Source organism: Copadichromis virginalis, linkage group LG6 (assembly GCF_057382275.1).
Source record: "Copadichromis virginalis isolate Kocher_CV1m ecotype Utaka linkage group LG6, C_Virginalis_male_GT1.1, whole genome shotgun sequence".
NCBI lineage: Eukaryota > Metazoa > Chordata > Actinopteri > Cichliformes > Cichlidae > Copadichromis > Copadichromis virginalis.
In genome coordinates, this window is record NC_140623.1 from 35296722 (window position 1) to 35424115 (window position 127394).

Sequence of the window (127394 nt, forward strand, 5' to 3'; positions counted from 1 at the left end):
ATTGTACTTGAGTATATTTGATCCAAAAGTCCAGAAAATTTGGAAAGTGTGGAAAATGTGCACCAGTGAAGTCATATTAAATAAGCTGTTTCCTAAGTCTTTAGGAGGTGGCTTACATGATGTCAGGCTAACATTAGGAGGCTGCATTCTGAAGTGGAGCATTTTGGCCATTAGTGTTAATGTCTGGTTAACGGGAAGGCAGGGCAAGCACAGAGCATCATTCTTGTTACCGTTCTTCAATAGAGATTATAATATACAATTCCCTTTCCTTCCAATTAAAAAGCCATATGATAATCAATGACCATTACATTCACATTTTATTGACAATAATCTAAATTATCTCTCTGAGCACGGTTTCTGCCATCTGTACCACTCTATAGTTAATTTGAACACCCAGTTTGCTGACAAAGCTTCTCCTGTTGTTCTCCTCTCCAATGCAGTTCCACACTGATGAACATTCATCAGTGTGGAACTGCAGAATATGTAAATTACACAAGTAGCCCAAACAGTCACAGTGTAGCATCATACACCTTACTCACACTGAGGTAACAGGATTACTATTGCTGTAATACTACTATTGCAAGTTAAACTGAATAATGTGTAGCATGTAAGCTGTGCATGACCTAACACATAATTTCAACATTATATATGTTTAAACAATTACTTTTGAAAACTTTTTTTTTTTTTTACAAACTACCAAACAGATACCTCAGATCTCAAAAACTGCAGTGTTATGAAAACTTTATTTATATGCAATAAATGCAGTGTGAGGGTGGTAAAGCCCATAGGGAACCTGAACTTAATGAAACTAAGTGGGAGCAGTTTAGTCAAACTTAGCATTTCCAGTAGATGAGCACCTGCACAATCCCTGATGTGCACCAGCAGTTGTGGTGAAAGTTGTTCACAGGGGAGAAAAACCCTGACACAGCTTTAAAGGATTAAGGAAGTGGAGCAGAATATCTGAAGACACACAATTAGTAGTGCGGTAACTCTAGCAATGTGGCCTCTAAAACCTAATTTGTCGTGTGTACTTTCTTCTGCAAAGAGTTGGAGTGAAGCCAGACTGGGAGGTGGATTGGGCAGATTGTGGTGGAAGGATGGCAGTTCAAAAGAGATTGTGAGGTGATGAAGGGCAAGAAGTGGAAACGTAAATGTAATTAATTAATTAGTATTACTAAAGTTAGACAAATAAGTTTAATAACACATTATTAATCATTACCAGTTACATTTTTAGTGGAGGATGAGGGAGTTTTAAATACTTCTTAATTCAACCAAATATAGAAATAATATTGTTATAAGCAATGCAGTTAAACTCAACCAGCCTTTTGTCCCCCTGAGAGTGGAGGCAGTTGAAAAATCCATCCATCGGGCCATTTTCTTCTGCTTGTGCAACTGGCCCAGAGCCTATCCCAGCTCAGAGCCACTGAGTAAGCCGTGGAAAACAGCTCATGATTATCATGCATTTTATTGAAAATGAGAAAAACACTGATATTGCAAGGTTGACATTTAAACCTAACATCAATACAAAAAAAGCTCATACAAAACATCCAAACAAAAAAATCTCCAAATGCTCAAACAAAAGGAAAGATAAAGTATGCCGAGCACAAAATGCAATTATTCATCTTTATTAAAGTTGTTTTGGCTAAAATGTTATTCAACAGTTCTGATCAGGATACATTCATATGTAAACATTGGTATGAGGCAAGACATTGGAAAACCTACCCAGTCATTACACTGTGGATCATTCAACAACAAAAAGCAGGACTTGGAGGTAGTCCCTGTCTATGCTGGTTCAAACACATTTAACTTGCAATCAGAAAGTAGTTTGATAAACCGTTCATCTCATCACGGTCAAAGACATAAACATGATAAAGGAGTAGCATTAGGGTGCATTACATCCTGGTCCCTCAGAGAATAATAGCAACATATATTGGCTTTGAAATGCAAAAACAAAAAGACGTCTACCTCCTTCTCGCCATCTTCCTTACATTGGACTCTCTAGTATCTAGGATTATAATGATTGTTTGAGCCAGGGCACTTGTGACAAAATGCATTTGGAAGAGGAAAATCCTATTCTGGGAGCTACATTTCAGTTCACAATTTTCATTAACACATCGGGTTTATCTTTGATAAACTGTCTTCAAATGACATCAGCACAGGAAAAGGGGCATGGATGTAAGTTTTAAACGTAACTACTTTATAATATAACACTGGTACATAACAATATAGGCACCCAGTTCTTTTCCCAAAAATAGGCACGGTGGCCGTTTCTCATGGAAAATCATTACTGAGGCTACCTTAGGCATTGCTATTGCAAACAGGACAAAAATATATAATTTGTAGGGGTGCAACAATACATCGTTATTGAACCGTTCGATACAGTGCTTTCGGTTTGGTACGCATCTGTATCGAACAATACAAAATTTTTTATTTAATGTATCAACTTTTCTTCTGACGATGCTGTCTGTGTTGAGCGCTCAGTGGATCTGGGTTCGACTACTCCGCCTAGGCTGCACTGTTGAGTGCAGATCCACTGAGCGCAGCGCAAGCTAGCAAGACAGAAGCTAATCTCGTTGCAACATGGCAACTGCCTCAATGCTACCCAAAATTAAACCTCCCCCACCTTCATTCAGATCTGGCCTTTGAAACTATTTTGGTTTTCAAGTGAAGCATGACCCTGATGGTAAGCGCGTCATGGACAAAAGTAAAACAGTTTGTCAGATGTGCCACGCAATGCTCAATTGGTGGGAAGTAGTGTGTTAGCGCAGTTAGCTAGTTAATGTGTTGACGCCGTCAAGCCCCATGCATGGGGCGATATGCGGTAACTTGTTAATGAAGATTTGCCGCGTTATGGCGTTAATGTCATTTTAACGAGATTAACAGCACTAGTGGGAACACAACGAATATGACTGCACATTTACTCCGACATCATCCTAGTGCAAAGACAAGTGGAAGCAGACAAAAACAACAAGCACGCATGCTACAAACTTTACCCGAGTCATTTAGACAGCCGTTAGCACATGATTCTCCTTATGGGGACCTGATATGTTTAATATGCTGCTGAGAATATAGCCCAGAAGAAGCGTATAGTATAGCTTTTATTTTGAAAAGAGCCATTTCTCTGTAATAAACTCTCTTTTCCAAAGATGAGTGATTTCTCGATCAGATAGATTTTTTTTATTATTATTTTGTTGTTTCAGCAACATTACATTTAAAAACTGTACTTTTGAGTTAAAATATATATTTATAATTTTAATAAATGATAAATTAAAAAGTCATGAAAATTTCTTTGTGTCGAAAAAATATTGAGTATCGAACCGAACCGAACCGTGAATTTTGTGTATCGTTGCACCCCTAATAATTTGATAAATAACTCTTAGGCAGGACAGAAGAACACTTTCAAACATGGCTCCTTGACACTATTGCACCTTTTCAGTTTGGGTTTCCATGTTGGCTCTAAGTCTGTCAAGCTTTTGTGTCACTTGCAAAGAATGCAAGGTAAAAGGTTGGTCTGCTTTTGCTCATTTCAAGCCAAAACAGTAGAATAATTAAAAGGGAATTTGGTAGGTTTAGGTTTAACATCACATCTGCCCTTTTTCTCAAATGTTTTCAAGGATAATGGGTAATGATAATGAGCTGCAACACAAAAACACAGATGGGTTACTGTATATGATGTCAAAGCTTCTTCGTTAGCCTAGCAGTTAATAGTGTAATACTGTCATATAATAGAGCTGTCATCTCAAGAGATTCCCTTTGACAGTGTTGGAATTTTAGAGTCCTAACATAATTTAGTTTGACTGACAGAGCAGAGAGACTTTTCCATATAAAAGGCATTGCTCTGGGTCCTCATCTTATCTCAGAAAAACTTCTAACCTCACACCAGGGTCTGCTCTGAGGGTGTCTGATATCTCCAATTGATTGCATTCTGGATTAATCCACCGTGGAATGTCAGTTGTAGGAATTAGAGCTCTGCTGTAGCCCTGGGTCTCGTTCTGACACTTCTGCATGGTTTGAAGATCCAACAGGTTCAGTGGACAGTAATTCAGGCCTGGAGGATGAAAGTGTGCGTGAAGAAGCTTCTGCTTCAGTTTGTAACACAGCTGCCCTCTGCTGAGCCCCTGGGCTGATCTTCTGGTCAGTCAGAGGACTGGTCAAGCCCAGGTTGGACAGGGCATCCAGAGTTCCATCTGGATCTACCATCATGTCAATTACTGTCAGTTTGGAGCAGAGAAAAACAGTCCCACTTAATACATCATAAGACTTCCCGTGGTGTAGACTGCAGTAACACTGCAGAATACAATACAACAATACAATATTTCACGCTTTTCTTCCAAAAACTAAAGAGAAGCATAGGTAGAGCCATACCCATCAGTTGTCTTTCCACCCTCTTCAAGTCTTGAATGATGGTTGAAATTTCCTGTTAAGAGAATGTGATATAAAAATGAAAGCTGGTCTCAGGCCTGATTAAGTAAGTGAAGGCTCTTACAGCAAATAAATCAACTCGATTAATCTTTTCATTGCCTCAGGAAAAAGTTTGGAGCCGAGCCCTTTACACTCAGTAATGCTTTACGAGCCCTTTAACTTGTGTCGTGGACACACATATCTCTTTTCAGAGGTTCACATGAGGCCAGACAGTGTTACAGTCAGAATTTATGATCCTGTGCTGGAGAGAGGTAAAAGTGTGTAGAGGTGAAGTTGTAAGTCTTTTTTTTTCTCCAAACAGTCTAATCACATTTGGTGCCTAAATACTGAAATTAATTTGAAGTTGTTGATTTCATTCTCCAAACAGCTATAGCACTGTGAGCACTCACTATGATTGCTTAGAATAAGTAATCAGAAAATGGTAAGGAATGACTGGATTGAAAATAGTGTTCAATTAATTCAAGCCAAGAAAAGGCTAAAAGATTACTTCTATAAATGTGTACTTATGGAATATACTGTGACTGTGGACTTCTTTTTTAAAATTTGGTTGAATTAAACTGTGCCAAAATAACCCCAATAAGGAAAGATGAGTTTGCGGTTGGTTATCTATCGGCTCACATTCCAGAAGCTTCAATACATTAAATGTAGAGTCTCCATAAAAGAAAGACAGAATCTGATCACAATCTTGTTACACACTGTATCTGTTTTTCTCCATTGCAATCCATCCTTTTAAAATATTTCACGGTGAACAAGCGCTGTACTGACTGATGGACCAAAATGCTACACTAATATTGTAATTTCTACACCAGTGCTGCCTATTTGGCTATAAATATCACAGTCCTGTCTGTTTCACAAGCCTTCAGCAGATTCATCACCTTGTTTGAGCTCTTGAGCAGTAAGGAGTCATGCTCTGCTTGCAGTTTGGTCTCAATCTCATCCCATTTTCGTTCTTTATCCTTGAAGAGGATCCTGCAAAGCCAGGTTGTTACAAAAATAGGATAAAAGTGAAATACATAAAACATGTTTAATATAGATTAAGTGACTGCTTAAATTATTTCATTCAGATGCCATCAGCACATTGTAGCATTGAAAAAAATCTGCCTTTGAATTGTCATTCTAATGAGAAAAATATGTAACTGGGTGGCGGAGTAAGCCTGTGTGATGTGTCATTCAAACTGTGTCACCTGCTATTTCCAACAAAAAACACAGACAAGAATCTGTACACACACAGACAATATTTGTATCATGCAATCCCTCTTTAGTGTGTGCATTGAATATATAAATAACCACAACAACACGTGAAAATCAATTTTTGTTTAGCGTGGTCAAACAATACTTGCCTGATTTTGCAGGTTGTTCTGTCAACAGATTGGCGTATCCTGGTTGACAGCTGAGTCACAGAAGCTAGCAGCAAATTGTCTGGGACCGCCTGAAAGACAGTAAAAAAATATCATCTGAATCTACCAGTTATAAATTACTGGCAAAAAGTGATTAATTTACACGGTAAAATGTAAACAACCTGTACTATTGCTACATTTAGTTAATTTAAGTACATCATTTTTTTCATTAGCTTTACCACTGCTTTTAGGTTTACATTGGCCTATTTTTTTATTAGTCCTTTATTTATCCAGGTAAAAAATCTCATTGAGATTAAAAATCTCATTTCCAAGAGAGACCTGGCATCATGGCAACAAAAGTCACATACCAATTAAGGGATGACTGTAACTAGCATGTATCGAGCTCCCTCTAGTGTCAAACAGTGGTACAGACTGACATGAACGTCTTGCTATTTTTGCTCTTAACATAACTCTAAACTTGCTGTGTTTGCTGCTCCACATACTTTCACTTTCTAATGCAGAGAAGCACATCAAATTCAAAATCTAGATTAGCAGTATGGTACATAGCAGGCCATATATTGAGGAGAACATTATATTTAAAATTGAAGCAAGGCCTTACATCATCTCTATTCCATGTCTGTCGCCGAATGGACCTGGAGCTCTGTCCGCTAGACCTACGAGATCGAAGCTCCACAGACTGCCCATTGGTTCCCAGAATGCTATTATGCTGTGTGGAGGAGCCGCCGAGGTCCAAACTGTCATCAAACACACGCTCCTCCAACTGAAACGGAAATAAAATATATTGAAAATTGATATTCTTTCCTCAGATCCAATTTTTTTGTCCATGTTATGTAATCAAACTTAAGAATTAAGAATCTGTATTCTATTAGCATTAGGATTGCTATAAATGTTATTGAATAAACTGAATCCTTATATTTTGTATGCTATAATTAGTTTAAGATGCAACAACTATACCAGAGCTCCAGGGTCGGTCGCTGCAGGGCTCACTGAGTCAATCTCCCCTGCCACATCATGAATCTCTCTGGCTAGCATGGCCAGGTCTTTTGCAAGATCTTGACTTATCCTGTGGAGCAAACATAAGTATGATGTTATTTTGTTGTGTTATTTTGTGATATTTATTTAAAACAAAATAACAGCTGTAAAATAAGATCCAATAAAAAGAACTGCAACCCTAAGCTAAAAAAAAAGAAGCAATAAAGAGGCACATGCCCTAAAGCAGGAAAAATGTGTTAGAATACTGCTATCTGACTCATTCATCCACTCATATACACAGGAGTACTTCTCACCTACGTACCTGGCTATTTCCTCGCTGTGTGCTGTCCAATCTCTCATATACTCATCCTGTTCCCTAGAGTGCTGCTTCACGGTAGCTAGGCCTGCAGGATTTGGGGTTGCTGGAGCTGAACCTCCAAGCTGGGCTACTCGAGTAGACGGGAATAGCCGTGTGTGCCCCTGCTTGGATATGTGACGATTTGAGCCATACTCATCCTCTGAGGTGGAAGCATACTCCACTGGTACACGGCGCCACCGAGTTCCAGCTGAGGAAAGAATGGCAGTGAAGCTTAGATGAAGCTTAAGATGCCAGATGAATTCTTCTTTAAGTAGATAATTGCAGGTAACTGTACAATCTTTTGGCAGTCAAAGCATAATTAGGAACATTTAAAAAAAATGTGTACACACTTACATGCAGGTGTGGCATGTGATGAGGTTCCTTTACTCTTGTCAGGTAGCTTGGAGGCACTGTTAGCTCTTGCTCTGGGTCCAGGCATTGAAGTCATATTGGACCCTCTCAATCCTTGCCTGATGCCATAATCACCTGCACCGCGGGCCCCCAGACCTCTACTCCTTGTCACAGTGGCCTCTGAGTCACTCTGGGCAGACGGGGAGCCCACTCTTGGCCTCCTTGGCTGTGCCAGAGCTTCTATTCTGGACATGCCTCTTTTTGCCATCCCTGTCTTGGATGTGGAACTAGCAGTGGAGGCCTCAGAGGCCACAGACATCCGGTCTAGGTCAGCAGGTTCAGTGTCTGAGGAATCCCCCAGCCGGGCTCGCCGCAACAGTGATGCCCTGGTAGGCCTGGGCTTGGGGACACTGGTGGCTTTACTGGCGGAAGCAGAGGCAGGAGCTTGACTGATCTTAGCCCGGCTAGACTTAGTGCTGGCTCCAACTGTTGTGCTCCCTGTCTGACCTCTAGCATGTGAGTTTTTGGAGTCTTTCGTGGAGGTGGGCTGTGAGTCTGATAAGAGAGAATTGGAGTTGACATCATCATCAGTGAGATCCAGGGAAGTCCAAGGACGGTTTGGCTGTGAAGGACCAGAAGTTCTATTCTTGACCCTCTTGTCCTGGGTCTCCCTACCACCAGCAGGACCCTTGCCAGATGAGCAAACTACAGTTTTTTCTTTCTGCTGTCCTGCTAGAGTTCGGCGTTTCTGGACTACTTTCCTTGCTCCATCAGCTTGGCTTACTGTACTTGTCGTGTCAACATCTGACTCTGGTGACATGGATCCTTCAATGGACTGACTTGGGGGATCGCCTTGGTCTGACACAGTGGTTTCTAGAAAGGCTGCTACAGCCTCTGAGTCTTTCTGCAGTGTGGCGCTGTCGATGCCAGGCTCTCTAGATTGAGTTTTGCCTGTGAGACCATCAATACGTGGTATGAGCTCTATAGGGACGTTGGAACTTGGTTTCTCCACAGTGAAGCTCTCCTGTCTCAATAGGGGTTTCCCACTACTTTCCCTGGCTTTCTCCTCTTCTTTTTTCCTCCTCCGTACTTCCTCCATTCTTTTTTCCCCGCTGGTCATGGGACGAGGTGGGAGCTTTGTCAACACACCTGACTGACTTGACCTCCCACCACCACTATCCTGCGACTTGGCTGGTGACGAACGACTAGGGCTGCCACTGTGACTGCCCACACCTCCTGTGCACTGGCCGGGTCGAGTCTTTCCTCTGCCCACCTTTTCCTCCTGGTTTTCTTTCTCCTGTAGCTCTGTGTCCTGTTTCTCCCCCATATCTGCACGTAGGCCTGAGCCTGGGGTCCTCCTTCCTAGGCCGAGATCCTCACCAGGCAGCTGGGGTAGGGTTCTCCTCTTGCGCTCTGTGTACCCAGTAGAGGCAAAGGAGGCTGAGTGGCTGGATTCACTTATATCAGCTGAAAAGAAAGAAAATATTTGATCAGAATGTGCATTAAACATACATATATACATATATAGTGGATTATATACTGGTAGAATCAGTGCACTGTTAGAGGTGTTTGCCAGATTTTTAATTTAATAGTTGGCTATAATAAAGATCCTTAATAGAAAGTCCCAATAAAAATTTGTTCAATTATTTTTGCAACTTGAAGCAACGAGAAGCTAAAACATAAAATTCAGATACAGTGGAACCCCGACTTACGAAATTAATTCGTTCCCGAGGGTCTTTCGTAAGTCAAAAATGTTCGTAAGTCAAAGCACCCATCGCGCCTTTTGAGTGAACGATAGGCTATAGGCTAATTGCTAACTGCAACAACAATACGTCGTTCAAGTGGAACAGCGAAGCGCAAGTACGAAAGCCAAGGGGGTTGTCATATGATACGGAAGGCATTGTGGGCATTCTGGGCTCAGCCAATCAGAGCCAGTGGATTTCGTTACACGGGTATTTTGCCGTAACACGGGCAGAAATATTGCCGTTACGTGCCTTCGTAACTTGAATTTTTTTGTTAAATGGGGTATTCGTAAGTTGGTGTTCCACTGTAGTTAGTCAGAAAGGTTATTTTCTTTAAAAAACAAAAAAGCTGCAATTTCAGACCTTTGACTGAAAGTGGCACACGTTAAGAAACTATTTTGTCTTCCACTTGTAAAATATTGCGATACTTCAATATTTTAACATGAAACCTCTGGCTTCACTGTGGTCACGTGACTCTATTGTGCCAAATGCAAATAATTACAGTCTGCTGTATGTTAGTGAAATAATCAGGAATAAATCTTCCTCTTGGATATGAAAAGTTGCTTGCCTAATGCCTATTTGGTGAAATGTGACCAGCAGCCTGGCAGCTATGTTAGCTAACCTGAAGTAGGCATCATACTCTTTCTGACACATGCCATTTTAGCTTCTGTGCATTTAAGGAGACCACCTAAGCTAACTTTCTTCTGAGTGGCTGCTGTGTGCCTAAGATGGCCACTCTATTTGTTGTCCACAGTCTGAAGAGTAGAAACTACATAAAGAGAGTGATAAGTTGTCATTGGTTGGCTATATTGCACAAACCAATTAAGAAGAAGGCCTGCAAGCATTCATATCCTTGACAAATTAATTTAACTTTTATCTCATCTGGATTACTCTTTGCATTGTAATTATCCACCACTGTAACAGTATACCATAGCTATTACAGAAAAATGACAAGCCTAATGTGACAGACTGCTGTATAACTGAATTATGAGTAAATTTGTGACACCTGTCTACTTATGCTGCTTTTACAACGTGTTTATCATTTAACCCCAGTGTGTGATTGGACCCTGTGGACTTTGTTTAGCAAACGTTTACATACTGAAGCATGAACAAAATGCTGAAATTAATTTAATAAATATTAAAGGAATCCTTTTTTGAGATTTAGTAAACCTAAACTTAATACCTCTGTCCTCCGTGACCAAGATGTGGCTTTCGCCTCCTGACCCTTCAGGGTCAGTCCTAATATGACTGGCAGCTAGAGTAGCCCACTGTGACACCCAGCGTGGACCACCCACCATCAACTCTTCAGACAAGACCTAAACAAGCAAACGTGGAAATAAAACAAAAACATGTCAATAACTGGAAACAGATGTTGCTTTAGTCAGTCAGAAGACAGCTTATTGAGTATAACTTCGAAGAACGCTGTTACACCTCTGTCTCCATGCGTCCGGGTTTTCCTCGGTCTCCAGTGCCAGACCTTTGGGAGGCGAGTCTTTCTCTCTGGTCAGCACTCCCCACCCTGGACCCAGACTCCTGGTCCACACCAAACACCTAACATATACACAAGTAAGAAAACATATTATGATCAGGAGATTAGATGATAAACTATAAAAAAGAGTTATAACTTTAACGTTTTTACCTTGTCAATCAGTTTCCTAGCCTCTTCTTCTTCATGATCTCCATTCTCCAGCTCGATGGTATAAGTCCCTCTATCACTATAATCATCTCCATGATGATAGCACTCGTCGCGCCCGCTCTGTTGATGGGGTGCTGAGCCACGTCTCCTCTCTGCTACTTTGGATGTTGAAGGTTTACGACGACGTGCAGGACTGTCTTCCTCTGCAAAGAGACCCTCTGGTACGTTTGCACGACCCTCTCTGATCTTCATCCCCGTGCTTCCCCAGAGTCCCCATGAGCGCTCTTCTAGCGCTGCATCCCTGCGCTGTTCACCCAGTGCATTTTCTGAATCACTCTGAGTGCCATCCTCATGTTTACTTCCTGGATAGTGAGGTAATAGATCAAAATGTTGCATAAGAGTGATAAAGTAAGTATCGCGTGTAATACTGTACACTATACCAAACTCTATATCATATAAACACACCTTTAAGACTCCGCAGTTGTACAGGCACATCGCTTTTCACGCTTTCGCCATCATCCTCTGCAACCGTTTCTTTTAGAGCCAATGGTAACTCATTCTGAGCAAGCCAGTCAGCAACTTTGACTTCTGCTGCGACCATGGCTGTCTGAAGAGGACTCAGCTCCTCCCCAACAGCCCTTTTAGGGCGTGGCCTGGTCTCTGGTCCTACCTTCGCAACCCTGTCTTTGACAGTCACTTTACCTGAGGCCCCAGGATCAAACTCAATGGTGAAGGAGGCGTGGCCATGGGCAGGCTCTGCTGCAGCAGAAGCACCACCCTCTTGTTCTCTTGAGATGGATTCACTGCTGACTTTACTTCCTGAGGGATCCTTTGCATCCTTTGTTGGGATCTCGAAGTAGCTAGGCTCCTGATTAGAGGCTGTTTGCAGGGTACACTTTGGGATCTCCTCACTTTTCTTAGATTCTGGCACAATTAATACAAAGATATTTGTCTGGCACCATAAAGTTTACAGAATATTTGTAATATTTCCAAAAAAGTAAACTGATAATGAGCAATAATTGTTGGTACCTGCTTCAACTTTTTCTCGTTTCCGGTCTGAACTCTTGTCCTCTGACTTTCCTGGATGCTGGTCTTCAGTGTCTCCATCTCCCCACCAGGCAGGCTGGCCATACAGGGGGGTGCCCCTGTGCAGCACTGTGACATCCCCTGCCAAAACAGTACATTTCTTTATATATAGGAATGCACATATGTATTAATTGAGGCTTAGAGACCCTAAATAGGCTTCAGGTAAAGGTCATTGTAATGCAACATCCCCAATATTACAGCATATAATTTGCCATCTATATTTAGGCCCTTGATTCAGTTAAATTCTATTTATATAGTGTCAAATCACAACAGTTTCCCAAGGTGCTTTTTATTGTAAGGTAACAACCCTGCAACCCTCTGTGATCATTGACTTTAGTTGTTTTTCATGGTCTTTCAGGCCTTGGGGTGTTGCTGGGTGGACCACTGCATTCCTTTGTTTTCAGAATGCACCAGATTGTTTATTTTGACACCGTAAGATTTTGTGTCTACATCTCTTTGGATCATACTAAGAGTTCCCGAAAATGGATACCAAATGCAAGTTCAACATTTGGAATTAGCTGTCTTTTATCTGTCTAATTTGTCATTAAATAATAACAGAAAAGACTTCATCTGAACCTGTGAAAACAGGGAAATATATTTCACACATCTTGACTGTCTGACTTTGAATCCTCTGTGGCATTATACAGAAGCTAAATTACCAAACGTCTGCCACTGTCCTAGAGTACGGCTGCTATAGTTTGTAGTCCTAAAATCTATTTAAGAACTACCTCTAAAAATTCTTTCATTATCAGTTTATGTATCTGGGAATATTTTATCGATTCAAGGTATTAGATTTACTATATTATATGTGTCCAGTGTCCTTTAACTTTCAATGCTCAGACTTACCTGTTGCCTTGTCCTCTGACCTGTTGGCCTCACTTGGCTTGGCAGTGGCTCCCTCACACACCTGTGCAGCTGCTGCCTCAGGTGGTTTGACTTGAGATTTGGATGATTCTGCCTCTGGGAGTTTCTTCTGGTTCAACTGAAGTTGGCTGCTAAACTTTTCATGCTGACAAATTAGACAACAGAAACAAGGGGAATTAGCCAAAGACAAAGGTTACACAATACTGTCAAAATAATTACGATGTATATCTTGTCTAGATTTTTTCTTGCTTTTTAATCTTCCAGATAGCAGTATGGCATACTGATCGTATGCCATACTGTTCGCATATATTTTGAATGATAATGTGCTATGTTCCTCTAGCTCATGAATAAGAAATCTGCATTATTTTTTTTTCTGCAGCTACCTGGGCAGTTTTTGTTGATGAAACAGCAAATTCATCAATCTTGAAAAGTCATTTTGCCCACTTCAGCAGAACTCTTTGATCTATTCTCTACAATATTGCTCCTAACTGATGAAAAAGTACAAGATCTTTGCACCTATCCTGTTTCAAACACAACTATTTACACCGTCTTCAAACATATGAATATTGTTCTTCTGTGTAGCGTGTCATCTAACCTTGAGGGCCTCCTCAGGAATATGCATCTCTCCTCGAACCACAGTAAACAGGTTGGTATGTGAGACAAGTTAAGGTAAAAGATGACGAGCCCTTTGCAGGGATGAGAAACCTGCACTGATAGCCTTATCTATTATGCAGTAGGCAGAGTGCAATGAGAATTCACAGGCTATTCAAGAACCGATAAAGTTACAGTGCACCCCATGTTCACTGACCTTGTACTGCGTGCTACTGGGTTTGACAGATAACACAAGAATACATTCAAAGGATATCATATCCAAACCTCAATTTGTCATCAATTTTCAGCGTGACATAGATTTGCTCCTGTATTCTGACATCGTTGACAAATGTCTGGGAACAAACAAAGAAACAATGTGGTTATGAACAACATATGAGGACTTTGTACAAAAGTGAGATTATTTAGAGTCTCCTGAAATCTCAGTACTGCTTGCATAACAATGATGCTGTCCATAACACACAAACCAACTGCCAATTTTGTACCAGACCTTTAGTCACAATCCTAACCAGATCTAACACAAAAAAGCTTATTTCATGTTGAATTTAAGCATGGAAACATCTGTACACACATAAAAATGTTTGTACTCTGCCACTTTTTTCATCCATCTGTCTTAAAGCTCTTACCCAAATTAGGATCATGGGTGTGACCCTGAACATAGACAAACACACACACACCCACGGTCAATTTAGAATCACTAATTAGGATAAAATTTATGTCTTTGGGTTATGGGAAGAAACCAGAGCACTTGGAGGAAACCCACAGATTCACAGGAAGCACAAGAAGAACATGCAAGCTCCACAAAGAAAGGCCCCAGCCGACTAAGAGGTTTGAACCAGGAGCAGTGAAGTGACAGCGCTAGCCGCTGCACCATCAAGCTGCCTGTCATAAGCTATGTATAATATTTGCACTACCAAAAATGACGTCTTTCAGTTTATTTAGGGTTGGAAAATAATTTAAATCCAAAGAAAAAACCAAATTATGTTAGAACAGGTTCACGACTACTTTTGTAAGCAGTAAATTGCTGAAGCAGTTAAGGGGCACTCTGGCAATTTAGTACTCAAAGTAATGCATTTCCTTGAATACTGAGGGCTTAAGAGAAACTAATAAAAAATTTGTAAAAACGGAAGCAGTAGAAGATGAGAAAGCCACGGCCCGAAAAAGAATAAATAAGAATAAATAAGGTATACTTTCAGGGAAATGTTTGATATTTAATTTTGGGACACACTGATGTAGATTTTATTGCATTAAAAAACATTAGGCAGGGGTTGCTTTAAGACACATACACATAAATTTAAAAAAATTCACTCACCCCATTTAAGCTGCCCAGGTCCTTAACTTTGTGTTCATCCGTATTTGGCTCATAGTTGATGACAGCATGCTGTTTGTCCACACTACGGGACTAAACCATACAAGATCCAGTCAATCACTATAATCCTCACTAATCTCAGTGCTTCAGATAAAAATCCAGTCAGAGTAAGAATGACAGCTCAGATCATATGTCGGGTGGATTCACAGTACAGTACCTGCAGCATAAGCTCACAGTCATCCCTCCCTACAAAGATCATCTCTCGGGGGAGACGATGGCGTGTCCCCCCACCACTCACCAGGAACCAGGAAGTCAGACTCATCTCTGCCTGACAAGTTCACATGTGCCCCTTAATGCATCCTGCTGAAAACAAGAACAGTGTTAGACTGCAGTTTATAGCTATAAATCTATTAATGAGACCATTAAATATTTATCCTTCGATCAATGAAAAAATATACTCTTACACTGTAAACAGGAGTGGGTGAGTCATGCTGTTTCATATAATTACATAAAGCAAAAATTATTTCAGCATTTGTGCGTGTGCTTGTGTGTCATATGCACAGTAGCTATTTCGGTTATCACCCGAGGACATTGGCAAGCTTATCAGTCCATGTAGTGCAGCTAACAACAAGAAATTTAAAAAAAAATGTAAGTTCCAAAAATAAAGAGACAGCTTACAGTATTTCAGGCATTCTTCTAAACTCCCAAAGTGAGTCGCTCAGCAGGATTGTCCTGTCATCAGCTTCACAACGCACTCCACTGAAAAAGGAGGAAGAATAGTTAGATACTGTGCAAAAAGAGAGTGCATGTGAGGGTGACAGGGAGATGGGGCTTAGAAAGAAAGAGATAATAAAACATGTAATATGACAGCTAATTCAATCAGATCCAGAAACTCTGAGCCAAACAGAAGACAGGCATATACACCGACCACAGGAAGTCAAGGAAACAGAGAAAATACAGACGTAAATAGAATATCCACTTCTCTGCTCCCCATGATTCTCTCATATGATTTCCAGGCAGTTGTCAGGATTCCCATGCACACAAAACAGCACAACAGCGCTTTTCACTGACACAAACACCCCGTCCCCTCTCTGCATTATTAGTAGGCAGGCCTGCTGACTCATGCTCCGAGAGAGTCATAGGTGAATTAGTAAGATTTAATTACGCACACGTTGTCATATGTGAGGCTCCTTTTTGTACGTCAGCTCAAGCCCAATGGGACAGCCCCCAACCTCCCAATAGAGAACTACGTGGTCCATCCTTTCAGTAGGCTGGCTCCTAGTGGCCCAGATTTTCTCTTTAGACGCTTGATCACACACACGGCTTCACCCACTCTGATATGAATCTCCTCTGCAAATGACCACACATCAACTGAGGCTGCAAGCGGCAGCAGCTGATGAGTTAGAGTCGGCCAATGACTGAGCCTGAAAATTAGCTCGGTTAGGCCATGTCTCAGTCCAGCGTTCATCGTGGAGCCATTTAAGAATGATAGCAAAGACCAGCTAATAATAAGCAAAAAGTATCATCTAATTTCATCCCAATATCGCGCAGATTGTAGGATAAACACAAGACTGGCCACAATGAGTCTAACATTTATTAGCGACATGTCATCTGAAGCGTGCATTAATCTGTCACGTTCAGTACATCCCTTTACGCACACCTTTTAAGCCAAACACAGGCTAATTTAGACAGATATCTGTTATCACGTGCTTTAAAGCCAACCAAATCATGTTTAGGATGCTGCCTGCTGATATCCCACGATCGACCATTATGGGCGACGTATAGGTCTGTCGCACAAACAGCGAAGCTCATTTCACTGTCTTCATCCTTATATCAGAGGAAGCAACCAAAGGCATCAGCGCAGGCCTGTTAGGGAAATAAAACAATGGCAAAATGTCTCTCACCAGGTGCTCTATGGGCAAACAGCATCCGATGAGTAGAAGGTTATGAACAGCGATGCTGCTGCTGCTCCTGCAACCCCTCTGCCCAGCCTAGGTCCTTCAACACTGCTGTGTCTTGGCCTCAAGGTGGCGCAATGCGCTCATGTAGGAAAAGATGAGGTTATGTAATATAGACAGCGAACCATGAGTGGCCCATATTAGGTGGATGATGGATCATTTATTTTGGGCAGTGACTCGATAATTAAATTGAGTTGGCATATAAATTACAGTCGTAAGACTGGAAACGCTGAAAGTATAATAATAGGAAATTAAATGCATGCATTGTATATAAATGATACGATTTGATTATATTTGCATTGAAACTTTTTAAAATTACAATGTAGCTGCTATGTTAGTATTTCAATGTTTTAGATTAAGCGCTAGAGTGAGTAATCTACTGGTTTCCAGCTCCGTATAATTATGTTAGGACACAGCTTATGATAGTCTATTAAAGGTCAGTCTTGTGTTGAACCACTAGATGGAGCCAAAGTACTGTGCTGTGATTTCGATGCCGACGTAAATTCAATTGTTGAGCCTGATTAGGAAGCTAGTATATAATCAACAAAATAAAAGCAAACCATTTTTAAAAGTATGGGTGCTGTTAAGGTCCTCCGGCTTTATTTGCGTTAAGTTAGAGAAGGGGCTTTTATGCGATTCTAATAAACTTTATTCATCATGAAACCAAAATAAATGAAAAAAGAATTGCCCAGCATCTTTTCGGCTGTTCTGTAACTGCATAACGACATACGAAAGTCAGGTGAGAGAGTATAGGGTATAAACCTGCCCATCAGGCCACCCTAATCCACTTGACACACACTGTTTTTGTTGGACATGCCCCCTATAGGTTCCATTAGTCATGAATTACTAGCTTTGTTTAAAAGCAAGCGCACTTGACTGTACACGTTAATCCAATCTGATCACTGGAAAACTTGGAAAAAATTAAAATCCCACATTGGCTTCAGCCATAATGAATGGGCCCAATATTTAAATGCAACAGCTGAATGAATGAAGCTGAGACTTAAGTTTTATCGGTGAGTTATAAAATTCCATTAGGTCTGGAATGCATAATATTACTTTATTTATTTATTTATTTATTTATTTATTTTGTTTTTGTTGTTGTTGTTGTTGTTGTTAAGTATTTCAGAATGCTTTACTGAAATGTTGCTTACCTGTAACATAAATTAGACCTTTGGAGTGGATAAGAGTTAAATCCACGTTTCTCTTCAGTTTTGGAATACAGGCTCAGGTGCATTACACAAGCTGACAGATTACAAATTGTTTTGTAAATCAAAGCACGTTACACTCTAACTCTAATATCTTTTTTCCCTTTCTTTATCTTTTACACGTCCACCATCGAAACAAAACGAGTACATTATATCTAAATATATTCTTATATTTAAGTATATTATATAAAACTATTTATGAATCTCATTTCACATTATTTTAATTGCAGGTAGTTAACTTTAGGTTTCCCTGTATACAAGGCAAAAGCCCAGAGAGAATGGCCGGTCTATCACCACTTCTCAAGAAAGCAAACAAATTAAACAAATTCAGCAACAACAACAAAAAACAGAGTTTAGTTCATCCTGTCGGAGAATAACATTTCAATTACTTTAGCTCAAGAAGGCCGACTGAAATAAAAACACTTTATTCAGTGTTAATGACATTTCCAGTCTGCACTGTAAATTTGCATAAAGACTGCATATTCATAGTGGCTTGAAAAAAACCCCCCAACAACAACTAATAAACACGAGTGCAAGAGCTGGGTTTATCCACCACTACATCCTTGTTACATACGCTCTTTGGTTCACGCGCTTTTTACTGCTTTCCTTGTAAAACAGTGTCTCTCTTTCTCTCCCTCGCTCTCCCTCTTAGCCCAGCCCCCTTGATCCCCTTCGTCCATTGGTGTCTTCGGGGTCTCCCTTTTTTCTCTTCTCTTCCATAGGTAGTCCATAATGAGTGTCCATTGGCTTTTATTATGACTTGTCCCCCTCCCACTGGCCGCCTTCGCCCTGCCCATGTTTTGTATGTCTCAGTTCGTCCAGCGCCTGACGTTCAAGTTCGCAGAACGTCACGTCCGCACTTGAACTTGCAGCGCAGGGGGCTTCACTATACCCCCATCACTCTCTCTTTGCAAAAAAGTCATGAAGAGCTCCGCACAGCCCGCACCGCACTACTCCTCACCCTCTGTATGATCAGCAGCTCATTGCTTTTTTTTTTCCCTTGTTGGCTGTCAGACGCATCAATGAAGATATTTCATTTGGAGTTTACCTTGTAGGAAAGGATTTCCCAATGTGAACTCAGCTGAAAATCCGTCACTAAACCAACATGTCTCGCCGCAAGCAGGGCAAACCCCAGCACTTGAGCAAACGGGAGTTTTCGCGTAAGTGGAGATACATTGCATTTCGACTTAATTTCATTGGTTTTTCCTCTCGGTGACCCATCTTTTTCTGTATACGGCAACTTTCTTTTAATACTTAGGATACGTCCACCGCTGTCCTGACTAAAATGACAAATCGCAAACATATCCAAGACTACAGGTTATCTTTATAATCATCACGAGGTCTTCTATAGGAAGTTTTGGAGCAGCGTGACAGGGAAGCTCAACTTGTGTTGGTTAACGCGTTGTATAACACAGCCTTCAAGGTTTCTTTCGCCATTAAAGGGCATGCATGAGCTTTATGGCCAGAGACCTTTGCCTATCTGAAGGCGGCACAGAGTTACAACTGCTGCCATTCACTTAAGTTTCCATGTGCACCTTTTGAAGCCACAGCACTACTACAGTGCAGGTCCTTTTTAACTGTAAAAATGCATTTACAAAGGTCCTAGTTGGTTTGGACACAGGGAAGTGGTGTTTACACACACACACACACACACACACAGACACACACACACACTTGTCCGAAGCGCAAAGACCTCGTGTGCGTTACCTACAAGGAATGCAGTTTCTTTGCAACAATTTTTTCACCGCTGGCGTTTAAACACGGCATATCCAATCCATTTGTATCCATAAATTGCATAAATACGCAGAAATCTCCGTGCGCGACACTGTTTTGAGATGAAGGAAGAGAAAAGAAGGACAGTTGTTTTACGCGCGTGTAAAACTGCAGGGCATTGATTTTGATTGAATGTCACATTCTTCGCACAGTTTAGACCAATTGTTGTTTGCCGAAGAATTATTTCGCTCCATTCGTCGGTTAAGAGCTTTATCAGTATATTGCTTTATCAATGCACTCTTCGCGCGTCAGTAAATGCGGAGACGTTTCCAGACTAGATAGGCTGTTTAAGTGTAAGTTAGAGATCGAAATGAACAACCTGTGCTTTTCTTTTATCTTTATTCTTGTATATATTTCTGCATGCTCTTCTTATTGCCGCTGAAACAAATTATGCTCTGGCAACATTTATTCTAAAGCTGTCAGATGGGTTGCCAGTGGGGGGCGCAATTTGATTGTAGTCCTACAGGCCACTCGTGAACTTGAACTTGATCCACTTTATCCTGTCCTGCTTGACCAAGCTCATGCACAGGATCGGTTCAGCAGCAGTAGGTTATTACATATTTTATGTTCTCTTGAATGTATTCATATTTTTTCTAAAGGTACACTAAAGGTACAATATTCCCCACATTCAAAGAGGATCCAGAAATAAAGTGTTTACAAAGAAACAGTTACAGACCTTAAATTATGAAGAAAAAATGACCAAAGAGTATAAATATGCTTTTGTTTAATGACATGAAGATTTTGCTTTTGACCAGTATAATTCTGTTATTGGTTATGACCCAAATCTGTTTAATTTACTTTGGAATATTAATTGTTTTTTTTTTAATTATTGCAAAATAAATAAGACTGCATGAAAACACTGCAAAATTCTGTTCTAGTGCTAATTGTCAGCTTTTGTGTTGCAAAAAGGCACCATTAGAAATTTAAGTAGGCACTTCCTTTTAATTTTTGCATTTATTTTAAAATGAAAATAATCCCTTTGGTGTTTTCAACGAGGGACTGTAGAATACAATGAATGATCTGCCGGTATTACAGGGAGTCATAATACTCTAAAACAGTAAAAAAAGACCTAATGATTTTTCTGATAGTGGAAGAGACCTGCTGCTGTAACCCAGTGGGAAACCTTCGCCTAAACTACTTTAAATTCTAGCACAGTGTGATATCAGGAAAAAAAAACACATTATATTTTAGCTTTCAAAGTTATTCACATCACTCTTGCTTGACATCAGAATGAGATTATTTGGTTTGAAGAAAATCTTTCCACCTAAACCAATCTCATACACCTTGTATGTGTCCATGGCATAAGCTGGTTAAGATAAGTAAAATAGGGGTGAATTCCCTCATCTTTAATGCAACTCAACATACAAGTAACAGGGCCTATCTTGCATAGTCCCTCACCACCTTCTCATCTGACCTGATATAGAATTAAAGCTTGAACCGGCGGCAAGAATTCATCACATCTTATCTCAACATCCCAGTCGGGGCGCCAAGTGTCGTTTACCATGTGGCTAGATGACTTCTTTTAAAATGCTCTCTCTGCTCACTCTCTCTCTCTCTCTCTTTCTCTCGCTCTACTTCAGGGACCTACTCCACATCCAACCCCTCAATGTCTAACCTTGGTTCACGAGATCCCAGCACTTTTAACGAAATGGGGTCCAATCATCTTGAACTCAAATTAGAATCTATTTTTTGATTCTCAGAGGTGTTAGGTTCATTAAAAAAGCGAGATTGGCAGCACAATAAAGAGGGTCAAGCAACTTAATCGTTTGACTGCTGCCTGCGAGCTGAACATGTCAGTCCTTATCGAAGCTGTCTGTGTGCTCTTTCTTCCTTTCTGCCTTCTTTCTTTCCTAAAAATCCCATCTGCACATATACTCCTCGGCCTTATTCCTTTACAAGAAAATATAATAACAGTGTATGTAAACTCAGAAAAATATCAATTCTCGCTTCACTACATGTCACAACTGTCTTTCTTCTTTTCCTTATCCAGCTGAGCCGCTCTCAGGTGTTTTACCAGAAGAAGACTCTCAGGACTCCCCCAGCCTGGGAGTGGCTCAGGGCGAGCCCCTAAAAGGGGACCAGGACCTGCTGACCTGCGGCCAGTGCCACTCTCGCTTCCCCTTAGCTGACATCCTGCTTTTCATTGAACACAAACGGAGGCAGTGCCACGGTAGCCTCTGTGTGGACAAACCTCTGGACAGGCCACCATCCTCCCCACTCGCCTCTCCTCTTTCCACATCCTCATCACACTCGCGGACCCAACATCAGCACCAAAGGAGGGTGCGTCAACCTGTCGAGGTGGCTGTTCAGGTGTCACCGCAGGATGAGGATTGTTTATCTGCACCCTTGCAAGGAATAATCCCTAAGCAGGAGAATATGACAGGTAAACACACTGGAAGCTTAACATGGCTGCCATGCAAGAGTAAACAGATGAGCAGGAGAAATTTGCATTCAAGTGTGAATAGAGTCTTGAAGCTCTAGATTTTGTGGAGTGGGTCACACTTTTGATGTTCATAGGCAGTTTATCACAGAAGACAACAAATACTCGCTGAAATTTCCCTTCTAGTAGTGAGGATGTGTCCAATCAACGTAACCTGACGGCGAAATGTCTGCTGCTACATTTAGGAGTTGCGAATTTCCCTCAGTAGAGTCATGAATACACATGAAGATTAATAAGGATATTGATAAAAGGCACCGAAAAAGACGCATGGAGACAGACAAAGAAACAGATTATAAAAAGACAGAGAAAGAAGAGATCAGTTTCTTTTGGTTTGTTGCTGCATCACAGATGTGCTCAGATCCTTTGGACTTCACATTCTCTCTCATGTGGTCGCGAGAGATGTATCTCTATCCCTGCCTGGCTTATTACACTGCCATATCTCTTGTACCCTCAAATATGCGCCTGCTGAAGCTCACTGTGATTCTAAAATTAAAGAGATAGGAAAGAATGTAATTACGTTGATCTGTCAAGGAAGAACTGTTTATTTGAGGAACACTACAGCCACTAATTGTCAGTGTTTTTCTTGATTTGAGTAATTAAGGACTTCTTAAGGCAGCTAGTTGGTTTGTTGGTTGTCCACTGGGGCTAAATGAGGCTGTTGTGAAAACACGAGTTGCTGTGCAAACAAGCATGGGTCCCTTATGACTGGTTTTATAGAGTGGAGTTTGATTTTGACCAGCCCATTTTGATGTTTATTCATTTCCTTTAACAGATCTGATAGCATGTGCCAGACTGCGCTGATTGCCTGGGCAGTTGTGATTGAATTTGAAGCCAATTCAGGCTGAATGCATAGAGGGTAGTTTTCAATAATGAGCACTACTGTGCTGTATTAGTCAGCGCTTCAGCTTTGCAGATGGCATTGTAAAGGGCTACTGTTACTTGTTGTCAATGTTTTAGCACTCTGCCATACAGAATAACCACTGTTCATTAGTGTGCGGTTTGTTGAAAATCTTTCTCACAAACTGGGATGGACGCACACATGCTCAAAAAACACACATTCTTCTGACATGCCTCTTGGCCTTGTCAGCTGTTCGAACACGCCTTTCCTTGCTCACTTGGATCATCGTGCAATGGAGTTCACATGATATCATGAGGTCACTAACACTGTGCGAAGAGCTTTATTTATAGGTCTCATTTCTTTGGACATTGTGTAACAGTCAGGATTTCCTTGGGTTAATAATGAATAGGTTAAATTGACTGTATGTGGTGCAAGATTGCATCCTGTTGTGACGCCTCACCTCACCTTTTGTTATCATCCTGTTATAAAATCTGAGGTCAAAATTAACAGTCTGTGCTGCAGAGTCTGTGCAGGACATCATATCAGTTATATATGCATTGCATATAAGACGGCCTCGTCCCACCGCTTTTTTTTTTGTCCAAGATTGATGGATACAGACTGGCAGTGCCAGCGCGCCACCCCATACTCCATATGCTAGCTGCCATGTTCTCTTACCCTGCTCAGTTAGAGGCTGACACTGAGCTGAGGCATCTCAATATATACTGTTCCTACACATGCCTCAAGCCCAGTCCAATCCAGGCGAGTGTATGATGAATTACACCCTTAAAGATTTCCCTGCATCTTGCTCCCCTGCATCATTCAAATGAAAGTGACCCTTCCAATCTCCACCCCACTCCTGAAATATCACTTGACACGGACGGATTTCCATATGGACAGCAGTTTGCGAAGGCAGCGGCTCTGGCTAGGTTAAGGAAAGTTGCTGCTTGACTAAAGGGTGCTGACACCCAGAATGGCTGAACTTGTAGGTGGGGGGATATGAGAAGGGTGAGGGCTGAGGAATTAGGGGCAGTACGTAATAGACCGATAGCTCGAGATGAAGCTGTGCCCCTCAGTCTGTCTCTACAGGACAGCTGAGGCCGTCTGGGAGTCTCATGACTGCAGCTGGGGTTTGGGTCTGCAGTCTGGGGCTCTGAGGTGTTAGACGAGGGCAGAGCAGCCTGCGTACCGTCATTTGCATGATAAACAATTAAAGATATGCATAGAGACATCGTAGCTTGTCTACAGACCACGGTTGTCCCAGAAATAGAGCAGATGATGGCTTCTCAAGCAAATGTGATTGCAGCGTATAAAGCTGCTTTTATTTCCCAGCATAAAATTGCTATTAAAGAGACAAACCGGTAAAGTGGATTCAAAGTTTTCATTTACATTAATTATTTCATGGAGTAAACGCAATTGTTATTAGCACAATAAATAAATTAGAGTCTAGTCTTTATAAATTAGATACACAACCACAGTGCATATTGTCTTCTTCTTGACCTATTTACAAGAAATTACAAGAAAAGATTGCATGAATTTTGTACCACATTTTTTGAGGTATTATTACTACATTGTTCTGCCCTGTATTTATCCATCCCAGCATTAGCACCCTTTTGAATTCTCACCAGTGTAGCCACGTGTGTTAATGAGGCCACTGCAACTGTGGAAATCGACCACCATCTCACACTTCAGCTTCTTTCCAGCGCCCTGCCTCCATTGTAACCTGGACTCTGAATCGATACTGAGTCAATTACGGCAGCCACCTTTCACCCTTTTTTCTCTATGAGGAAGAAAACATTCAAACAACAGAGAAGCATTTCTTGCAACACCTCTGTGGCTGTGGAGCATTTTCTTGCAGCAGCTTGCCTGTCCTGTTTCTCCCCGTGTGTTGTGGAGACAAAGGTATTTAGCAGGCTCCATATTGGCATTGTGCCACCTTTCTCCAATATCCCCTCCTTCACCAAGCAAATACATATACACACAGGGTGCCTGTCATGCAGAACTGGGGGGCTGGGCAGTGCGTGGAGATTGTGCATTAGTGGCGGCGGTGGGGGGTGGGGGTGGGGGGCTCCTTGGTAGCGATATCTTTTCCTGTGTCCAGTGTGCATATGCGTCAGCAGACATATGGGTCACTGTGCAAGTTTATATCCGGTGCTTTTGTTTGGGTGATCACTTTAATTGATACTGAAAAGGCAAAGATGCGTGCTGCTGCAATGATTGGACACCAGCTAATATTTTAACATAAGGACTCCATTGTCTGTAAAAAGTGACTCTAATTTGATCCTACAGTCGCTTTGGGCTGTGATAAAATCAGTCCTATTTTTGGCAGTGGGCTCCACTACGTTTTAATGAAGGTGAACAGGAGTGGTTTTTAGGATGAATTTTTCATGGAGGACATTTTTGTATGCTGAAGCCAAGCTCTAAACACCCACAAATGTTGTCAGTGGAAATTCGTCAGCCTTTGTTGTTGGATTAAATGTTAGTGGTTCTGGCTGTATTCAAGTCTACTGAGTGTTTACATCTTGAGTGCGGATGCTGTGAAACTAATGTACGTGTAAATGTGTACATTTATGTGTGTATAAGTGTGGTTTTGACCACTTAAAATGTTTATAGGTTTCCGTGTGTGTGTAAAAGTGTGTGTGTCTTGCTGTTTGTAGCTTTACTACCCTGGGCGTGCAGGCTGAACATGAAAGAGTCTTTGACTTGGCAAGCCTTGCCTGAGGACACCCCTCTGAGGACTATGCCAGGCCAGACTTGGCACACAGCAGTGGGCCTGAGGGACAGGCCGGGCCTAAATGTGTGTGTCTAAGAGGGAGTTAGAGGAGGTGTGTCTGTTTTGTGGGTTTAGGAGGCAAAACGTATGGTGAGGTGGTGGCTATGACTGACAGTGGGAGTGTGTGAAGTTAAGAGCAGGTATGCAGTAGATTGTGCGTGCTGTCCTCAGGGCATCCTGGCTTGGACTTCCTGTGCCTCTGTTTGTCTTCTAACAACTCCGGCATCACAGCCTCGGGCCATTCAGGTGGAGGCTAGCTGAAATATGCACACACACACACACACACCTACACACACAAACATGCATGTGAACATTCAAAAATAGGCTCCCACAAATGCATGCACGCACCCACAGATGCATACACACCTGTTCTATGAACACAACAGTGCACACGCCTCCTTTAAAGATGCACACATATGCTACAGTGCACACATACAGTGTAAACCCCCTCCTGTGAACCTGTGTTTTGTCTGTAATAAATGTGTTACGGTAGAGGCCCCATGATGTGTTGTGAGTTGATGAGATCTGTCAGAAACATATGATCCTTATTTTACCCCCCTCCCCTCTGTCCCTCCCACTCTCTTCCGCTTAGCCTTTCCTCTCTGTCCCTATCTCTTTCTCTCCCTCCCTCGCTCACAGCCTCTCTCCACACATCGCTCCAGTAGTTTGTCTTGGGGGAGTGGAAACTGAAAGTTTTGGCTACATTAGTGTGTCTGCACCTCTTAAAGCCTTCCAACGTCCACTCTAGAGCTCATTCTCACTCTCGCAGATTTGGCTGCAGAGTGAGGCAGACATAAACACTCACACATACACTGCCTCCATCCATCCCCTTTACCCACTGTCAAACAAAGCTATACAACAGAAACATTCTTGTTTGTCTACAGCCACGTCATGCTGGATGAGAAAGTATCCTCAGAAATAAGCATGTCTTGCTGCTGTCCTGTCAATACTGTGGCAGGCAGTCACATCACGGGGTCAGAGGGCATCTGACAGCATCAGGGCCTGTCATGCCAGCCGCCGGCTTCACCACCTGCAGGTTAATGACTTTATTTTTAGACAGAACAGAAACAGAGAAGAAAAAGTGTCTTTGATACAGCTGTTGCTCAGGAAGTGGCAGATGAGAGCAGAGAGGAGAGAAGTAGTATTTTAGGAAGTAGGCAGGTTAGTTTGAGGTGAGAATGGGAGCAGATTTGACAAAGTAATTTTCCCTTTGATATTTTCCTAAAAAAAATACCCATTTTGTCATAATCCTGTAAGTCTTTATTTAGGTCACTGAAACCGAACCAGATTTGGAAATTTTGTATCTCTAAGAGTAACACACTATCACAGCTTCTATCTCTATGCAGAATGTCATCTCAACCTCTGATATTCCTTTTGTGACTGTAGCATTTAAGGGTGTAGTGCTGTTGGATGGTTGCTTTGTCTTTCTCCAACTGAAGGTGATAATTCTGAGGCCATGGGAGAGCCACAGTGACAAGGACATTGTGTTAGTCTGATCCCACTGATCCTGGTCACTATCTAGTTTCTTCCTCCACAGTCTGGCTCACTACAGGTTTCAGTGACAGTACTGACTTGTCAGAACTGTGAGTCTGTTGGTGTGTGTGTATCTATTTGTACATTTGAACTTGGTTGGATGGTTGCGGACACCTCAGTCTTGCCCACCTCATCTCAACCACAAAGTTACAGGACACAGGGCCTTTCTGTCTGATGCTGCACTCGTGAAAATTCCCAACCTTTATTCTTGGTATATTCCTTGGTGGGTGCTCAGAAATGCATTGCCTCCTAATAGCTCAAATTAACCATACATTTCATCTTAGATTCAAATCCCAGATCTTTTAAACATTCAGAAGATAGTTAATTCATTTACTTTTGAGAGTATCTTGATTTAGTCATTAGATTAAATTTAGGCTGTAAGGTGGTATCGGCACACTGCAGTTTGCTTTGCACACAAGCATACGAGCACAAGCTTGCACACAAATGAGAGTGATGCACACAAGGTGATCACTTATGCACGGATGCATGCATGCACACACATACTTCCACAACTGACCCCCAGCCATCATTCCACACAGACACACGCATGTACGCACACTCATAAATGCACACTCCTGTCCCAGGCACCCTTTACTTTTGCAGGCTGAATCTCACTGATAACATGCTGGCGCCCTCATTTAAATTTGAAGCGCTTCTTTAATCTTCAAAGGCCTGATTGCTTTATGAATATGCATGGACTGAGCTGACTCTCAGTTCATTACCTTGTTGTAAATTCTAATGACCATTAGGGCCCTGCACGGTAATTGCCAATTGTTTTGCATTTTTGATTAGCCCATTACCGAAGCACATTCTGAACATGTCTGCCCTGCCTGCCTGCCAGGCCACAGCAAGAATCGGAGGGAGGGGGAGAGAGAGATGAGAAAATATAAGAAGAGAGTGCAAGGGAACCTAGTGCGAAGGGTGGTGAAACACGGTTTAGGCAGCGTAAATTTTGAGGCTTGGCTCAAAGTGTTGTTTCGGGGGGAAAGTGGGGTGAGCTAGAAGGGGGCAAAAAAAAAAAGAAAAAGAAATGTAAAAGCTGTAGAATTGGATGTTCCCTAAGCAAGCTCCATCGTGCTTGTTTCTGCAGAGCTTGAGTGCAAGAGTGTGTACCTCACTGCATTTATGTCAGCATGCGTATTTGTTGACTCTGTGTGTGGATGTCAACTTTACTATGTGTATGTACCCATGTTTGCGTGCAGCTGGATAGGGAGGGGTGCTGTGTTGGGAGCGGAGAGATTCTGATAGTGCATCCCAATGCACGTTGTGTCTGGGACTCATGAAAGATTGATGGTTCCTAGCAGAATGGCATCAGCCTGCTACAACTTGATAACATCTAATGGATAATTTAGCACTCTAAAACCTGCAGGCCAGTCCACCTCTCTAGAAGGCTAAAGAGGACAGCAGCTGCTGGGCTTTCGGGGCCGCTGCTGTGACTGTTTGTTGGAAAAATAAATGAGAACAAACAGAAAGATGTGTAAGAGAGGGAGTAAACGAGGCAGGAAGACAGAAATAAAATGCAGAAGTGTTTCTGTGACCACGATTTGAATATCTCAACTGTGTTGATTGCCCAGCTCCGGTCACAGCAGCTTAAAAAAATAAAATAAAATAAAATAATGCATCTTAACTTGAAAATATTTCTAACACAGTCCTCACTAGCACTTCAGGAGCTAAACTAATCCAAATATCTCATTTAGAGCTTGTAGAGGTGGTTTACTGGACATGAAGCAAAAAAAAAATAATCAAATTAAAGTAATTATAACCTTATTTTCCTTTTTCGCTCCTTGCTGCTACAGTTTCACAATTGTTGCTTCCAACTGTATTTATAGCAAAAAAAGCAGAGAATATAATTACAAATGGAAAAGTCATGTCACTGCATTTTTCTGTATGACAGACCACCCAGATATTTTGATCCATAAAATATTGCTTGTGTGAAGAGGGATACTTTCATTCAGTTATGATTCTTCTTCTCTCTCCCCTCGCTCTCTTTTTCTCCCTCTCATGTACCATTCATAATCTCCATAGTGTTTACACAGAGCTTCGAGGCCTACTGTCAGTCTCTTATTCCCAGACTATTAAGCTGTTGACAGTTTGGTTAATCGTCCCACAGTTTGACTTAAGGGGAATCAGAGAGAGGTCAGCAATGTCTGTCTCCAAGGTGTGTTGAGAAAGTGGCTTACATGTGTGCGCTCTGTGGCATGCCTTTTATTGGGAGTTTGTCTCATTTTGGATGGGTGGGTGAGCAAGCTGTCAGTTTGTCTTTGCCGTGGTTGTGGAGGAGCCCCAAACACATTACAGAAATGATCAAGATCTGGATCAGCTATAGCAAGTTCCTAGTTAGAGTTAATAGGCTGCCTGGATGGTTTATATGCAGCATACGGATGTTCATAGTCTCATTCACATGTGAGAGAGAGACATAACAGCATCAGCAGGAGCAGCAGCAAGGCCCAGTATGTCCAAAGGAGGCTTGGGCAGACAGCATGATAGATGGCTTTGTTAAAGGGTCCCAGGGTGTCCCCTGAACTTGAAGCACTCTGTTTATCTTGAATAGGAGACGCACATAGTATTGGGGGGCAGTGAGCAGGAGAGGGAGAAAGAGAATGATATAGCTTTCAGGGGAACGAAGAGGGGAGATTGCGGGCCGGGCTAGTGTCTGAGCAGGCCTGCATGGGGGTTGGGGAGGTTAAGGGGGGGTCGTGAGCAGGCACGGCTGCTGGAGAGACAGAGAGGAGGGAGGAGGGGTGGAGGGGAGGGGGGGGAGCTTTCCTAGTAGCTGTCCATTAACAGATGAACTTGGCAATGGTCCAGGCCTCAAAGGTCTTGGGAGACAGACACACATGCACATATATTCACACATGCACACACATAGACAGATGTACACTTTCCTGGTACCTGCTCACTGTGGATGGAATGCCACCATGGTTCTTTTTTGTCCAGAGGCGAAACAGGACACGTCTCTGGTTCACCTATGTCAGAACCAGTTCAGACCGGTTAGTCAGCCAGGCCGAAGGAGGCAGACGGACGGGCCTTGTTGCTCAGCCCTCCTCTTCTCTCTCTATCCTCGTCCTCCTCCTCTGTTTTCCAGGCTTTAGTGGAAGGAACAGAGAGAACCTCTAACCTGAGGGCACAGGACAATGCAGAGGAGAGAAAAAAGAAGCGGGGGAGCGTGGGAACAAAGCGAGAGACGAATGGATCCGGTCGCAAACAGGGTGGGAAGAGGAGAGAAAAGTGTTTGGTTGTTGTTGGTGCTCTCCTCTTGATGGGGCAACATTAGCTTAACACCACTGCTGCTATTGTGTACTGAAAACATGACGGCAAACACGAGATTGGGGGAAAGAATTTGATGTGGAAAATGCACATAATGGACTGTTGTGCTGTGTGGGCAAAAAACCGCCTGTGTCAGTTGCAGCCATATTCCATATAGCATACTGTATGTGTCGGCGTTGATGAACGTGTTTGTCTGTGTGAGCTGTAAAAAATGTGGACGCAACTTCTCTCCTAATTATGACTCGGATGTGTCCCTCGAGTTTTGAGAGCAAGCTGTTCGCGATTCTACTTCAAATGTTCTCAGCTCACACACAAACCTTCCCTCAGCGTGGCAGATCAGAAGGCTCTGTCACATCACGAACATCTAAGGAATTCTCGGATGCCACATTTTTGTCACTTTATGATTGCAGGTTTTGAAAAAAACAGAGCCTCCCTCTTTAGAATATTTATGATTTTAATAAAATTGCTTCTGTGATTGACAAGATGTTTACATTTTTGGCCGCTCGCATACTCATAATTTTAAGTGAAAAGTGGGGTTATGACTCAAGCAGAAGTGCGTAATGCTAAGGTGAGAAAACTGACTTTTTTAAAAGGTGTGATACTTGTGTGAAAGGTTGGTTGTGAAGACGTGGGGATGTTTAAGAAAAGGAGTGGATTAGGTGTCACCTTTTTAGCTAGCCTTGCAGGTGTCTGCCACTCTTTTTTTTTTTTACCTGATGCCTGACTTTCTCTCCCTCACTTCTTCTTCTCTTCTTCTGTTCTCGCTCAGAGCCTTTTGTTATTTGATTATGACAAATGGACACCAGGGAAAATCTTTAAAGTTCAAGTGCAGATTTTCTTATCTTATCTTAATTGCAGTAATCTCTTTGATTTTTTCCCCCCAAGTTTAGAAACAGTTGATGACTATAAATGCAATGATTTTATAAACAAGTTCACATTCGAATCCAAAAATAGACAAGTGTGATGTTTTAATATAAGGACAATAGATGTGATTATACGTACCCATCACATGCATGCTGCAGGAAAAATGTGGATAATATATATTTGCATGACTGTGAGTGTATGCACTTAATTGTCTACATGTAAATGTGTGCAATCCTATTTGCATGTATTTCACACATGCCCACATTAGTTTGTTATTTATAAAGAAGGTTCTTCTTTTTATCTTCCCCCTTTACTTTCAGCCTTCAAGCTATTGCTCTATTTCTTAGAAACATGTTTTCTTTCCCAAAAATCTTGTGTGGCTACTTTGGTGCTGAGGCCAAAAAAATATCTTGCTTTTATATGTGTGCGTGTGTGTGTGTGTGTGTGTGTGTGTGGGAGAGAGAGATGATGGCTGTTTTTATAATGCCCCCTGCAAATTTGCATATGTATATGTGCAGATTGTATGAGAAGAGCTCTCACACTTAGAGCAGTTGGATGGGGAGGGTGATGGGGGCTGCTGCAAGGGTTGTGTGTATGGTTAATGTGTGTGTGTGTATGTGTGTGTGTGTGTGTGTGTGTGTGTTAAAGGGGAGTCTTATTGGCGCTTTCACCCCCTCAGACAAAGCCGGCCACTACTCCCAGATGGTAGCCTGCTCTCTTCGGCCATGTGTCTGGTATTTGTATGTGTATGTATTTGTGTGTGTATGTGTGTGTGGACACAGACATCCAGAAAGACTGAGTGATGGAGAAATTTGTGAGTGTTTGTGTGCATGAGATTCAAGCAGATGCTGAGAGATGGCCATAACTTGAGTAAGCATACATAAAGACATCTAAAGACTGTGAGGCTTTAATTCATCCTTTGGATGGGTGTGGATGATGTGCATCTTGTTTGAAATGCATTGGAATACATAATTCAAGATAGATGGACAAGAAAACAGAAACGGATAATTTGAAGACTCAGGGATGGACAAAATGGGACAAAAAGGTGGGATGGAGGAGGAGAGACAAAGATTGGTCATTTTTAAAGGTGATGACCTAGAGATGTCAATGGGCACCTCTCTAATGGGGTCAGCCTTGAAGACTAGGCGTCAGGATTATGTTTACCTCAACTATCTGCTGGGAAGCAAGACAATGAGTCAGGACCTACGAGTGTCTCTCATATGTCATGTAAAAAGTATTCAACTTGGCAAATAATTCTAACGGTATAGGAGTCCAGATATTCTATATGAAATCCTGCTTAAGGGTCTAAATCCTGGTGTCTCCCTGGGGGTGTATGTTAAAGCAAGCCTTCAGCCCTGTTAAGAAGGGGCTATCTATTGCTTGGACAGACTCCAGCTTCTCTGACCTTGATGTTTGTTTTCCTTGTATCCCCAGACATAAACATGCTTCTCGCATCCAGACACACAGACAGTCAGGAAGTTATCCTCGCTGATGTTTTTCTCTTGCATCTGGCTCCTATGTGAACACAGGACAGAAGTAGTGGGTTTGAAAATTTGTGTGCACGAGAACAAAGTCAGGCGAACACAAATGTTGTGTGAATTTTTCAGTGTGCATTTTTTTACACCCTCCACCACACACACAAACACACACACACGCCTCCGACTCAGGCCCTTCTCTTCTCTGAGACCTGTCAAACTGGTTCTCTTTCATTAAAGCAAAGCCCTTCTCCGTTTTCTTGACCAGGTAGTATTTTGTTATCAGACAAGAAACTAGATTCCCTTATGACAACCTTTTGCCCCACAGCTCAAAGTGCCAAGATAACTATTCCCTTTTTATACCTTTATTGAGGCAAGCCCTTCTCTGCTGGTGAACGGTCTGGCAGTGCTTTCTGTGCTGGACATGCCCTGTTCTCCCCAGGCTCTGGTACTGCATTGGTCTGCCAAGTTGCAGGGCCAGATTGCCTGTAATAGGCCTGCCATTTCCCTCTCATCATCTGTCAGCACTCTGGATCCAACTGCAGGGTCCAAAGAGGGCTACCACTCTCCAATTAAAAAGGTTAATTTGCCCTCGCCGATCTCTTCCGCCTCCCCCCCCCCCCCCCCCCCCCTACAGCTTTACTATGTCTTCATTAACACTCATTTGTGTCGGTGTAGCTTTCTTTTCTCTTTCTCTCTCATTTTACTTGGTTTCTGTAAATACTGCTTTAAGTTGAAAAGGTAAGACTGAATGGCCATTAACATATTTTTTGAGCCAGCATATGAATTAAATTGCTGTCAGTGGTTTCAAAGTGCTTTTGTAGCCTTGGCCAAGCAAATAATGTTAAATTCAGCAATCAGTCTTGAGCGCACAACTTCCTGCTTAATGTCACTTTGATTAACTGAGCAGTCTCAGTAGAGGATGCATGGGCTTAAAGAAAATATATTTACAGCTTTCTTGGAGAAACTAAGATGAGAAGATAATTGCAAATCTTGCTCATATCTATCTATCTATCTATCTATCTATCTATCTATCTATCTATCTATCTATCTATCTATCTATCTATCTATCTATCTATCTATCTATCTATCTATCTATCTATCTATCTATCTATCTATCTATCTATCTATCTATCTATCTATCTATCTATCTATCTCTGTCCAGAAGAGAGAGTCCTAAGAACAGCAAAGATACTGCGCAGGACCATAAAGCTCCCAGGCAGCTGGAAGAGCCCAGCTTGAAGGATAAACTGGGGCGTGTACTTGTTTTGAAAAGTTTCCTCAAACTCAATCAAGCTTAACAAATACCAAAAACATCCCGTCAAACCTGAGTGGATGAGCAATGTGCAAGTGAGACTGAGAGCCACCTCATTTAAACAGATGGAGAGGAGTACTCCATCTCCAGTACGCTTGGTACTTTGGTATTTTCTTTTTTCCTCTCAGTTACCTCTTTCTCCCTGATCTTCGTAGTTCTCTTCAATGTTGCAATCTTTTTATCTTGGAGGGAACTCCTCCTCATCCTCTCCCTCCCTCCCTCCCTCCCTCCTTCCCTCCCTCTCTCTCTCTGTTTTTTTTTTTTGCCTTAAGCTTCAGCAGCGGTGTCACATGGCAAGATATACATGTGGACATGTCGCTTTGTGATCCCAAAGCTCAGGAAGGAAGCTGCCTCTAACCGCTGCCTGTGCTGCTGCATTCTGTCAGTTAGCACTGCCGTCAAAGCTCCATCCTCGCGTCCGGCCAGCACAGCTAATAAAATATTTGGTTTGTGGATCTTTTTGAGCAGGATATTGAGATAACTGAAATATAGATAACGCTGGATTTGGATTTGCACATTTCTCTTCATTTGTCATAACTCCTTTAGCCATGATTTTAATTATTTTAGACATTGGACAACTTTTGCCGTAAGTTATTCAGAAGCCTTTCTCCTTACATAATACAGCTATGGTAAAAAAATAAATAAAAAAAATTAGCTAAGCTAAGTTACAAAAATATGATTTTTTTTATTCTCACAGAATATAACACACGTTTGATGAGAAGTAAATTTAAATTAACGAAAAATTCAGCCTTGTCTGTACAGTTATTTTACCTAAATAAATCGGTTGTAGCAGCTGTGTCATCATCTGCTGTTGAGTATGAAAGCTGTTAAGTATAAATGAAATTGGGGGGTCATTCCTGGTAGTTTAAGTGATTAACATAAGCTAATGACTTTGGAAGGATGAACAGGAGGTGAAGATAAAGGGGGGGGGGGGGGGGATGTTGTCTGGCTCCCTCACCCACCATTAAAGGCCTGCCCCTGGACTGAAAGAGTGGGCCAGTTTCCCATGCACGGGCAGCACACGCAGGCCCTCTTTGGTTACACAAAATGTCTGCCTGTATGGCTACGGAGAGAGATATTATTAGCGTTATTTTGCCGGAGTTATATGAGAGCATGGTGCTTTTAGGACCCCTTGTTTGAGTGGCTGACAGACACTTGAGTTTGTGCTGCAGATTAAATGAAATTTTAGCAGCTTTTTCTTGGGACTAGGCCATAAAACCACACAAAGGAAGCAGCTGCCACTAATGTAATCTAGAATGGGGTGCTGCAGTGTAAAGCTGTCCACCACTCTTTTGTTTTTCCATTCTTCTCTTCTTTGCAGCTCTTTATGCCTTTCTTGACACCCTTCAACTACACCCCTTCCTCTCCTGATAATATCCTTGTTCTCTCATTGCCTTTAATTCCTCTTTTCATCAGCTACCCCTCCATGTACTGTAGAGGTGATGAAACTGGGGGAGAGCAATAAAGGGCATGTGTTTTATGAGCAAACATATCTTTTTATGTCTTTATATATCTATACAGCGGTGTCAAAGGTACATGAGATAGCATTTGGGTCATCTGCAAAGCATTCTCAGCCACCTTGGCTTTATTTTCTATAGGCCTACACTATATCAGCTAGAAATGTATGGAATGAGGAGCTATGCAGGTTAACCTTCTGCAAACAAAGTTAATTTTTCAGAATGAAACACAACCAGTCTGCTGACCCTTGTGTCAGTTGTCATGATTTCTCAAAATGACAAGGTGGATCTCGGGAATCTGAGAATTGAGAAAAAAATTCTGCGATTGTATGAGTAGCATGCGGAAGAAGCTGTGGAAGGAAGACTTGTTTGAAGTTGACGTTTGTATCAGCATAGCAAATTTTTTAACTGGCCGGCGATGCTTTACTCAAGTAGTAACTTCTGTAAATGAAGTTTTATAGTCTGTTAGAGAAGCAATGGCACAAACATCTGGCCCATAAATCTCAGGTGGTGCTGCAGAGTGCAGTCTGAGGAGCCAGTTCTATCTATCCCCTGATCAGCCATTAATCCAAATGTCTGCATTTCCACATGCATTTATATAATGTTTACAAGAAGTCTTTCTATTGTAGGCATTGCACTGTGAAGTGCTTCTGTACTGTCTAATACATGTGAAAATAACCTGAAAGCACAGTTCAATGCATTGCTTCTGCAGTGTGCATACAGCAAGTATATGAGTTTGTATATTTCCTATGTTTTTTTTTGAATATGTCTTGCCACTGCCTGTTGAGGAATGTCTCAGCTCATTGGCCCTTTCTGTAAAGAAATAATGGCTTTGAGGTGGACTCAACCAGCCTGCCTCCCTGCCAGCTAGCTGTACATGCATGTGTCCTGTTCTGCAGCTGTTTGTGAATAAATCCTTCTGTCACTAAATGCACACAGGCTTTCTTCACCTGTCCTGCTTATCAACTCTTTTTGAGAAGTAAAAGCTCATTTTGGTATTTTTCGAAGACATCTTTTACTAGATTTAAAGTAAAATACGATTGCTTATTTGGAGATTATTCTTGCTGAAATTTGGACTTGTTACTACTATTATCTCTCTGATGTGCTCAGTCTGCCTTGGATTATTTTATCTTGGTTACCTTTGGTTTTACGCAGCCTTTGTAAAAACAGTAAATTAATGTTTTGCACACTTGCCCACCAACACAACATGTTTACTTAAAGCTGATGACTTCATAGAAACAGTTCTTTTCCCCCTTTTGCCACCCTCCCTTTTTGCTCCTCTGCTTTGCTCTCCCTCTTTCCATCCTCAGGGTAGGTTGCTATAGTCCCCCTTATAAACATAGTAATCTATAGGAGCCCTAGACCCAGACAGATTTTTGGCATGGCTGTACAGGTAGCATTCCAGCACGGTTTGAGATCTTACGGCCCTAGCCTCGTTAAAAGCCTGATTTATGCTTTACAGCTGGGCACAAAGGAACCTACAGGTTGGCTACCTTAATTAATATCACGCTCACTACAGCTTGGACCTATGCAAGGATCTGACACACCTCCGGGGAGAATATGCAGAAAGATCCACGTGATGGTAGATGGTGTGAGTGTGCACGTAACTGAAAAGACAGCTGAAAAAACAAAAACAAATACAAAAAACTTGTACCTGTGTTAAGCATGCTTTTAAAAGCACATGCAGTGCAGCCAAACTGAAGCCATCACTGATATATATGCTAAATTGGTCTTCAATAGCAATATTGGTTATGGGTGTTGGCGTTCTGATCTGTAAGTCCCATTCTGTACTGTTTGGCCCATTATCTTCCATTCTTTGCTATAGTGGCTGATCAGACCACATGTCTTCAATTAGTAGGCAGGAATCTGGTACGGCGAGACTCGAAGATGAAGAATTGTGTGAAGCATGGCCTGCTATTGCCAAGCATATGGCCCATCCATCTTACAGACTGTTATCGATGGTAAACGTTACATGTACATGAACTGAATGCCTTAAACCTGCTCAGTCTTCTCTCCTCCAAGTTGTGTTGCTGAGAAAAAATATAATTTAGCATGAAGTGCAATCAAACTTCAAATCACTGATTTGGCAAATTATTTTAAGGCATTAGACCAAATAACAATGAATAAATAAAAAACAAATCAACAAATGTTATGTGACTTTTTGGCATTAACCTCTCGTAACACTTCATATTACAACTTGGTAATAACATGGTAATAACATGGTAACCATGTACAAATAAAGCTGCAATAACTACAGTGAGAGCAATCCTGCTGTAAAGGTCTAGAAAAGGAGCCCAAAAAGAAATATATATAGGTCACATTGGATCTCTGACCACTTCTTCGCTCTCTTATGTCTCTCCCTGCTTCTGTAGTAAGGGGCTGAATTTAGGGCTGAACAGGAGGCCATTTTGCAATTTTAATCAAGATTTGGAAAGCGCCTGGGCAGAGCAATGGCCCAACACAGTTTTCTCCTTGATGAATTAATAATGTAATGGGGAATGGAGGCTTGGAAGAATGGATGGTGGTTGGTTGGGGCACTGAGGTCTCACTGTTAGGGCCTGTGTCCTTATTATGGGATCAGAGAACTTCATGTCCTAAGCTTCAATTCCAGTGTGCTCTTCTTGGTAAATTAAGTGCTAAGATTAAAAAAGAAAATCACAGAATATAATGATCAAATAATTCTGTAACTTAAACTGTGTCTTTTTCCTAAGGAAAATCGATTTGTGAGCTAGATCTGACCCTGAGACACCCCTTGATCTAAAGAGTCTGGCTATTGATGCTTCCTTAACCACTCGACCACCGTGTGCACAGTCACACACACCAGATGGGACGCGTGTTAAACCCTCAGCCTCCACAGCTCCAGGCCACGGGACACTCCAACACACTGGCCCTCTTGTTTTAAAGTGCCATGTCCCTCCACAATGCCTTGAGGCTCCTATGCATAACGAGCTGCTATGCTTGGCCCAAGCTCACATGCCCTGGTCCTCTCACCCTGAGGTGGTAGGACAGGGTGAAAAATAACTGCATGTTTAAAACAGCCCTTGTTCACTGATATCCAAATGATGACCCATGCCTGAGAGCTTCTGGGGCTACTGTGAGCGTGTTTATGAACAAACAACTCAGGTCAACATCAGGCAAAACTTTGTGTTTTCTAAAAGCTGTCCACTTTTGCACAAGGCAAAGAAAATATAGTACTGGTATAGATTACCGTTGATCCAAGTGCATCTGAAGCCTAAAACCACCACAAAGACCATTAAACAAATGCACCTTCAGTGCTGATTTTTTTTTTTACAGAAGTATTAGTGCAAAGAGTTTATCCTTCTCATTTGTGTCAAGTAAAAGTAACAGAGAGTCAAAAAAATTTGCACACGCTGGCCGAACGGATACATTTTGAGATATACCTGGCACAAAATACATGCGAGAAGAAAATGAGAAGTATTTTGAGACACAGGTGTTTATAAGTGAAGAGTCCCTTGGGGTTTAAGAAAAGAAGGATTTAGAGAAAATTTTTTTGCTTGTGTGTGAGTTACAGTATCTGTGTGTGATATAGGCCAAAGGTAAAAGCTAATAGATGCATTGAAAGGGGCAAGGGAGAAGCTATGGGTGGGTTACAGAGTGTGTGTGATTGCGAGAGAAAGACCTGCTCTGACCTCTTTCAGTGCTGTCATCAGAGCGTGTTAAGAAAATAACGTGATGGAAAGAGGAGCATGCAGGCTGCATCAGGGACAAAAAGGGAATGACTTCAACCTTAGACAGGCTTAAGTGTTTACGCAGTCCAGACAGATACACTGTGTGTATGTGTGTTACAGTGTGTGAAGCTGTTTTTATCTGTTTGGATGTCCAGAGATGCACAGACTACAGGTCCGTGCCTGTAGATGAGAGAAAGTCTCTTTAACTTCTCTTCTTCTTAAACTTAGGCCAACTTCGTGTTTATTTTTCATCTGCTTTGTGTTTTACCCCGACTTTTAATTTATTATTTATGTTTGGCTGTTTGTGCAAGTCCATCTAGGAGTACATGGTAGTGAATGCAGATCTTGCCTCATACATCCACACATTTCACTTAACCTAGTCCCTATTCCAGAGGAATAGAGGCAAACGATAAAATACCATGAAATTCAACATGAGTGTTTATTGCAAGAGAGCATCCTGTTCTTAAAGCTACTATGGATTTCAGTATCTTTATAGGTAGATAGAGACTGCTTAACTGGCTTTAAACAATTTCTATTTCATAAACGATACAAGGATGTTGCAGCCTGGCTCATTCTGTGCTCTGCCCAGAAGCAAATGAAGCAAAAGCACATAAAGACACAAATATGAGGCTTTATTTAAAGTAAGACAGTTTTTCAGGTCTGCACTTTGTGTTTCCAAATTTTAAACTTGCAATATGCTGCCTTCTTATTGCTCAGAGTAGTCAATAGCTCTGTTTATCAGAGCTTTTCTGTAAGCTCTTTGGTAACGTGACTTCAGTATGCATACATTAGATCTTCAGAATTGCTTCCATGTGGCATTTGTGATGTTTTGTCCATCTTCCTACATGTCTGTGAAGACATGTAGTGGGGGGGAGGTCAGACACAGGGGCCTGTATGCTCCGGTGAAGCCGTATCGCGTCCTGGCAAATGGTATGCAGGCTCATAACGCGCTCCACTCATCCAATAGCCGGAGACGAAACAGTTTTGACAGTGTTGAATGCCCTGCCCCGGGGGCCTTATCATCCTTTGCTGCTTGCCTGCCTCCTTCCCCTGTTTCTCTTCTCCTGATGCTATCTATCTAGAGATTTATGCAGAAATGTGCAGCTAGTCGACCTCCCTGGTCCCCTTCCATCCTTTCTGCAGGGACGGCAGCCTGTCATAAGCTGAGCTATGCAGAGATAGTGAAGCTCAGGCTCTGGCCTCATGTTATACGAAGGCTATCTTGACATTGCACTTGAAACACACATGATGCTTGTAAGAAATGACAGAGATGCGCTCATGTGAATGTTGAAGGTTGTATAACCCAAAAATGTTCGTGTATTTACAATAATCTTTTGTATTCCACTGATTTCTAATATATTGTGTTATGCTCTTTGTTAGCCTATTTTATTCTGCTATCCTCCCCCTAAGCTGCAATTTATTGAGACATATCTTTTCTTTGACAGAACACTTTTCACATTTCCCCTCTGAAGTGCTCAGAGACTTCTCACCCATCTGGGATATTGCCCGAGTCCAAAAATACTCCTGCTTGATTAAGTCTTCTTATGTACCTGGATATGTGTGCTTAAACTGACACTTGGCAGTTTGCAGTTTCTTTGATTCCCGTCCTTTATTTAATACCTTCTCCACTGAGCATTGGCTTTTGTTGACGGTGGTTTGATCCTGTGAAACGGATCCCAACTCAATAAATAATCTCTGCGGATGCTTACATAAGCGACGGTCCATTTAATTAGACTGGTTAAGCTTAGAAGCCCAGAGGTCTTTTCACTGTACTATTAGAGCTAGGATGAGAAACAATAGTGCGCGGCCTCCCACTGTCACTGGTAAGCAGAGAGCAAATAATGATCTGCATCAGAGACACGGCTGGCCCTGCCTATTATAAGGTCTGCCGGACCCGAGCCGCACCCAAACACGAAGCTGTCCAGCTGCGCTTAGTCGGAGTGGATGAATGGATGGAGAGAATGATAGATGGAGTGAAAGAGAGATGGATGAACGGGTAGATGGATGGTCAGTTCAAACACAGTTCAACTGAGAAAAGATCAAAAAGACTAAGGTTATGCCGGGAAACAGACACCGTAGAGTGATGCAAATTTAAAATTATTCTGGCAAGTGTGTTGAATGCAAATACACAGACATGAATGCATGGATACTACAGGAAACAGTCATGTAGTCATTCTAACAGTGAGTGTGCGTGCTGATTACAAAAAGAAAGTACGAAATTATACGAGAACACACATTTGTCTACTGTGTATGGCGCATTCATTCATTGGCCTCTGTGTGGGTGCCATCTGTGGTTTCTTAGTGGCTCAGAAAAAACTCCCGAGCTCAACTGTTGCTCTTATCACCTTTCATGAGAAGGAGAAAGGAAAGGTAAGAAGTGTAAAAGTCTGATTGGGAACAAAGCTACAGCCAGCAGCTTACTTTATACTGGCACAGGCCTTCAAAGACCACCATGCATCTTTATCTGGAGATCTGCACCCCCTCCCCTGTCTTGCTCATGCCAGCTGCTTTTCTTCTCCTAGTCTACCTCTGTCTTTCCCCGTTCCTTTCTGTTTTAGCTCTCCATTCTCCCCCCCCCCCCCCTCATTGTGTGTCTCCTTTTCACTTTCCCTACATTTGTGCCTTATGTAGTGAGTAGTGGTCAGCTTCCCCATACTGTATAATGTGTGACTCCAACACCAGTCAGTGTTGGCTGGTTTTCTGTTTAGTAAACTGTATTTCCTGCATCCGGCTTTGTCTCAGGAACAAGTGTTTGTCAAACAAGCCTTTTGTCTGTGGCCAGTGGCTTAGCGCACCATAACGAGCCTGGCTGGTACAAAGAGCTGGGTGTATGTGGCTGTGGCAGAGAAACACAGACAAACAGATCGAGACGTAGAAGTAAGAAAGAAGGTCAAGGCCAGTCCATTTGCTCTATCAGGTTTCAGACACACACACAAAGAAAAAAAAGCAGAGACAGAGAAAAAACGTTAAGGTGATAACATGTATGAGGCTTATGACAGATCCTTCTCTTAGTCTCTAAAGCTGCTAATGAAAAATTACAGTTCTGTTGTTAACTGAGCTGAAAGTCATGTAAACCAAGAAGGCCCCTATTGTGAGCTTCTGTTACTCCCCCATCTTTTTCCTCAACCTCTCCTTTCCTGCTTCACCCTTCACCCCTGTCCAGTCCCTGACTGTGAATACCCTAATGACATAAACAGAGTGGTAATCACATTAACAGGAGTTACGGCCGAGGCACTCTTAAGAGGCACTGTATTGACAACCCTCTGTCTTCCCGAGGCACTCACTCCAACACCTATAAACACTTATGAATATTGGCAAAGACCTTCTATTAGCATAATCACTTTTCAGGTGTGTGTGAGTGCTCTCTCGAGCCATAGCGACTGATAACTTTGAGAAATGGCAGTGACACACTGTGTCCCTCGTGTCTTCTGTCTCTGTGGCTTCCTCCTCCTTTGGAAGCCAAGCAAGCTAATCCTGTTAGCCCATTCCTCCATTAGCTAAATGACCAATATCAGTGAAAGCTGCATGGTGACACCAGGACAGGCTCAGCCCACTATCGCAACTGGTCAAGGACAAAAATAAAAATAAAAATGGAGGGCATGGTAAGTCTGCTAACTTTTTATTGTATGGCTAAATAGTTGTAAACAATACATCTGTGAGTGGTGGGTGAGGAAGAGAAAGCTGTTGACATTTTTGTGTCAGTGCATCTTTAACTTGCCAGCACTTGGTCAATGGGTTGTCTTTGTGTCTGTTACTTGATTTTGTTGTGGTTTTGCCAGTGTTTGGGCTTATGGGACAACGTGGAACAGGGTGGTATAGCTACTCTTTGTGTAAGTACATGTTGTTGAGAGAGTGCAAGTAAGACTAATTATGGGAAATGGGCCATTAACGATAGAGGAATATGCACAAGCAATGTGTTCCTCAGTTGCCTAGAATTTCAGGATTCTGTATGACTTTGGTCAAAATTGTTGGCTACGATGTTTTGTGAGTGTTGCTGCGAGGCTACCTTATCTTCTCTTTGACTTATCATAATTTCTCTTCTGTCCTTGCAACAGGCCTACCCCTAGATCAAATCATTTCTCTCTGATATCAGTGCAATGTCCATTAATATCACAATAATAGCCTCCCGCTGCTTTGTGTTGCAATGCTTCGAAAGGCTTTGAAGGAATTGTTAACCTCCCATTTCATTCCTTTGACTGTGTATCTTCTACTTTCTATTTTTCTTTTCTCTGTCATCCTTCTAACTTTTTGCTCCCAAACCACCTGCCCTTTCTCACTTCTTCTATATTCTTTCTGTCTCCTCTTTCCTTCACAGTCTCTTCTTTCAGCCTCTGCCATGAAATGGCAGCTAAGGGGTTGTCAGTGTGGTTTCTCCTCTCTGCTGATCCTATTTCAAAGGGACGTGTAGATTCAGCATTAGCTCCAGCTCTCTTGCTCTTCTGCTCTCCAGCCCTAACTCATCACAGACTTAAAGTTACTAGAAGAAGAGAAACGGACTGAGAAAGCGAGGGAGAGCTTTCCTTTATTCTATTAGAGGACAGACTCATTTATAAGATCATCCTTCCTCCCTCGCACAGTTTCGTGCTTCTCCATACAAGCAGAAAAAGGAAAAAAAAAAACCCTTCAAGGCCATCAAACGCCTCGTCAGAATGTCTTTTATCCTTTTGAAAAGCTGTCCTTCCATCCCTTTGAGGACAGCTATTAAGGACAATAGTGGGCTTATTTAGATATCTCCTCTGCCATTGTTGTAAATCTGGGCATGTGTTGGTCTGGCTTGTTGATGCCCATCAATGTGTCCACTGCTCGGATGGGAATAACAATTATCATCACTGCTTGTGGCATGAACACAGTTTGTCAAATGTCTATAGATGGAGTAGTGATTGCATAGCACAAGACATGCTGGTTTTGATGCATAAGAAAATGAATTGAGTACTGGCTTTGAAGTGCATTCTTGTGGCTCTTGTGTCCTTCAGAAATATGGTGGGTTGTCATTAGGAATGTCTCCTTCACGCCACACTTCTCTCCTTTGCTCCCTTCCTTCCCCCTGCCTCCTTCCATGATCCTTTAGTGCTCACTTTCCTCTAAAAACATGGACGTCTCACATTCCAGCCAGCCCCTCCTTTTTTCTTGTCCTTCACAATAACAAAAAAAATTAATCTATTTTCCCCCCTCATGCATATATACTGTGTGCTCGCACATTAAGACGGGGATGAGGAAGCGTGTAGACTGAATCAAAGCAAAGTGAACGGGAGAGGCCAGGTTATTGCAACTGTTTTACAAGTGACACGGGGCTTTCTACTTAAAGCCATAAAAACACACACATAATAAGGAAACATACATATAGCAGTTAATGTAATGGGCACATTTTATTTGTGCTTATGAGAGAGGGAGAAAAAAATGTGTATGGGCAAATGGCTTTTTTATGATGGAAAAATTCCATAGTGGGTCAAAGCCCCTTGCAGGTGGCAGCAATTAACTGTAATTTTTGCAGATTGTAATGATCCATAATTTACCAGTATACCCCCTTCCAACTCTTTTCAGTCAAGAGAAAAAGGTTTGTGTGGAGGTTTGATTGGGTGCACATTTTAGCTGTGTCCTGGTCTTTAAGTGAGATTGTTCGGAGGGGGCCACATTGACTCTGGACACATAAGATAGAGAAACAAACCAAAAAACACCAATCCGTTCCCTATGTTGCTCATCCACCACATCCCTCCTCTTTCTTTTAGACTGTCACTATATTTTTCTGGCCCCTCTCACCCTTTTTCTTCAACAGTAGAAGGCTTAAAACATGCAAAACTGTCCATCCACCATCTTAGGGATCACCCATAGTTTCAATCAGGCACACATAGCCTATCATCCTCTCTCCCGCTCCCTTGTTTTCCCTCTTCAAACACAGTATGGCCATGGTTTGGGTTCAGCATTGGCAAATGACTTCAGAAAAATGCCCTCAAGTGAAAGAAGAAAAAAGGGAAGAAATGATAAGAAACCCCAAAGATGAAAGAGGGAGCACATTTGCAAGTGGCGGATGCTTCTTATTTTGCATATCTCTCACTTCTTCTTTCTCCTTCTTCTCCTTTTCTATTCACCTGAGAGGATTTAAATAAATCCATAAAGCATGAAATATCAGAAATAGAAAAGTAATGCATGAAATGCATTTTCATTGGAGCCTCCCCACCCACACACAAACACACATACCCAATTTTCCTCTTCGCTTCTTTTTTTCCTGTGAATGTGTGTTTTTTGTGATAAACGCTGGTACAATTTATTAACATGTGACCTCTTATTTGTATTCAGTGTTAATATGCAGCATCAGATACATGTCCCACTTTAGCCCTGCTAATTCTGTAAACAAGGCTTTGGAGGGGAGATGAGTGTTTTTAACGAGATTAGGCGTGCATTGTCAGGCAAATCTCAGGTCAGTGTGCAAGTGCTATTGAAAGTCAATTATTGTTTTAAATATTCCTATGCCCTCTTCCCGTGTAATTTGTGTGTTTGTTGCCTGTCTCTTGTAATTGTGTTTTATCTTTTGTTCTGTTAAGTGTTAAATCTAAATTCACACACACACCTACACACACACACACACACACACACACACACACACACACACACACACACAGTTTTCACATTTTATAGCTGTGATATTGAGCAATAACAATTTTACTAAGACGAATAATTTGCTCTGTTTAAATAGAGTGCAATTGTAAAATTTTTTTTTAAAAATGTTATTCAATACCTTCATCTAATCATAATAGTTCTGGTCAGAAGTGATCGCAGATATTTTATAGGCTGTTGTCAAATTAGTCTATATTCTCTTGGTTTTTGATAATTACTTTACCTATTTTAAAACCCTACTTGCATTATTTAAGCATCATGTTTCCTTTTATAATAATATATGGTGTTAATAAAATTACTAATGTTCTTTTTATAGTTTGAATCTCCCAGTTTACATTTATTTTCTCTCTGTGTGTTTCTTTTTGTCAGATAAAGATGAGCCCAGCAGTTACACCTGCACCACATGCAAACAGCCTTTCACCAGTGCCTGGTTCCTGCTCCAGCATGCCCAGAACACCCATGGCTTCCGTATCTATCTGGAGAGCGAGCCCGGCAGCCCCCTCACCCCTCGTGTGGCTGCAGCTCCCGGAATGGGGGGTGACTGTAATTCCTCCCAGCCCCCTCTTCATGCTGTACACTTGGCTGATGGCAGCCCTTACAGCCTCCTGAGAATGCCGGGTTCTGGGTCTGGTCGGGATTCAGCGTCCACGCCTCGTGAGGGCCGCTATCCCCGAACGCCACCGTTATTCAGCCCACCACCGCGCCATCACCTCAGCCCTGATGACTTAGCCTTGGCAACACACCATCCCAGTGCTTTTGACCGGGTGATGAGGCTGAACTCTGTGCCATTAGAAGCCCCTCAGACCATGGACTTTTCTAGACGTCTACGTGAGCTGGCCGGAAATGCCACAGGAGGTTCTCCGCCTCTTTCCCCTAACAGACCCAACCCTATGCAACGGCTGCTGCAGCCTTTCCAGCCAGGTTCTAAGCCTCCATTTTCAGCAACACCTCCCCTCTCCACCTCTCAGTCACCTTCTGGCTCACGTTCCACACCTAATCCTGTAACAAATGCAGTCCAATCGACCACCCCTCTCAAAGCAAAATCTTGTGAGTTCTGCGGGAAGACCTTCAAATTCCAGAGCAACCTTATTGTTCACCGGCGTAGCCATACAGGGGAAAAGCCATTTAAGTGTCACCTCTGTAACCATGCCTGCACACAGGCTAGCAAACTAAAACGTCACATGAAGACACATTGTCAGAGTAAGTCTTCACTGCTTAATGCCAAGTCAGATGATGGTCTTTCAACTGCTAGCTCACCTGAACCTGGTACGAGTGAGCTGATGGGCAGTGCCACAGATGCACTCAAGTCAGTGGTGGCAAAGTTCAAAAGTGAGAACAATGGCCTTCTGCCTGAAAATGGAGAGGAGGAGGAGGAAGAGGAAGATGATGAGGAAGAGGAAGAAGAAGAAGAAGAAGAGGAGGAGGAGGAAGAAGAGGAGGAGGGGGAGGAGGAGGAAATTGAGAGAAAGCCTGGAGTAGAAGAAGAGGGAAGGAATGACTACCGATTTAGCTTGAGGCTTGAAGGGGCTCGCCATCACCAGAACAGCGAGGCTCTGCACCCACATCGCCGGAGCTTATCCAGGGAGCCTATTGATGAAAACTCAGCCATGGAGTCAGACCGGGCAGATGATGGAACCACTACTACTATCAATGGCTTGAGACCTCTATCTAATGACAACCTGTCCAGGAAGCTGTTGGGTGGAGGGGTCAGTCCTGGTTCCCTCAGTCCCCTGTCCAAGCGCATCAAGGTAGAGAAAGACCTTGACCCTCCCACTCCCACAATCCCAAACACAGAGAACGTCTACTCTCAGTGGCTTGCTGGCTACGCTGCCTCCCGGCAACTCAAGGACCCCTTCATCAGCTTCACAGGTGGGGACTCCAGACAATCACCCTTTGCCTCTTCATCTGAGCACTCTTCAGAAAACGGCAGCTTGCGCTTCTCTACTCCACCCGGTGAACTCGATGGGGAACGTGCCGCATCAGTACGGAGCGGCACCGGCAGCGGGGCCAGCACTCCCCACGGTGTCAGCGGCAATGGCAGGCCGAGCTCGAAGGATGGTCGCCGCAGTGACACCTGTGAATATTGTGGCAAGGTGTTTAAGAACTGCAGCAACTTGACTGTGCACCGACGCAGTCATACTGGAGAGCGGCCCTACAAATGCGAGCTGTGCAGCTATGCATGCGCTCAGAGCTCAAAGCTCACCCGTCACATGAAGACCCATGGACAGATGGGCAAGGACGTGTACAAATGTGAAATCTGCCACATGCCTTTTAGTGTATACAGCACTCTGGAGAAACACATGAAAAAGTGGCACAGCGACCGCCCTCTGGCTAATGACATTAAGACTGAGTAGGCAAAGAGCAGCATGCTGGTTGCTCTCTCTCAGCTCCTCTGGCTAAAAAGCAACCCTGGCTAACTAGCCAATAAGTAAGGGGAAAGGACAACAGGGTTAGACACCAGTACACAGTACAGCCCTGTTTTCATCCCGACTGGAAGAAGCTAGATGCATGATCCATTACCGGGGCAATACTATTGCATCACACTTAAAACTTTTTGAGCCTTTCTATTGTGCAATAATTTACACGTTTTGTATTTTTTGTAACTGGACAGCATGCTCTGTGTGTTTTGGCTACCTAGAGAGAAAATTGTCCTCAGCTGGTGGGTTTGGTTGTACATGTGTTGCTGTTTATACTTTTGATTTCTTCAACATAAAAAAAAGACTTATTAAAACCCATGCTGCATACAGTACATACTGTTTTACATATCATGTACAGTTTTGAGTTCAAACATAGTGGGCAGTGTCATATAATCAAAACATCAAGACAAGCAGGGTCACACTTAAAAACTGATCTTTGTGAAAGATTTTCCATGCAACATTTAGATATGATAAATATATATAGAGAGAATTAGGCCGCCTATGAAATGCTAGGCACTGGCGCCATTAAATATTTCTTTTACAAACAGCAGTGAAATTAACAATATGGTGTGAAATGACAACAACGAGTGCCTTGGATATTTTACCTGCATTAGTTAATCCTCCTTTTTGCTATAAGCTCGGAGTTTCAGCTATAAAAGATTACACAACATTTTGTGCACATATGAAATAAGCAGGTCCTTGCATCAAGCACCTGTACGACCCTTGTGTTTTTTTTGACTTAGTGGAGCATAGAGAACCAGCTAAAACAAAAAGAAAAAAAGAAAAAAAACATTACGTGTATCTCTGGTGAATCATTTATCTGCTTGCCTCCTGTAGATTTTTTTTTCGAGATTACAGTTCTGTTTACGGGCATGTTACATGCTTGAGTTTGGTGTAGAGTTTTGGTATAGGTGAATATGTTTTTTGGTACCGTACTGAGGGGGTACTCTGGCGAGTTGTTTTACCAACATAAAGCTCTTAATTTTTCAGAGTTTATTTTCTTTGATAATTAAACAATTTGCAGGTGTTTTTTGCAAGTAACACAGAGTAATGTTTCTTTGGTGTCCGCCAACAGCCACTTGAAGACCCCAGTGTGGGATTTAGTTGTTGTAAGCCAGACAGATTTTTTCAGGTGAGGGTTGGGTGGGTGTAAGAGCATAAGGGTGGATGATGTTCAGGGTAGTAAGTGGGGAGTGGGTTTACCAGGTGTCTCTACAATTCAAAAATCTATGTCGCTGTAGTGTTATTTCCCATCACCGCATTAGATCTTAGAAACTGTTTCGCGATCCAAATTTTTTTTAACAACTCACACTGAAATCCAAAATGTGATTCTAAATCAAAGGACAAGAATATTGAAAAAAATCAGCAAATTTTCCCTCGCAGACAAGGTTTTAAGTTTTCACATTTAGTTTTCTTTTCATTTGTCTAGACCTACGCGTGGTAGCCATGTGTTTTTTGTTTTTTTTTTAATTTTTAGTCTTCACTCCCTGTCATTGTTGATGATATAGCACTTGTCACTCTGCCTTGGATTCTGTATCTGTCTCTCTAATCGGAGGTACAGTCGGTTGAGTATAAAATGAGTACCGGATTTCAGGTCTGGTACTGCCTACGTGCACTGTTCAATTTTCCCAGTTTACAGTCGGACGCTCAAGGGAAAACTAGCTCTTATGCTGACAGATTAGTGTGGTGTCATTGCTTTGCATTAAAAGAAAAAAAGAAGAAAAAAAAGAAGAAAAAGAACGTTGAACTAGAAACTGTTGCCAGCCATGTCTCCTTCTGAGAACTAAACATTGGTTTGGATCTTGGAAGTAATAATGCAGGAACTGCCATAGAAACATCCTGCTTCATACTACAAACTATAGAAATATACTGCTCAGTACAGAAAAATAAAAATTCTACAAATTTGATTTAAACAGATAAGTAAAATGTGCTGTTGATTTTTTAAAAAAAAAAAAAAAGTAAAACATCAATATCTTTAGGGGAGAACCTTATTTAAATTTTGTTTGTTTACTGTTGTTTCTCTTTTCTGTCCTGGAGACACCAGGACTTGATCACTATGTAATGAACTGTAATGTCTCTCATGTTTTTTGCCTTTACTATACACAAGTCTTCAGGTTGAACAAAAATTTGCATTGGGGAGAGATTTATGATATATAAATATATAGAGAGAACTTAAAATACTTAGGAAATTGCACACTCATGTAAGTTCCTATGTTCAAAACACATTTATGGTCTACTTTTTTTCCTGTATTTAGAATGGTATTTGAAATTAATGTTCACTTAGTGTAGGCACTTATAGTATTTATGTTGGAGCCTGTATTTTTAACTGTTTTGCCTGTACTCTTTAAAGGTTTCAATGTACCCTTTTTCTGTAGTGAAAAAAAAAATCCCAACAAGCTGCCACCGTATATTTTCTTAATTTGGCAGGATAATATAGTGTGAATAATTTGTATGCTTGAAAATAAGTATTTCTGAAAAATAAAATGTTGTGGTGTTCCCCAAGGGTGAGAGGTCATATGATGGCCTTTTCAGGCAGTCCCGCTGGAGTGACCACAATGAGGTAAAAACAGGTGGTTGTACATATCTTTTTAGTTTGTTTTATATATTTTTCTCTCCTGCCATTTTATATGCAGTAATACAAGCTATTGTTGGGTTTTCTTGGTAGAAAAGTTTTTACTGTCTTTGATCATGTACCACCTAAAAACATTCCAGCTGTTTTGCTTTTTTTTAAGGACATTTTGTCATATGCAATCAATTCAACATTAATCTGAAAGATTTTTTTTTATTTTTTTTGCTACAGATTGTTTTTTTTTCATTGCCAAAAGATCCACGGTGCTTTATAATTTAAATATGGTACATCTCATATGCAAGGCATATTCTAAATAACTGAACTCATGCGAAGAAAAGTTTGGTACATGTTATCCATGCTGACGGTACTAAGGTACATATAGGTTTTCAACCTTATTTCATCCTGTGTATTTACTCTCAAGCTGTTTGTTCTAACCTGAACTTGAAGTTGACCTTTGGCATTGGTTGACATTATTTATTATGACTACAAACACGCATGTTCCATTCAGAACACAGTCACTGCAAAACAAATCTGTTCAGTTTTCTCTCTCCTGATGAAGTGTGATGGCTTAATTTCTATGATGACCAAAGGTCATTGACCAACATTTACAAGTTCTTGCTTGAATTAAAGAATTTATTGTTGTTGTTTTTTTTTTCAGTTATGGAGATGCCACTCTATTTTCAGCCGTTGTCTGCATTATTCTCTTCACTCAGCCATTTTGTCTTGAAAAATAATAAAAAGTATTACATACATATTTGAATTTGGTGCTTTTATTAATTTTTTTTGTCATAGTATGCACAGTCACAATACTGTATAAGACAATTAATAGTGTTACATAAACATTTTAATACATTCCACAGATATGTTTGCATGGGTCAGCTTGGATCACATGTCATCAGGGTGGAAGTTTACAATCATATCTGTGGGCAGTGGCCTTGTTAGGTCAGCTAAAGATCTGTGTTATATCTCCAGCAAACTTCTATTCACCCTACCCCCCTAGTTTCCCCACCCACACCTCTAGCAATAGCTTTCTTTCTGTCTCTTTTTGCCCTTCTTGCCTTTGGTCTTCACTTTTATCGTCCTTTATCTGACTTTATATATGTGCCTGTGTCCAAATCTCTTTTTTCTTTTTCAGACCACTCCTTTCCCTGTTTCCTCCTAACCCTGCTGAAGCACTGGAGGGCAATGTGACAGACTAATCGCTTTCCTTGTCCGAGCCTGGTGCTGTTTGCCTAGCAGGGCCAGATTAAAGTTCACAGATAGAGAGAGGTTCCTGCTTAGGCCAGGTGTTGACAGTTGAGATAAAGCAGAGTTGCAAGGAAGTGAGGCTGGTTGGGTGGGTGTTGGGAGAGAGGAACCCTGTGTGTGTTCTTGCACATATACACACTTCTAATCTTTAGCAGGGGGGTTACTCCCGCCCACTAATCTAAGATCACCCAAGTTCAATGTCAGGAGTACAACAATGCTTTGGTCCACAAATCCTGCCACCAATCAACCCATGCATAGCAGACATACTTTTCCCATAGCAGACTCTTGGCCCTTGCCTGCAATTCCCTGCCTTCCTCCTCCTCCTCCTCCTCCATACATAAACATATATCCTTAACTCCTAAATTTAACAGTCGCTGCACTCTGACTGCAAAGTTTTTTGTCTTGTTTTTTGTGAGTTTTACATGTTAAAAAATGCTTATAATCTTAGACTAGTTTTGTTCATGAAATATGGGAAAATAATGTCAGAGAAAATAAAGAATATATTATACTAATCTTACAAGAATTCTCAGTTGGAGGGCAAGAAATGTATTCGTTTATTATGTTAATTAAAAGACTTCACAAAAAGTGCCGTGAAGATGAAGATTACTACCTTCCTCTTTTACTTTTCCTATAATTTATCTTTCTCATTCGCACGTGTTTGATGCTGTAAAGGCCTCCCAGCATAGCTCTGGAGAGCGCGTCCAGCAAATAGCAGGGACGCTAAATCAACTCTGTAATCCTCCCAATATGCTGCTTCTCCCTGCCCAGTGCTCCCTCTCTGTCTGTTCCTCTACCTTGCTCCTTTTCTTTATTGCTTCTTTTTCCTTCTTGTGTCAGCTGTCACTGGATTGTGCTTATTTATCTCTCCCAACCCCCCGTTATTCATTCCCTATATTATATAGATTCTCTCATGCTTTATTTTTGTTCTTGCCTCTGATTCAGCCTAATTTTTTCTTGGGTCTGAGCCTAACTCACGAGTGTCAGTAGAAAAGGCTGAAGAGCAGAGATGGCGAAGCAGACTGCAGCTGTGCTGGGGTGCAGCGAAGAGGGGCCTCGTCCGGACTCCTTGGAACAATATAAAAGCACTAATCACCCAGGACAGCTGACACCCAGTGCCTCACACATATACACACCGTTTCATAGACACACTCACACATGCACAAAGATCTGAGGATTGCCATTATAGGGTGGAAGGAGAGAGCTCTGCCCAGACAAGACTTGCAGGTCTGGCCTGGCTGGAAAACAAAGCCTGTGTTTTGTCTATGGGCAGCAATGCTTCAGGGCTGAAAGTGATTTCTCATAAACACGGACATATGTATGTACAGTGTGACTATGCACGCAGATGCTTATATCTGCTACACAGCAGTCACGTATAGAACACACGCATGAAAATTTAAAAGGCAGTTAAGTACAGAGGGGTATAAAGGAAAATTTACCCCCATGCATGTTTGTACGCAGACAGACAATCAAACACACATGCTTACTCGGGAACACAAACCACATAATGGATTGGGTGCTTGCACGCTCACAAACACACACACAGACACACACACGTGCGCACACAAAAGTGTCTTCGGGAATGTGACCTTTTCCCAAAAGCCTCCCTTTCCTGCCTCAGCTCCCCTCCCCCTCTGGCTGTGTGAAGACTGAAGGGGTCAAGGGTCAGGTTTTGGGGGGCTGGAGATTAGGTTTCACATGACTGAGCACCTTTGTTGGGGCAGGCCGGCAGAAAGGAAACGTCCAGGAGGGTAGCTGTGTCTGTCTGAGGAGAGCGAGAGATAGAGTGAGGGGGGGAAGGGAGAAAAGAGGGACAGACGGATGGATGTGTGGATGAAGTTGAAGTTTGGTCAGCGACGGCTGAAGTCAAAATGCAAGACTGAAGAGGAAGTTTTTGAGAAGGGCACAGGAGAGGAACAAGAGATGAGAATGAGAAAATGTGAGAACATAAAAGAAAAACCAGAAAAACCTAACCCACATTCCTCACTCGATAGCTCTGCTTGCCTTTCTCCGTGCACTTCTCCCTCTCCTCCCTCTGTCTCCTTCTTGCTATGACCATGTGGCCTCTGTGTCGGGCTGCGGCCAGCCAGTGTCCTCAATGCCTGCTGGCTTTGCCGATCTCTCCATGACCACACAGCGAGAAGAAAGCCCCAGCCAAAATAGTAAACTGGATCACAGCAGAATCAACCCCCTCCTTTGCCTTCTCCTCCTCCTCTTTCTCCTTCGCAACATCTGAGTTGTAGTCTGCCCGCTAGACAATATATGGCGTAACTGGCAGTGAAAATCTTGGCGGAGACCTGGATTACCTCGTTTGTGAAGTATTGCTTTAAATGTCTCTGTGTGTAATTTTTTTTTCCTTTTTCCTACTTCTCAGACCTAGAGAGAAATATTTTAACGACGTGCAACATTTTCAACTAAATGACTCACAGAGGTGGGACTGGTACTGCTGATGGCTTCCAGATAAGGTGAAAACTTTGACCTCACAGCGAAAAAAAAAAAAGGACAGGGGGTGAAGCAAAGAATTTCTTGAATACAGCACTGGCCATAATTGGGTGGCCTCTTTTGGTTTCTTGGTGCACAATCAAATATGGGTCTTAGGATAGATGTTGTAATTCTGCATATTAATTATATCCCAATGCCGTATGTGTCTGTACTGCTTTACAGGGAGGCACTATATATGTAAGAGTCACTGCTATTGCATTGTATCAGTATGTGGTTGTTCTACCTTTCTTTGAAGACTACACGATTGGCTCATTCCAAAGCTAGTGTGGTCAGACTGGAAGAGAGATTGTGGACGATGGAGCAGAAAAGGGCAGTAGATCTGAGACACTGACTGATCTGACCTTGGACCTCTGTAAATTGAGCTTAGAGTGACACAATGTTTAACGGTTAAACACCTGCATCTTTGCTGTCGTGGCCAAATAAAATGTGTTTATATGTGTACTTGTGTGTGTTACGTGTATTACACTGGGGTGGTGTGCATGATATATATGTCCAGTTTAGTGCATGCTTATATTTTCATATTTGTGTTTAGGTGCTTGTGTGCTCTCCAGGTGCAACAGTACTGGCAGAATTTATATGGCCAGTAAAACAGGGTCATGCTATCCATACCCTCTTGCCTTGTGTGTGCTTTTCATTTCACCTGCATGTGTGTCTGCATGTGTGCGCTGTATGCTGTGTGTGCAACTGGAGACAGCAGGGCGCCTGTTTACTGTCCTGTGAATAAAGAGCCAAAGTTCATCCTGCTGGCCTCTTCATGTCCCTATATTGCATATTTCAGTGCCTGTTAAAGCTGGACAGTAATTTATAGCTGCTAAACTATGTTACCCATCGAAGCAAATCTCCGAGTTATTAATTCTGACTTATATTTAACTACCAAGATAATCTTTACATTGTATTTTTAAATGTGAAATGAGAACACTGAAATCATGGTCATACATGTCCAGTAAATATAAGGTTACAGCCAGATGACTGTACAGAAGCATGTTTTATGAAATAAAATAAACCAGTATTTGCCAAAATGACATTCCCAGCAGTTTGGCATAAACAAATAGACAAAACATATGATTGCAATATAATTGCAAAAATCACACATTTTTGGTAGATAATGTAAAAATTCTCAATAGGTGTAAGTTAAGGTTGTGAAGAAAGAAGATGAAGTTGTGACCTTAGTAGCCCGATACTACGAAGTATTACATGTACATTGATTAACATCTCTTTGCTTTTATCTGCTGACAAAGGTCAGGTAGCCAATAAATGAAGAAGCATAGCGCTTGCTTGTCTGCGATTTTGGTTGGGTGACAATCATGGTGATAGTGTAGGGCCAAGTGAGACACATAGGCCTAGAGATGGTCCACAACCATCTGGAAATCACTGGCCATGATGGAAAAATCTATATCCCCTAACTGGAGGGCAAGTATCTGGTGGAGATTGATTGCAGTTGCTGGGAAATCAAGTATTAATACTCCAGTCATATGGGCCTAGAGACCAGTCAGTGAGCCTCTGGCAACAATTAGTTGTTAAAGAAAAATTTAGATTCCCTGAAGTTTTGAAAAACTTCCTCGTGATTTCTTTTGGTTGCTAAGAGTGTGTCATGGTCACCTATAGACTGAATTATGATGGTGAATCTAAGAAAGGTGTGACAGAAATTGGATATGGAAACCTTCCCTTCAAAGCAACAGTTGCAGGCAAGCCAACGTCTTCCAAGGAGGTTCAGGTGCTCACAGCAATCTGCTAGCAACCAAAGCTTTGGGGGAGGTTTTTGGTGCTGCACCCCCTTTGTAGCCAATTTCATCTTGTGACAGCCAACAACCTCCAAGAAACAGGAACCAAAAATTGAGGGTTGCAATACTGAGACTCACATCATATTGGCAAAATAAAGGTCTAATAAATACTGGGAGAATGACATATAGTTCTTTTGTGTTTAGATGTTTATTTTCTTTCTGATTTTTCTGACTGTTTATGTATGAACGTGTATATACTGCGATACTCCGGCACTAACCCTCCCTTCAGGGGCCAGCAGAGCTCTCTGAGCCACTCCAGCTGCTGCTGCAGAGGTGATAGAGGCTAAAACCATTGAGGTGGAGGGGTGAAGGGCTTTGGAAGTTTCTGGAAGTTTCTGAGAATTGCTGTGCCACTCTTGGTTCACTCCTGGTTCATTCCTGAGGCCCAGGGGTTAAAGAGAGTGGGATGAGGGGGAGGGCAGAGGGACTGCAGGGCCACAGTCACACGCTTGACCTGGCAGACCTTGACCTTACTCCAACCTATACATACTTACTTTTGCCTGCAGTATTTACAGTTTTGCGAACGAACCACATGAACTGTATTTGAATGTTTTGGAAGCCCTTTTTTAATTTATCTCAGAGTAATGTAAAGTAGTTAGTGTGTGTCACAGAGAATCATAAAGATTTCGTTTATGTTAATGGATATTATTAGTTAGGCTCTTTTTTTATTGTCATTTCTCGTGTGGCACTCTCACTGTCAGATCTACAGATTTGTCACTGTTTAGGTAGTTTGTGCATTTAATTCTTCACAGTTTTTCATGATTTGCCATTCGCCATGATGGACTTTGCAAGTGTCCAGGCTCTTCCACTTGGGTTACACTAGTGTAGTTGACACTCTTGAACCAAGCTGCCTCTAATATTCTGTCCTTCATGGGGCCAACCGGTAGTCTTTAGTGGGGACACATTCATTGTGGGCCTCCTTTCCTACAAAGCGCTTGTCAGTCATTGTGTTGAACTTGTGTTGTTTCTATGCGGCGCTTGGTAGCACAGCTGTCGTCAAAAGACCCAAGGCTACTCTATCCTGAGCTGAAAGAAACAAACAAACAAAGCCGTAAAACAAGAAAATGAAAGGCAAAAAAGGGTCACAAATAATGAGTGTACAAAAACCATCTTGTCAAATTGCACCTTGGGAGTCTGTCTTCAAGAAGAGTGAGGGGTAAGAAGCTTCTCAGCAGACCTGGGGCACAAAGGGACTTGGCCCCTCCTGTGTTACTGTTAGCCAGGCCCTTTAGATGAACTTGTCTCCTTTCAGCTGGCGCTCTCATGCCCAGGTGTGTCCTTGTGTGTGTGCATGTGTTAGTATCCACAGCACTGACATCTCTTTGGCCCCAAGTGCTCTATTGAAAATAAGACGGAGAGCGAAGCAAATGAAAAGAGATAAAGTGCAAAACAAGGATGAGAGGAAGAATAAAAGAAGAGTGGCTTCCTTGCTTTTCAGGGCAAGGACAATGTTCAACCCTTTCTCCCACGCTCTGGACAACACTCTCTCCTTCACCACAGTCTACTTAATGTCAAAGACAATCAATTTATATATTAATTTATTGAAAAGCCATCAGGAATTTGTTCAATAAGGAAAGAGATTCACCTTTGTGAATGTGTGAATTGAAAAAGGAATCCAAGGTAAACCACTTCTAATAAAGTAAATATGTTTTGCAGATAACCCTTTTTGATATTTAAATTGCATTATCCAAGAACATAAAGATTTGATCCGATGTGACAAATTGAATGCCTAAATTCAATATTCATGACTATTTTGTCCATACTTTCCCAATATTGCAATCACTTTGGGTAGCTAGCCAGCCAACCAAGCAGCCATCCAGACAGGCCAGTGATGGGCTCCATGCCAAGGCCAATTGAGAGGTGCTACTGTGGTGGAGAGCCAGAGGGGAGATGGTCATCCATTATTCATCACTAAGCCAAATAATCCCCAACAGAATTGGTCTGGTCTTGTCTGGCCCAACGGTTAGGGAATGGATGGGATGGTCCGGGGGGCAAGAGGGAGGGTTTCTGGGGCTGGGGGATGGCAGTCTTTTTTTTGCATGAGGTTTAGTAGGATCTTTTCGGGGGGCCGAAAGGGGTAGCGAGCTCTCTGTAAGGGGTGGGAGGGGGTTCTTTGAGGATTAGATGCAAATATGTCTTTGATAGCTTTCACAGTCTGGGAGTCCCATTCTGTTTATGGATATTCATATTAAGTCTAATCTTTGGAAACAATCCCTGACATGGAGAAGTAAGAGGCTGCTGGGATGAGGATGGCGCACAGAAGCAGCAGGGGGTTCTGGGGGATGGAATGGATCTGAATGGGGTGTCCCCTGACCCAGATCAGGGGCAGGACCAGTAGAAACCCTCATGGTGTGTGGGACCTAGCACCAAGTGAAGGATGACCCCCCCTTGTCCCACCCACCGAAAGCACTGATGTGTAAAAATGCAAACACCAGCACACTTAAACACACACAAACATACAAATTCTTGTACAGACACACAAAGTATAGACACAGACAAAGCAATAGCACTTCATCTGTGGTGTCACAGACAAACAGTAAATTCAGACACAATACAGACTTCCCCTTCACTTTCTCACTCTCTTTTCTCTCTTTATGACTTGTGTATTTTTTCAAGGCATTGGTCCCAGTTACTGTTTTGTCTTTATGTCCTTCCCTGCAGGCATGCACAGTTCACAATGAAGAAGAAGATGATTCTTCTCAAGCTGTCAGCAACTAGCAGCTGTGTCTCTTTGAGCTTTTACAAACCTCTGCAACAGTGTTGAGTTATTCACCTAAGAAAACATGTCTTGTGGACAAATACTTTTCATCAACAGCCATGACATTTTGCCCCAGGAGTTTCTTTTAACACAAGTACTTAGTTGTTTTCCTCCTTAAAGAAGAACAGGTGTATGTACACTCATGTACATGTACACACACTCATATCAGAGTGTGCTTTTTTCTTGCTCTTTAAAATTTTCAAAAAATGATGACAGCTGAGAGCCTACTACTAAAAACGGTGAATAACAGAGAAAAAGTACAAATACAATGTATCAAACCAAGAACATCAGCATGAGTTTATAACTAGTCCCGGTTCATCAGACGCTGTATCGACTTTCAGACTGGCTTGACTGTCATAAAATCCAAAACACCTGTGGCCCAAGGTTTGTATTTCTGAACAAAACATTGGAAAGTTATGATGGAGCAAATCACGACATGAGCACCATCGATAGTAAAAAAGAGCAAACTCAGGGGTATAACAAAAAAGTTTGTCTGTTAGTGTTAAGTGTGGCATTTTGTACAATTTATACAGTGGACCAGACATGGAAGGTCCTCTGCCTCGCACCAGGTCAGGGATCACAGAGTGAGGTGAAGGACCCAAGGGGAGGAGGGGAGGTTTTATGCTCCTCCTCCACCCCAGCTGGGACTGCAGTCTCGCCTCTCCTTACAATATTCCTTCCCCCATCTCCTCTTTTTTCCCCCCCCCTATACAACCTAACCCTGGTCCTGGTGTGCTATAGGGCTTTGGGTCAGGGGGTTCATAAAGGATATAGAGGGTTTCCCTCTCTATCTGTGTGCGCACAATCTTGTGTAAGTGTGTATGCATGTGTGCGGTGTGCCTCTGTGCGTCTCTGTGTGCGTACTGGGGGAGGGGGTGGGTATTAGGGGCTGTGTCTCACAGGCATCAAGGGAAAAGGAAGAGAGCCAGACAGCAGATCATTTCACTACACATCCAAACATGTACAGGCACATGCATGCAGGCATGTGTGCACTGCGTTATTTTACGCTACTTTGCTCTCAGTTAAGTGCTTTTGTCTTCATTGATATTTTATAGATGACATTCAGCTCAAAAAACCTTTAGTCAGGAAACACATACACATACTTTGATGAAAAGTGATGTTGCAAAACTTTAAGTAAAATACCATAAGTCACATGACAGTTAATATGATGACATCGTAGACAGGGATTGTGTTGTTGCTATTCCTGCACAACTGCACATTTCTGAATGCTGGTCAGTGTAGCTATTAACATCATGATGAGACAAAACATTGGTCACAATGGGCTATGTTTTCCATTTGAATGCGTTCACTCTGTTCTTTCACTGAGGTTGGTAGGGTAGGAGTGGGCTAGGGTAATGGGGGGGGGGGGGGGTTATGTATGTATGTGTGTGAATGTAATGTTGGTGGTGGCAGGAGGCTCAGCTGATGCTGACCAGTGCACATGCACATTTCTTCAACCAAAGTGACATCATTATATGTGTACTGGATTATAATTTTGAATGTATTGTAAGTGTGTGTGCAGCATTTATGAATTACAGCAAGTTCACGAAAATGAATGGAAATAGCTGTCGTGTGTGTGTGTGTGTGTGTGTGTGTGTGTGTGTGTGTGTAAAAGAGGGGTTTGGGGATTCTGGGACCCCTTTTCCCAGACATGCACTGACCTTTCCAACCAGACGGGGATAAAGGGACAAGGAGGGAGGGCTGAGGACACAAGGACACTGGAGTGTGTGTGTGCATGCAAGCTTATTTGTGTGTGTGTACATGGCATGTGTGTGTGTATGTGTCAGGGTGTGTGTGTGTGTGTGTGTTAGTTGTTATCACGGACATCTGAACCAGCCAGTTCACCCTGTCCTGCTGAGTTTGGCCTGGTACAACCAACTCCCCACCCCCAAACATCCACTAACCACAATCCCCCATTCCCTCCATCTCTCTTTCTCCCCTCATCCCTCTCTCCTCTCATCTTTTGTCGGTTTCTGTCATTGTGCTACCCCCTCAGCGCTCTCTGTATGCAAAAAAGTTGCTGAGGGCTCGCCTGCTCTGGACCCTCGCAAATCAATTTGTCTGTGGGAGAGGTGAGGGCAAGGAGGTGGGATGGAAAAATGCGCTGCTCGGAGGACAACTAGGTGTAAAGCCTGAGGAATGCAAGTCTCACTTCTTCAACAATGGCAATATCGCCTATTCTTTGCCATATTGGTAGCAAATGAAGAGGTTGTCATGGAAGCCAATTAATAGTGGGGTTACTTGTGGGTCTTTAATAGTTAATCAAACTGAAATTGTTTGCAAACTATAGACAGCGCAGTACAAAAAGGTTTTATTACATAAACATTAACTGAAAAATTGAGGTTTAATTTGCAAAGTCCAGTGCTTTTCTGGCTGTTGAGCAGGGTTTTGTTGGTTGGGACTTAAAATGAAAGTTGTAAGTAATGTCTCTGCTCAGTTTTTCAGATTGACACTTGGTTAAATCCACTTCAGTGTTATTTTGTCAGCATATAGCTGCCAATATGCATTTTTAAAAACTCACAGCTTATGCTCACTTATTGCCTATGGATGTTGCTATTTTGGCACTTTGGTCAATAATGATGAATAGAAATGGGGTTCACATCTTTCAGTTTAGGTCTAGCCAACAAAATTTAACATATAACAGCAAGGAATCTTGGCGTTGTATAGCCTTTCTCTTAAATCTTTATTCTGTTTAAATGCAGAATAAAAACAAAAGATTAACTATAATAACGGTAAAACTGTTTTTTTATACTGAATAAAAAGGGAAAATTTATTGAGTTTTGACATTTTTTCTGTTGTTTGACAAATGGCTTACGGACATATATCTAATTACCACTGTGTCAGTCAGGAACAAAAAAAAAAGCATGTAAATCCAGACTGACCCTGCTGCACTGAGAGAAGGATCAGGCATTGATTGCAGTTGTCCCTCTCTCCCGCTCTCACCCTGGATGCAGACAGGACTCATCCCAAAGCACAGAGGCTTGAGAGGGCCTTTGCTTGACTGCAACAACGATGATCAATACCTGTCACTTCGGTCTCGTCTGGCCCTGCTCCCCTGCCCCCCACCACACAGTGAGGCAGTCTATGAGCCAAAGACTTTCACACACACACACACACACACACATCAAAACGTGGTGAAGCACCATGTGTGAGAGTACACATAACAAAAGTTTATAAAATATCTGCATGCACACTAAAAGTATATGAGCATGCAAACATAAACAGGCAGATTTATATGCAGAACAGATACATAACATGTGCTGTAAGATGACACCCACACACACACACACACACACACACACACACACACACACACACACACACACACACACACACACACACACACTGTGACAGGGAGGTCAGACAGGGCATTCAGACCCAGACACCAGTCTCTTCTCTGGGGTCAAATCACAAGGCCAAGGTCTACTCTCTAACCTTAGTGGCCCTTCAGACGAACACAGAGACACAGACATACACATTTCCACAATAAACCCGGCTGACCAGCCAACAGAGAGGGGGGAGAGGGAGGAGGGGTAAGGGGGAGTGAAAGAATGGGGTGATGGGGGATGGCTAAAGGAGCAACTGATGGTTCTGGACAAATGCACTGATGGAAAAATGCAAGTTAAAATTTGCGTGTGCAAATGTGCATTAACATAGTAATTCACTTTAGAAACAGGACTTTATTCTAATTATTATTATTTTGTGCAAATTAAAAAATGTCACATTTATTAACCAGAAAATGAAATGCACCTAGTTGCTCTATGTCTGAGACTGTTGAAGGGTAGAAATAAAAATAAAATGTATTGTGCTGGCTGTTACCGTAGAGATGGGAGTACAGACTTGGTTTGCTTGTTCTCAATTCTCTCTCTTCTCGTTCTGTCCTCCCCGTCTCCTTACTCAAGAGACCCTTGCTCTGCCCAGCCGGAGAGATAAGGAAGTGGAAGGGCCAAGTTTACTACTGCAGATAAGCTGTAATTGCAGGGTAATAAAATGACTTAAAAAAAATGAAAGGAAGAAATGATGTAGGAGAGGAAGAAAGAACGGACACAAAGGGGTGAATTGAGCACACAGAGAAATGATTGATGTAAGCCGTGGCACTGCCTTCGCTGACAGTTATCAGCGAGGGCAACCTTTTGCTCATTACAGTCATCTACTTGCAGCCTGGGACCAGTGGCTGCACTCAAACAATAACCGCCAGCCTTGACCCTTTCTGATAAACAGCAACTGCAAACTAACTTGCTGAACAATCACTTCTGTGTTATGGGACACTACTGAGTTGGTGCTTCTGTAAATGCAGGTAATTTAAAACGGTTTTAGACTCATAAAACCAGCTGTTCAAGTTTTGTACATTTTTTGTTGGGGCTATAAAACTACGACGACATTCACAAAGCTGTCATTCAGCATAATCACCAATCACAATCATCATATGTTACCCTGCTGCTACAAGCAACAGTTTTATGTAATGTTTTGTCAGAATTCAGTTATGACTAACTGTATTAACTGTTAGTCGTGATCTGCAGGTTTTCAAGAAATATTTTTTTAGATGGTCAGTTGTCAGTTGGTCATCAAGGCATGATAAAGATGAGAGATGCTAAAAGCACAGATTTGTCAGGTAGTGCTAAAATAACACAGGTAGTTGAAATGGTGGAGCAACTGAATAAACAAAGCAACTGTAGAAACTTTACTTGTGATAGATGAGGAGGCAAAGGAGGCAGAGGAGACAAAGACGGGAGGTGTAAAAACCAAGAATGAAGGAAGAGTTAACCTGGCATTTTGATGATAAGAGCTTCAAGTAAGTAAACCTCTTTTGAGGTATTATAAGCAACAATTATCTGACATTATTTTTGCTAGCTCAGTATTTCAAAGAGGTATTCTATAACAAAGGCGATAAGTCTATATGGAATAAGTTGTTCATTTACTTTCAGTCTGTCCCCACCTAATTTTAGTTTTAGGAAATTTTAAGATTTAAACTACAGTCCAGTGGACTCCAGCTTTAGAATTTCATAATGCCTCAAATCCATTATAAAACTCATCCAAAAGACAAAAACTCCTCCAAGGATTTTTATAGATATTGTCCTTTGGAAGAGATTTGAAGTTTCCACAAGCAAAAAAGTGCTGCTGGACTCAAAAAACTGATGTGACTATTTTTCACAGTAATGAAAAAACTGGTTTGATTAAAAAAGAAGGTGTAGAATGAATAACATATCTCATTACAAAGTCATTTAATTTCTGAGGTTGTACTGGTAAAGGGGACTTTCATATAATGCGTGTGACAGGCAGATCTACCGTTGGTGTGACCACCAGCCCTTACTTCCTTCCTCTCTGCTGGCCTGGGGAAGAGTGTGTGTCCTGTTGCTTTGTTCCTCTGAGGGTTGTGTATGCAGGTGTGCATGTGTGCACACATCTGTATGGTAGATGTTTTTCGGTCACACTCCACAGATCGTAGGAGGTCAGGTGAGATTGAATCTGGTTCTTGATTCCTGGAAAAATGGAGAGCTGCAACATGTCACACAAATGCCGTGACACACAAACGCCAAGCACAGAGTAACATGCGCAGATCTCACACACATACTTATTTTTTTCAACTGTCTGTCCCCCCCCCCCCCCCCCCCCCCTTTCAGTCAACATTTCCTCTTCTTTGCTTATTTGCCAATTACAAAGGGTCCGATTCAGATTTAAATTCTGGCATTTACTGGTTGCTTAAATTTAATTTTAAAGTACTTGTGAAGCTTCTTCTGTTTCAGAGTTTCTTTTGTTCAATGAACTGTTGGTTTTGCAGAGGAAAAAACATAATGTATAGTATCCAGATAATTTTATTTGCCAGGATCAAATGGTCCTTTTAACCTTATGTTTGTGCTGACCAGCACATCACATCACAAATTGGAGCACATCACATTTTCAGGCTAACTTTTTAAACTAGTCTTATGCTATCTACCCACCTCCCTCTTCTGTGCACAGTCTTATCTGAGAGGCCATTATACCGGCTTCTCCATATACTACTATCTTCACCGACAGTGATAAGATACCTGGGAATGAGGTAGACCAGAAAAGGGTTCAGGCAGGCTATCTGTCTCTCTGTCTGTCTCTTTCTAACTCTCTCTCTCTCTCTTACACACACACACACACACACACACACACACACACACACACACACACACACACACACACACACACACACACACACACACACACAGAGAGACATAGAAGGCTATAAACAGGTTGTCTGCATAGTATCATAGACAAGGCTTTGCTGTGATGCACCGGAGGAGCCGCAGTCTCCTGCTCTCTTAGCTCTGTGTAAATACACTGCTCATTGTTTATATAGCGCGGTGTGGCTTCAGGTTCCAGGGACCATCACACTGGGTCTGGGTCAGATCGCCAGAAAGACACACACTCACACACACACACACACAAACTTGTAGAAGTATGAGTGCACATGTGGCTGCTCACATACACACATATTCCCCCTAATGCAAACCAGACTCCCTCTCTCCCTCTCTTCTTAGAGAGAGAGAGGGAGCGGGAGTAGGGAGACCGCACAGCGTTGGAGCTCGGCCAAATGGACCAGCGGAGCTTGTTTGGAAAGCTTTCAGTCAGAAAGCCACTTTTTGGCAGGGCCCCTGTGAGTGCTGCTGAGCCCTCTGAAGCGGGCTGGAGCTGCTAAAATAAATAATGGTTAGAGCTGAGGGGGTAAGAGTGGCGTTGGAGGGTAGGGGGGTACAGGGGTAGCAAGACGAAAAAGGTGGGGTGGGGGGTGGAAGACGGAGAGAGGGACTAGGGTGAGGGGAGGATGGGTGTGGTTTTAAAGACCGCTCCTGTAATTATATCTGTCAGTCGACACCAAGGCACTTGGACTGCCAATTCTCATGTTTCCCCTTACTCTCTGCTGCCATCACGTAGAAAAAGAGACAAACTAGAGGGGACAGAAAGACAGAAAGATTTCTGTGTCTGTCTGAATTTGTCCTGCTGCATACACATTTTTATGTGAGCATCAGCATGTGTCTGCGAACAGTCCTGCTAGCTCCCTGGGTGGTGTGTGAGCATGAGTGCATTGATGTGTGTGTGTGTGTGTTGGTGGACCTGCAGGGAAACAAACCTGGTCATTCTGGGAGAGGGAGATAAGGAGGTGTTTCACACGAGAGTATGTTGGTCTTTCAGCGGGGAGCAAAAAAGCGGCCCCTCTGTACTCTGGCTTGCAAAAAAATAGCCAAGAAAAGCTTTTCACACATTGGCTGAGTAGAGCATGAGCACAAAGTATGTCGAAGAGCGTTAAAATGGACTGAGCATTATTCATTTTCAAATGTAATGATCATGGCTAGCTAATCTGTTGATTTTTGTGGTGCTATGTATGACGTGTGACTTCTAATCTAAGCTATCAACTAATTTTAATTTTATTTGCAAAAGCAATTAATTGTTGCAGTTTTAAAAGTCAATTATTTACCATTTTTTTCATAGTTTTGTATGTTAGCAAACTTTTACCTGGCAAGAAGTGCACACTGATCACCACAAAATAGTTTTCTAAAAATGTAGTAAATATATGTAGTTAAACTGTGATTCATTCCTATAAGATTACGTGAAACTACTTTTTAATGTACTTGTAAGACTGTATGAGTTTGTGCATCCATTCCCACTATACTGACACAATAGGAAGCATGGAAACAACAGGAAAACCTTCCATTATGTTAATACGGGAGTGTTGAGGCAATATTCCAAGGGTTATAAACAATATTAAAATAATTGAAGTCTCATTTATTTAACAAGTGAATCCAAATAGGAGAAACTGGGGGCTATTAGTACACTGATCCAAAGTGATTACAGCCAGTTTTAGAATTTACTGATACCTTCAGTACAAGCCAATAATCTAATCGTGCCCTCGTTATGTGAACGTCTTGATAGTGTGACCAGTTACCATGAATAGTTTTTATGGCTGTAACAACATTTAAGTTATATAACGCTGCTGTTGTAGAAAGGGTCACTGCTGAACCAGAAGGCCAGACTGTAAACCTTTATGCAAGTTTACAAAGGGCATTTTGAAATGTAGTTATCTAGTACTAGATTGTTTCCTCTTTTAAATACGTCTGACTGACTAGCAAATTGCTTGTTTTTTAAAAACCTGTCTAACTCTCCGCTTGTGAAGTTTACACCCTGCGACTTATTTTTTATCAGTGTGCCATGTTGTAATTAACGTCTTTACAACTGAGAGCAATGGTGAGGACCAAACTGCAAAAAGAAGATCCAAGTTGTATAGAATCATATAGAAGGTCACAGGTTACTAATAGACCTGTCTTTTCTTCAACGGACATTTTGACTTGTCATAATAGAAAAAGCACAGGTGTTACTCATAGCAGTAATCACAGCTGTTCAACTGAAGCATCCCTGTCAGCCTCAGCAGTGTGATGGTGAGCCAGCATGAGAGCTGAAATAGAAAAAGCGAAATGTAATTCAGTCATCACTGAATTTTAGCACTCTCTAACTCAGCTTATCTGATTTATTTTTTTAAGATGGCTCATTAATATTGCTAATAGCTACTGAGCTACTGAAATACATCTTTTCTGAAAAAAAGAAAACTTGTTATGAACTTCAATTTACATACTAATACAAGCACGTGGGGTTTCCCTTGTTCTTTCTTCATTTCTAATGCTCTCTCCTTCACTGCTTTGCAGCGATCTGCCTCGCTCTCTGATCTCGACCAGGATTACGTCCAACGAGCTCACCCCTACCACACACAATTACCGCACTGGGCTAAACATACCGCCCACAAGGTACAGTATCCATCAAAGGCCTTCCATACTCTCCCCAACGCTCGTTCCCTGTGATGCCTTTCTCTCTCCATTATTACTATATCTCATTCACACACTCTGCCTGTCTGCCTCTTCCACTAGAGTCAGGTGATATGAGATAAGAGCTTCCATTTCATGAGATAGGAAAGACAATAAAATGGCATCATTGTCAGTGAGGAAATGCATGTTGAATTTATATGTGTTGTTTCTCCAAAACAAATATAATAAATGTGCAAAAAGTTGACAAGACAGAGTCAGATAGAGGCAGCAGACAGCCAGCAACGGTGGTCCAAACCAGCTCAGAGTGTGTGAAAGGTGTTGATTTAGCTGTAGGAAGGAGGATTAAATGGCTCATTGGTGGAGCTAGGAGGGGAGAAGGTGCGAAGCGATCGGCCCTCCCTCTCTCCTGGTTTCTCTTTCTCTCCCTCCCTCGTTCTCCCTCCCTCTGCCAGGAGAAAAGGCCATTGGGGCTGAACAAACAAATCACATGGCCATGAAACACTACTCACCACTGCTGCTCTGGGACTTCATTCAGACAGCATTTTACTGGTCTCTGCAGTGTGCTCGTACACACATCCAAAAAGACGAACATACACGCGCATGCATGCAAACACACACTCTTCTGACTCCCCCCATCAACATGACAGTGGTTTTACAAGTCCCCATAGTGTGAGGTCTCTTATTCCCCAAGTAGCACTAGAACAACATCAGCAGTAAAAGCAGAGGGAAAAGCGGAAGGAAGGACAATTCAACTACTGAACTGCTGGTGCTCAGCATTGCAGGGAGAGTTGTCAATAAAGCTCATAAAAAAGGTTGTGAAAGTTGTAACTGTGTTTTGTAATGGGAAGTTGGTGTCAACTCCCTTTAAAGTTATGGCCCATTTAAGGAGAAGTGTGCTTAAATGTGACAAGGATGCACCTTGCAGGAGATCTAAAATTGATGGGGAAAACTGAAAATGGTCGTTAGTTTTGGAGCTGCAGTCGTGTTTGTGCGCGTGTGGTTTTGGAGGGTGTGTGGCATGACAACCTGCCGGTAACAGAAACCTTAGGCTGGCATTTTCTTTTTAAAAATGAAACTTTCACTTTCATGTTCGCTCCCTCGCCCCTCGGTTAGCCACTAAATGTCACTCTCCCCTCTTTAAAACAAACAAAGCCAGTTGAGTCTAGCATTAGCTGCTATTTGAAATGGCTCAGAGCCTTTAGAAGGAGCCCCTACAATCCTTTAAAAAGTGTATCATGCACAAAACGCACACCAACACCCCATTAGTTTTAAAAATCAGATGGAAAATATCAGAGAAAATCTCTGACTTGACTGGATAATCACAGCCGCTGGATATTAAAGGCCTGCCATGGTATTATGGAGGGATGTGGGAGAGGCTGAGGGAGACACAGATAGTGGTAGACCAAGAGAGAGCAACAGTGGGAGAGAGAGACAGGGAGCAAAGGCCATAGACTTTGGTTTTGAGCTACATTAAATACCATCTACCTCCAAACCACGCATGACATGGAGCTATCGCCAAAGATACGTCTTCAGTGTCAAACTGTCATAACATAATCACAAGCCGCTTAACTGAGCTCTACTGCCATTTTTTAAGAAAATGCAAAAAGCAACTGATCAGTTGATCTTTGGAGCTGTGGAAAGCTTAAAGCATGCTATTTTATAACTATTATTTTTTAAGTTGATGTGATTTTTCTATTAGCTCCTTTTTAGCTCCTGTCCACTTGAACATAGGTTTAGGGCTGCCACAGTGCACCGTAATGATGCTCTGCAACTTTACGGTGCCTCTGCAGTTTGCATATTCTGCTCCTAAAAACATTTTTCAAAGGCTAAAAGATCCTTTCATCACTCAAGCTTACTGTATCTCACAGAAGACAGCCAATAAAAACAATCTGTGTGGTCAGTTCGTTGATTCATGAGTTCAGTGAATGCAGTAAGCAACATATTAAAACATTTTTAGACCTTATAAGTTGTGGATAGCTGCTGGGTGCCAAAGATTGGAAGAGTAAATTCAATCATTTCATGAAGTTTATAAAAAGTTAGATGGTAAAAATGAATGAATTTAAAAAAAAATGCAAAGGTTTTCCATGATAAAGTTAAATTAAACACTGATAAAAGCTACTTGCCTCATAGTGTGTAACACACATTGATCTAACTTACATAAGCAGGCTGAAGCCAAAATTTACAATGTTGCTGCAACATTGTGCCATTTTCTCTTTCATCCTCATGAATAGTGTTTTATCATATGAATGGTGACTTTGTCTTATTGGAGAAACTCATTTATCTAGAGAAATGGCCTAACTATTGGCTTGCAGTCTGCAATATAGTATTTGACTGATGACAAGATATTAAGACAGATTAAGCATAATTTTCAAGAGAGGAATATTAATGTGTTTTTTCCACTTTGCAATGCCATGAATTATGCATAATTTCAGTCCAACATTATAATTGTATCGATAGTTATAGATTAATAAGTTATGCAAATTTGCCACAATAGAAACAGTGCCTACATAACCTTACATGAGCTTCACAAACATATACATCATAGGTCCTCTCCCATCCTTAAACAAGTAACATCATAACCCTTCCACATTAAGATTTGTAATTCATCTTAGTCTCTATATTATTTTACCTTTCTGCCCAGAAAATTGTACAACAAACAAATAATGAATTGGAAGTAATTAGAATTGCTAATTTCATCTAGGGTCAAATTTTCTATCAGTTTATCTTTACAGGTGAAAATTTGGCACAGAATAATTAGTGCTGATTCTGAAAACGAAATCTAGACAGTATGAAATTAACTTCAATTAGCCTTACATTACTTGTTAAGGACAGTATTACTCAGCCTGTGAGAGCAACTGCTGCTTGTCAAGTCTGAGAAAATAACCCAGATGAAGTCATAGTGATGTCATCTCGATTATCTCAGATACAAGACATGAGACCGGAGCTTGAATGAAATGGGTGTTGAAAGATGAGTTGCATTGTGGGAAGTGTAGGTTTTATTACTGGGTGAATTACATGAAAATTGGTGTAGAGGTGGAGAATTCAATTTTGGTAATGATATGAGTCACTTTCTTTAAAACTGCAAGATATAGCATTGGCCTTGGTAAAGGAATGCCTTTGTATTTTATTTACCACTCACATTATTATACTTATTATTAATGTAGGCATCCTTCCTTATGCATAAAAACATAAAATAACATCTAGTCTATGATTAATTATCTTCTGCATGGCTAATGTGGAAAATACATGGGCAGAACTTATATTATGGTGACAGGGAGTTCTGCCTTAATGCTACAAAAATGAATTTTGCACCGCTGTTCTCTCAGGGTTCAAGGTGTTTGTCAAATCTCTGTCTCTACTGGGACACAGTCTGACATCTGTAATGCATTTTTCTGTTCTTTTTGCATGATTAAGCAAACTTGGCATGCAGGTGCTACCCAATGGACTGCACCAGTACAATATTCCCAGAACAAATTAAAGTAGCTGTCGTATGGATCACTCTCTCGCTCTCTCTTTCTCTCGCTCTCTCTCAAACACACACAAACACATGGACACGTGGACTCAAAGACACGCATGCATGCACACGCACACACACACAGACACGCACACACACACACACACAGGCAGACAAACAAACACACACAGAAGAAAACAAAACCAACCCAAAACAAGCACAGCCGATCTCAAATCACAGGAGAATGGCAGATATCAAACAACTGAGATTCATGAAACAGCTAATCTCTCAAACTTGAATGCTTGCGTCTAGAGAGAGCCTTAGTTTCACAGAATAATGTCTGCTGTGATGTTGGTACATCTGTGCCATGGGCCCACTTACTACAGTAACAGCAAAACTGAGGCGGTGCAGCAAATCCTCTACCCAAATCCACTGCCTCCTGCTCTAAGAGTAATGCTCAAGGGGCCTCAAGTGACATCACTAATGCACTAACTAGTTTCAGTCCTCGGCAGTCTCATCACTTATTCAGATGGACCCAGAGAGAGAGAAAGAGACAGATATAGAGAGAAGGAGAGAGAGGTGACAAGCACTTCACACTCTCAATTACGCAGTGGAGCTCATCACTTGGCAATCTGTCCCAATCGCTTTAATTGGCTTGTAATATTGCCTCTGATCTTGTCGCCCAATTAACAGGCCTGTCTGGCAGTAAGACTGGGAAGCCAGCGAGCATGCGATGCCTGCGGATCTGTGCCATATGGAACAGAACCACTGATTGGCCACTGATAAGACATTGCTTCGCCCCTCTCACACCAAGCCATTGTTTGACAGGGGTGGGTGTATATGCCTGTGTGCGAGGGGGCAAATTATGGCAGTAATTTAATACGGATAAGGATGATTCCTTTGTGACGAGGGCACTTGCCAGAAGCATTATTTGTAAGTTGATCTAAGAGAACAGATTATTATTACAAACAGTCACACGTTATATAAACGTATGTAGCTTGATGGTTTCAAAACTGTTGAAGAACACCACAGTTAAAGATGCAGTTTTAAAGCTTGATCTGTGGTGACAAGAAGATTAACAACAGGTTTCTCCATCCTCTTATGAGCACAGTTTTTGTCTTTTTGTCTGCTTAAAGTTCTTTGCTTTGAACTAATTTTCTCAATGATATGAATATTTCAACAGACTATATTTTCTTTTTAATATATAAGCACATTACATATGCCGACTGCTTTAAATTGACAAATTTAACTGAAAGAACTGTTAGAGGGGAAGAACGAGTAATTGTTAGACCTCATAGGTAATGTATTTTTATAGTTTCTAATTAGTCATCAGATAACGATTAGTTAAAAAAAAGCCTGAGCCTATAGCAGTGTCACTTAATTCAGGCTTAACCACAAAAGGAAAGTTTTAAGCCTCCTCTTAAAAATAGAACATTTGTTTTTCATAAAAATCTGTCTCCCAAATCTCATCTGGGAGCAGTTTCCAGAAGTGATTAAATTACATTAATTCAATTTAATTGAATATAATTAAAAAATAAGGAACTAATCAGAAACTACTTGATAAGTGATGAATGTTAGCAAGTACCTTTTAGATGATTTCAACGGTCCATAAATGAGAAGAAAACCTTTTTAAACTCTGACCTCTTTCTTGTTGAGAATCTAAAATAATCCAGTAGAGAGAGATTGAGAGGGTCAGAGGTTCAGATGATAAAAGTGAGTTAACTAGCAAGTTAGTAAAGAAATCATTCGCCCTGTCATTGCTCACGTTCACTCGGGTTAGTTTTAAATGCCTTACAGTAATGTGGCTAAAACCATTTTTCATTCAGAGATATAAAGTGGTAGCAGCAGAATGCAATCTCTCACACGGCATAATCTCTATCAGCTACATCCGTCTTACCCTGAGGACTTGGGGACATAATATTCTGCAAAGATCATGCAAGTTAAATCACTGTGGTGCCTTTGATTTCACAGTCCAAGGTGTTTAACTTTCAACTACACTGCCAGCTTAGCAGAGCACAAGCTACAGAGGCTTGGCCCTGGCTAGTGCCCCAGTGCCAGGGTAGTATCCCTGAACACTGAGCACTTGGCAAGAAACACACTTGACAACAGTACATGGCATGAAACCCAGCCTGGTTTTGCAAAGCTTCACATAAGAAGAGGACATGGGAGAGAAAGGGGAGGAGAGAAAAAGAAACAAGAGAGGAAAGATGAGATTCAAAGGGGAAAAAAAATCTATGGAAGTGATAAAAAGGAAAGAAAGACAAATCAGACGAGGAAAAAAGAGACAAGGAGGGAGAAGATGAGCCTGCATGGCCTTGTCTCTGTGTCCATTGCTGCTATTTTCCCATTAACAGGGCCCCACATCTGTTTCTCTCATTCCAGCCACACTTTAAGGTCCCTGAAGGTGCAGTTAAATTAGAGCCAGCACGAGTTTATAAATGTAAAATCCTCCAATAATCGGGAGCTGACATGACCCCTAATCTTCTTGCTCTAGTCAGCAGGATGAAGAGTACTAACTAAGGCTCTGACAGCACCAACATGTGTTTTAGTCACAATACTTTAAAGAGGAACATGCAGACATGAGGGGTTTTATGGAGGAACAAGCTCTTATTTGTGCACCTTCAGCATGGTTGAGACACGTGGATGGGTGGGTCAGGTATTTATTTGTGGTGTTTCATTGCTGTTAAATAGTGTAAAACAATAATTTGTCTCCAGGTTACACTAAGAACAGCATTTTATTTTTTATGTTCCTCGCTGCTTTTTTTGCAATATATAAATCAATTGTGGATATTAAAATCTTTCAAGATCATGGCTAAACCCAGTGGGGATAGAAACAGCGTATTAAGGACAGATAGAATAAAAAAGACAGAAAACCCACATCTTTCAGTTCCAAAGGAGGGGGTTTCACTAAACTAGCCTGTCTAATGCAATTAATCTAATTGGATCCAGCGTAAAGTGACAAATTACTACCTTTCACTCTAGGGAGTAAGAGGGAAGCTCTGGAGAAGGATGTAGGCAAGCATACCTTTGTAGTTAATGTTATATCTTCTAATTCCATCTTAAACCTTATGTCAACCTAAATTGCTGAAAAAAAACAACTGCCTATCAGATTGAAACAATTTGTCTTTATTCATTATGACCTGTTCAAACATCTGTTAATTTTGGTATCGACTTGGTGTTGGGCAACAAATAAGAGCAGAAGCTAATATTTTTGCGTGAAATTTGTGTTTTGAGGAAAATCAATTGATACAATAAGTTATTCTTGGGAAAGGCTAAATATCAAGCATTAGTTGTATTTGATTTGTATTCACTGACTGATCATTACATAAATTCATTTTGCCTCACTCAACCTTGCAGTCGCAGTATCGATATCAGAAGGTCTGCCCTATTTGCCTGGATCTGCATGCATTTACACTTGACATTTGAGTTTTTGATTTAATCTGAGAACATATGCACATGAACTCTGCATATTTCAGTGAAATTGTGTTAATGCGTGCCCTTTTCTATAACCTTGATTACTTGCTTTGGTATCAAAAAACCTTTTTGTGGACATTGATTTCTGCCTGGGGCCATACTACTGAACCTGGAGCAGCATATCTCAGCGGATATAATGAACTTAAAGAAAGCTAGCTATTACTGGCACCTCTGACATTTTGACATTATCAAATGCCTTGGTTAAAACGCACATATGGAACAAAAATACAGGGTGATATACATATAATTTGCATTGCATTTCCATAAGTGATGAGAAGTTGAGCATCATTCCTCTTGGTTTGCCGATGTTAATTGTGGCGCATCAAGTAAAAGTTTGACTTGGTTTTAACCTTGCCTTTGTCTAGTCCTCCTAAAGTATTTATGTAAAGTAGGGACCATGTTTTTTTTAGTTTTTTTTAAGGAGACATTTGCTATCGGCTGTGAAATTCCGCATTTGCGCAATTCCACTTACCCATGGTAACTATGCACCTCGACAAATAATTGCTCTAAATTGTGACCTGTGAACTGCAGATCCTGTGAAAAAACAGAGGTGGGAACTCTACCGTTTCTCTCCCAGGGCAGGTACTAACGTGCCCCAAATGAAAACTACAGTGATCCAAAAATGCATCTCATGCTGGTCCACTTGAATCACTCATCTTAGTTTTCCCTTCGCTGCTTTTTCTCTTTAGCCCTTTCGCTTTTTCTCTATACTTCTTTCTTCATCCTTCTCCTCTTTCTCTGTCAAAGTCCATCCCCCCCCCCCTCTGTCACCTTCACTCCAAGCTCTGTCCTCCTCCCTTTTTTTCTCTTTCTGTCTGGAGAGGAAACGGTGGCCATTAAACGTGTCTGCTGGGGTCTGGGGGTCTGGAGAACAACCGTCACATTGTGTGACCCCGCCTTGGACCCCAGACGGACTAATGAATAAGGGTAACCCCCCCACCCCCCTACCTCTTTCTCCATCCTCACCCCTCCACCCACTCTCCCCTTCATGCCAGACCCCTGGTAGGTAATTCCCCCACTTCTTTCACAGGGTCCCAGACATCTCCCGCGGCCTTTGACTGAGGGCTTATCTTTTCAGAGGGAAATGTGTGTCATTTGGGGTTTAAGGAAAAAGCAAAACAAAAACACTGTCACTACTATACAGTTCAAACCCCTCCCCAAACCCTCAGCCCTGCGTTTCTTTCCCTCCACTTGCAAAACTTGCAAGGTCTGGAAGGAGGCTTAAGGAAATAGTGTGAGACATCTACAGTGTCTTCAATTATCTTAAGCAATATGTAAATAGGTGAAGAGACAGTACTGAGATTATATAGAACTGGCAAAGTCTGATGAGGTGAACAAATGGCTCGGTGGAAAACAGGATTATTCCAACACTGAGGGACTAATATATTACTGAGATGGATTCAAAACCTGTTTGTTCTCTAAAACTACTGTACAGCCAAGCAAAACACATTGGAAATAAAATAAGCTCATTGTATTAGGAATATATAGCAAACACTTCTAAAAAGTCTGTTAAAACCATTATCTATTTTCCGAAGATTACAATTGTTATTGTGTCATTTTTAATGCTCTACATCTCATCATTTGTGCACTGACAAAATCCACAGCCCCGAAAAAAGAAAATGGACTGTCTTTTTGTTCCGAGACACCTACACTAGCAGCAGTCCCTTCAGTAATCACATGAATAACACAAAGCACTGGTGCTCCTCTGAAAAGCAACCATGTATCCCTAGGAGATTTAACAATGGTGACATGTGTAAGCTCAACGCATACAAAATATTGCTCCACTGCTCTATCTCTTTCTCTGTTCTCCTACCCCTTTTCTTCTTCCTCTTCTGTCATGTTTGTTCTATGCAGCGCCTGCCCACAGCACATCTTAACATCATTTCACAATACTCAGCAATTCAGAGTCGTCTCATTATTAGTATTTCTTTAGTAGCTTTGTAGCTAAAGTACTTGCACTTACGGCTAATGTATTCTGCACACTAAGACTGACTGCAGCTATCAAAGGACTTGCCTGAACAGCAGTAATAACTGGAAAATTATTTCTGATAGCCTGAAACAATCTTCCAAATCATCACAGAACTTTATTAAAATAATATCAAATCAAATTAGCCAGCGTCCCCCTGTAATGAATTAAGTAAAGGGTTATGCCAGCATTAATCCCATCATGCTTGGAGGCATGGGGGCGGTGGGAGCGTTTAATAAACCAGTCAGCCCCTTCAAGCAGTGGGGCTAGCTTTGGATCTACCATCCACCCTGATGCCTGCACTGAAGGGGGAAACACATCAAAAGACTTCCTCACTCTTCTCTCCCCTTCCTTTCTTTCTCTTTTTTCCTCATTTCCCCTCCAACTATCTCCATCCCTGCCTGTGTCTTTCTAAATAATCTGACGCTTTTTTTCCTCTTCCAATGCTCCGTTGTGCCGGTGGCTGAGATTATTCATAAGGGGGTGAATCTTGGTGGAATCTCAGAAGGCTGGTGATAAGTGGTGGAGCCCACTGGGACATCTTGGCCTGTCCTCCCAGTGCAGTCTTTTCTTCCAAGCCGCCACAGAGAGAGAGGAGTGAGACTAAATCAAATAGGTCACTCTTCAGGCATGCAAAGACAGAGGTATTTTGGATATAACTGTGGCCAGATATAACTGAATAGCTCAGAAGAGAATATACTGTGACTGTTGCTTGTACTCAAGTTTCTATTTGCCGCCTCAAATAGCTTTTTAGGCTACAAGTCACTTTCACCCATTCACACACATGTTCATCCCTACGGTGATGGACACACTGTGGGCAATTTAGGGTTCAGTATTTTGCCCAAAGACATTCGGGCAATGCTCAAATGTAGCCATTGCCCAAGAAATGTCAATTAATTATTGAATTATGGAACATTTTGTGTTTGAAGATTGTCTTTTGAAAGTTGTTATCAAGTTGTTAAAGTCTGACTAGGAGACAATGCTGAAAAAAATAATAGTCAGATAATCCAAAAGGTTTTAAAAATGTAACTTTACATCCCAGTTTTCAGGTTTCACTTCCATTCTAGTTTACTCTATTGGCCTTTCAAGATTATTGTAGCTTTATAAAAGCAACTATTCTGCCATTAAAATATATTTATATATATTTGTTAGGTTACAATAAAACATCAGTACTAAGTGGAACCAAAATGTCCATCCTTCTATCCGTGCATTTTTCTTTCTTATTCCCAAGGCTGGGTCTCAGGAGCAGCAGCCTAACCAGAGTAGCCCACACCTATCTTTTCCAAGCCACCTCCTCCAGCTCATCTGGGGAAACAACAAAGCGCTCTGAGGCCAGCCGAGAGATTTAATCTCTCTCTCTAATGTGTCCTGGTTTAACTCTGGTACCTCAGGAACAGAACATACCTGGAACACCTCACCCAAGAGGTGCCCAAAAGCATCCTAATCAGTTCCCCAAACCACCTCAACTGACTCCTTTAAGTGGAGGAGCAGCACAGCTACTGACTGAATGACTGAACTTCTCACCCTATGAATAAAGCTGAACTAAGACACCCTTTGGAGAAAATGCATATCCACCGCTTGTATCTGTGATCTTATTCTTTCAGTTATTGCCCAAAGCTCATGGCCATAGGTGAAGGTATGGGCATAGATCAACACCTAAATCAACAGCTTTGCTTTTGCGGTCATCTCTCTCTTCACCACAACAGACAAGCACAGAGTGGACAAAAATATAAAATGTGTCATAAGCTGCCTTCATTTCAAATAAGACTGGTATCTCTTGAGAAAATCTTGTATTTCTTTGTCTGTCTTGCATCTCTTGGGATGTTCAGATTTATAAGAGATTTCTGTTTGATAACCAGCAAACTCCTTACTAGGATGAATGGTAAGCAGTAAAGAACACTGAACTAAATCAGATTTTGGGAAAAGCTAAGAAACAGTTCAGTGTGCCTCTCTGGTAGAAGATCCAAAAGTGCAGAGATCTTCTTGGTACCTTGAGTGCCTCTGACCAATTTCACAAGCCCGCTGTTCAGTCTGGTGTGCAATCAAATAATTGTACCAGACAAAGACTTCTTACTCGTACGCTAAATTTCTTTAAGCAAGGCGGAATAAATATAATTCCTGCTTGCTGAAGTCGGTATGTGATCCACCAAATTGTCCCACTGGAAGTTAGCCTGGGTAACTGTGTGTTGTTTGTCAAACTTGTAAAGTGTTTAACTTTGGTCTTGACTTCTTAACAGAAATGTCTGAAAAATCTGGCTCATTAACATACTTCTACCTTCTCTGACACTTTGTGGATGTTTCATATGTAATGAAAAAGTGACTGACTGTAAATACTGAAATGTCACTTTTTAACTCTACTACACTGTTTATACTTGTGTGACACACATAGTACCATGGTGGTACTTTGATTAATAGGGCCACTACCAGCAAAAAAACCAGTATGCCCTAGCTCTGGTAATTTCACCCACATTCATTCCTGAACTTACTATCTGCTCTATCTCTCTGTCTCTGAACCACTCACCCAAAACCATCACCGCTCTTTATGAAAGTTTTTGGACAGGATTCATGGGTCCTGTTGTTGCACAGCAGCAGAGGTCTGAGGGTGGGTCACCGTGTGCCATGCAGGCGGAGGTGAGATAGCATCTTCAGACGGTAGACGAAGTGAAGTTAGCTAATGTTTGTAGAGCACCGTCCTTGAGGCAGTGCAAAAGGCCCACAGACTAGCCAAATTTTTAAGGGCTATTCAGAGAATATGTCAAGACATGCCTTGATATCGCTGCATCTTGGGAATTAGTCAGTGCATAGCTTCTGTGTGCGTATGTCTTTGTGTATGCTTTGATAGGCATCATCGATAACCTTAACCCTCCTCTCCCCTTCCCCCCAACACAGCTCTGTTTCCATGTGGCTTCAATGTGTGAGAAAGTACGGGTGAGAGAGGGAGGGGTCACCGCGCTGTTTCCCCTCAGGAGCATTTGTCCTGTGCCATCTGGCACCTCATACGCATGGGCACAGGAGCAGGAGGAGACATGTGTATGTGTGTGTTTGTGTGTGTGTGACTTGCTATCTTGATATTTTCATTACGTTAAGTATCCTAACTTCACTTTGTACAACCAATCTCAACACATCACCATCAAGAACTTATATTCTCCTTTATTTATACTTATTTATTGTCCTTTTAACCTATGAAAAAAAAACCCTCCTAACTTTGATGATAAAGTTATAAATGCATGAAGAGATCAATAGACGACCCCTCCTTACATTTTTTCTTCTTTACTAAATGCCTTTACTTTTACACTCTTGCTGTTACTCCATTATTCTGTCCTCATTTCCCACTTCTTGCATGCCACCATCTTACCCCTTTCCTTTCACATTACAGCCTTTTTTCTCCTCTGCATGTGATGCATAGCAACAGCTCGGCCGGCTGATGAGGGCCAGTAAGCGATAGCACCCAACCTTGACACCCCCAGCTGCAGTCCTCACATGCATGCACACACACAGAGGAGGGGAAAGGACTGGGGGCATTGCACTATGTAAAATAATCACAATGAATTTACATTCATTGTGCCATGGATTTGTTGCTATAATAAGGCTGGAGAAATCATGAATATTCACACACACTTTAAGCAATTATGATAATCGGCATTATTTTTTGCCTCACTGCTATCTGTCAGAGGAGGCGGCAGCAGAGGCGAGAAAAGTAGGTTGGGATAGTCTGCAGTTTTACACTCCTAAAATTATATTGCATTTTTCTTTTTCTGCTCATCCATTTCTTTTTCCTTCTTTGTCCTCCTTGCACTGCTTCTCGGTATCTTTCCTTCTCTATTCTTTTTGTATCCTCCTTTTCACCTCCTTTTTTACTCTCTTCTTCTACGCTTGTTCTGTGCTAAAGTCCATTGTGTTGTACGAAGAGGAGGGGTAGGATCTCAGAGTGAGGATGGCCCCTGGGTGCTACAGAGCTGGCAGCAGAGTTGGTCTAATCTTCCGGGTCAGGCCTGGCGCTTTCATCTTCTCTCACTTGGAGCCCCTTGTGTTTGATGTGAACTTAGCCCAGGAATAACTGTTCCTTTCTTCTCAGCTAACCTGGCCCTGGAGTAGGGGAAAGCACTTTGTTGTTATCCTAGGAGCCAAACAATGCTGGAAGGAGTGCAGAAAACCTTAATGAAAGGCTTTTGATCCACACTGATATTAAAGCAAGAATCTTGAGAGACTGTGAGCGAGCAAAATAAAGAAAGTGCAGAAATCGCAGAAATCAGAATGTAAATTACATCAGTATGGCTAGATGGAATTTTTCTTTAATTCACATCCTTTGAAATTAATTATTTTAAATTTGCCTGCATTTGTTTCATGTTTGAGGGGACAAGAATAAAGGTGCAAGCTATATTATTTGCTGAAGTTAAATTAGCACAAGAAGCCTTGCAGGGTTTTAATGATTAATTTTCTCAGGTCTGCAGCAAGCAAACAATTTCTCTGCTTCTTGCTGTATCTGTGCCACATATGCCAAGACCAAAAGTGCTTTTTACTTTGTGTGTGTATATGCGTGCACATCATCATGGTTCACCAGTGAACCTCACAACGAATGTTCCCTTGAACCCATCAGGTGACCTAAGCCCTTGACGCTGTGACCTTTCTCTCATGGGCTGCAGGCCTAGGGACTGCTAAAAGTGCTTCTGGGCTAATTTAGTGCTCTCTGTTGAGCTACTAAACATAAACAACATTTCCCTAAAACTGGATCAACAGCAGTTTCACTTTTACTACAACATCATTTTTTCCACCTTTATCCTTCTTGAAAGAGTCAAAGTTAAACCTTTTCAACCTACAATTTGAAAATGAAGTTGAACCCAAAGGCCAAAAAAACAAGTCACAAACAAACCTTTCTTTTAGGAGGAAGGATATACACTTTGGTATTCGACATGCTTGCTGCCATGGTGATAGCCCAAACCTCTGTGCAACAGCAGCACATTAACCCCTCTTGACCCTCTATTCTCACCTGTGATAAAAGAGGAGGAAGAGAAGGAGGAGGTGCCCCCCTTTCCACCGCGCCGCACTTTCGAGTACCCGGGCACCAGCAGGCCCTTGAGAGCCCACAGTCATTAGGAGTGCTTTATTCTTGGAGAGGTAGGGGAAAAGAGAGAAGAGGAAAAAAGAGAGGAGGAAGAGAAGCATTGAGTCTGAAAGATAATATATGGTCAAGGCTGGAGACTTGTGGGCACTGGATGAAGAGAGGGTCGAGAAAGAAGCAATGCTTTTATTGAGAAACACCAAGCAAGCCAGCTGCTGTTGGGTTTTTGTTTGTCTTTCATTCTAAGTAAAGAAAGGTAGGGGAAAGAGCTATGGATAACTGGTCCTGGGCACTGACTTACATGCAGGACCGTGGACACAGGGTATAGTTTCAAATCCTTAGTTCCTCATCTCTCTTTAGCTAGCTCGTTTTGTCTGTTGAAAGTACAAAAAAAAAACCCGTTCTCTTTCCTTGTGCGCTTGTAGTTTGAATGAATGTGAAGAAAAGATGAGACTACAAGGAACGCGTGTATGATTTGATAAATATTTCTGCTGCCTTTGCATTCATACAATCGTCTAACACGCACATAAGAGGGTAGCGTGCTGCAGCACTCTTCTGACAAAAAGGACTGGCTCCCTTCCATTGACTAACAGCATTGAGGGGCTAACCTTAACTTTCACTGAGAGCTAATCCCTCTGATAATCAATAATAAAGACTAGCTTTCATCTCAGCTGGCGTCTTGATAAAGTTGAGAGGCAATGAATGATTGAATAGTGGGAATGCGTTCGATGAGGCCCGGAGAAATAATTGAGGAAAAAAATTAAATAAATAAATGCATCTCCCCAAAAATAACTGGGTAAAGCTTATGCACATCTGATGATATGATGAAAATAAATGAATAATGCATTGGCTATCAATGAGGGAGCAGAAGACGCATTGCTTCAGGCCATGGTTAAGCCTCTATTCATAAAGAGGAGACAGACACAAAGGCCCAAGGACTGTGGGAGTCCACCATCAGGGAGGGAGGAATGAGGACACACATTTTAAAAGCAGAAGTGTTTTTTCCTCCATGCAATGTCTCTTATTCTGTCATATTTCTTTTAATTAGATGTATTGCAAATATTATTTGTTTATGTTTGGATTAGCTTTAAGAAACCAGGATGTGGGAGTGAAGCCTCAGGATTATGGAGGCAAACACATGTTCAGGGCACCCCTTCATTGTCGTTCTCATCCCTTATCTGCAATTTCCAAACGCTCCTTTCACCTTGGCTGGATATTTTAATCGCCTTGTCCTTTGAAACAAGCATTTATAAAACTATATCTTTAATATATACCACTGTATTTTGCTGTTTATTTATTACATATGAATTGCTACTACGTTTAATATATCTGCTGTCAGGATAACTGTGCACCCAGTGCAGTATAAATTCCTTAAAATGCACAAACACACATAAAAATGCTGCACACTAAGAAGGATAAGTTGAAAGCATCACAGATTATTAAGGATGGAGAGAAGAATAACACTGTGCTTGAAACATGCAGAGAAAGAAGAATAGGAGGCTCTGTTCCTTTTTTTCCCCTCTCTAGAAGCATTTGAGCTGTCTGCAAATAAAGATGTCTGGGCCTGGTTATTGATCGAGTATTTGGGGAACAAAGAGTTAATCCTCAAGAAGGCCCATGGTGTGTGTTCTTATTAAAGTTCAAAATGTCTTTTTGTCTGTGTTTCTCTCGCTTCCTTCTTTTTTGTCATATTTAACCCTGAAGGTGGACTACACAGTTTAGCAGACTGTATCACCCAAGGTTGATTTGCAGAGGTAGGAAGTAGTAAAGTATAAGCAATTTGTTACCATACTTTCATTATACTGACATCTTTTATTTATTCTTATCCCCTGGATTTTATAACTAATGTTTCTACGTTCTGCTCGTTACATTTTTAAAACAGGTTTTTTACAAAATAAGATTTGAACCTACATAGAGGGAATAATAGCATAAAAGATAATCCTATTGGCATAACCATCACCAGTGCACGAAGAAAGATATAATTAAAAATGATGCATAAAATGCATAAATTATAGGACTATAGTCAGTAGGAAGCTCGAACTGTGATTTTACTGCAGATGCCCATACCTTAACAAGCCTGAACAATTTTTAAGTGGAAGGTAGTTTTAAATGCAATGTTTCCAACAGTTCAACAAATATCAGCAGCCAGATAAATAGCACAAATATCTGTTCAGTTACACATGCTATGTTTCTGCTAGCTAACGGTACAGCTGCTGTATTTCTCTGGGGGAGAAAGGGAGTGGGAGTGATTCCTTCACTCAGAGATGGAGAAAGATGTAAGAAAGACAGACCAGCAGAGGAAGAAAAACATTTTTCAAAGGTAAAGACTGCTCAGTGGCATTTGATTAACTGTAAAGTTAAAGCTTACATATTCACATACTAACTGTGTGTTATTCAAAGGTACTAGGCAGTTTACTGCTGGCTACACTGATTAGTTTGCAGTACTCTGGTGGAGTTATACACTGAGCTGGACTAGAGGAGAGCATTTGTAGTGGTCAATATTAGCTTAAATCAAGGATAACAGGTCAGCTGATCTACTAGAGCTCACAAGAGAAATTATTGTGACTTTTCTAAGTGATTCTTTTCCTCATTTTCTTGTTGCATCACTACAACTGATCACGGGATTCCCATGTCTGCCTAATCCAACTTTAACCCCTAACTATGCATTTTTTTCTGTTTTAGAGCTTTTCCCCCCACTTTACTTGGGTAAAGAAATTAAATCTGTACTTTTACCAGAGTGTGTTCACCACAGATATCTGTATTTCTACAGTTATCTTTTGATAATGATGTTTTTACTGTTTAAGGTGCAGCTTTTTGGTACTGTGAGCACATAAAGTCCAGAAAAGTCAAAACTAAAAATTGCCCAGAATGACTTTGAGCACCCCTATTTCAGCTCATTTTCATTGTGACATCCATTACCTGAAAAAAAAAAAAACACATAAATGTAACACTGCATATGACAATATTTTCTATCAGTGCAAAAAACAAACAAACACACACAAAAAAAGCAAGCTTGTCACCAACTAAAATTATATTTTGGGGAACTTAGTAATTATATTGCTGTGTCACCAAATTTCTTTTAAAAAATATGTTAAAATGGGTCCCTGGCTGGTTTGAATCCAGTGAATCTTTGATGGTTAAAATGGGGCAGCTGGATACATAGGAAACCCTTCATAAAAATTTAAGCCTTTATCAGGTCAGTCAAGCTTTAAAACCTAAAGGAAGTTCACAATAAAGAAAAAAAATGCATAAAGTTCAAACAGCTGAAGTTGGTCAAATGTTTTGTTTGATTTTCCTGCCTAGTAAATTGCCTTGTTTTTTTTTACAGGCTTTCTGTTTTTAGTTTCTAATCATAACCTCAGTTAACCCTGATGATGTCATTACATTAGAAAGCCCTGTCGAGAGCCACAATAGAAATTAAACATCTGTTTTCATGGGCAGAGTACAACTCCTTGAGATGAGTGAATAAATTGGATGTGTAAAATTGGTAAAGTGCCCATTTAACTCTGCTAAAGTGTTATCAGGTGGATTTTGTAGTTTACAGTGGCATTGTGTTGTGTTAGCAATCAGCCAAATTAACTGAACATTTCATTTATAACAGAAAATGTGGCCAAAGAAATATAAACCAATAGCACTGTGCCAGTAATCTCAACAATGAATTTGTCAGAAGTTCACATGAAACACATACAGAAAAGCATTTCCATAATACTTTATGTTTTATGAAATGTTGAAGAATGCAACAAGACCAGAAGGCCAAGGCTTGAGCCCGTGTCTGTTTCTTGTCAAATCTGATCTGCTGGTAGGAGGGTCTGGGGTACCGTGGCATTTTGTCTTCTGAGGGGTTTTGTTTACATGACTGAAGAACCCTGCTCATTCTCATCAGCCCACAGCAACTAAAGACCAGAGCTTCATTTGCTGAGGAGTGAAGCAAGACGTAAGATGGAAGTTTAGATTTGGCACCTTTTTTTTTTCAAATACACTTTTTCACTTAAATGAAACTAGTGGATAAGTGACCAACACAGCAGGTTCTGTGAGACAAAGGACAATTAGTCATCTGCAACATTGCAGCGTGCTGCCCCTCAACATGTTTTGACATGCCATTACAGGGCCCTGATGGAAAGGTCACTGACATACAGTAACCATTCCACCACTGTTACAACGCGTTACTTCACCCAGGCTCCACGCAAGTCATATGGACCAATGACACAACTCCTGCCAGGGCCCCAATGTCACACATGTCCCAACCACTTTACTTCAAACTTCTCCGCCTCTCTTCACCCCTCCCTGCCCATACCTCCCCATACCCCTCGTTCCCTCCTCCTTTCATGCATAGCCTCTCTGTTCCTTTCAACATCCACCCCACTCCTCCACCTCCCAGTTTCTTACTTTTCTAACCCACATGTCTGTGTCTGTCCGTCTGCCTTTCTTCATGTCTGTTTGTCTCCCTCTTATCATGCCGCGTATCAACCCCGTTGTCTCTCTGTGGCCATCTCGCCCCGTTGTCGCTCCCTGGTGCTTTGTCTCTGTGCAGCATATGCTTAGACTGGCATCCTGTCTCTGAGCCGCTGCGGGTCCTGTCCGCTTCATCTTGTGTGAAGATGGACGTTTGAAGAGTCCTCCAGGCATCTCTCTTTGTCACCAGCGCTTAGCCTCAACACTGCCGCAACTCACCACTAATACCATCAGTGCATCTGGCACGCTGGCCTCTGCTATGTGCTTGTAAGGCTGCAGAAATGAAATGAGTCTGAGGAGATATGTTTTTTCATGGCCACAGAAAAAGGAGCACATGTAAGTTCATGACAGCAGACATCTTTCTAAAGACTGGATGAAACTGAACAGCTATGCACCTGTAGGCCCACTTTGGCTCCTCACCTCATGTTAGCTCTTACCTATTCCCTACTTGTGTATCTGACCAGGGCATGTAGGTTTCCTTCGGACACAATGGCGGTTTTGTTTTGAGGTTGTGCTCTGACAGTTGTCACAGACTGATCCCTTCTAATATGTTAATTGGGTTGACAACCGATGAAGCCGTATTGGAAATTAAGACTCCCTTTTGTCCTATTTTGCTTAACAGCCTTTCAGACGTGCTATCTGAGGCAAAGCTATCCCGCAGATTAGGTGGTTCCTCTGTCAGGCCACAAAAGCCTTCGAATATTTCCCACATATGTTATGCCACATATTCACAATCACCATGTCCCCAGTTTTCTATCAGTTCACTATAAAGACAATGGTATCGGGGGACTGGGCGCTGTGGAGTATGCTAATTTGTGACTAAAAACTATTATACTTGTTATTGTTCATGAAAAACTGATAAGAACTGAAATGCACAGCTTTTATTCAGTATGCTGCTTTAACCTCTCAGTCTGATTTTTACTATCAGTAACAACATTTGAGAATATCATGCAGAGAAGACTGTTCCATCATCGTTTCATCCTTCTGACAAAGTCTTGTGATACTAATCTGCCCACCTAGTTCAGCACTTCTCTTGTCCAAGCTGCTTTTCTCCCGGCTGCCTCTTTAAGCCTTACAGTCGACTTTGCTCACACCTCTTTCTCTGTGAGACTTAGTATGGCACAAATGGACTACAGTCAATTCTCCTTCTGTGTTCCACTTTCAAACAGACAAATTAAGGATTCTGTGTTTTGGGGGCAAATCAACTTTCCTTTGGACCCAGCGAAATGGTTCATCATCCCAGGATCAGCTGGCACAAAGAGAAGGCCATTTTTAGTAAGCTGATCGTCACTGCCAGGAAAAAGACAATCATAGAACGAGTAAGTCCCTTTGACTTGGATTCAAATAGTAACTCCCAGTCTGCTATTCATCTCAGTAAAAAAAACCTTATTTAGCAGTCAGGCAGTAGATGAATAGGGAACAGAGTGTGTAGTAAAACAGAAATATTATCCTGCTCAGTGTTGAACTTTGGCCAGTTCTGTAATGCCTGTAAATGCATCTCATAGGTAAGGGGATCACAGCCTTGGCCAGAGGCGCAATAAAACACCCCAGTTCTTCTGACACAGAAAGTCTTTGCAGCAACGATTGTTTACCTCTTACTTTTACATATATTATAAGGATTCTACATCTACATTTTAAGATAAATGAAAAATGTAGCATTGACTTAGGTGTAGAGTGACAATATTGAAACTTGAGTTGCTAAGTTTACAGGAGAAGCAATAAATAGTTTTAGAATACACACACAGGCACGTAATTCAAATACATAGGTTTTCTTTTTTCTTTTTTTTAGAATGATGAAAAACAAGTGCAGGTGGAATTACTGACACAGATTTAAATGAATCTCATTCTGAAGGCAGAACGGTATGCTAGAGGTCAGCGATGTTGACTCCATCACTGCAAATAAGATATTACATTTGCTCTTTTCATCTTGAGGTCAGTTAACTGCTAACAGCTAATCAGAAATTCTCAATTGCTCTTCGACACCACTTTGACACTTGCTAAGTGTAAGCTATCCTAAAACTTATTTCCAATGTTGCTATGAAGTGTAATTAGCATGAGAAATAAATTGATGCTTTGAATACATGAGGTAGCAAATGAAACAAGAAGTAAAAATTGAATAGTTGCCATTGAAGTAGCATAGAAATTATCTGCTGTTTTGAGCATTAAATAAAATAAGCAAAGTGGCGGTAGCGCATAATCAGCTGGCCCCATTTTGGCAGGATCTTCCAAGTAGGGCAATTGAACAAAGTGCATTGAAATCAGGTCGTACCTGGGGGCCACTGGTAATGAACTTGGCGAGGAGAAGGGGAGCGGAGGAGGAGAGAGGAGGAGGGCCGAGAGTTGCAGTTGAGCTGACCTTAGTTGTAAAGCTGCAGCAAAGGAACATGTGCTCAAAGCTGGCTACGCTAACCCTTTTCAGCTACAGACTGCAAAGTGCTGTAAGTAATGACTGTAAATGATGATCCTTCCTGAAGTTGGCAAGTGAGTAGGGCTTTAAGAGCCATGTTGAAAGGAGGGCTGTCATTGTGACATTTTCTGGGCTTCTGAATAACAGAGAGTGCAGGTGGTCTAGCAAATGTCACCTGTTAATCATACAGAAATTCACACATTTATGATAATCTGCTGTACTTAGCTTTAAATTGTTTGCAGTACTTATGCATTTAATATTAAATGCACGTAATATAATGTTTTCTTGAAGCTGAAGAATCTGGCCTAGTATAGTGAAAAAACCTCGTAAACAATTACTACACAGAAAGTAGCAAATTTGGATTTGCAAATATATAACTATGATACACTTGGTTTAAGATTGATCGTGAATTTGACCAGTATCCCTCATCTCAATCCCTTGTGCATACATAACTGCCTCATCTGCTCTTCTCTCCATTCTCCTCTGCCTGTCCGGGGGCCTAATTTAGCCTTAGTAGGCTCTCCTGGTGCCTAAGAGAATTCTCCTTTATGCAAGCCAGGTAAAATAAGAGCGCAGCACGGATGAGGCCCCTCTCCATCATGGTGGATGGGGGGAGTCACGGGTGACACCCCCTGATCAGGTGTGCATGCGTAATGGCCGTCCCAAAATAATCACTGCTTTGAATAATTTCCCCGCTCTGTCTCTCGCCCCATGATTCTTGCTGCTTCGACTCGTTTTGTGGCGGGCATCCCATAAATCCTTGCGGTAAATGTAAATCAGTGGGCCGGGTGTGTCTGACAGATGGGGGCTGCAAGGAGTCCTGGGAGATCTCTCCTCTCACCTTTCCTTTCAGCTGGAATGGATGAATCACTAGCCTGGCTAGCTAAATAGCATTAGTGTGCGTCCCTCACTTAAGAAGAGTGAAGTAGGGGCTGTGGTTTGAGCCAGTGTTAGAATGTATGTTGGTATCATTTGGATTAAGAGTGATGTAAAAGATGATATGTGTGTCACGAAGACCGGGAGAATACCTGTGAAGAGAAATCTCCCTACCTTTGTTGTTGTTGTTATGATTGGAAAATGAGGTTGTGCAGGTGGAGGAGATGCAGGCTTGCGGATCTTCGAGCTGTCAGCTCCTTGGAGGATTAGAGATCTGAGAGGTGGAGGGGAGGAATGGGGAGGAGGGGGGGAGGGCATTTCCTTGGTCCCCTTGGCTGTCTGCGGAGCAGAACCCATCTCTCATTAAGGGAGAGTGCCGAGGAGAGACTTGAAAGTGACATTCACCCCCCCATCCCCATTTTAGAGATGCTATGCATGACGGCCACTGCCACTCAGCCAGCAGGGTCACCTCTCTCTCCCTCTCTGTCTTTCTCCCTCTCTCTTCCTTTGCCTCGGGGAGAATATCAATGCTTTTGGTGGATGTACATACACACCTACACCTTTCATTGAAATCCATCAATTATGGACCCCTTACAGGGAGGAAGACGACAACAGTTGTAAGAAAACAAGAAAAAAGGAGGAAAAGGCGAAAAAACTCAGACAGGCCTTATTAGAAATGAGGAGGGTGGGGAGGAGTTTAATAATATGCAAAGAGGTGAAATGATGTGTGTTCTGGATGTGGGGACAAAAAAGAGGACAGAAATCAAAGGCTGCAGGTCACTGTGGGGTCAGGGGCTGGGGAGCTGGATCATTTCTGCAGTGGCGGAGTGTCGATTTTCGCCCCCAGTTCTAACCTCAGGCCTTGACTCCTCCGCTCATATCCATCTCTTTAATCTTGGAAAGCTCCACCTAACGAGCTACATAGTTCACTGAGTCAAGGAACAATGGATGCCTTTGTACTCTATTGTCCCTCCATGACCATCAGGAGTTGTTTCGTACAGTTATGATCAATGCTTTGTCCCATTATTACCATGTGTTTTCATACTTTCTTTCTCGTTCTGTAATTACTTGACAAAACATGATTATGGTCTTTAAAAAAGCATTTCCTGTTGACTTCCTGGGTCGGTCGTTGTCTATCCAGTGGTCACGTTTGCCCTGTAATCGCCACCGGCTGCTTGAACCCTGCTCCCAGCCAATGAGGTTCCTCTATGCTGCCAACGCAGCCCATAAATAAATTACCGAAATGGCCCATAGTGCTGTCACACTTTTAACTGAGCAAAGCACTTATAATTAAATTCACACAGATATGCTGAAGTAAACCCACACTGTCTAAGGATTCAAAACACTCCAGCCTGAGAGGGTGTTATACTGTACACACTTCATATCCAGCCATAAATCCTGACTAAACTATACACTCATAAAAGCGATATAAATGGTTGCAGACACATATGCTCTCGAGAAGTCAGAGTCCTGTAAGTAATTTGTCGTGGAATCCTTTCATTTGCTAACTATCTGTTTGTCGCTCGGACTATTTTGGATGAGCCTTAAGCACAGTTGGGTTGGTGGTGAGACCTCAGCTATGGGTGTTGATGAGAAGGCAATGAGGAGCAAATGTCCAAATGTGCCCAAGTCTGGACACTAATGCCAGGAATCATGACAGTGAATTATCTCAAGATGGCCAACTATAGCGTTGACTATAATTATGATGCTTGTGCTAAACATTTAGTGTTTAATATGGTCAAAACATTCAAAACAAATTGTTTGAAAGTTGGAGATTCTTGTATAATTGTGATCATATTTTTACTGTAAAAATGCAGCGCGATTATGAGCGTTCATTATTACTTTTTTCTATTTGCCTGCCATATTAACCAGAAATCTGTACTTTCTGAATGAAACACAAATCTCTTCTTTCAGATTACACTTAGAGCAGATGCAAAGTGCATATTCTTGGCTATTTTCTCTTTAGTGCAGTCCTCATCACACTGGCTGAGAGGAAGAATAGCCAGTGCCCGTGTGAAGGATAATTTGTACCTTCTCAATGAATGAGGAGGACAGGCAAATTACTAGCTGAATAAGGACTGCCTGTGGATCCCACTGTCAGAAAGGGAGAGGAGGGCAGAGAAGGAGAGTGTAATTATCAACTAGCAAAGTGCATTCATATCCTATCACAAAAGGATTGGGATGTGGGTGGAAGAGAGAAAGAGAGCAAGAGAGAGTGAAGGAGGTTGAAAATGGAGAGAGATACGGAGAGGGGGAGGGACAAGGAGTGAAGGACTCCTGGCCAAATGGATGCAAGGCCTTAAACAGGGTTAAAAACAGCCTTCTATGGTGTGGCTCCATGAATGCAGACACATTAAGACCTTTTAGCCCAGTGCACAAGCACCTCTTTGGAGTTAAAGACGAGAAGAGCCAGGCAAGGTGATGGAAGAAGATGAGGAGAGGCAGACAAGCAGGAGAGGGGTAAAGAAAGGTGGTGGGTAGTGGGATTTAATCAAAAGCACCCATTTGTAATTTCAATAGACCCAGATACGTTATGAGGATGGTGGGTTGGAGGGAGATGTTTTTTTTTTTACCCTTCTTTTCCTTTTTGGAAGCTGACATCACCGAACAAAGCTGGTCTATTAGTGACCCTGGACTTTATTGACAAGCCTGCCATTACCCATACTTCCCGGGGTCTGTGGGGTCAGGGGTCACAGGCGGGCGGCTTGAGGGGGGCTGGTGAAGGGTCTGGGGAACACATTTTGAGAGCAGGGACACCTGTAGGGTCTCATCCAGTTCAGAACGTGACCATGAACAACAGTAAAACCTTTTGAGAGGCTGTAGACAATGCAGGCCTAGTCTCTAACAACTCCCCCACCCTCCTCCTTCTCTTTCAAGCTTTCTTCCAACTAAAACACATGGCTCTATAATGATGCACTAACAGGGGTTTACCGGCCAGAGGGGCAGAAAATCGTGTTGCAGTTTGAGTGTATTTTGTATGGATTTGTTAAGAAGGTCAAGGGTTTGCAAATTAGTATAAAGTCCTATAAAACTGCTGAAAATTAAATCCCAAGAAACGTCAGCTTGCGTTGAGGCAGAGCGGGGTGAGTGTCTGGTCACAGATAATCCCAGAAAACATTTCCATTCACTCAGATTTTCATACAATCAATCATTGCATTATGCAGGACTGTCGTCAATCAAATGCATCAGAGTACATAACGGAGGATGAAACCAGATGCTAAACACAAACACATTTGCACAGCGAGGCGGGCAGGCGGGCAGGGTTCACACTACTGAGGGCTAAGTGATAGCAGCATGCATTTGATATATGTGACTCTGCAAATGGAGGGCATCAGTGCTGTTTGCTGGCACAGCATGGCAGCGTGTGGTGCACCGCGGGCAACTGGCACACCAGCCAAGCTTGGCATACACAGGAAATTAATCCCCAGTGGGTTTACTCTATAAGTGTGTGTGTTTGTGTATGCATGTGCTTTGTGGGTGTTACGTGTAAAGCGTGGAAAGTGATGAGTGAAAATATGTGTAGGGTACATATTCCATCACAAGCATCCTGTTCATTATATATCGTTAACATGTGCTAGAATGTAGGGATATTTTATTAAAACTCCGTGTGCTGAATCTACATGTGCTGTGTTTGCGCTCTTCCTGGCAGCCAGGTCTGCTGTGGTGGTGGCGTAGCAATCAGGTGTTGCTGCATATGTTCCTGGTGTCAGCTCCCTGTTTTCCCCAGCGGGCAGGCCAACTTATTGCCAGCCTCATAATAGGAGGGCCGGGCAGAGGCCACGAGTATCACTTGGCACACAGCACTGCCAATATGGCTGGCTTTTTGTTCCACCTCCCTCTGAAACTTAACCACTTCTGTGCTAAGATTGATTGCTGCAAATTTGCATAGCATCGTTACTGTCACACGTGTTACAACAGTTTTCAAAACTGTCCATCCTTATTGTAACATTAATCACCGGACCACACAGTAAGGTTTGCTGTCATCATATTTTTAGTATATAGAAGCAGTGAGTAAACATCGATTGTACGTAACAGGACACATCAAATAAAAAAAAGAAAGAAAAAGACTTAAAGTGATTATTTCCAATATCATTATAAAAGTCTTAATATAAAAATAAAAATATTATTGCTAAAAATCTAAAAACAGCTACATTGAGTACATTAATTCTGCTTTAAATATTACAGAAAAAGCTGATTTTGTATCTTTCTTTAAACTAATTATTATGTACTTATTTTAATGCTCTTCTTTGCTCATAGCTGTCAAATTCTAGTAAAAATTTTCTAGCTTCATCTTTCAAAAGAGGAACTTTCTGCTTCAGAGTTTTGTCTCCTATCTCGTACCAACCATGTGGCTGCTTTGTCAGGATCCCTTCATAATAGGGGTTATCAAAGGTTCGTAAACCTATCCAAACAGCAATCAAAAACGATAATAAACAGTGAATAAAAATGTATACCAAGTGCCAAACAAAGTTTCCAGACACAACAAGACCCTTTGGATCCTTGTTACCAGTCTTTTGATTTAAATAATATATTTGCAGGTAAAATCAATCTCTAAATTGAGTTACAAAATGTGTTCTTTAATGTTTTAGTAATTGAAATTTCAAGTGATGAAAATATTGTTTGCTTTTTTTCGGCATGGCATGGACGATTAGCTGGAATTACTTAAATTAATTTCGTTAAATACCAAAACGTGCAAGCGTAAAATAATTCAAAACCATATAATGTTAATTTAAGTAAAGTTACAGCTTTCAATTTTCTATCTTGTCAATAATGCAGATTTATTTATGCCACATTCACATCCATTCACATTCATATACATAAATAGATATATATCTAGTTAAGACAGTAATCATGAGCAGGGAAGAACTGCATTTGTGTAATTATAGACATTTTTTGTAGCATAGGACAATCCAGTGACATTGCTCCTTTAAATTCAAGGTGGAGATTTATATATCATATAATTTTAAAAGCACAATAAATTGCTGCCCACACACATACAAACAATATAAGCTTGCACATGAACAGCGACTTGCCTTAGCCATGTGCCATATGGAGTGAAGCTCCTTTTTTTCTCCCTCTTCCTTTGCTTGATTTCATTCCCTGTGTGAGCTGGGTTCCGAGATATTTCACAGCCCCGGGGCTTTGCCTTTGACAAGGAGAGCACATTGTTTATTTTTCCCTGCTGGCCATACATACACATACACACACGCACACATATCGATAAGAAAATACACAGCAAGGCCTACAAACATTGATATTAGATAGTTTCTGCACTATCTAATACCGGTGCACACTTCAGGCAGGCATGAAGGAATATATGAAACTTTCTGCATATATGAAACTCTCTCTTCTTCTCTTTCTGTCTCACACACACGTGCACACGGACACATACACTCTGTCCATGGTCTGGCTAGAGCAGACAGGGTCAGCAGCAGGGCAGCCTGTACCGCTGCACATCTTTGTTATTCATCCATGTCATTCAGGGCAGGATCACGAGGGAGGGGTGGAGTGGTGGATGGCAGGAAAGGAGAGGCTTGCATGGCTTACATTCAACTGCCACACTGTTGCCCTCTGCTCACCCATTGCCTCTAGCAGAGGCCATCTCCCCCCTTCCTCACACACACTCCTTCCCTTCTTTAGCACCTCAGCCCTGAGGCCCTGGTCCCTGCTCCTCCAGCATGGGTCAGTGCTAAAGAGGACACATGGCAAAGGACAGACAGACCCAAGGCTGCCTGGACCCCATCAGACCTGGCCAGGGACAGAAGGGAGGGAGGGAGCAAGACACGAAATTGTGTGCGTGCACATGAGCAAGTGCAGACTTTCCGAATTAGATTGGATTTGTCGTAATTTTGAAGAACTTGAGACTTAGAGAAATAGATACAGGACTGCAGATAGCCCTTGCAGGTTAAGCTTAAACATTCAGTATATTCCAGAACATATATATGTATATATATCATAAAATAAAATAATTTTCTTCTTTATTCTGGTCTGTCATAACCAGTGTTAGTCAAGTTACTTGAAAAAAGTAATCAGTAACTAATTACTGATTACTTCCCCAAAAAAGCAATCCCGTTACTTTACTGATTACTTATTTTCAAAAGTAATTAATTACTTAGTTACTTAGTTACTTTTTAAAAACACGATTTACAACCTGAATAGGTGATAAAGCGATAGATCTTTCAGCCCAATTCTACTTTTTCTGCATAATCCATCATACAAAATGTAATCAAATGGAAAAGTCTCTTTTTTTTAAACTTGTTTTATCAGTTTTAATCTTTTAACTTTATGCATCAAGCAAAAATTTAATTATATGCAACATTCTCTGACTTGAATAAATTAGTTTAACATTTAAACCTATTTTCTACACATTCCAGCACATAAAATAAAATATTTTTTGTGTTTGCACTCACTCTTTCAAATAGATGCAAGTAAAACGCAGCAGAAAAAAAATAAAGTCAAGTACGCGTTACTGCCCATCTCTGGTCATAACATGGCTAGTGTTGGCAAACAGAACCAACAATTACTTTACTACCAGGACAAACTTATCTGTACTATTCAAAGGAAAAACACAGAAACATACACGCACATATCCACGGCATGTCTCTAGAGTGTGAAGACGAGCTCACATGCATTTCAGAGGAGTGCCACTAATCCAGCATGAAATTCAATTTAAAACTTGGAGTGCGTCTTGCTCCCCTGCTTTGATTGAATGCCAGATATCAACAGAAAACAGAGCCGGGCTACTAAGACGAACGTATGTTGATGTGTCAGCAAGTAAACGAGCCTTTGAAAAATATGTTTGTCTGCATGGTTTATTTTCTAGTTTGGTTTTAGGAAAATGTCTAGAATGATTTTGTAAATGCTGTACTTATTTTTACTCTGTTGTTATTGTTTTTTAGAAGCTGCTGATCAGTAAAATTAAACAGCTTGAACCTTTTTGAAACTGAAGCAAACCTTGGCTACCTATATGCTTGGAATGGCATCAGATCATCACTAAACAATAACATGCTACACTTTTCATGGCTGCCAAGGCGTTACTTTGCAAGATAAAAATTGATGTTTGAAGAAAAAAAAAAAAAACAATGGGTGAAAAATGACCTGTCAGTCAGCAGCCATCTCCAACAATACCGCCGTTGGCCCCACCACTCTTTATGCTCAGGCAGAGAATGGGCCCCCCATCTCTCCCAGAGACTGGGGTTAAAGGTCAGCATGGACCTCTGGACATATCCTATGATAATACCTCAGGCTGTGTCCTACGTGTGTGTGTGTGTTTGGGGGGGTATTCCTACATGAGAAAGACAGAGCAAAACACGCTGAATGATGAGAGAGATGAGAAGTAAAAAGCTTGCAGGACTGGAAGGCACAGATCATAAGATCAGCATGCAGGTCATCTGTTTTGAAATCCATTTACACGATTCATGCCCTTGGTTGTCAAGTCCATGCTGCTCTCTGCTGTCCAAGAACCTCCTCGTTTAAGATTTCCATAATTAAAGAGTGCACTTTGAGTGGCAACTAGGTGAAAATGGCTGCCATATTTGGTGAAAAGTACTAAAGCAGTATATGACTGTGCTCACATACAACCTTATTTCAGATTTTTAAGCTCCATGGCAGAAGAAACGTATAGACTGCTTAACTGTCTGTATTAAATTTCATTTGTGTATACTGATGAGGTAAAACATTAAAACAAACTGCCTCATACTGTCTAAGAGCACCTTTAGCTCTGACTCTGATCTCTACTGGATGATGCATAGAGACAAAACTTCTGTGGTGTCTAGCTCCAGGACATTGGCAGAGAATCCTTGGAGCCCTGTGCCGAGTGCAGAAGATCGTATGAATGCTCGATCAAATAAAATCTCAACATATTTTGGAACTAAAATTATATGGCCACAAGGAAGGAAGTAAATTGCCTGTTTTTTTGGTTAAACTCCCTTTTTGGGAAAACCCAAACATTATTTATGTGATCAAATTCAGTTCCCATCCATATAATAGAACGAGTTTTTCTATTGGACTCAAACGCCGACATAAAGGTTTTAACAAATCGGACATTGTATTCTTTCTGTTGGCCTGAATACCACCCAGTGTCTTCGCTGCCTGAAAAGGTAATGTTAAACAATAGCCACACTAATAAATAAAAAAAAGCAGGCTATCAACCGTCACCGCTTCGCCTTGGTTTCTCATCACATGACCCACATGCTGGATGACATGTCACAGCTAGAGTAGCCTCATTTGCATAAGACAATCACCCTTTCGGACGCAGGGCACAAATGTTGTCTAGACGACATGCATTAGACGGGTGAACCGCCAAACACACACACACGCACACATGCACATATACATGCCTTCATCTGCCCCGTGCCATACACACACACACACACACACACACACACACACACACACACACACACACACACACACACACACACACACAATGACACTTGCACAAGCACCTATATCCATATCTATGTACGCCCATTCATATACACAGACACACTCATGTTGCTTCAAACACCCTGGACAGAGCTTCCAGCCGGTGGAAGACTATAAATCAGCTTCAGGTCTGCCTCGACTTGATTCACATGCTGTGTTATTATGGAGTGGTGGATCAGCATGAGAAAGTATTAAATACATCACACACATGCAAATCTTTACTGATGGAATGACAGACGGGCCCAGCCAGTCATTTAGATATGTATATCGCTCCTTAGTTAGAAGATTATGCGATTATTCTGGTCTATGTGCCACGGAGGGTCAAAGAGACAATTCCTTTGATATGAGATATGTGTTGATGTGACGACAATGAGTGCTGACAGTGTGTGCAATTATGGGTATATAAGTGTGCGTGCGTGAAAATGCGTTAAATATGTTGCTGTTACTTATGTGGGTAAGAGTGTGTGCGTCAGTATAATGCAGTGGCCAGTGGCCCCTGACTGTTTGATGTGAAGTATGTATTAATTCAGCTGTAATGAATGTGGCCGCAGCAGGATGGGTCTCTGGAGAGCTGATTATATCTGTTTGTCATCTGTGGTGAGAGCGATCTTGTGACACTGGGAACAGCAACACAGAATCTCTTTCCTGATGTGGGCACCCTAAATGTATGTGTCTAAGGGTATATCTGTGGAAATTTACCATGTGCTTTGCATATAACAGAGAGAAGGAGTCACAGACAGCTTGGCGCAGCTGTCGCAGTGTCATACTGGTAGATACATTTGCATGTGTGGACTCCACTTCCTGTCCTGGGCTTCTTCTTTGCAAAAGTGGCAACAAACATCTGTCTGCCGTCACTGTGGAAACACTAATGGTGTGGGGCATCAGCATTAGTGCAAAGGCAAAAGAGGCGAGAGACAGAGGAAGAGAGATGGCCAGTGGGGAAATAGAACAAAATGAGAGAGGACAAGAAGAGAGATGGAAAGATGACCAGAGAAAACATGTGGGTCACTTCACCGCTGTCCAGAAGGGTCTCATTTATCCTATCCCTTCTTTCCCCACATGGCCAGAGGGCAAACAGCAGCTCTGCAGTAAGACAGCATCGCCTCTGTCAGGACAAGAGTTGAAGTGACTTGGAGAACTGTTAATGGAAACAGAAGTTCGTTATTGTTGGCTGAAGCTGTGTGCTGTAACTCACCACAGTGGGCCAGGCTTGTCTTGGCTACAGCGGCTTGCAACAGCACTAATCAACACCTTGCTATTCACACACTAAGCTAACAGTCATTAACACATATTCAGCTTGTTTGCATATCTGTCTACACTTTTCAATAGAGCCAATTCATTTAACAAAAAAAAAGAAAAAAAGTGGTCAGATGAAAATTTTTAGCAGTTTGCCAAAACTAAAAATATCTGCATCGTCAGTCTTCAAACATCTATAAGTATACTCTGTCTTTTTATCCTCATGTTTTCATTATTTATTATCTTCTAACCTTTAAAATATACCAACACCCCTTTCTTACAATTTTTCTTATTTTTGATTTTTCTTTATTTTTGCGTATTTTATTTTATTTTTTAAATTTCATTTTCTGGGAAACAATAAAAAAAAGAATGATATGAGACCTTCTCACTGCTTTGATTACCTCCTCATTAAAAGATGAAATGAGTTAAAAAGGCTTCTTCTTTAAAGTGTAAAGTTTTAAAACATTTTAAAAGAAAGAAAAGAAAAAATATTGACCGTCTTCCCACTTTAATGCTTGCCTGTATTGTGTGGATCAAAAACAAAATCAGTATTAACCACGTTGTGGTCATATATTGACTAAAGGATAAAATGTGGTTATCCCAAAAAAAAAAAAAAGATTGCATGACCTTCTTGCAATACCTTCACTGAAGGACTTGCATGGGCTTTATTTTCAGTTGAAAAACCACTGAACCACCATCCTAACCCCCACAGCCTCTTCACTTCCTCTTCTGATGGAGTCTTTGAGTAAATACTATTGAGTTTGTACTCACAAGTACAAACATATTGACACATCTACATTACCTGACATATCCTTCAATGTGCTTTCACTGTTTTCAGAAACCACTCTTTAATCATTTTATAAGATCATTTGCTGGGCAGAATCGCCTCAGGCTTTCCCTATTATCCCTGGCTGCCTTGACCTAGATATATGTGTTTGTATGTGTGTGTCTTTGTGTATTTGTGTGTGTGTGTGTGTGTGTGTCTGAGAATATGTGATTATAGTTGATGAAGAATAGACCAACGACTATGCGTGGTAGTGTCCAGCAGGGGCTAAAACAAAAAAGGACGTATAAACAGCATTTGCAAATGTACGCGGTAGCACACACTGAAAAGCAACAGAACAAGAACATTTTTGATGTCATATGCTGTACCAGCCAACTGGAATTCACTATGTTCCAATATCTATTTTTCTATGTGTCTAATGTATACAGTAGTTGTATTGTGTAGTTCTGCAAAAATAAGCAAATACTCATAGGAATGTAGATTTTGTCAGAAAACATGACACAAATTTGGCAGTGAAAACCATTTAAAATGTGCATTTAAGTTCAAAATTAATTTTATTAAATATATGAACTTCATTTAATTTCATTTAATTTGATATGTTGGTGTGGTGTCCCTGCACTTGCATGGATTCTCTTCAGGTACTAACATGCCTGTCCAAAGACAGGCATGTTAGGATAGGTGGAGATTCTCTCACACAGTTACTGCTGGTCTAAGCTCCACCTCAATGACACTCATTGAATAAGCGGTTAAAAAAAAAAGATAAATGGAAGAATTTTGTTCACATACTTCTTCTTCATCATCTTATTATTATTATTTTCTTAGAATTATTATTAATTATTATTATTATTATGTTAGTTTTCACCTTTTAATTAAGTCCAGGAGATCCAGGAGAAATTGTTGTAACGGTAAAAATATCCTTTTCTGACTGTTCGACATATAGGAGAAGAGCCCAATATTCAATTTAAAAGCATATTGAGAGAGTGTATTATGACCTAAAAGGCTGAATAAAAGAGGACATCTTAGAGCGAAGGCATCAGTTTCCAATTTTGAGCTGCTTAGTTGAACATGTGGAATGACCTCTTTGAAATATTGTCAAGAAAAGTGTCTCAGAAGTAGAAAAGATGAAAAATATGGGGGTTACATATTTTTCCTGTTTTATCTGGATAGCTAGTTGGAAAAACTGAGAACAGTGGAAAAGACAGGCACGTCTTTGCAGTGTTACTATATCTTCAGATCGTATGCCTGATCCATGCTAATGTTTGCTTGCAAATTTTGTTTATTACAGTTAAAATTAGCATAAACAATATATTGTTGCCATCTGCAGCTCAAACACAACCAGTTTATCTTTAAAATGGACAGTCCCATCATCAAAGGAACACTGAGTTGAGCAGACAACACAGACCGGTCACCCCTCTAATACCTTTTGTACAGTCAGTGCGGCTCCTGTCCACTCGCCTCGGGACAGCAGAGTGATGGATGGAGGGAGAGAGGAGCTGTGGGTCAGGGAAGGAGGTGAGCATGAATCAGTGACAAGCTGAAAGATTCCAATATGGAAGGTAAAATTAAGTGACAGATAAAGAAAGCAAGAGAAGAAGACAGAAAATGGAAAATTAGAAGTAAAGATAGTGCTTGAGAAAAAGACTGGAATTAGAAAAGGATGAGAGAAGTGATTATTCAGCTGTTGAGATTACCTAAATTCCCATAGGGCCACAGTTAAAGTTTATTAAGGCTTAGGCAAACATGTGGGCTTGATCTGTGCTGTCCATATGACCACAGTAAGCAGGTAACTCTGTAGATAATTAGGTCCCTAATCCTGCATGAAGAAAAAAAACCCATCTGAGCAAAATTATATACTTAAGCATACTGTCACTAAGTGTGCTCCATGTAACTTAATTCACCACAATATTGATGTATGTAAAGCAAGGAATCATATTGTGGATATTTATGTATATTTTGCTTAAACTGCCTGAAATAGTAAATGATATCGTTGATAGCCTTTGCTAGGATGGCAGACGTGAATGTGCTTTGACTGACACACACTTAAACCAGGTGTCGACTATTTCACATTCAGGCTGCGGAGAGATAATGCTGGTTTCTAATCCTATGGAATAACCTCCGGGTATACAAGCATACCTGATAGTTCTGATACCACTCCGTCTGTGAGATTGTGTCAAAACTGCAGTCCGTCCCTGCAGCCATATCACATTTTCTTGTATCTCTTCATTCCAGTTTCAATCAAACGTTGGTTGAACGTTTCACTTGATGTGGGCAAGGAGTAGCCTTGGGCAGCCAAAGGGTGTGAGGCTACTGTGTGGCTATCAGGCCCTCTGCACATGAAAGGACATATATTATCTGTGGTCCTGAGAGCATGTTGGATTCTCAGACACAAGGACAAAAGGGTTACAAGTTAGGATTAAATCAAGTATGCTACCTGATGCTCGAGTGGTGCTAACTAATTATGGTGCGCATATTTTGCAGCAAGCGGTAGTTATTTCTACAGTCAAGATCAAAGGCATGCAGCAGCTCTAAAGTGTGTTTGATGCAATTGTATACAGCAGTCAGAATGAATGATCAAAGTTTGTTGGATTTTAGAAAGAATTTGCTCTGCATCAAATAACTGCATTGGTACAATGTGTTGCTACAGACATGATGCAACATTAAAATATGTTCACTCTGAGCAATACATTAGTTTTAAAGGCTTTATCAGATGTACAAAGACTGGAAGAATACTGAATTACTTCATGGCAGGATCAAATATTGCCACTAATTGCATTATGAACAACAGAATGACGGGGAAAAACAGAAAGTTGGAATACTTAAAGTTTGCAAAGTATGGGAACGATATGTGGAGTTTTTATTTATCCATAATGTTACATTATGTTTCTGCAAAAACAGTTTACTTTGATCACTAAGTGACTATTGCTAATAGAACTTGTCAATCATTCTTGTATGCCACTTTCTGATGGATAGTGTGACAGTCAAGGGGAATGTTACATGAATGTCCCAATTTATTGGAGAAATCAATGCTGGTGCTACAATAATAATCTCAGAGAATATGAATGACATAGGATATTTCTTTTCTCTTTTTTGATTGGGGTAGACAGACACAAAGATGGTACACATATCCACATTCTCTGAAACCTTTGTTGAGTCTCCAACAAAACAGAGTAAAATGAAATCTCATCAAAGCACAGAAAAATAACAATCTGATGTGACAGGGACATTAGTTATTATTTATTTATGAACATAAATTAAGATGTTAAAATTTTTATAGCCCACAACAACAACAACAAAAATTCTTTGAAATCCACTATTTTGGCCAGAGGTGCACCTCTGTACATACAAGGATGTATTATGTGGGGCGGTAAACATACTTAGTTTTCTTGTCTCAGCTCTGTAACTACACTGTGAACTGTATTGAGCAAGAAACATACACCTGTTATACTTTAAGACATATTCAGACTCCATCTTTGGAATGTAACCTTTGCCATGACACGGTGGAGAGATCCTCGCAGAGCTGTATGCTGCAACGCGTGGATTACTACAGTATTTATGTATATTTATCTTTAGATGGGTATGTGTGAGGACAGGTTCACATATGCTTTACCCTTTCACCTTAAATAGCTAGTGTATGTGCAGTACATGTATGGACGATTGAGGTTATGGCTCATATTTACCTGAATGCTTGTCCCACCACCCTGCCATATATTTTTGTGAGGGCCAAGTGCTATTTCTGTCATGTAATATGAAGATGGCTTCTTGTCAGTTGGGTGGCTGCCCTGGTCAATATATATATATATATATATATATATATATATATATATATATATATATATATACATGGGTATATTTGACTTGACCCATCTCTATTTGCTGCGAAAAGTTGCCAATATGTCCAGTACGGTTCCTTGTAAATCATTGTTTTGATTATTCAGTGTAGACAGCATGATGACGGTAATGAGGAAACATGTCGGAAGATACCTGAACCTGAAACTCTATTTTGTACTAAAGAATTAATAGAATGACAGCTTAAGGTTACATATGTAGAGCTAAGAGGTCAATGCAGCTGAGTGGAAGATAAATATTTTCCTGCATAAACTGTGTTTACATTTCAGTTTAGTCAGGGCACAGAAACTGCTTTGCTCTGCAGGTCAAGGGAATATTTTTTTCCCGTATAGATTATGTTATACATGTTTAAATGATTTCTAATTTTATTTATTTATTTCTAAACACACTCGAGCACGTTGGCCAACATTTGTTAAGCTTTTACCCAGCTCCTGTCTTTTTTCTTGAATTTCAGCTTTAAAGGTCATTGTTTATTTCTGAGTACAGATGATGATATTCAGCTTTAGGTAGTCCCAGAAGGACACCTATCTTCCAAGAACCCATTCCAGGATGCACAGTGTGCCTTTCTTTTCATAGATCAACACAACCGGGCAGAACAATCATCCTCAATCACCCTTTTTCTGTCTGTCACTCCGAACCCCACACCACACTGGCGGTGCTCCCATAAGCTAACGTGGCATCACATTCTTGACTAAACGTGCATAAAAACAAATTAGCCTGGCCCATACAATTTGCAAAGAGATGTGTGCAGCCAGCCAGCAAATAGATGTCATTCCAAACCAAGGTCATGATGGCATTGAGGCTGGAAATTTAGGATTGATGTTTGCACATGGTGGGCTCCTCCACTTTTCACTCTCAGTCTGATGGGTTTGATGCCGGCTTATTGGAAGAGACCCACTGGGAGACTCACAGCCTGGAGAACAGAGACAACCTTCTGCTTTAGAGGTGAACTAATTCTAACTTAATGACATTAATATAATTTAGATTAAAATTTTGTTCATAACAAAAAGGAAAACAAACACAAAAAAGTAGTCAGGGTGTTTAAGAATGAAAGCAATTCAAAAGCTTTTTTGCAGCCATAAACCTTACGTACGATATCTGATATAATATGATATGATACAAAATGCTTTAGTCACCCTGTATTTTTACAGCACCTCAAGAAAGTAACGTAAGATATAAGATCCATCACATACAATAATAACATAACACAGAAAAGTTACATTTAAATTTCTGATTTGGTTAAGTTGGGTGTTTTGTAGTTTTGACATAGCTGTAAGTAATGCTGCATAGTTTGAGCACATTATAACACTTTTTGTGCTTTGTTATATTGTACACAGCTGGTGATAGATGACTGCAAATCTGAATACAATAGAGCTGTTGTACTATGCCGACATCAGCTTTAAATCCACCCTACAACCAATAATATTGTATGGTCTCTATCTAATAAAATGAAGTGCCTTAAGATGAAATGGGCTCTGTGTAACTGAACTTTATTTTATTTTTTCTTTATACCTATTTTGTACAACAATTTTTAAAAACTACAACTTTTTTTTGTGTTTGGTAGGGGGCTTTGACATCTGCTGACATCAGAAGCCCCAAAATTGGGAATGCAAAGCATCACTTTTAATACATCAGCTTAACATTTGTTTTCCACTAATGGCCCATTGATAAGCCAATAGTCTTATCAATAGGCCATGGTAGGACCGCAAGGGAAATTTTTGGATTCTACACCATCAAAGGCAAAATTGCCAACATTGAGGGCTTTTTCCTCACTTTTTAGAAAACTGAGGTTTCAGGTTAATGACAGAAAAGGAGAGTACATCTCACCGTAACTTTAAAGGGAAAATGCAAAGAAAGAGCTGCAGGGTAACACACTATCTGACGTTTGACAAAAGAGTACTGCAGGCCACACGTGTGCCACAGCTCTGTGTGTCATTCTCGTGGATTACATTATATATAGATATGGTTTGCATTTGATGAATTCTATGTAAGTGCGACTTCGCTTGCACTTCTCTTGTAAACTGACAGCTATGCTACATAGTGACATTACTTATGTTGGGCTCAGTTGCTGTAGATTTAATAGGTAATTTATTTTTTAAAACTTGTGAATAAACCACACAAAATAATCAAAATTCATTGGCAGGGTTTATAAGTAATAACTAATAGGTACATAATCTCAAGTGTTTTGCATATATATATGTAATACATGTTCATTGTGTACATCTTTTCAGTTTATTCAAGTCATAAGGATGCATAGTTAATATACGGCATGCCATGGAAGCAAAGGCTTTTTACCATCAATGGTTTGCAGCATAGTGTTATGTTGAACAGAGCAGGGCCAGTCTAATAAGTCCCCAGGCTATGGAGCCAGGCCTGTGGTAGGTGGATGATGGATCTCAGTGCCAGGGTACATAATGGTGGGACAGGGGAGCACTGGGGTGAAGGACAACGCTCTGCCCTCTCTCCTTAATCAGATGCAGATCAAGCTAAAAGCAGCAGAGCAGCAAATCCCTCCTCTAACAGCGAGCCTCTAGACCCTGCACAATCCCCTCACTTTCTCCGTCCCTTCTTTAGCCCCTCCTCCTCCCTTCATCCCTCTCTCCTTTCTTTTGATTGTCTTAGCAACAGAGCTTAGGGAGCAAACCAGAGAAGGAGATGGATACTCAGAGGCCTTTACCACAAAGATCATATAGGATAAGTACAAAAGCCCCTTGTGGCTTGTTGATAAAGTATTGATTTCTCTACAAGCTGCTGTATGTGAATTACCTTGGTGGGAGTGACCCCTGAGACCTTAGGGTGTGAGGTAGGACTAACGGTGGGTAGGAGTGTGAGTTGGGGAGGCAGGGGTTGTAATGTGAAAAATAAAAAAAAGAGAGAATGCAGAAAAAGAGATGGGCAGATAGTGGAACAGAGAACGGGTAAGATAGAAATTGATTGGGGAGAAACCTGGCCGTTAATTGAAGGGACAGATCAATGAGGCTGGAATGGTCAGTTTGGGGGAAACAAGGCAAGAGACTGCTTGTTGATTTTGGTGTACAACAACACTCAAATAAACAGCGACTTCGCTTTGCTGCCCCTTATCATCGTCTCCAGAGAGACCGAGGCAGTTTGGACAATAGAAGAATGCTAATATCATCAGCAGCCTGTTTGTGTGTTCTGCTTGGGACAACGTGGTAAACATAATGGTCATATAGGCATAAAGCTTGCAGGTATCAAAGGTTTAAGCCCACATGCTGAGGTTTTTTTTCTACCCCATTGTCAGTGAGTGTCAAGGTGAAGTCTTATGTCTGTGTCTATGTGTGCATGCCGCCTAATTTTAGATGCTGCATTTGTCCACATCTGATCAATAGGTCACCTTTTAGTGAAAACGTGACCTACGAGTAATTCACAAAGGCCTGATACCATGAAGAAGAAAAACAACAAAGCTCATTACTAGAAAACATTGCTGACTGCTCAGAGAAGGGTTTCAAGCATCTATTTTTTCACTTTCTTTTCTTTAGGTGCAAAATGTTCTGTTTTTTAGTTGTTATTTGAAAAAAAAATAAGAGAAGACATAATCCATCACACATGACTAACAGACATAAGAAAGAAAGAAAGAAACTGCTGGCTCCCGCTAGTCTTTCCTCACTTACACCATGTTGTCAGAAAATCTAATTTGTACCTGCAGCCCCACAGAGTCACCTGGCAACATATGCAGCATGCAAATGTGGCTCTGTTTTCAGCATTGCCAGTTGTAGAAAGAGAGAGTGTGAGGTAGAGAGAAAGCGATTGCCCTGGAGGATTAATGACATCATTCTGTATGCACCTCTGGACTCCCGGACCGCCAGGATATTACCCACCTCTGACATAGAGGGATAATGTTGGTTCTATGGAGCACAATGTTAGAGGATCTATCTCTTCCTGCTGGCGTAAAAAAAATAATGGGGTTGGTTCATCATCAGATTGCCATGTCAGGTTTTGGGAAAAATGAATAAAAATGTGGCATGTTGAAAATAGATGGGTCTGAAGCCGTGGGCTAGTTAGAGCCTACCGCCTGGGTTGGCGATAGTCTTGCTAATGGTATCTTTGCTAGCATAGCAACGGAACTTGCTGCAGCAGGGTGCAGTGTGTGGCTAGGGTTGCCAACCGTCCCTTAAAAAACGGAATCGTCCCGTATTTAGAAACAAAAGTACACGTCCCGTATTGAGCTAATAAGGGAAGCACTTTGTCCCGTAATACAGTGAGAATCAAAAGTAGTCTATAAATGTTAATGGAATTAACGCTTTGTTTGAAAACATAATTCCCAGCCCCTCTCCTGCTTTGTGACCAATGAGCTGACAGCACACTTATGACAATTCGAGTATGACAATTCAGATTATCTCATTGGTCGAGGAAAGGTCGCTTGCGGAGAAAATACCGGAAGACAACAGATGACCACAACAACAAGCATGGCCAACAGGGAAACAAACGCCGACACTGCGGTGCACGTCTCGGATGACAGTACACCTAAAGCTGGGCAGACACTGCGATTTTTTTCAGTCACGTTATTCAGCTCTTGCTCAAACTGCACGATTGACTCGCAGGGATTAGAAGTTTGCAGGTCACGATGCAGGGTCTCACACTATACGGCCCGATGCTCTGATGCGACCTGAGTGCTCACACTGTGCCAACATAACATGAAGGTTATAACAGAAAATCTGTCGCTCGCTCTCTCTGTCTTTCACTCACACAGACACACCACTACCATCAACTTTGCTAAATTGCTAATGAAAAACATGATCAGGCAGCTGTGATTGAGCAGCAGTGTAAATCCAACTATTTTCACGGTTGTTGTGGTCGTGATAATTTTGTGATGCCACATCGAAAAGGCTCGGATGAGCTTTCCAAAGTTCTACAAGTTGTGCCTCCATCACTTGTGTCCAGATCACACGCTGCACAGCCGTGCTGCGCCGTCTTTTTCACCGATGTTTACGTGTTTGCGCATGAGCAGTGTGAGCGGCTGTGGTGACACCCTCACGAGCGATTGATGATCGGGAGCTGGTCGTGAGGTGTTAATCGCTTCCCGTTACCCCACGTATACTACACGATGCACGATGAAGGCCAAAATCGGGCCGATCACCAAATCGGTCGCACGACTCAAAAATCGGCTCAAAATGGGCCAAAAATCGCACAGTGTAAGCCCAGCGTTAGAGCAGCAATGTTTGTTCCCCTCAGAGAAAGAAAAGAAAAAAGGCTGCAAAAGTACAGGGAGGACTGGGAAAAGGAAAACACCTGGCTGGGAAAGTGCACGATAACACCTATAAAGCGCACTGCACTGTGTGCCGGCGCACTTTTTCCATAGGCATGCTTCTAGTGGTGGGCACAAGAAGAACATGAGGGGCGTGAAAGCTCGGGGAACCCTTAACCAATTTTTTGTCCACCAGGCCACGGCAGAAGCAGATATGGTATGTAAACACTGGTTTGTTGTTTAAACCCTCTGGTTAAGGTTAATATGGGCATGTGCGGTGAATATCAGCGCTATGTGGCCAGAAGTGTGATAATATCATTTATTTTGTGTAATAAACAACTGCAAGGATGGATGATTACAACAAATAGATGAATAATACATAAAAGTAATACATAGATGAATAATGATGATGAGTTAAGGTGCGTAATCATGGGAACAAGCGGGTTTACAAACAGGAGCAGCTAATTAGCTTTAGAAAAGCTGAAATAATACCTCAACTGAAGCCAATTGTACTAAATGCACTATATGTGCACTGTTACAAGAATATTTTTCGTTCTATTGCTTTCTATTAATTTATATAATTTTAAGTTAAGCAGGACAGAGTTCTTTTAAAGAAAGATTTACTTATATTCTCAAAAGCTAAGCATGACAGGCTTCTGTTTAAGAAAGAGACCTGTTTTACTGTGTTAATGTTGTCATTTTGAGCTAAAAATAAATGGCTAAATGATCATTTGTTTCCCATATGGTCATATCACAAAGAATATGCATCTGCTTAAATCAAATTCAAGTCAAATGGTTAAAAAATAATTTCACACACACAAAAAAAGAGCTACCACACTGGGAAGGGTGAAGACAACTGGGTTGCCCGGCCCTGGCCACGAGGTGTCCCTTATTTATTTTTCAGGGAGTTGGCAACCCTATGTGTGGCTGCTCTACATGCAGTCATTGTAGAGCATTATAAATCTTCTATGTTCATTGTGTATGGTTTATATGACTCTATGGAGCAATGTGTCTATTAAAGGAGATATGGAGAACAATGGGTGCAAATGAATAAGCACTCTGAAGACGCAAGAGTGATGTACCATCTTAGCACTGTCTCCAGGGGAGCAGCTATTACAAACAAAATTCATCACTTTGTCACTGACGCAGTTGTTGGTCTTTTAGTATTGTTGACTCTGATCTTAGTCAAATAGTCTCATTTCATAAATAGAGTAATAAGCTTAACTATTTATCATGTCTGTCTCATATCTAAAGTCAGAAACTTTATCCAAAATGCCAAGTCATTCATGATGTTTTCCTATCAGGAGTGACTATTAAAATAGTCTTTTTGATGACTGGGGTCCCTAAAAACACTATAAAAAAAACTGCAGCTTTTAGGAAATGTGCTCCTACAGTTCTTACAGTGGCCAAAAGACACCAACACTAGTTGAATTCTTCGGCTAGCACTAATAGCCATAATCCTTGATGATATAAAACATACTATTTCTGAATTACCTGTTGAAAGAATTAATATGTCAATGCTTTTACATTTTACTCAGCTCTACTGCATGCTTTTATACACGTGCTGGTGGTCCATCAAAGTATGTGATGACAACATTTATCAGGTTCTCCATGCATTATCTGAAATCATTTGTTTCCAAAAAATGGTTTTCATATCATACACATCAACTAATTTTTTCCAAAATCAATTATTTGTCTGCCTTTACTCACATATGTAGTTGATTGTAACCCCAGTTTTAGTCCATAGGGTTTAATATGATGTCGACCCAGCCTTTGCAGCTAGAACAGCTTCAACTCTTCTGGAAAGGCTTTTGTGTTTACGGAAATTTGACCATTGTTCCAGAAGCATATTTGTGAGGCCTGGATTGCATCCCAAAGGTTTTCTGATGCATTGAGGTCGGGACTCTGTGAAGGCCAGTCAAGTTCTTCCACACCAAACTCGCTCATCCATGTCTTTATGGACCTTGCTCTGTGCACTAGTGAGGCTATCCCCTAACTGTTCCCACAAAGTTGGGAGCATGGAATTGTCCAAAATATCTTGGTATGCTGAACCATCAACAGTCCCTTTCACTGGAAACCCCCCCCCCCCCCCCCCCCCCACCACCACACTTTACATTTGGCACAATGTAGTGACCGTTCTCCTGGCAACCACCAATCCCAGACTCGTCCATTGCACGGAGAAACATGATTTGTCACTTCAAAGAACACGTCTCCACTGCTTGAGAGTCGTGCTTTACACCAATGCATCTGACCCTTTGCATTGCGTTTGCTGATGTGAAGCCTGGATGCAGCTGCTCGGCCATGGAAACCCAATTCCATGAAGCTCTCCACGCACTGTTCTGAAACTAATCTGAAGATCACGTGAAGTTTGAAGGACTGTAGCAATTTATTCTGCAGAAATTTGGTGATCTCTGCACACTGCACCTCACCATTCGCTGATCCCACTCTGCAATTTTGCATGGTCTACCACATCACTTCCACTTTGCTATAATACCACTAACAGTTGACTGAGGATTTAGTAGAAATTTCATGGCTTGACCTGTTGCACAGGTGCGATCCTGAAATTCACTGAGCTCCTGAGAGCGACCCATTCTTTCAAAAAGAGTTTGTAGAAACAGTCTGCATGCTTATTTTATGCACCTGTGGCCATGATTGAAACACCTGATTTCAATTATTTAGATTGTGAGTGAATATGTTTGTTGATATAATGTATTGTATACACTGATAAACTAAGGTTGATAAACAGATATCAGGAAACAAATATATCACTCCCAGACTACATAAAAGCTCTAATTTCCATGATGTATTCTGGTCTCTTCTCCCCCAACTGTAACTCATTTATTTAATCTGAATCTTTGACAGGTAAGATGGTAAAGTACATGGTGCTCCATTTATATGGAGACACTGTAATAAAATGGGAATGGTTGGTGATATACTGGAAAAACTACGGATACTGGATACCTGTGCTGGCATTTCTCCTGCGGTGTTGCTATCAGTGTGTGAAGAGTGGGAGAAGAGGGTTGCATTGACAATCCAACACAATGGGCAGAACATTGAACACATTTTATAAGTGGTCAGAAACTTGTAAATAACTCATGGAAGAATAAAGTTATGTTGAAACCAAGCACACCATTGTTTTTCTTGTGACATTACCAATAAGTTTGATGTGTCACATGGCCCTCTTCCTATTGAAAAAACAAAAGTTGTATCCAAGATGGCCGACTTCTAAATGGCCACCATGGTCACCACCCATCTTGAGGAGTTTGCCCCCTCACATATACTAATGTGCCACAAACAGGACTTTAATATCACCAACCATTCCCATATTATTACAGTGTATCCATATAAATGGCCCACCCTGTACAAGTATAAGTACAGTTTTCCACTAAGGACTACAGTGGTATGTAGTGTACCTTTAAATGTAAACTATTAATAAGTACCTGAACAAACAGTTTTTAAAAAAGTTTTATTTTGGATGACTGATGTCAGAACTTTTATAATGTTTTTACATATATACAAAATATTATTACATGTAATGTAATGTAATTTTGTACCTAAATATCTAATAACCTATTCAGAGAGAGGCAAAGGGAGAACATTATTACTTATTCTGCTCTGATTCTTTGTTACGAAATATACATAATAAGGAAAATGCATCAGATTTGATTGATTTATTACATAAAAGTTTATTTCACATTTTTTTGTGTTATTAAATATTCAAAAACACTGCAACTGTGGGAAAACAAAATCATGTAAAAATGTGTGGTGGTGTTTTTTTTCCTATGGTGTTTATGGTTTGCCTGTCTTCTGTCTGTCTTTTTCACACATAAGCACTTAACACACATGCATACACACATGCACAGACATCCACACACATGTGCGTGCACAAACACACAAATTTTAAGCACATTACATTGACTTTTATTTCCTTATTTACATATATTTACAGAAGATTTAATCCCCAACAGTAACTATCTATTGCTTGCCTAACCTTTGCCAAACACCGTAACGTAACTTTACCATCCACTTAAAACTTGTCTTCATCTTTATGCAAATGACTTATGGTATGGGGATCTGATTTTTACTACCCTGCAGAATGCATATCAACATAATTTAACTGCATAAAAACTTTGCATACCCACAACCTGAGTAATACCTGAGCCCTACACACATGCACACACATACAGACACACATTTCTTGTGTTTATCTTGTCCTCTGCACCCCGAGGCCCCTGGCTTCAAGGCCAGAGAAAACCAGCCTAGAGTGTCCTATCCTGTTTCAGGCTCCTCATAGCCAATCACATCTGTTTAATGCATACATCCAGTCATGAGGTCATGAGGTGGGAATGTGACATGGAGCAAACAGGGCACTGGACTTGAGGATAGCCAGCACCTGGCATTGTGGTTTGCATTTAAAAATGTAAATTTACACTTAAATAAAAGAAATGAAATGATTATATTGCCAATTCTTCCCAACAAAGGTTGTTGATAATAGATGCAATTAAAAAAAGATCTGCTCATTAAAAGGAGAAGAAAACACGTTTGAGCAGAAGCAGAGTTGAAAACGGTAACCAAACACTTGACCTGACTTTGGCAGGCAAACCGCCCCCTTCTCTGTTCGTCAGGGTATGTCATATCTTGTTGAAAACTGAAGGTGCGCTGAGGAAAGAACACAGCACTTTTCACCCTCAGGCTCTGTCACTGAGACATAATGGGACCTGCCTGGCCAAAGGCCCTTTTTTGGTTTCCATCAAATGGAGAGGAGAATGGATCCCAGAGGAAGGTATCAGTGTCCATGCGATGTTCTCCGGTCTGGCTGAGGAATGCCAAGAACAACACAGAAGGTTTAGTGCTTAGGACCTGGAGAGGAAATTACAAGCTAAAAGCACTAGATCTTAGAACATTTCCAGGTATTTAAGGCTATTAATCTGTTGAATTCCTTAATGACAATATTATGGCTAGCTGGCTACTACTTTTACCCTGCTTGTCTGCTTTCTTATTGTCTGTCTGAGGACTTGGTGCACACAGATATATACACATAGTACTAAGTGCAATAATCCTTTCTGTCATCGTTGTATTTTTACTCAGTTGTATATAGTATTTGTATTTGTATTCTATTTTTATCTTATTGTATATTTATTTTATTTTATTCTACTGTATATAGTATTTTATTTTATTCTATTCTGTACAGTTGTGTACTGTATTTATTCTTATTGTATTCTAATTTTTGCCTCATAACTTTTGCACTGTCCACTTCCTGCTGTGACAAAACAAATTTCCCACGTGTGGGACTAATAAAGGTTATCTTATCTTATCTTATCTTATCTTATCTTATCTTATCTTATCTTATAGACATGCATGCACACACAAATTAGAACACAGATATATTCAAAACATATCTACACAAATATACACATATTTGTATGGATATAACATATTGATGGATATGCAAGGAGCACCCCAGCTCCTTGCACATACATCAATATGTTTAAAATGGATATCAACTGCTTTACAGACACACACTCATGTTTATTTAACATATCTATAGCTATACCACATAATACTTAGCTCTAACTGTGGCACACTGCCACTCACTGGTCTGTAAGAGGTGCAGCTATGTCTCCTCCATTAGCTACTATCACTCTTAAAATATTACTTCATACACGCTATGTAACACCCTCATTCTGTTTTGATTTCAGATGCTTACTTTTCAAAAAGGAAGAGAAGTTGCATTTCCATGTGCTTGATGCTTCATTTTAAATAATTCAAGATTACATAATAAATGGTCAGGTATTTGCAGATTTTCTATGATAAAGGTGTCCATGTCTTGTTCACATGCTTGTCTGGGAAAGCTACTCCTGCAAAGACTCTCTTTAGGTAACTAAGAACCCTGTGGAACAGAAATAACTATGAACAGAGAAGATGAGGAAGAATGAAAACGGGACACCAAGAAACATAAAGGAGCACAGATCGGTAGAATAAAAGAAGTGCAAAAGCTGTTCATAAAGATAGAGAAAGATGGGGAAAGGGAGAAAGTCAGTGAGCAGCGCACTGTGTGACATGCTGACAGATGGTAGCCACACTGCAGCCGCTGAGGCACATGCGATAGCCGTGAACCATGGTGGAACCTTCAACACCCACGCCTATACAGTTGACACCTCAGGAAGGGACAGTGGAGGGGTGGGGAGAGTACAGGGGCAGGACACAAATTTTTAGCATTATGTACTGGATTAGATGTGGAACATATCTGTATGCAGAAGTGTAAAATGATAGAAAGCATAGAGAGAAGGCAAGTTTGTACAAAGAAATACCTGTTCAACTGTTTGCTGAGGCAAATATCTAATTGGCAAATCATGTGGCAGTAACTCAGTGCATTTAGGCATGTAGACATGGTCAAGACAACCTCCCGAATTTCAAACTGAGGGTCAGAATCGGGAATAAAGGGAATTTGAGTAACTTTAATTTTTTCTCTGGATGAAAATGTTTTGTTGATGCCAGAAGTCAGAGGAGAATGGCTGGAATGCTTCAAATTGAAAGGAAGACAACACTGACAACTTGTTACAACCAAGGTATGCAGATGAGCATCTCTTAAATAAATAGGCTACAGTAACAGAAGACAACACCAGGCGCCACTTCTGCTAACAACAGGACACTGAGGCTACAGTTTGGTGAGAGGAAATTTGCAAAAATGTTGCCTGGTGGTCTGATGAGTCTTGATTTCAGACTTTGGTGTAAACAGCATGAAAGCATGGATTCATCCTGCCTTGCATCAGGATCAGGCCCAATATACAATATGAAAGGCATCAGCATCAGCCACACTTTGTCTTATAATTCCACACTCATGCACATTCAAAGTCAGTTTTCACACTCGACCTCCTCCACCCTCATGTACCACTAAGTCATCTGCCATCTCTTCCAGCACCTGAAGTGCCCATTTCAAGGCCACCAACTGATTCACCACCTGACCAAGTGCCAACACCCTCTCTTCTTGTGTTCCCACACCAAGTAGACCCTGTTGTATGCTCCCAGGACAAAGGTACTGTCCATATCCTGGCTTTCATGATCAGGTGCCACCATTTCTGGGGACTTTGAGGTTATCATGTGTAATGCAACCAAATCTCAACAACTTTTCAGACACTTACAAGTAATATTACTCTATATCAGTACAACACCAATACTAGCAAAGTAATGAAATGGCCAGTAAGTGTATTCTTTAAAGGATTAAACTTCTGGTTTAGGTCTACACGGTGTGTACAAAAAAGTGTGTACACGACTGCACTGATCAAACTTTGGTCTTTAAAATGGTTACAGATCAGTGCTTTCTTTATTTGTTAAAATTACAATTGTTTAAACTAATAAAACTATTAAAATAAAAATATTAAAATAATAGTGTAACACAGAAATATTTAAGTGTAGGGATTGATTTTTAAACTTTACTTAACTGGTAATTAAGTATTCTAAATCCAGCCTTAATGTGAAAGTTTTTTTTTTCCTTTGGTTTTGAGCTTTTTTAAAAAATAACCCATTATTTTGCACATATTGAGCATGGACACATGTTGTCATGATAAATCATAAACTGAAAAAAGCAATTCCATCAGTAGTAAATATTTCTAATTTTTTCATGTTAGATGGGCATCACAGGTCCAAATATATCTTAATTTAAAAAATAAACTAAATTAAACAAATAATTTGGTTTCAATAGCCTTCTGATTTTACCACCTATTAAAAAAACAAACAAAAAATCTTCAAATAAATCCAAATAATTTGAAAATGTATTGAATTTAAACATCACTTAGTGATAAAAAAAAATGTCATTCTCCAATTCTCCAATTCATGCGTGTAAAATCGTGTTTATCAGCCATGCAGACGTATCAAGGTAATTAAGTAATTTTAATTATGTTTTTCAAACTGTTAAAGACGGTCGTGAATTCTGATATGATCCCATTAAGCCAGGAAAAGTTTAATTTTCACAAAAACTGAAAAGATAAAATCCCAGATCAAGTGAGCTGTTAGTGTGACAACAAATGGCATGGAAACAGTGTCGGCCCTTGAATCCCTTATTGTACGCCAAGTAGACCTATGACATTAGGAGATCTTATCTCTTTTAAGGAAAATAACATACACCATGTTTTTACAGTTATCACTTTATGATGGCCTCTTTGTGTCCTTTTTTGTATCCCTTTTCTCCCATCTACTCCTTCCCATTTTTTTTATGCCCGCCTCTCTCTCTCTCTCTCTCTCTGTTTTCCTCCTCTTGCCCCTTTCATCGTACCCATGCAGGTTGGTCTGCTTGGTCCGTTGTGTTGTTTAATATGCACAGCCCATTCTTGCTCCTTTATTATTGTCCCACTGGCGGCGGAGGCCCTTTTCTTAGTCCAGACAATGGGCGGCGTCGTGACAGAGAGCACGGTGGTCATGTCCCATTTGCCACCCCGTGCTATCTCTCTATCCGGCCCCCCTTCTCACCCACCATCCGCTTTTCAATAGCACCCTAATACTGTTACAGGAGAGAAAGACCTGGGAGCCTTCAATACGCCCCAAGCCTCTGGGGCCACAGCTATATACATACTATTAGCATAATTATAGCCTGAGAGATAGAGAGAGAGGGAGAAAGATCGACAGACAGAGAGGGAGTGAGAGAAAGAGAGAGAGAGGCAGCAAAGGTGTTGTGACAGTAGTCCCCCACCAACCCACCACCCCTCCACACACACATACACACTCACGGAAATGCATTCTTGTAAAGGACATTTGAATAGATATTGTATTGGATTTGTCCTGATCTAATCTATAGTTGGAAGAGTTCAGTCTGTGCAGGGACTCATGGGTGGGCAATTCTCCTGTTGGTACCACGGTTGCCTGACTTTGAACTTGAACTTGGACCCTTGGGGTTGAGCAGATTGAAATTAAATTGGGGAGGGCTCCCCCTGGGATACCAGGCTGGTAAATGCAGGCTGGAGCAGCTGTGGTACTGGTGGCTTGTTTAAATGTTAACATAGCTTACAATTTGGTCGTGTTATTCCATCCTGCTCAGTTGTATTCGTTCATGTTCACATGTAATGATGGGGTAGTTCGACTACGGTCTCAAAGAGTTTGTCTTTGTGTTTAAAGAATTTCATTCCCAACATCAGTTTTTCCAAGAAAAATCATTCCTTTTGTGAAAATAAATCATACCACAAGTTAGAAACTAAGATGATATTTTCAACTCAAAACAAAAAGAAAACCATGTCTTTTGTAATACTTTTGTAAAACTTATCAAATCCTACCCAAAAAGTGTGTTTCCATCCATGTTTATTTGCTTGTACAATTAGGTCATGAAGAGTGGCAACACAAAGTCCAGATTTCACTGAAAGTATCATGTTAGGGTGAGGTGAAAAAGGTGAGGTGTGAAGTGTTACTGCGACAGTGACAGACTCAGTGATTAAGTCATAGCAGGTGTAAAGTATCCAAGTTTCGATCTTTGTGAAGTGATAAGAAGATTCTTCACAAAGAACATATTTCAGTAAAGATGTCTGCATGTTATTGCACTGTACGACATTTGATTGTGACCTTTTTGGTAACATCGTCTCAGCGTATTCTCTCCTTTTGTAATGGTTGAACGTATCTGAATGGAGAAGACTCATTGCTCAATGCACTCCTGTGCACCGCTCAGTACTTCACATATTCTTTTGATGATTTTATACACATTCAGATATTGTAGTTTTTTTTTAATGGACATACATTAAAGCTGTTCATCACAAACAACTGATTTCCCTTATAGTATAATAACAGTTGCAATGTAACAGGTCAATTCTGGCCAGAGACCTCTCACCTCTCATACACAAATAAACACACACTCAACACAGAGACAGGAGTAGGAATACTCTAACACCAATATTCTGTCTTTCATGCAGCCCCAACATCTCCACAATGTAAAATGCTGATCTGTTCTCCAGCCACTATGTATTCTTCACAGGAAAAAATACCATAGCAATAGAAGAAGCCTCACTACCACTGGTCCAGTCATCCTGTTTTAGGGGCGGCTTTAAAGCATGTCACAAGACCTCATGCATAGTAAACAGTGCGGCCTCCATGGCTGACTGGTGAGCAATTTGCCTCGTAGATTGCCTGGCCCCGGGGCCTTGGAGCTATGTTTATGTATGAGCCCTCCTGTTTCATATGTATCGGCCCCAGATCATTTTCTGCTCCCCCCCCCCCTCCCCGATTTCTCCCTTGCAGAACTGATGACATACACTTAGAGACACAAGCACACACAAAACACACACTGGACAATGTGCACAGAAACACACATGCGTACATATGGACAGACACATAACATAAACATTAAGAGTGATGACCTGCACAAGGGGCAACACTGTCCCAGCAGATTATACTATTGTCAATACAAATAGAAATTTACTATACATGTGTCGCAGCTGCTGCTGCTTACTGTGGCATTCGTGCTTTGCAGGGTGAGTGGAGATGAATTAGGAGCATGTTGTCTGTGATGGTGTTTCCACATCGCCTCATGCTGGCTATTATATTGCACATTTAAACATATTTTGTACTTTAAATAAACAACTTATCACCCATGTTGATAGTGACAACAATTCATTTGCGAGCTCTGCGTCATCATCATCTTTTCATTATATGATCACAAGGTCACGATCACATCTACTGTAAATGAAGATATTTTTAAACAGTTAAAATATCATTTGAATTACCTCGTATCAGTACTATATGCTGCAAGCCTGAATGCAGTGGAAGCTGAGAACGTGTGAAATGAGAATCTGAGTTCATTAACCCTTCATCACTCCCTCTGTTATATCTTATTCCTCTTTTTCCACATTCTTATCTCTATACTTATTTCATTGGATCTCTGAATTATTGTTTTAACCCTCGCCCTGCCTATCTCTGTTTCATGAAAGAGCGAACAGGTTTCAAAGATGCACAAAGCCCAAACAGATACTGAATGTAGAACCATCTTAAGGAATATTTACAGCACCAGAAGTCAGGCTGAAGATGTCCTCTATGTGTCAGCTAAGGGCGAAGCATCTCCAAAGGGCCTAAAATGTAATGGGTTTCACAGGACACAATTTGTTTGATATGAAATGATCCTCTGCAGACACAAAGTGGCCCCCATTAGGAGCCAGGCAGATTAGTGCAGTCCTCTGAGGGTCTGTGGCTCAGTGTCAGTGGTATAGGACCCTTCTTATCTTTCATTAAGCGCACACAGCAGGGCGGATTCACTAGCTCAAGAGGGGAGGGGTGGGGCTGCAAAGAGAGAAAGACAGTGAAAGGAGGAGAGAGAGAGAAACACAGATTGGTGGCGTTTAAAAAAATTATTTCCACATATCATAGCCCCATCTCTAATTCAGTGCTGGAAAGGAAAGCGCCATGGGGAACGCACAGCATACTTTTCCTCAAATGCCAAAATTGACCAGCAGGCACAGAGGAAATGAGGCTGAACACAAATAGACACGCATGTGCTGCCACGCAGTTGCAAATGCACTTAAAGTTGTGAATACAGGCTGGTTGGATGAATGTGCAGACTGAAAAAAAAAAAAGGAAAAAGATATACACATATGCATGTACCAGCAGCAAACATATTTTCACATGCCAAATTTTGAATACAGGCAAACACAAACCACAGAAATGAGAACCACTCAGACACACACTGGGGAATACCACTCTTCACACACATACATCCACACACCATGGCAGTGGCAGAATGCCATATGGGTTCATGCCTAATCTGTGTTTGTTAATGGTTGGCGTGTGCTAATTACTGTCACCGTGCACCAGGGGCCTTCGTTGGCCAATCACCAACTAGAGTAGCCTCTGACCGGCCAATCGCTTGCCGGTCTAGCCTCTGAACCAAAGGGGCTTCTGGGAGAGGCAACTTTCAGCTGCAGTGAAATTGGCCTTGGAACAGTTGTCTAATGCTGGAACATGGGGTGTGTGTGTGTGTGTGTGAGAGAGAGAGAGAGAGAGCGACAGAGAGCGAGACAAGGGTGGAAAAAAAGACATGGTGCGTGTGTGGGAGAGAGAGACAGTGAGAGAGAGAGGGCTTCTGTGTCTCTGCATTTGTGTGCACATGTGGCACTATGCACATGTGAGCTTGTCCAGCTATACGTGTGTGAGCAGCAGACGACAGAGTGGAAAGGAAAACAAGGCCTGAATGTGGGCCAAGTCAACCACTCCACTGGCTCAAAGGCTGCAGTAATCCAGTGTTGACATGGTAATAGCCATGAGCTTAGTGTCAATTAAATAGAAACAATATGCTTACTCTACTGGAGTAAGTGGATAGTACCTTTTAAGTAGTGAATAATACATTAAAGCTGAAATTAAACGTGGCTATGAATCAGAAACCTTACAAACCAACATACAACATCTGTTTCTGCTATATTTTTAATTCTGACAACATATCTTGTAAGTGGCAACCATGCTGGATTTGACTAGCATTTTGCACTACCATCACATTCTACCCTCAGAGGCTAGATGGCCTTATTAAAAGCTCAGTCACTCCGAATGGGTTTCTGGGCCATGAAACTCTAAAACCACACAGACCACCATCATTCAGCACTGGTGAAAGAGGACAGATACAAAGGGTGAAACCCTAACCCTCTTTGACATTCCTGGAATGGCCCTGAAGCCATTTTTGGGAGGTGGTGCATGAGTGTGTGTGTACATATGTGTATTCGTATTTACAATATGTGCGTATATTTGTGAAAGTGGCTGCTTTGCTCAACTGATAATGCCATGGTACCAACTGAGGCCAGAGGGTATAAGGGGGGAGGATCATATAAGGAGTTGATGGGTTAGACAGTCTTAAATGACAGGCTCTATTTACACCATTCACATATTATGACAGCGACACCTGCATTTGTTTCAAGGTTCAGTACATGAGTCATACTGTCATTGAATACGCAAATCATCACTTACTGATTTGGATTGAGTTTTAGCCATGCCAGCAATATTGATGAAAATCATGGTCTGCTGCTTTAATCCAGTCATTTATAAATATATTAGTTTGCCTGAAATGCATGCTTTCATTGTTTGTTCATTGGTGTTCACTATTGCATCTTCTTTACACTGACAAAATTTACTACAGTGGGGCAAAAAAGTATTTAGTCAGCCACCGATTGTGCAAGTTCCCCCACCTAAAATGATGACAGATGTCAGTAATTTGCACCAGAGGTACACTTCAACTGTGAGAGACAGAATGTGAAAAAAAAATCCATGAATCCACATGGTAGGATTTGTAAAGAATTTATTCGTAAATTAGGGTGGAAAATAAGTATTTGGTCAATAACAAAAATACAACTCAATACTTTGTAACATAACCTTTGTTGGCAATAACAGAGGTCAAACGTTTACTATAGGTCTTTACCAGGTTTGCACACACAGTAGCTGGTATTTTGGCCCATTCCTCCATGCAGATCTTCTCGAGAGCAGTGATGTTTTGGGGCTGTCGCCGAGCAACACGGACTTTCAACTCCCGCCACAGATTTTCTATGGGGTTGAGGTCTGGAGACTGGCTAGGCCACTCCAGGACTTTCAAATGCTTCTTACGGAGCCACGCCTTTGTTGCCCGGGCGGTGTGTTTTGGATCATTGTCATGTTGGAAGACCCAGCCTCGTTTCATCTTCAAAGTTCTCACTGATGGAAGGAGGTTTTGGCTCAAAATCTCACGATACATGGCCCCATTCATTCTGTCCTTAACACGGATCAGTCATCCTGTCCCCTTGGCAGAAAAACAGCCCCATAGCATGATGTTTCCACCCCCATGCTTCACAGTAGGTATGGTGTTCTTGGGATGCAACTCAGTATTCTTCTTCCTCCAAACACGACGAGTTGAGTTTATACCAAAAAGTTCTACTTTGGTTTCATCTGACCACATGACATTCTCCCAATCCTCTGCTGTATCATCCATGTGCTCTCTGGCAAACTTCAGACGGGCCTGGACATGCACTGGCTTCAGCAGCGGTACACGTCTGGCACTGCGGGATTTGATTCCCTGCCGTTGTAGTGTGTTACTGATGGTGACCTTTGTTACTTTGGTCCCAACTCTCTGCAGGTCATTCACCGTGTGGTTCTGGGATCGTTGCTCACCGTTCTCATGATCATTTTGACCCCACGGGATGAGATCTTGCGTGGAGCCCCAGATCGAGGGAGATTATCAGTGGTCTTGTATGTCTTCCATTTTCTGATGATTGCTCCCACAGTTGATTTTTTCACACCAAGCTGCTTGCCTATTGTAGATTCACTCTTCCCAGTCTGGTGCAGGTCTACAATACTTTTCCTGGTGTCCTTCGAAAGCTCTTTGGTCTTGGCCATGGCGGAGTTTGGAGTCTGACTGTTTGAGGCTGTGGACAGGTGTCTTTTATACAGATGATGAGTTCAAACAGGTGCCATTCATACAGGTAACGAGTGGGGGACAGAAAAGCTTCTTACAGAAGACGTTACAGGTCTGTGAGAGCCAGAGATTTTCCTTGTTTGAGGTGACCAAATACTTATTTTCCACCCTAATTTACGAATAAATTCTTTACAAATCCTACCATGTGAATTCATGGATTTTTTTTTCACATTCTGTCTCTCACAGTTGCAGAGACCTCTGTCATCATTTTAAGTGGGGGAACTTGCACAATCGGTGGCTGACTAAATACTTTTTTGCCCCACTGTACATAAGATTAATGACAAGAACCTAGATGGTCTACTTATTATGGTCAAAAAGTTATTTTTTGGTCAGCTGGACCATTTAGGAGAGACCATTAGACAGTTTTCAACCAGCAGGAGCTGACCCCCCTATTTGTGCTGCTAACTGCTAGCTAGCTAGGCAAAAGCGGCAGATTTCTTTCTTTCTTTCTTTTTTCAGGCACTGATTTACATGTGTGATGGCTTTGTTTGGTGTTTATGCCTTCATCATCCTAACTGGTTGGAGAGCCTGATGCTGCTAGAGGTCACTTCCTTTTTTAAAGGATCACTTTCTCCCTACTGTCGCCAAGTGAAAACACTGCTCCTCCATATTAAAAGGAACTAGCTGAGGGGATTTGAGGATCCAGCCAGGATGCCTTCCCTGCACCTCTTAAGTAAAGTGTTTCAGTCAAATCCAACCAGGTACAGTTTTTGTTAGAGACCCAGGACACCCTGGAGAGATTATGTCTCTCATCTGGCTTGGGAAAGGAAGATTTGGACATTTCTGCTTACACTCCTGTCCCTGTGACGCTATTCAGTAAATGAATCCCTATAGATATAATAGCTCAAACCGTTAACTGGCAACTGGTGCTAAGTTCCAAATGTTTGAAAGCTAATAAGATATATTTACAAGATCACCACAGATGTCTCATCTGCTCAATGTTATATTGAAATGTTGCGAGCATGTTAGCATGATGTACGGTCATATATGTGTTCTCTTTTTCTAAAAACAACAAAAACTGAAGATTGCACATGTTCAGTCATTCTCTCCCCAGTTCAACCCGTATCGAGCCCATCTGTCTATCTATGCACTGTTTCCTTTGTCCACCCATATAATTTTTACCTATTTTCTGAGCTGCACTCCCGTCTCCATGAATACCCAAGCTTGGTGTGTCTGGGAGTCAATGTATTGTTTGCTTAAATTGAAAGGTCAGTAGGGGGAGACGGCTAATGTGGCAAACCACTTCAAAACCACTTTTCATCTTTTCCTTTCTTTCTTGTCTTTTTATCAGCTTCTCCATCATTTTCATTTGCCATGCAGTGAAAAAAGCCTTTTCATGTGAGAGGGAGAAGTAGAGGAAAAAGGATAGACTGTTGGAAAAAAAAGAGAAATGGTGATGGCGTTAGGATGATTATATGTGAGTATGTCTTAATGACTCCCCTCCTTCTGACTCCTCTCTGCTTATTATCCAACCAAACTGCCTCCTGACATCTGTGGAAGCAACTGAAAATCTTCCTTAGAATAGAGTTACACTTTTCTGAACAATCGATTAAGGCTTGCCATGCTTTGCCTTGAGAGCACAGCTACAGATGTTAGGAGTGACCTTGTGAAGGTGATTTTTAAGGTTGGTGGTAAAGATGATACATTCCAGCCTAAGTGAAAACTGTATTTACCTGCAATCCAAAATGTGGAGCCAATTTTCTCTCAGAGATGCATGGAGTGTTAGCTCTGCATGGACATGAGGTTCAGATCACGAAAGCGTTTCCATACAATTCGGCATCCATTTATGTTCCGTATTAATGATAATGGCTTCTTATGAATGGGCACTCCTAGGACTGTGACTCAGATCTTCTCCTGGCACACTATGTTTCAAGCTGCAATTTTGCTTCCAAGGCCTGGTTTTTAAAACAAGGTCACTTGTTCTCTATATTCTTTTGAAAACTTGTGAAGCCAAAGTTCAGTGCCAGTTTCTTCTTCTCCTTTCTATTCTGAAATTACAAGGGCTTTTGTGAGGTCACTGCACAACCATATGAATAATAGATTTTAATTGATTTAACCTGGTCCTGAAGTGGGCTAAAACGCAAGCCCTGTCACTTTCAGAGGGCAGCAAGAGGGGAGCATGGTCCAGCACACATCTTTAAAAGCCCCTTGACGTGAGTCCGGAATGAAATATTTACGCTGTAGTGAGGGCTGACCTCCTGCTGCAAAACCACGTTGTGATCTCCAATTGATTTTTGACAAGACAATTGGGGCGAGACAAAACAAACTAGTGCTGTCCAGCTCAGTCCCTGAGTCCTCACACTGACATCAAATTACAAAAATGTAGTTTGAGAAAACCAGAACGGTCATCTACCTTTTAATCATTATTTTGGATTCAATTAAAATCTGCACTTTTTAAATTGCTGCGGTTTCAAGTGTTTTGTGAGAATAAGTCTATATATTTAGTAATATAATAAAAGTGATGTTTTTTTTCTTTTTTTTATCAAGGAACTGGGCAAATTTATGCTTTATCGCCAAGCGATGACAATCAGGAAAAACCTGGAAAAGAAAGCAAGGGATCATTCGGAAAAGGTCTGGGTTGGGAGTTGAACACGCCGAACCACTCAGCCATCGGTTCACCTCATCAAATGGACATTTTAATGCGGCTTTGAGTGTCCGCGCAGCTATATTAGGAAGAAACAGTCCTTGAATAGTTGACTTCTCAACAGTGACTGCAGAGAAAGGTTAATTATTAATATCTTTGCAAGTCGACATAGTGATAAAGCAATGTGCTTTTTGAATTGCATGTTATCTCTGGGTACACTTTGACCTCTTTATTTGTTGCATGTATGCTACATCAAGAATAGATGCACAAATTCAATATTTTACTTAATCAAAGTGTGGTGCTAGCTGATCCAACAGGCAGTATTGAAATTATGTAGATTTATTCATAACATTAGCATGATAAATTAGGAACAAAATGAAGCAGCTACACTTGAATTATTAAGATTATGAAAAATTATAATGAATGCTTTGCTCTTGATGTGACTTGTTTTCCTGATAAACAAAGGCCTCTAATTACCACAGAAACATCTGGGGACTTTGGTAACCTTCATTAATCTTGCCCAATCCCACCATTCATCTCCCTGCAGAGTTTCACATTAGAAAGGATAAGTGCACCAGTGACACTGCATATTAAAGCTTACTAGTTATCAGACACATTCTCTGCGGTTACTTTCTGGCATCTTTCCTCACCTCAGGGATATTGCCCAATAACTGCCTTCTGCTGGTGGCACATCTTCAGATCCCATTGTCTCTTAGTGTTAATTGCAAGATGGTAAACAGTGATTGCAAGCCAATTAACTGCTGCTTTAAACAGAATGTTGTAGTTTCACATACTAAAAACAGGTGATGTAAGAAATTCCATGAAAAAAAAATTCAACATATTTACAGATTTCTATGCCTAATCCCAAAGGCAAGAGCACTTTAAGTTCATCCCTGACATGTATAATAAACATGACATTCAGTCTGGCCTTGAACCACATATATTTCAAGTCTCTTTTCCTCACTTCACATCTATAGTCCATCATATTTTGCTGATTGTCTATGTGTCCAAGGGTTTATTATCTTTGTTTTTGTGCACTTGAGGGTCACTGTAACTCTTTGTGCCTAGGTTTGTGAGTTGGTTCATTGTACATGTGTTCCCCTCATACCTCATCCCTCATACCCTTTTTGTGAACAAAGGGTAGTGGTGTGTGGATATCTCCTTTGACCAGGGGCCAGCTGCCAAAAAACCTGGCTCAGATGAGAAGAAGAGAGCTGGGATATGAGACTGGATCAGACTGGGAGTGATAGAGGGTTATGACCAGGTGTTTGCA

General features: G+C 41.3%; 2 protein-coding genes across 2 annotated transcripts; one reads left to right on the forward strand and one right to left on the reverse strand.

Moving 5' to 3' along the window:
• Positions 1 to 1446: 1446 nt before the first annotated feature.
• cep170ab (centrosomal protein 170Ab) lies at positions 1447 to 16705 on the reverse strand. Its single transcript, XM_085460170.1, has 20 exons — positions 16612 to 16705; positions 15386 to 15466; positions 14925 to 15067; positions 14711 to 14800; positions 13655 to 13733; positions 13385 to 13443; positions 12772 to 12934; positions 11869 to 12006; positions 11305 to 11763; positions 10843 to 11201; positions 10635 to 10754; positions 10387 to 10519; positions 7465 to 8928; positions 7075 to 7318; positions 6735 to 6843; positions 6379 to 6540; positions 5763 to 5851; positions 5298 to 5391; positions 4366 to 4417; positions 1447 to 4211 (listed from the first exon to the last, which is right to left on the reverse strand). Exons 3-20 carry the CDS (start codon positions 15027 to 15029, stop codon positions 3949 to 3951), a joined length of 4182 nt encoding a protein of 1393 aa, XP_085316296.1. The 5' UTR covers positions 15030 to 15067; positions 15386 to 15466; positions 16612 to 16705; the 3' UTR covers positions 1447 to 3948.
• A 1973-nt stretch (positions 16706 to 18678) lies between these two features.
• LOC146708334 (BCL11 transcription factor A-like) lies at positions 18679 to 51641 on the forward strand. The gene is made up of 3 exons (XM_085460171.1): positions 18679 to 19030; positions 21634 to 22026; positions 46273 to 51641. The coding sequence occupies exons 1-3, from the start codon at positions 18976 to 18978 to the stop codon at positions 48255 to 48257; spliced, it is 2433 nt and encodes an 810-aa protein (XP_085316297.1). The 5' UTR covers positions 18679 to 18975; the 3' UTR covers positions 48258 to 51641.
• Positions 51642 to 127394: the final 75753 nt, after the last annotated feature.

Coding starts and splice junctions, on each gene's coding strand:
- cep170ab (XM_085460170.1), bottom strand. CDS start 15,029: ATGAGTCTGACTTCCTGGTTCCTGGTGAGTGGTGGGGGGACACGCCAT. Junction 13,444..13,654: donor CAAATTGAGGTTTGGATATG/ATATCCTTTGAA, acceptor AACTTGTCTCAC/ATACCAACCTGTTTACTGTG. Junction 6,541..6,734: donor CGACCGACCCTGGAGCTCTG/GTATAGTTGTTG, acceptor TTTCCGTTTCAG/TTGGAGGAGCGTGTGTTTGA.
- LOC146708334 (XM_085460171.1), top strand. CDS start 18,976: ATGTCTCGCCGCAAGCAGGGCAAACCCCAGCACTTGAGCAAACGGGAG. Junction 19,031..21,633: donor GAGCAAACGGGAGTTTTCGC/GTAAGTGGAGAT, acceptor TTCCTTATCCAG/CTGAGCCGCTCTCAGGTGTT. Junction 22,027..46,272: donor TAAGCAGGAGAATATGACAG/GTAAACACACTG, acceptor TCTTTTTGTCAG/ATAAAGATGAGCCCAGCAGT.